Consider the following 118931-nt stretch of genomic DNA (forward strand, 5'->3'; position numbering starts at 1 on the left):
CACAGTGACATTCATCCCTCGGTGGGTCTGGTCTCTGTCACAACCCACCGACAACAATGAATGTTGATTGTGACCTTCGCTGTGGCCTAAGGAATGTTGATTGTGACCTTTGCTGTGGCCTAAGGGAGGGGACGTGTTTGGGATCCCCTGCCCCTGCCCCAGATTTGAAAGGTGGGGGGTGGACGGCAGTTCCAGGCCTCGGGGTCCACTCAACGGTCGATGGTTTGCCTGAGCTGCCCAAACTCACCGACAGGTTGAATGTTCCCCCAAACCCTTGGCAACTCCTTGGGGGGGCGGGGAGTGCAGGTTGGGTGGGGGTCAGGGAACCGGTTAGGGTGAGGGAGGAGAGGGGAAGGGAATGGGAGACTTAGAGAATCTATTAAGTCAGGGAACAGTTAGCAGGTGCCAACTCTGCTCCAGGACACGGAAAAAGGAGATAAATCTAAGTAATAATAACAGCAGATACTTCTGTCACCTTTGCTATGCAAATATAGCAGCAGAGGGCGCTGGGCTTCGAACCCATTTATTCAAAGCATTCTCAAAAGGGCCCTCAAAGGTGCATATTTTTCCCAATTGTCAGTTTGGGACACAGGCCAGAGGGCACTCTTAGCAAGAGGCAGAGGAGGGATTCCCAGTGGCCCCAAGAGGTCTGGCGGCCGAGTGGTTCTGGCCCCGGGGGCATGGATGCAACAGAGAGATAAACAAGTCATTTTAATACAATGTAATACCTTCTGTGAGCCTCACCGTGTTCCGGACACAATGGTTTAGGAATCACAACAACCCACGGCGGGGCGGGGGGGGGGGTTGTCAGAGTCTGCATTTTGCAAATTCGAGCCCCGAGGTGTAGCTGCTGCCTGGCCCCGCCTGTGGGTCCACCTGCTGTTTGAACCAGGGCGAAGCTAGAGGATCGCAGAGGGTCCCGGGCTTCCGAACTCAGGCCCTTGTCGGGATCAGACCGGCGCCCAAGCGCATAACCACACGAGGGATGCCCCGTTAATGCCCTTCCCCATTTCTTCACCCTCAAACCCGGTCCCCAGTCCCTCCCTCCAAGGGCCGCTGCAGAGTTAGCCGCCCGCCCCCTCAGGTGCCCCCACGGGCAGTCTCAGGGGAGGCAGCTCCCCACCTCTCTGGGTCTGGGAGGTCTGGGACCTCCCCTCCCCCAACCCCGAGAACGACCTGGGAGGGGACTTCAAATTTCCAGTCCCCTTCCATTTCACTGAGGGCAATATCGAGCCCCAAAGGATGAACCCCTTGCCGTAATACTAAGGCAAACCAGAGGCCCCGGGTATGCTGAGCTTGAGTGAACCCAAATATGACCTTCCGCGGAGGTGGCCAGAGGCAGCGCCCTCGGAGACCCACCCTCGAGATCCCCACCTAGAGCCAGCCTCCAGAGACCTGCCCCTCGCAAGCTACCGACTCCAGTCCCACCCCCCAAGGCCCGCCCCCTCGGAGCCCACCCACAAATCGCACATCCCTAGGACCCTCCCTCTAGAGCCCGCCCAGATAGAATCCCATGTAGCCCGTCCCCAAACTCAATCTCCATAAAACACGCCTCCTAAGCTCGTCCTCCAAGAGCCCACCCAGCTCCTCTAAGGCCCGCCCCGGGGCGTCGCCCTCTGAGCCCACCTCCATGGGCCTCCCACCTACAGCTATCTCTGGGAGCCCCCTCACTCTAAGGCCTCTAAAACCCTCCTGCCCAGACCCAGAGACCGCGTCCCTACGCGTCCCCCAGGTCGTTCCTAGGGATCTCAACTCCGCTAAGGTCCGCCGGGGACCCCCTCGGAGCCCGACTCCCGTAAGACGCGCCCCCCACCTGGATCGCGTTCCCCAGAGCCCGCCCTCTCGCCCACCCGGGACCAGTCCGGTTCCCACCCCTGTCTGGAGCTCCGACTGGAGCCTCCTCTCCCAAGGACCATCCACCCGCCCTGCAGAGCCCTCCCCCATTCAGGCACAGGGTATCCAGCCCTTCCTTCGGGTGCGTGTTGGGAGGGGATCACCTGCAGTGAGGGCAGTGGTCCTAACAAGTAGAATGCTGGGAGAGGAGGGTAGCTTAGGAGGGCAGGGGTAATAACAACAACAATAACAGTAATTCTAATAATGATGCTTTACATACATCGCCCTGTTATTAGGATGCCCATTTTATCAATGAGGAAGGTGAGGTTCTGAGAGTTTGGACCAGAACTCTCTCAGCGGTTCTTAACGACCAAGAGGTTAGAATGCCAGGTCATCCCGGAGAGGCACTGGCCAGAGTGCGGTGGGGGTGTGAGAGGGGGGCTTCCCAGGACACCACCACTCCTTTCCCTGAAGGCTTTGACTTTGACCTACCGAGGAAGTAGGTCCTAGTAAAGGGTCTCCCAGCTCAGGAAGGCAGGGCTGGGGCCAGAGGATGGGCCTTGGGATCAAACAGAGGTGCCAGAGGCCCACAGCCCCCAGCCCCACCCTATGGGGGAGGGGCTCTCCGGACAGAACCTGGGGTCTGACTGACTGTCTCCCTTTGTCTGTCGTGGAGGGTATAGGCTTCCCGCCCTTGCTGTCTGTCTGGGTCCTCCCGCCTGGGTCTAACTGTGCCCCTCAGAGGCTGGTATTAGTCTGGGTCCCCAGCCCTGCTGTGTGCGCCCACCCCTGGCTGTCTGGGGTTGCCTGTGTGTGTCTGACCCTTGCCACCTGATCTCCCCTATGTCCGTCCGCCTGTCCCCTCCAAGTCTGGGCCTGCCCTTTGGTGAAAGGCTGCTGTGGGTCTGTCTCCTTTCTGTCTGCACCTGGGGCCCTTCAGCAGGTGGCTGAGTGTTCCTCCCGCCAAGTGTCCTGAGGCCTTCTCGGGGGCTGAAGGGGCCTCCAGTCTGACTTTGAAGCCCAGCAGGGAGTCGTCTCCTCTCACCTCCAACCCGGGGCCCTGCCTCTTTCTCGTCCTTATCCCTGGGACCCCACACCGCAGCTGGGAGGGCCTGTCTGGGCTGGGAATGACTGGGTGGGGGGCAGCCTTTCAGCGGCCAGGCTGACCCAGAGCCTATCCCCACCCCCACCCTCATCCTAAGCAGGAAGGCAGAGCAGCTGGCATGGGGTCTGGGGGTCAGGGGTCGGAGGTGAGAGGTCCCAGTGGAGCCAGATGGGCAGGCAATGGGTGGAGGCAGCTCTGCTGTCAAGTTGAAGAACAAGGTGCTGGTGTGGAGGTGGAAGCGGGGAGGAACACGAGGTTGAGATGCAGGGCTTCTGGGGGTATCTAGCGGCCTGTGTGCCCCTCCTGTGTACCAGAGTGCATATGCCCGTGTGTGTGTGCACAGGACCTGGGGGCGGGGAACACGCGGAGCAGGAGGTACTCAGAACCTGGCAGACAAAGAGCCCATTATGGAATGTGCAGTGGCAGTATACATAGGAGTCCCCATGTGGGGTCTCGTTGATGGCCCAGGCTGTCTAGACTGGCAGGCAGGGGGCCCCTCATTTCCATGATACCTACATGGCCTCTCAGGTTGCCACCCCGCCCTCCGCAGGCTTCCTCTCCACTTGCTGGCTGCTCAGGCTTTTGACTCCACGTCCTCAGACAAGGGGCTTGTCTGTCCTGCTCAGGACCCTGAGGGCAGCCAGTTCAGCCAGGAACCTCTTTCCTTCTCAAGTCCACCAGATGTGGGGCTGGGGGAGGCGAGAAGGCTCCTTGCGGTTGGGGTTGGGGGGTGTAGAGGGGCCTGGGACAGGCTGATGAGAAATTCAGACACTTCTACCAAGGCTTGCAGTGCAGAGTGACCCTGGGTCTGGGTCAGGACGGGCCCCATATGCAAAAATGTATGCAGCAACTGCCTATGGGCCTGTTACTTGGGGGCCGTGATGGGCTTGGGGGTCCAAAAGCTACTTTGGTGGGCTATTTGAGGGGGTCTGTAGGTGTCTGTTAGTTCAGGTAGGTATGTGCCATAATGGGTGACTGGCTGTCTCTACGCCAGTTGTGTGTGTTGGCACTGCCGTGGGCTTCTGTTTGTGTGTGGATGTCAGTGTGGGTATGTGTCAGGCTAATTGTGGGAAATTGCAGGTCGATGTCTGAGCCGGTGTACATGGGTGTCTGGCATCTGTCAGTGTCACTGTGGGTGACTGTGGTCTGTGTCATCCGATGATGGTGCCCCCTTGACTCCTCCTCGCTAAAAATTCAGCTCCAGAAGGATAGGGATCTTCACCTTACAACCCCAGTAGAGAACAGTCCTTGGTACATACAGATGCTCAATAAACAAGTGCTGGATGTGTGGGCATTCAGGTGACTGTGGATTTCTGCATGTCCCTATGTCCTTTTCCTGTATGTCATTTTCACTGCAAATGTGTTACTGTGTCTGTGGGTCAGAGGTATTTTTTTGGCTGCGCCGGATCTTAGTTGTGACATGTGGGATTTTCAATCTTTGTTGCAGCATGCGGGATCTTTAGTTTCAGCGTGTGGGATCTATTTTCCTGACCAGGGATTGAACCCAGGTCCTCCTGCATTGGGAGCATGGATTCTTAGCCACGGGAGCACCAGGGAAGTCCCAGGGGTGTCTAAGGGTATAATCAAGTGTCAGGGTGGGTGACTATGAGTGTAGGTACTATTGGACTGTTCATATCTGTCTGTGGGTGACAGTGTTATAATGGGTGTCTAGGACGGTCAGTTTAACTGTATGTGTGTAGGTTAAGATTACTATAACCTGATGTCAAAATGTCCATCATCTGTGCAGGCCTTGTACCATGTGTGTGTGTGTGTCAGTTTGCCTGGGTGACTGGGTGTGTATTTGCCTGGGCAGGCACACAGACATCTATGTTCTTGGATCCATGTCCAAGTTCTTGAGAATACTGGTGTCCATGTGCCCCTGCTGTGTTGGGGCATTTACCTAGCTTTGGTTGTCGGGTTACTCTGATGACAACCTGTGAGTGCCCATGGGACAGTGATCACAGGAGTGTCTGTGTGTGCAATAGAAAACTACGTGTGTGTGTCAGTGTTATGTGCAAGGATATGTCTACCACGGTCGGTGGCAGCTTCGTTTCTCTGTGGCAGTGTTTTCCCAGGTGTCAACCCCGGGTGTCCGTGTCATTGTGGGTGATGTGCGCCCACGTGGCAGTGTTATGATGGGTGAGTGTGTGTGTACATCAGCGTTCTAGCAGGTGATGTGAGTAATAATGGGGATGATGTATGCGGGAGTATAGGGTGTAGATTTGGGGCCTTCATCAGCCATTTGGGAATATCTAATTGTGACTCTGTAAGTGTATCTGTGAGCAGTCCAGGGAGGTGGAGAATCGGTGGGAAAGGAGATGGGGGGACTGAAATGTAGTGGGATGGGGGTACCTCTCAGATCCCATCAGCCAATGAGGGGTCTTCTCCGTCCCCTCCTCCCCACCCCCAACGCATGTCCTCCAGGGCGAGGTCCCTGTGAAAGGCCCCTTGTCGCTTTAAAAGGGTTCCCCAGCAGTGGGATTCCGGGCCATTTTTTCCTCTTTACGGCCACTTTTTGAGGGCGTGTTCCTGTTAGCAAACCTTGGCCCCGGTAAATTCTCTGCAGCCTCCGGCGGTAATGACAAGCGGGGGTGGGTGGGGGGTGGTGGCTGCGGAGGGCCCCGGAGCTCCGGCAGGCGGCGCCGCTGTCGCCCCTGGCCCGCCGCCGCAGCCAGGCCCGAGCGGGAAGCCCCCGCCGGGATCCGTCTCCGCAGGGCCCGCACAGGCCTGCACGCCCGTGAACTTGGCCGGGAGCGCCTTCTCGAAAGCGCGCGCCGGCTCGGAGCCTCTACCGGTTCGGGATATCCGCGGCCCCCATCCGCCCTGCTCCCCCAAGAACAAAGCTGGCCGCCGCCCGGCCCCCGGGCCTCCTACGGTCAGGTGTCAGGAGGCCCGGCACCCATGCCCCTCCGACCCTCAGCCTGCGTCCCCGCCCCGCAGGGGGATCTCGGCCCGCCCTCCCCCCGGCGGCCCCCGGCTGGCCTGGGACTTCTGGGTCTGTCCCCTATGGGGCGGGGGGGTCTGGTCCTCCGGGGGCCCCTTTCGGGGAAGGCGAGACACAGAGAAGCCGCCAGGGCCTCCCCGCCCCCCTTCCCCAGCCGCCGCAACAATGGAGGGCCCGGCTGCAGAGGCCGGGGCGCCCGCCCCCCGGCCGCGAGCAGGTGCGCGAGGGGGCTGCGGCGGATCCCGCCGCCGCCCCGCCCCGCCGCGCCCCCTCCCCGCGGGCGGCCCCCGCCCCGCTCGCGCCCCGGGCCGGCCCGGCGCCCGCGCTCACCTCGTTTTGGGGCCGCCGCCTTGTTTCCCCCTCTTCTGTCCAAAACCCGCCCGGAAAAGCCCCCCGAGCCGAGAGGCGCCGGCACGGGAAATTGCATTTTGGCGGCTCCGGGGCTGGGCGGGGGCTCCCCAGGCCGCGGGCAGGGGGAGGGGACCGCGGGGCTCCGGCGCCGGCTCGAACCCGCGGCCGCCGCCTCCCGCCCGCCCGCCTGTCTGTCTGTCTCGGTGACGTGCCCGCGCTCCCCGCCGCCGCCGCCCCCTCCCACCTCCCCGCTCCTGCCGGGCGGTGGGTCCGGCCGCGGCCGTGTGCGCCCCAAGGCCTCCCGCCAGGCGCATCAGGATGCAAGCGGGGATGCCCACGGGACTCCAGGACGCAGCTCCCCGGCTCCGCGCAGGGGACACGGGGACACGGGGGCGCGAGCGGGCACACGCTGGAGCCCAGATGCACGCAGACCTCAAAGGCGCACAAAGGCACGCGGACCACAAACACAGGGAAGGGTGTGCAAGGCACTTCCAGGCACAAACCCGCCGGAGGGAATGGTAGGACACAGGGGGCACCCGCCACACAACTTGTTCATAAAACCCACTACACACATAGGGACACCTGGGGCCACACAGACACATGCAAGATACAGACACGCACCTCATCCAAGGGACAGGAAGAATGTCTTCAGAGCTGAAATAGAGTACATAGAGGATCCCGGGGGCACACACAGAAAATATTGGCACAGAAATAGACTCGCAGGAATGGCCCCAAAACACGTGCACACACACACAAGGTACACAGACATACTGGTGTGAACACAGAACCAACACACCTCTCCACTCATCAAGTGCTCAGCCATGGGAACACCCTGACACACACCACTTCAGCACACGTGGATGTATACACAGACACAACACACGGTTACACAGAACAGAAATACACCCACAAGACATGTCAGGTACACAATCTCAGGGGTACACACAGACACACAAAGTTCGCAGAGATATAAATATATGCACAATCCCTCTTGTACAAACTGGGCATAAATATATGCACAATTCCTGCCACAGAGGAATTCACAGAACCAACACACATACCCACAAAGTACCCCCTTCTCCGGGCAGGTCCTAGGGTTACAGGGTCCCCACGTGTGTGCTAAGTCGCTTCAGTGGTGTCTGACTGAAGCGTGACCCTATGGACCATAGCCTGCCAGTCTCCACTGTCCTTGGGATTCTCCAGGCGAGAATACTGGAGTGGGTTGCCGTGCCCTCCTCCAGAGGATCTTCCCAACCATGGGGTCACACCTGCATCTCTTACATCTCTGCATCGGCAGGCGAGTTCTTTAACACTCGTGCCACCTGGGAAGCCCACAACGTCCATAAAGACTCACAAAATACAGGGATGCTTGGGGCCTTGTGTACCTGGGACCATCCAGTGTAAGTACACAGACAGGCCAGGTACAGCGGTCATGGTCTCAGAAGCTGTGCATGGGGTGAGGCTCCCCTGATCCCCCCAAGATGCTTACATGGAGCCCCCATGGCCACACACAGCAGCAACAGCACACTGATGAAGGATTCCTCCGGGAATTTGCACACAGGTCCCCTCTTATACTCCCCATCAATACACAGTATTGTGTGGCCACATTCGTGGCCACCTCGACTGGCAGAAGGAGGTCACCTCAGGGCAGTCGGTGGTGCCAGCCGACCTTTCACGGCCCAGGACTGAGCTGACCAATTTCTCATTCTGTGTATTTCTCCCTGCTCCAGTCTAAGATGGGGTAAAGGAAACCTTCGAGCCCCTCACCTCCCCAAAGCCCAGGCCTTAACCCTTGTGGGGCCAGGTCCCTGCTCCACCAGGCAGTGGCCCTCCCCTTCAGTCCCCTCACCAATGTCCTGCCTCAGTTTCTCCTTGATAATAAATCTCCTTTCCCCACACCTGCCCTCTTTCCTCAGGTCTCAGCCCAGAAAGCCAAGCTCCAGCAGGCCCAGGAAGGTGGATGCTCCCTTGGGAGCCCCCCAGAGGCCTTTGGGGTTCAGCCCTACTCTGTACCTGACTTCCTTACAAATGGGGGCTAATTCCCTGGAGGAGAAGGAAGAGAATTCGAGTAAACAGTAATTGGGCCTCAGTGGGTGGAGACAGCTTTGGGATGTCCCTTATGTACCATCCCCATTCTAACTGAAAAAGAGGCGATTGCATTGAAATAATGTCTTCATTCAATCCCAGTTATCGCAGACTCTTCCCAGCAAGCCAATGAAGTGAATATTGTGATTTTTACATACGAGCAACTGAGGACCAGAGAGGGACTGCTGTTTGCCCAGGGAGGCACAGCCTGTAGGCTGCAGATCTGAGATTCTGTGCAAGGTCTTTCCCCATCTTCCAGGATCCTTTTGAAGAAGCACTCAGGCCCGCGAACTTCCCACAGCCAGCAGCAGGGGGCAGCAGACTCCAGAACCCTCCGGCTGGCTGCGGGAGCGCGCTGGCTCTCAATTCCCTCTTCCTCCTAGCCGCTGAGGACTCTGCATGGACCGCCCCCCCACCCCGCCCCCAGGCTGGAATCGCTACTGCCAAAATGCAGGGGCCCCAGCAGAAACAAACTTTTCTTAAATAAAGGCTTCTAGAACTGATGTCCCAAGCAGTGTGTCACTCACACGTGGTCACTCTTGAGGTCTAGCTTTGCTCCTTCTTGCTGCAACACAAGCTGGGTGGGCAGCCTCGGCATTCCTGAGCTGGGTCAGATCAGGAGAGAGGACTCCTGGATTCTGGCCCAGTGGTTAGTCCCACCTCCTACCCCTAAGTCCTCTGAATATCCCTCGGAGCCCACTGCACAATGGGAGGGGCAGAGGGGGGAAGCCCCAGTGCCCAAGCCGCCTGGTTCCTTCTGGCGTGGGAACTGCCCGCCCCACCCCAGACCCTAGTTCCTGGGGCCCCTGCCAGTGCTGACTCATAGGGGACCCACGGCTGTGACTCAGCCAGCGGTCCTTCCTGAACCTCTCCCTGAGAGATTTTCCACCCCATGTCACCTCCTGTCCCCTGGGGGGGTCGCCTCAGGGACCCAGATGTAGCCCTGGTGGGTGTGTAAACCGGAAAACTCTTCTCAACTCCCATCAGCCCCCGAGAGCCGTCCCCAAGGACCCCCCCTGCAAGGTTGTGGCCGTGACTGGGTGTGCCGGGTTGTGGGGGTCTTGGGCGGTGTCCGTATGTGCCCAGACGTGTGCCTAGGCAAGGCTCAGGCTGTGAACACACCTTCCTCCGAGTCCCACTGGAGTCGGGGCAGCGACTCTCCAGGTCCATGCGAGGCCTGGGCTGGAAGCTAGTTCACTCAACCACAAACCAGCTTCTCCAGCCATGTTCCCTGTCTCCGGAAATGGCAGCCCCATTCTTCCAGCTGCTCCGGCCAAAACCCTTCTTAACAAATGCAATCCATTAACAAGTTCAGTTACTGTCCCTTCTAAAGGCATCCTACCCTCTCCAGAGCTCCCACCCAGGGCCACCCCCCATAATCTCTCCCCAGGACCTACGCAGTTGCCACCTCCTTGTTCTCCCCGTGCTCCAACCTCACACAGCCTGTTCTACCACGGCCCAAGGGCGCCAATGAATGCCTTAGTCCCTTCTCTGCTCAGAACATTCCATGGCTCCCATTTCATTCATACCAAAAGCCCAGGTCCTCCCCACAGCCCTGCACACTATATCCTTGTCCCCTCCCTGCCTCATCTCTGCTCCTTCCCTCACCCCCTCTGCTCCAGCCACATGGGCCTCCTCACTGTTCCACAAACACACAGGGTATTGTCCGGCCTCAGGACCTTTGCACTGGCCCTTCCCTCTGCTAAGGACTCTTCCCCCAGGTAACCACAAGGCTGCCTCCCTTACTTCCTTCAGCTCTCTACTTAAATATGTCCTCAGTGAGACCTTCCCTGATGCCCCTATTTAAAATCCCACCCCCTTGCTTTATCTTGTTCTCTTTTTCATCACTCTATCGCTTTTATTTTAATTTTTGGTTGCACCCTGTCTTCATTACTATGCGCAGGCTTTCACTAGCTGCGGCATGCATGGGCTACTCTCCGTGGTGGCTGGTGTGCGGGCTTCTCATGGCAGTGGCTTCTCTTGTTTCAGAGCATAGGCTTCAGTAGGTGCAGCAAGTGGTCTCAGCAGTTGTGCCTCAAGGGCTGCTGGAGCTCAAGCTCATTAGCTGTGGCACATGGGCTTAGTTGCCCCATAGCGTGTGGAATCTTCCAGGGATTGAACCCATGTCTCTTGCATTGCAAGATGGATTCTTAGCCACTGTACTACCAGGGAAGTCCACCCTATCACCTTTGAACATTATATGTTGGGGGTACTGAGAGCAGAATCTCAAACTGTTGTCTGGACGGATTGATAATCGCCACATTTCTGACATGTTGGAGAACAAAATGACGTGGCACCTGCCTGCCTGCCGCAGTCAGGCGGGGCAGACAGTCACGTAGCTAGCCAACTGCAATGAAGAGTTTTCAGTGCTGAAAGCCAGAAGCATAAGGGAGTATTGGGGAGGCGTGGGGCCAATCTGGAAGATGAAGTGCAATCAGGGAAGGCTTCTGGAGGGGGTGAGGTCATGCAGGGCCTTGGTGGTCAGCGAGGAGTTTGGATATAAGTATAGGGTGGGAAGATTTGGAGGGTTTTATTATTATTATTATTAATTTTATTTTATTTTTATGGCTGTGCTAGGTCTTCATTGCTGTGCATGGGCTTTCTCCAGCTACGGTGAATGGGGGCTACTCTCCAGTTGCAGTGTTCGAGCTTCTCCTTGCAGTGGCTTCTCTTGTTACAGAACCCGGGCTCTAGGACACGTGGTCTTCAGTAGTTTCGGCATACGGGCTTAGTTGCCCTGCGGCATGTGGAATACTCCCTGATCAGGGACTGAACTCGAGTCCCCTGCATTTGCAGGCGGATTCTTTACCTTTGTATCACCAGGGAAGTCTGGGTTACTATTTTTAGTTAAATATATCCAGGTATTATTTACATAGAGTAAATTTCTGCCTTTACACGGTTCTCTGAGTTTTGACACATGCATACAAGTTGTGTAACCACTGTCTAAAATCACAATATAGCAGATTTAGTGGGAGGTGATCAGCAAGAGTGTGAGATCAGGTCCACCAGGCCAAGTACACAGCAACAAGGACATGAGTGGAAGCAGAGGCCAACGGGGAGACCCGTGTGGCTGGCTGTCCACCGGCTTGAATTCGGATGGAGGCCCCGGGGGAACAGGTGGAACGAGGCAGCTTCAGGAGGCAGACAAGTCTCAGGGGTGGACCAAGTGTGGGGGCTGAGGAACCAAGGAGGAAGGATGAGCAGAAACACCTGAGGGCCCCCTCGACGAGTAAATTGGAGAGGAACGTCATCAACACGTGGTGACCAAAGCTATGCCTGGGGAGGAGAGTGTTTGAGAGGCATTTCAAAAGACTGAGGAGGAGGAGGAGGAGAAAGGCCACCAGGAGAATGTAGTGTCCTGCGGCCAAGGAGGAAGTAGGCAAAGGTAACAGATTCATGTTTTTTTGGTTGTTTTTTTTTTTGCCACACCGTGCGTCATGTGGGATCTTACTGCCCTGACCAGGGAGCCAACCCGTGCCCCCTGCAGTGGAAGGGCGGAGTCCTAAGCACCGGACTGCAAGGGAGCTCTCGAAAGGTGACAGATTCTGTATAGAGGTCGAGGACAGAGGTGACTGGGAGCATCGGCCTGACTCACCACTTGGTGTGATCAGGCACCCCCTTGAGAAGTAAGGAAGAGAGAGAAACAGGCAACAAGCCCAGCACTCTCCAACAAAAGTGCTGTATACTTTGAGAGCCACGAACGGGCTTCCCTTGTGGTTCAACAGTGAAGAATCCACCTGCCAATGCAGGAGATTTGGATTTGATCCCTGGGTCAAACCTTGGGAAGATCCTTGGGAAGATCCCCTGGAGGAGGAAATGGCAACCCACTCCAGTACTCTTGAGCCTGGGAAATCCCAATGACAGAAGAGCCTGGTGGGTTACCGTCTATGGGGTTGCAAAGGAGTCAGACATGACTTAGCGACTAAACAATAACAGAGCCACAGATGTGAGCTGCCACATGTGTAATAAAACAATCTTTAGTAGCCGCATTACAGGTTTGCTTCTTTTTGTTTTGGGAGGGTCTTATGGCCACACTGAGTGGCATGTGGCATCTTAGTTCCCCAACCTGGTATCAAACCAGTATCCCCTGCAGTGGAAGCTCAGAATCTTAGCTGCTAGACCACTGGAAAAGTCCCCTAGTAGCCTCATTACAAAAAGTAAAAAGAAACAGGTGAAATGAATGTTGATAATATATTCGATGTAACCTGACATATCCAAAATAGCATGGTTTCAACATGTAATCAAGATTTTAAAAAAATTCTTGAGATATTTCACATTCTTGAAAACAAGCTTTATACATACAACGTATCTCAGTCTGGAATAGCCAGGTTTCAGCTGCCCAATAGCCAAGTGACAAGTGGCAACCTCACTGGTAAAGCACAGATCTAGACAGGACTCGATTTTGCCCTCTGATGACTCACCTCACTCACATTTCCCTAATCCCCACCCTATCAAACCCTGTCTATTATTTGATTTCCCACACAAAAGTGTGTACACGAATGTTCATAGCAACATTATTCATGTTCGCCAAAAAGTGAAAAACACCCAAATGTCCATTAACTGATGAATGGATTTTAAAAAATGTGGCGTATCTATACCACATATGATTTGGCAATCAATAGGAATGAAGTTGCGATACATGCCACAACTTGAACACATCTTGAAAAGTGAATTAAGCTAGTCATTAAGTCACACTGTATGAGTCCATTCATATATAGAGACAGAAAGGAGTGTAGGGGTACCAGGGCATGGGGGAGATGGGGGCATCTGGGGAGTGATCGCGTATGGGTACTGAGTTTCTTTGCGGGGGTGAATGAAAATGTGAAGGTTACACAATTCTATGAATATACTAAAAACATTGAATTATTTACTTTAAATAGGTTCATTGGGGACTGCTCTGGCAGTTCAGTGGTTTGAGACTCCATGCTTCCACCACAGGGGGTGTGGGTTCAATCTCTGATTGGGGAACAAAGATCCTGCAAACCAAGCATCGTGGCCAAAAAAATAATAAAAATTGTACATTAAAAAAAGTCAGTTGTATGGCATGTGATAGAGTTTTATAAAAAATATTTAGTAAACAGGTGGCACTAGTGGTAAAGAACCTGCTTGCCAGTGCAGGAGACATAAGAGACGTGTGTTCAATCCCTGGTTGGGAAGATCCTCTGGAGGAGGGCATGGCAACCCACTCCAGTATTCTTGCCTGAAGAATCCCCATGGACAGAGGAGCCTGGCAGACTGCAGTCCACGGGGTCACAAAGAGTCGGACACCACTGCGCAACTGAGCACACACACACTGAGTGTTTGGGTGTCCCCATAAATTTTGCCCTCAGTGGGGTGCATCTCTGCTTTCAGTCTAGCTGAGGCCCTGCTGTCCTTCCCACACCAAGCTTAAGAAGAACCACTGGGACTTCCCTGGCCATTCAGTGATTAAGACTTTGCACTTCTTCTGCAGGAGCGGCAGGTTCGATCCCTGGTCCAGGAACTAAGACCCTGGATGCCACACTGTGTGGCCAAACCCAACCCTCCCACCCCACCCCCACAAAAAGAAAAAAAAAAAATACCCAGGGGGACAGCAAGGACAGGATGCCTAGGCGGGGGGCTAGCAAAGTCAGGGAGATATGCCGAGACATTTCGCCAGTACCCTTGTTTCCTACGAGAAGTCATGGGCTTCCCTGAGTTGCAGGCTCTCCCGGGGTGGGAAGAATGATTCCAAGGGCCGCGGCCTACACGCCCAACCAGACAGCCTGACTCAACTTTACCCACTGTATGCGTGTGACCCTGCACTGTCCCCCTAGTGACTCAGGCAACCTAAAAGCCCCCTCTCTGGGGACGCTCTGCTGCCCACGTGACTCTTCACAGACATTGCAGAGGCAGGCTGGCGCCTCCCCGGCCCAGGCGGGGGTCCTGGGGGCAGCCCACTAGGGCCTTGGCCCCACAGCACAGTCTCCCCCAGAGGGCCCAGGGTCTGGGGGAGGGGAGTGGGGAACGTTCTCAAAGGGCCTTTGTGGGAGCGGCGGGACGCTGCGGTGGGGGGGCTACCGGGGGACCACGCCCTGCGTGACTCACTCCTCATTGCTGGGCAGTGACTCACGCTCAGGCCTCCCTCCTGCCCCCCTGCAGCAGGTGCTGCCAGCGCCAACTTCAGGACTGAGGCCCCAGCAGCCAGGTTCATGCCACCCTACCCTGGGCCTGCGATCCACACTCACTTATTTCCAGGGGCGCCTGCCCTCCCCACCCTACATGGCTCGGACCACGGAGAAAAACTTCCCACGGTCCCTCTGGTCCTTGGCGGGGCGGGGGGCAGACCCCTGCTACTGAGATATGCCAGCTACTGTCTACTGATTCGTGGACTCTCCAAACCACCGGAAAGGTGAGTCGTCCTTGCTACTCTAACAGATGGGAAAACTGAGTCTCGGTAAGATTATGAAGTTTGCTCAAAGATACAAGATCAAACCGAGTCAGAGCACAAAGTGATGCCCGACAGTGTAAATATGTAATGATCCCAGCTGCTGTGTAGCCCAGTAATGGGTTACTGCAGCCTGTAAGGTCGCGTCCATTTTACTGATGACCAAACTGAGGCAAGGAGCGCCTAAGTCACACCCGAGAGTGAAAGGCTGGGCAGAAATTCGAACCGATGTCGGCAGCCGGGGCTTGTTCTGCCACTTCCCAACCAGCCTTGGGCGCCCACTTGGAGGTTGGCGCGCCCCCGCCGCCCGGCCCCTCCAGCCGCCGGGGCCAGCCTGGGCCGGGCCGCCCGCCAGGCTGCCGGGCGCCGCGCCCGCCAGCATCACGCCGCTGTGAGTCACCGCGCGCGCCGGCCCCGCCCCCCGCGCCAACAAACAGCGCGTTGCCCGGCAACCGCCGCTGCTTCCCCGCCGGGTCTGCGCTCGAGGACACGGGTTCGAGCCTCCAGCCGGGTGGGAGCTGTGAGAGGCTCCGGGACCCGGTGGCTTTACTCAGATTAGGGATTCAGATCAGGTCTACAGTCCTGGTTGACACAGAGATGAGGGCGAAGGAGATGGTGGTTCACTGGCAGCGGGCTTAAAGGCAGACCTGTCTCTGGTTCTCAGGAGGCCAATGCCAGAGCCAGGGGATGGCACTAGGGACTCTCTGTGGGGTGAGACGAACCCTGAGAAGTTAGGTTAGAGCTACTGTCAAGAGGTCGAAGCCATTTTCCTAGAGGGATTTGGGGAGCCGACCTGGGGGTGGGGGTCAGAAGGGCTGTAATCAGGGCTTCTGACTTTTCACCATCCCCCCACCCCCAGAGTAGGTAACAGTGAGCATGTTCTATGTTCTAAGCTGTGTTCTACACGCGTGCTCAGTCGTTCAGTGGTGTCTGACTTTTTGTGATTCCATGGACCATAGCCCTCCAGGCTCCTCAGTCCAAGCAAGAATACTGGAGTAGGTTGCTATTTCTTCCTCCAGGGTATCTTCCTGACTCAGGGATCAAACTGGTGACTCTTGCATCTCCTGCATTGGCAGGTAGATTCTTTACCACTATGGATTACCTAATGTTCACAATAGCCTGGTATTCCCATTTGACACATGGGGAAACTAAGTCACAGAGAGGCACAATCCTTTGCCAGAGGAGGCAGGGCACCAAGCTTGAAACCAGGCAGGGTGACTTGGGCTCCTACGCTCCTCTCAGGGGGGTGCATGCCTCCTCTTGGGGGCAGTCATATCTGTGGGAGTTTCCAGCAAGGATATGAGTCCACACTGGAGCTTAGATGGGCCGGGTGGGCTCCTTGGGGGCTGTTGATGCAAGGCTGTGCCAGATCCCCTCCCAGGCTTCCAGGCTACTTGAGAGAGAGAGACTCTTGAGGAGAGAGTCCCCCAAGAGCCAGCATCACTTAACTCTAGGCTCCCAGGACCCGTACTAGCCGCCATCCAGCTGCCCACAGGACCCCTAAGGAGGCTGCTTGAGGGGTTTCCTCGGGCCCCAGATCCCATGGAGCAGGGAAAAGAGTCGGTAACAACAATGAGGCCAGGTGGACAGCTACATTACCCACCCCAACCCCGGTTACCTTGGCATCATTTAAGAAATGTTGTTTTCTTGACCATATCATTCAAATGGTTGAGTGGGGAGACAGACGTGTTTAGAGTCCCCGGAGAGTACAAAGTCAGAGGGTCGTGGCAGGAGGTGAGGAAGTCTTCCCGGAGGGGGTGGTGGCCTAGGATCTCAACAAGTTGGCAGTTGACAGATGGGTGTGAAAGGCAGGTTGGAAAGAAGGTGGGACCCTGACAAGCAAGGTGACAAGGGGGACCACAGAGGAACTTTTCCCAGTGGACGGTAGAAGGGAAATGTGATTGGATTTAATTGGCTCTCCGGAGAATGGATGGAGTAAAGCTGGAAGCAAGGAGACAAGGGAGACCAGACGGTTGGAGAGTTTTCATGCCAGAGATGATGATGGCTCAGAAATACAGTTGCCAGATTTAGCAAATAAAAATACAGGAGAAAAAAAAATAAAAATACAGGAGACCCAGTTAGATTTGATTTTCAGTTATAGAGCAAGTAAAAAAAAATTTTTTTTGATAGAAATATGGCCCAACTATTGCATGCAACATACTGATATGAAATGATTCAAAGAAAATCTGATTTAATTGGGTGTCCTGTATTTTATCTGGCAAGAGTACTTGAGGGTCTTAGGGGACTCTGGGCATGGGGAAATGATAATATAACAAAGATGGAGCGAATACCCTTTGAAGTAGGTACTACTATCATCCCTGTTCTACAGACAGGTAAACCGAGGCCTAGAGGTTTTTTTTTTTCTCCCTGTATTGTTGGATGGCATCACTGACTCAATGGACATCGAGTTTGAGTAAACTCCTGGAGTTGGTGATGGACAGGGAAGTCTGGTGTGCTGCAGTTTATGGCGTTGCAAAGAGTCGGACACGACTGAACAACTGGACTGAACTGAACTGAACAAACCTATACTTAATAAGTGCGTGACCCCCCAGCTGGAACCTAAGCGTGTGGCTTACAGTTGTGCGGCCGAATAGAGGTGACCTGTAATGGGGTAGGGGATGGGACTCAGAGGCCAGGGTTTCCTCGGTTTCTTGGTGGCCCAGGTGAGGGCCTTCTTAAGGCAATAGACTCCTCAGCCCTCTTTTGCAGCCTTGGATCTCTGCCACCTCCTTTGCGCCCCTCCTCCCAGGACACCGAGGCAGTGGGAGGGACGGGAGTCGGCCTCAGGGGGGCTCCTTTCCCCCGCTGCGGCTCGGCCCCGGCCTCCTCCAAGCCAGGAGGATCCGCCGTCTGCGCCCGCCGGCAGGGGGAGGGGGAGGGTTATTTTTACCTCCCTCCAGGCAGCCAGGGCGACAGGAAGTGAGCGCGCAGCCCGCCAGATGTGGGGAGCCAGGCAGCTGGGAGCAGCCACAGCTGGACTGGCGGCCGGCTGGGGCGGGGGTGAGGGGGGCAGGGTGCGCAGAGGGCCGAGCGCAGGCCTCAGGTCCCTCCTTTGTTCCCCGCCGCCCCAGCCTCCCTTCTGAGGTCCCCCCTGCTCATCTCGGCGGTGGCCTCCCTGTCCATCTGGGCGCCAGTGCCCCGGGTGCTCGTGGGCTCTCGGGACCCGGTCGGGAAGGGGACCCTCCTCCTCGCCCCGGGGACCCCCCGGTTCCCCCCCCCCCACCCCACCCCCGGTCCCAGCAGAATGAGGAGTGGGAGGGGAAGACAGCCCCTCGCCGGCCCCGCCTGCCACCGCCATTGTTTACCCGTCTGCTGCCTCCTAGGAAACTTAACCCGCCCGCGGTAATTTTATTTGGGAACTTCGGGCAGTTGCCATAGCAACCCCCAGTGACGTCAGAGGGGCTGGGGCCCGAAATCCCCGGGCAAAGGGGGGGTGGGATGGGGGGCAGACCCCCAGGAGGGCCCCTCCTTAACCCTGCGCCTGCCGGGCCTCAGTCAGAGGGGAGAAGGCGGCATTCTGTGACACCTCTGGGGCACCCCCCATTCTGGCCCGGTGCCAAGTGAGGGTGGCCGGCCAGACCCTGATGTCATCTGGTGCTGGGTAGGTGGTGAATCAGTTCCCGGGTGGGGGCTGGGCTAGGCCTGGGGGGCTATTCCTATCTGACTCACCCCTCCCCTGCCCCAGGAGCTGGCAGGTACCCTAATGGACCCTGCTCTGGGGATTTCAGTCCCCCGCTGGAGGACCCCATAGGTCCCTGGGGCCTCTCTGGCCCTCTGCACTGTAGGTGGATAGACCAGAGCTTTCCTGCCGCTCCCAATGCCAATTTGGGGCGGTTGAATGAAAGGGTTAGTGGCAGTGAACTGGGGCCACTGCATAATGTCCTCCGGATGTGGGCAGTGACTAGGGCCCTAGTGAGGGGGCAGGTGGTGGGATCCTAGCTCAGTCCATAACACAGCCCGTCACCAGGGTGACAGGAGGCAGGGGCCCTGACTGGCAAGGAGGAGCGCAGCGCCAGCCGGGGGCTGGGCTGGGAGGAGCCACCCTAACCACAGTGACGTGGGACTTCCTCGGCAGGGCCTGTTTGATGTCTCTGTGTGCTGCGTTGCCATGGGGCCCGGCTGGCGGCCCTGCATATGAGCCAGGGCGACCTACAGGGCGACTGAGTCCGTCAGGGTCCCTTGACCCATCCTCCCCATCCCGGGTCTGAATGGCTACGTAAAGTGGTGTACCTATGTCCTTACGCCTGTCCAGCTTCTACCCTGCCTCAAGTCCTGGGCTGGGACATGATACAGCTCATCTCAGAATCTCCTAACAACCCTGAAAATTACATTTTCAGGTCCATTCCATGAATAAAGAAACTGAAGTTCAGAGAGGTGTGATCACTTGGCCAAAGCTATTCAGCTAGGAACTGGGGAGCAAGAATTGGAAACTCAGTTCTGCCACTCTGCTCCCCTACCCAACTCTAACACACTGGTTCCATGCTGTTTCGCAAATACGCCAGGAACTTCCTGCCTCAGGGCCTTTGTACTGGCTGTTCCCTCTCTACCGAAACTCTCTTCCTCTAACTGTCTGCGTGGCTTCTCCCCACCTCTTATGATCGTTGTTCAAATGTCACCTCCTCCCTCCTCAGGGTAGCCTTTCTTGATCTGCCCCCAACCCCTCACTCCTCATCTCCCTGCATACTAAGTAGTTCCAATTATGTCGGACTCTTTGAGACCCTATGGACTGTAGCCCACCAGCCTCCTCTCTTCATGGGATTCTCCAGGTAAGAATACTGGAGTGGGTTGCCATTTTCTTCTCCAGGGGATCTTTGCAACCCACGGATCCAACCCACGTCTCTTATATCTCCTGCATTGGCAGGCAGGTTCTTTACTACTGGGGGAAAGTCCCTTGCTCTCATCTTCTTAGCCCCCTTCTAGTCTCCCCTATTATGTACCACCCAACACATTATATATCTTTATACCTGTCTGTTTACTGCCTGTATTTCCCCCATTGATGTGGACTCCATGAGGGCAGGGTTTTTTTTCTGGCTTGTTCTCTGCTGTGTCCCCAGTGCCCAGAACAGCACCTGGCACCCAGCAGGCACTCAATGAATGTTTGAAGAATGAACAAATGGGTGTGTGTGTGCGCCCTGTGCCACTTGACCGCTTGGCCTGGTCTCACCCTGGCCCTGTCCTCTCACCCGTCCCCGTCATTACAAAGAATCAGTTGGCCGGTTTGGAGAGCTCTGATCCCTCTTGGCCGCTGTCCCTGGGTAAATTGGCCAGCTTAGGACCAGGGTGGAGGGGGTTGGTGGGGGCAAATGTTCAGAATCCAGATGGAGGGCTGAGGACACTGGGAGGACCCTCCCAAGTTTGGGCTGAGGGATGTTGAGCTGCTGTGGTCCAAGCCATGTGCAGGGTAACAGCAGAAGGTGCAGTTGACATAGTTATCCCTGGAGGCCAGCCTGGAGGAGGCATTTCCCCTACATGTATGCCTGATTGGACTAATAAGAACAGGAGGATGGTTCTCGATGGAGATCTTGTCTCAGGGTATAAAGGGAGTGTTCTGGAGAGGTGGTGTGGAGGAAGTGCCCTATCATAATTCGGTCACTTTATACTTCTAGAATGGGTTGTGTGTGTGTCTGCGCAAGCACGCATGTGCACGAATGTGTCCACAGTAAGACCCTGGACCCTGGGGACTCCATTCCCCTGTCTGTAGCTGCTCAGGAGGTCCTGTGGTGAGTGCCCCACCCCCTCGGGGCCCCGCCCTGAGTCGGGGAATTCTGTGCCACCCCAAATCTTCCCCTGGGGCCCCACAGGCGGCTCTGCCCCCTCCTGCCCCAACCTGCCAGATCCTGCAGCCTGGGCCAGCCTGCCCCTTGGGCCCCACAGAGAAGAAAGACCCGGGAGCCCCCAGGGCTGGGCCCCATGGGATAGTAGCTAGGTGTGGCTTCTGCCCCTCTCTTCCCAATCCCACCGAGATCCAAAGTGGGAAACCTGTTGAGCTGAACTGCGGAAATGAGGGAGCCTGGAAGAATTCTGGGGGTGTGAGGTGACCCAGAGGCATTCAACCAACCCCTCCAGTCTTCTGCCTGGACCCTCCCGCCGAGTACCCCCCTATCCCAGCTTTAGTCTTGTTGCCCAGGAGGTGGGTTATGAAGAATCTGACACACACCCCCGCCTCCAACCCCAATTATATGACTTCGGAAATATTGGAGGTGGGTGGGAGGAAACCTGTCTCCCAAAGCAATACCCACACAGGTCTGAGAAGGGTCCTCAGGCCATAGAACCTTGCTGCGGCATCATGGTGCTGGTGGTGGTGGTCTGCGGGCCACTGGCTCCCATCCCATCTTGGAGAGGGCAAAGTGGCATCCGGGCCTGCCCAAGGAGGCTGACTTGGCGGCACAGGGCACCCCGCCCCTTCTTCGCTGAGTTTTGTTCCCGGCCCCCCACCTGGGCACGGGGCCAGGCCCCAAGGCAGGGCCCCGTCCTGGTGAACAATGCCTCGGTGTTCCTCCTCCCGGTTGAGGGGAGGTCCGCGGAGAATGAGGTGGGACAGACAGGCTTGCAGGGAAGGCGGGAGGGATGCAGGGAGGGGCTCTCTCCCAGGGATACTCCAGGAGCTGGGAGTTTCCCAGAGGCCCTGGGTAGATGGGGGGTGGGGATGCCGGGAAGCCTGGCGGGGAGGGGCGGGGGGAGGACCTAGGCCAGGGACCACCTGGACTGGGGTCAGCAAGTCTTCAATGGCAGCAGGAGAGGGTTGGGTGGGATAAAAGGAGGGACTTCCTGAGGCTAAAGAACGCACTGCATAAATGCATAGAGTGGGGATTCGTAATTGACCGGACCCCAGAATTCCCCGGACCCATGCCCCCCAGGGAAGGGAGGGGTCTGCAGTGGCAGTGTGGCACTGTGCCCCCACCATCTACTCTCTCCTTGTCCTCGGCCTCCTGGGTTTCTCTCCCTGCGCAGGGGAGCAGAACTTCGGCCAAGAGGGGTTTCGGGTGCGATATGGATTAGGAACCCACCCCCGCCCCAATCCCAGCAGGAAGGGCGTTCGCTGAAGAACTGGGGCTGGATCCCCGAGCCCAGGACGCAGAGAGGGAAGTTGAGCTAAGACTCAGGCTCAGAAAGACTTGGGACAAGGGAGGGAAAAGTTAGGGCTGAGTTGGGGACGGGACCGAGTTGGGGGACCGGAGAGAGAAAGTGGGGGCGGACCGGCTCCGGGGGCACATGACGGCGGCGCCCGCCCCGCCCCGCGCCCGCCCCCGCCCCCTGCCCGGCCCGGGAGGGGAGGAGACGAAGAGGTTTTAAAAGCGATTCGGCCCCGCGGCGGGCCGGCCAGTGAGTGGGATGGAGCGCGGCCGGCGACCGCCCCCGGCCCCACTCGGGCCCGCCGCCCGCCCGCCCGGCCGGGTGTCGGCCGGCCGGGCCGGGGCGGCGGCCGGAGCCCCGAGTGCCGGCTCCCCTCCCCCGCGGGTGAGTCGGGGAAGCAACCGGGAGGGAGACTGCGGCGCCGTGGTGGCGGCGACAACTTTTCCGCGCTGGACTCGTGGGCGGAGTGGGGGGTGCGCCTGGCAGGTCCCCCAGCCCTGGGCGAGGGGGAGGGCGCCGCCCCGCGCCCCGCCGCCGGTGACTGGGGGGACGGCGGGGCCGGTCTGATGGTGGCGGCCGCGGAGTCAGTCCGGGGGCGCCCCCTTTGGAGCGGGGGAAGGGCGGCCCACCTCTACTCCGTCCCCAAGGGCCCACCGCGACCCCCCAGCCACTCCCCCGACCCAGGAGATTCGTGAGAGCGTGCTGGGGAGGGCGGGTCCCAACGCGAATCGGGGCAGGTCAAGGTGGGTCGGAGTTGGGCGCTGGGTGGGAGGGTATGTGCCCCCCTCGGGGTGGAGGGAATGGACATGGTGTCTCGGCCCCGGGATTGGGAAGGTAGGTGCCTGTCTGGGCTGTGTGAGTGGGGGTCTCCCAGAGTTCTGTGGATGCGGGTGGAGGACAGTGCTTCAAGTTCTTGACATGTCAGCCACTGTGGGGGTGGGGAGGCCCTCCAGAGGAGAGAAGTGGGGACCCAGTAGTCCAGCCTGGGTTTTAAAAGAGGACTAGGGGGACCCCTCTCCTCCCTTCTCACTCCTTCTGGCCCAACTAAGAAGGCTCATTCATAGAAAGGGGGCCCACATCTGGGAGTTTCCTGGAGGGCTGACTCCTCGGCCCTGTGTAGCTTGGGGTTCCCATGCCCTTGGGGTGCAAGAAGAGGGTGAAAGGGCTCAGACTGAACCCGGACCCCTTCATCCTAGCGCCAGACTGACCTCTGACCCCAGTGCTGGGCTCCACTGCTACCAAAGCCCCTCAGCCCTACACTGCCTGTCTGGTGCAAGCCAGCCAGGCCCAGACCCAGTGGCTTCCTGAATGTCTTGGAGGTGCGGTTGGCTCTGTCACCTATCCTTTCTGTCCCAGCCCCAACCAACTGCCTGCTCCTGATGGGTGGTCTTTGAGGGGGAAGCTGGGACCCTTGGCATAAGGGTGTCCTCTGGCAGCCCTGCCAATGCCAGCCCGAGCCGGAGGGCAGTCCCCAACAGGTGCCCGAGCTTAGAGGCGAGGTGATGGAGGGCACACCCTGTCCGCTCACCCACGCACCGTGCCTGGGCCAGCCCATGCGCATGTGTTCACATGCCGCTGTCCTGGGAAGGCACGGGCCCTAGGGCTCCGTGCCAGCTCTCTTCTAGCGCCCCAGGGGCACCCACTGCCCTCTGTCCTTGCAGGATGTCCTCTGAGAGCTCCCTCAAGACCCCAGTGGGCGAGCCTTGTCTGTGGGTCTGGAGGGGGCCCCCGAAATAGCTGCTGGCCTGGCTCTGGGCTGGCACGCGGAGCACATGCGTGACAGGGCGTGTCCAGGGGGGTCGGGCCTGTCTGTGCCGGCCCGGCCTCTGAGTCTCCGCAGACCCTTGCTCAGTGGAAAGAAACAACAGGGACGGATGCTCCAAGGGTCCTCTGCGGGACCCCACCCCACCATCCTCTACCTGTTGCAAGTGAAGGCCAGATGTGTGCGGGCCGCAGCTGCGGGGCAGACCCCTGTCCCCCTGGAAATCCGAGGGACACTGGCCCAAAGGGTACAGTGGACCTGCTCACCGAGGGCCTAGGTGATTCTTTGATATACCGTAAGATTTTTCAGCGTTTGCCCTTTACCTTGGGAGGCTGGGTGGGGGTCAGTTCGAAGCGAAGGACGCCGCCAGGAACCCTGGGCGGTCTGGAGAAAATTCCTTCCGGCTCCTGTCTGGGCTGGCTGGCCAGCCCTTTCTCACTCTGCGTGCACTTGAAGCCAGGATCAGGCCTTGGCTTTTCCTTAGACTTCTCGCATGACCTTGGGCCTGGTTCTGAACCCTCTGGGCCTCAGCTTTTCCATCTGTATATGGGAAGCATTGGGAAAGCGAGCGGAGAGATGTGTCCGCTTCCCCTCCCTGTCCAAGGCCCTCGCCTTCAGATCCCTTTTGGGGGCGGCCCTCTGACCACCTTCCCTCCTGCCATCGGGTGTCCTGGGTGATCATGGAGGTGTGTCTGGGGAAGGCTGGTCCCCTGGGAAGGACGTACTCGGAAGCCAGTGGGTGTGGGCGTGTGAGAATCCTTGGGCAGAGAAGGACGCCGCCATGCTGGGCACGGCTGAGTCATGCTCTAGCGGCGCCTTGCCTCAGGGTGCCGGAGCTGGCGCCACCCTGGGTGTGGTCACCAAGCTGTGACCCTGGGCAGAGCAGGCCTGGGTGGTCTGGGCTGGGGTCCTGGGTTGGGCCAGGGAACCGACTTGGGCGATGCTAAGCCCCTCAGCCTCCTGTCCTTGGTCTGGTGTCAGCGTCCACGACTGTGGTCACCCACAGCTTGGGAATGACTTGGGGAGCCCAGGAACCTAGAGCTTTGGGCCTGGGAATTGTTGGGGTGCCGTAGGAGGGGGATCGGGCCTGGAAACCAGCGACTACCCTCGAGGTCAGCGCCCCCCAAAATGCAGGCCAGATGGCCGGGACAGGGACCTGTTTGGGGATCAGGCAGAGGTGAACACCGTGCTAGCATGTACCCCTCAGTGAAGGGCTCACTGTGTGGATGTTAGGGGTCCCCTGGGAATTCTGTGATCAGTCTGAGGGTCATCAGAGTTGAAGGCAGGGGGTTGGAGTGTGGCGTGGCTGGGCACCATGGGGGCTGAGATGTGACTTGCACGGTTCCCCTATTTATAACAAGTGATTCACTGCTCACTTACTCACCCCTTCCTGAGCCTGCCCCCCTCCCCTCAGCCTTGGGTGGGCAGTGGGGGCCCACCCACTTGCCAGTGTCCTGCCTTCCTTCAGCTGGGTGCCGACCTCCGAGGGCTGCCCCGTCGGTTGGGCTGGTGGTGATGGTGGCCTCCTTGGGATGGGGGTGATGGGTGCGGGGCAGTGGGGGTGGCCCTGGTGGTCAGGCGGCACTTGGCTGGAAGGCCCAGGTTAGCGGCTGGCTCAGGGCCTGGCCCAGGGAGCCTCTGCGGAGAGTCTGGGCCCATTAGGCAAAGCGTTAGTGACAGGCTGGGAGGGCGGGGCCAGCGGCCCTTGGTATTTTCCGATCCCAGCTGCTCTGAGAGGGTGGAAAGTATTTGGGGACCAGGCTTGGGGGCGGCGGCGGCGGCGGTGGTGGCGCCCCCGGCGGAAGCTGCCCCTGATTCATTCTTGGAGCATGGGGTTTGGGGGGGGGGGTAGGCTTACAGAGTATGTCTCTCAAGTCCACGCCCTGTCTGCAGAGCGGACTTAGACACCCATCCATCTATCCATCCATGGTGTGACCTGGGGCCTGCCCTACTCCCCTGGCCCAAGGGCCCTCCGCCTGCAGCACCCCCCGCCCCCCACCAAAACGCCTCCAGCTGCCAGGAGCTTGGCCCTCCCTGGACACTGTCTCCCCTGAGCCTGGGGGGCACGCCTATGGTAATGGGGGGTCATCCTGCTCCTGGGCACCTGCTTGGCAGTGCCCCCTGCACTGGAGACCCAGGCCTTTGTGCCTGCGGGGATTGGGGAGTGGCCTTGGCCCCGACCCGGGGCTCTGTGCAGGGGAAACCCCACAGGAAACGGGCCCGGCCAAATGGCCGCCCTTCCCGTTTCGTCCCTGGGACACGAATGTGCTGTCTCACTTCCGGAGGCGGCCCAGGGAGGCCGGCCGCCCTGCGGGGCCTCGTCTGCTCCCGGTTGGTGCCCCTAGACCTTGAGGAGCCAGGGCTGGGCTTGGGCCCCGCCGTAAAGCGGGTGGCCGGCGTATGTAGTGTGTGTATGGCGGGGTCGGCGCAGAGCAGGACACCGCCCTCCACCTGTCTCCCGGGGGTGGCCACCCCCTGTCCTATCTGGGTGCCGAGGTCCTAGCCGTGTGCAGTGTCCTGAATGCCATCCTCCTTCCTGTTTCTGCCTGGGGAATGATGACAGCGTAGCCCCGTCCCAATTACACACAGCGCTCACGAGTTCCTCACCATAGCGTTGCCCCTACTTTGCCGAGGGGAAAACGGAGGCCCAGAGAGTTTGACTTCCCTGCCCCGTCTCGCCCAGCTGGTACGCTGCAGAGCCAGGGTTCAAACGCAGCTGGACTGGCTCCAGAGTTCGGGGCTCCTAGCCATAGGACTCTCATCCTCCGAGAGGTCTCTATTTACTGAACACAGGGCTGGCGTCACCGGTGGGTGACCTGTGCGGTTCACAGGGTGTTTCCCCACTGAAAAGGACCTGGCATTTGGTTTGATACTCTGCTGTCATCTTGAAATTCTTATTTTGTGAACAAGGGGCCCCCGAGTATTCATTTTTTTTTTTCCCCACCCGAGTATTCATTTTGCACTGAGTCCCGTAGATTCTGTAGGGAGTCCTGGTGCTGGGTAGTTGCTACGTACTGTTGGTGAAACCTCGCCGTGTTACCCGGTAGAGGCTCTTGGCTCCATTGTACAGATGGGGAGACTGAGGCTTGGATGGTATTTAGGAAACCGTGGAACCGGGATCTGCACCTGGAGCCTGGGTCTGATGCTCTGGGTGGGTGCGTGCGTGCCTGCGGGGAGAGTGGAGCGCCCGCTGTCGGCATCCGCTCTGGTGGGGCGCAGGCTGAGGCCTGGCCGCTGAGGAGACGGGGCCATGGGGGGAGGCCCTAGTGGTTTCCTCCTGCCCTTCAGGCTTCTAGGAAGTGGCGCCAGCTGGGGTGAGATCACTTCCTCAGCCGCCTGCCCGCCACCCCCTCAGCTTCCTCTCTCCATGGCCCCGTTTAGCCTGCCCAGGGCTCCGTGTTGCGGGCGGGGCGGGGGTAGGGGCTCGGCCAAGGAAAGGAGGGGGGGCTGGCTCTGGGAGTTCCTACAGCCTCCTTGGCCGAAAGTGACCCTCTGGGTATCTCTCCCTCTCTGAGTCTGGGAAGCATGGCTGGGGGTGTCCAGCCTGGTGGTATCTTTAGCTGCTATTGCACTTGGGAAAGGGTCTCCCAGGTGGCGCTAGTGGTAAAGAACCCGCCTGCCAATGCAGGAGACAAGAGAACGAGGGTTCGATCCCTGGGTCGGAAAGATCCCCTGGAGGAGAGCATGGCAACCCACTCCAGTATTCTTGCTTGGAGAATCCCATGGACAGGGGAGCCTGACGGGCTGCAGTCCATGGGTCGCAAGAGTCAGACGCGACTGAAGCGACAGCACGCACGCACTTGGGGAAAACGGCTTCTCTGCGAGACCTCAAAGGATGGCAGCAAGGGCGGGACGTGGAGGGCAGGTGTCCTCAAATCTCACGACCTCCTTTCGTCTCTCCTAGGTGCCAGCTGCTGGCCCTGCCCGGCGCCCTGCCCCTCAACCCTGGTGCCATGGCCGGCTGGGGTTCCTGGGGATGGGATTTGCTGCCTGTCACAAATCACATTGCCAGGGATTTCCAACCGACCCTGAGCCCTGCCTCCGGGGCCGCCACTGTCACCGCCACCGCTGAGGACGCTGACCCCGGGGACGGGGATGGGGTGGCAGAGAGGCCCCACTGCGTGCATCTGGCCTGGGGAGCAGGGCTTAGCTGCTTGTGAGCAGGTCCACATCAAGTCGTGTTCACAGTGGCTAAGTTCCGCCCCCCCAGGGCCCTGCCGCCTCCTCTGGCCCTGCCACCTCTCCCCCTCTGCTGCCTGGCCAACCTCGGGCCTTCCCTGGGCTCTGCCTCCTGTGCCTACTGAGCTGAAACACAGTTGATTTGTGCACACTGGCTCAGTTCAGCAGGAACAGGAGTCCAGCCCCCTTGGAGTCTGCTGTGGCCCCTGCCCTCCTTGGGTGGGCCAGTCGCTGCCTGGGGGAAGAAATGAGGACCCTGCTGGCCTGGGACCTGGGTCCGGAGGAGGAACCTGGGGATGGGTGGGGCCTGAGATGGGGTGGGTGAACCCAGCTGTCTGCTGCAGCCCCCTCCTCCAATTTCTGGACTCGGGGACTAACCCCCGCCCCCAGTCCCAACTCAAGACTGGGCTGTGCTCCCAGGGAGAATGAGCAGACAGGCGGGTGGCTGGCTGGCTGGCCCTTCCATGAAGAAAGGAAGCCAGATGTGTCCTTGCCTGGCCGACCCTCGGCCCCTCCTCATCCAAACCTGGTGGGGGCCTGGCTGGTCTGCATCTTCCCAGCAGCCAGTTACCCAAGAGGAAGCTGCCTTGGGCCCCCCAGACCGTTAAATGCCAACTCCGGGCTTCCGGAACCAGGCTGGCCTGACCTGAACCTGCCTGGCCCCTTCTCCCTGGGCCCTGTGGCTTCCGAACTTGGGGGGAGGGGCCATGGCACCCTCCTGGCACATGGGGTGGTGAATGAGGTCCCTGTGGGCTCAGAGGACACAAGCAGGCCTGCTCAGACCTTGGGTGGGTCCAGGGCATGGAAGAGTTAAGACTGTAACCATCATCAGATGGAATAGGGCTCTTCTAGGGGTGAAACTAGGGATGTAGAATGAAGCCCCCTCAAGCTTCACTTGTCGAGAGTTGGCTCAGTGTACCCCTTCTCTATCAGAGCAGGGGCAGACAGCAGCTTGGGGAGGTCTCTGCTGTGTCTTGAGCCTGCTGTCCAGTTAAATAAAAGCTGCCCCCTGCCTTATTCCTGGTCTGGTGGTTTGTGATGTATTCTAGTCTGCAACTCTGGAGTCTTGGCTTTTTATCTGGGGAGGGTTGATGGGTCTGAATTTATTGTTCTGGCCTCCTGACCTCACAGGATCCCCAGCCCTGCCCTGCCCACTCTGGAGAAGATGACAATTTAGTAATTTGGGGTGGAAAGGGTGCCCTTGTCATGGAAAGGTGAACTTGAGGGTTCAGGGGTGGGCTGGAGGGACAGACATTCAGGGTTGGTGTGGTGACAAGACCTGGAACCTAGATGGGATGTGATGAGGAATGCCCCATGTCCAGGGGTGAGATGGAAGGGAATGGGACCCAATCTAAGCTGGTGTTTGAGGGTGACCCGGAAGTTAACACTGGACATTTGAAGATAACTGGTACTTGATGGTGTTGATCTAATGATATTTAGGGGTGACTTAAGACATAAGGGACAACTTGGATTGGGGGTAAGATTTGAGGTGTCTGGTATCTGAGAACGATGGTGGGGAAATTGTGTATGTGGGCCCAAGGGGGACGGTTGGCTGTGACAGGGACCTGAGTGGTACCCTAGGTCTGTGGGGACATCTGCAGATGACTTGGAGAGCTGAGGGGCACAGTAAGGGGTGCCTCAAATCAGAGGACATTTGAAGGCAGCCGGGAACCCCGAGGGTCAAAGCTGACAGAGCCCTCAGGACTGCCGCCTCTACCCTGCCAGGCCTCCAGGCGGCGCTAAGGGGCTAGTGGGTCCGCTGGGGTCTCCCCTCACATACCTGCGGGAATGTGTGAGGCGGGGCAGAAGGTGGGGTCGCCTCCAACTGGTTCCCTCCAGCGCAGGGCGGTGCCAAGAGCCAATCGCCTTGCCCAGCGCCAGGGAAGGCCCGCCCACGCCTGCGCGCAGGCCCTCGGAGTCCTCTAGCTGCTGGCCCCGCCCAGCCTCGCTCTGAACCCCGCCCCTCCGGGAAGCCTCTGTCCTCGCCTGCCCCAGCCCTGACGCTGACCCAGTCAGCCAGCCCCTCTGTCCGTCAGTCTCTAAAGGCAGGAAACCAGTAAAGGCAACTAAAGGCCTTCCCGCCATCCCCCAGGTCCCCCATCCGCGGGGTAGGAGCCCAGACACGCCCTAGGCGCGCCCGGCATTGACCATGCCCACGTCATCTCGGCAAGAACCTCACCCACCAAGGCCTAGTCTAAACCGCGTTCCCACTTGTGAAGGCTGTGTCTTCCCCACCCAGCTGCACCCAGCACCTGACAGGCACCCTCCCACCCCTGCCACGTGTTTAGAAGCTTGCAAATCACCCCGATAGCGAGGCTTCCCAGGTGGTAAAGACTCCACCTGCCAATGCAGGAGACGCAGGAGACTTGGGTTCGATCCTGCTTGAGGAAAATCATCTAGAGTAAGAATTGGCAACCCACTCCAGTATTCTTGCCAGGAAATCCCATGGACAGAGTAGTCCTGACGGCTACAGTTCATGGGGTCGCAAGAGTCAGACAGGACTGAGCAACTGAGAACGCACACAGGGAACCTCAATAGCGAGTGTCTGGAGCCAGGGCACACCCTAGTGGCCATTCCCAGCACTGCATGGACCAAGCAGCTTGGGGTGAGCAATCAGCGTCCCCAGCCCAGCAAGGTACTAATTCTAGAGCTGTCACTTTCTAAAATTCCATGCCCTTTCCATAAACTTTGGCGCCTCCGCTTTCTCCTCAGACAGGTGTAACAGATGACAGGTGTAAAGCACAGATATAAATACCAGGCTTGCTCACAGTGAGCTCTCCATCCCTGTCTACTATCATCCATACTCTTAACACTGGATGCAACCAGCAGTGGCTCCCATTGCACCCGTCGCTTCAAGCTACTCCCAGAGAAGAGGCTGGAGATTTTCTACAGGGGGAGAAGGGGGCCCTGGCAGGGGCCGCACTGGGGGAGGAGAACATACTTTAGTCTCAAACTAAAATTTAAAGAACAAGCTGTGTTCAACCTTTAAAAAAAAAAAAAGTAAATACAATATGTGGTTCAATAAATAGAAAAAAGTTACAAAATGCAGTGATCTTTGTCCTTAATTACAAGAGGAGAAAAGACAGAGGAGGGTGATTGGGAGCGAGACACTTTCTTCTTCTCCCTGGGCCAAGGTGGGGGGAGGGAGGCCAAAGAGACAGCAACTGGGAATGCAAATAGAAAGACAGGCTAGATGGAAATATGCGAAGAGGGAATAAGATGAAGGACAGAGCAGGGAGACAGAGGAGGAGAAAGGGAGAGCTAGACAGCCAGCCAAAAAATGCTAAGATGTTGGCCACTTTCCTTTCTAGATTGGTTGGGGGGGGGGGGGTCTCTGGCTTGCCTGTCCTTGTCTCCCCCCACACCAGGTTAGGAGGACAGTGTGAGTCTGGCTCGGTTCCTGAGTTGTATGTCCAGTGACTAGTAGGTAGGGGGAGGGGCAGTAATGATCCCCCAGCCTGCCCTGGGACCCTGGCACCCAACAGAGTCCTGGCAGGATGAGGAGGTGAGGTATGTGGCCGAGGCCTGAAGCCTCTTTAAATCCTTCAGTGGGGGGGGGTGAACCATTGGTCCCCATTGGGCAGCCTGGAGAGGGTGTGGCGCTGCCGGTGGGGCCCCTGAGGTGGGGGTGGTGGGTGGGGGGATATTACCAAAGGAGTTTAGATGCCCTAACACAAGCCCTCCATCCACCCAGAGTTGGGCACAGGGAGGGTTTGTCTGCTACTTTGACTTCGAAAACCAGTGTCTGGAGAGTCCTGCTTCCCAGCACTCCCTGCTGCCCCCTCAGCTCCAGGCAGAGCTGTAGCTTTGGGGAGAGAGAGCTTGACTATTGCTTCTGGTCACAATGGGGTCATACCAGCGGCACAAGCACACACCCCCTTCCAGGCCTCTGGGTGGTGGTATGGCTTCTGATCCTCACGTCTCGCACACTCGCTTGCACGCTCCTAGGCACGCACGTGGCAGGATGCCACCTCCTGCCTCCCACCTCCTTTTGGACTTGGGGGGTGGGGGATGGCAGGCAAGACCACCCAGCTTCAGCCAGGCTCCTTCCCTGACTTAATACTGAAATGCCACACGGGCCTTCAGCGTCGAGGCCCCTGATGGAGAGCGGGTGCCACAGGGGCAGGGGCGGAGGGAGAATGCCCCCACCGTCTGCCTTTTGCTCCTCAGCCGAAACGCTCCCGTACCAGGAGCATAAGCTTCTTTTTGCCCTTGTAGGTCTGTTTGAGGTTCTCCAGGAACTGGGCGAACTGCAGGTGTCCATCCGGCGCCAGCAAGAAAGTCTCGCGAGCTTTGCCCAAGAACTCGATGAAGTCGCTGTAGTGACGTGGGCTGATGTGCGTCAGGCGCGAGTGACTGGTGGTGATGTAGGCCGCCACGGCCGCGTCCAGCAGCTGGCACAGCGGTGCCCGGTCGGCGCCCAGAGGCTTGGCAGCCCGGCGAGCCCCAAGGGGCCCCAGGCCGGGCGCCGAGAGGGTCCAGCGGCGCAGGATGTCGGAGAGCATGGGGGCGCAGTGGATGCTGCGGATGATGAGGGGGACGATGGCCGAGAGCTCGTGCCGGCCCAGCGAGTGGCTGAGCGAGCAGGCCCAGAGCACGTCATTGACTGCCGGGTGGCTGTCCTGGTTGAAGGCAATGCTGAGCTGCGCCAGGGCCAGCGTCGCCAGCTTGTAGGCCCGCAGTGGCAGGCCGCGGTGCTCCATGTAGCGCGCCACGGTGAAGAGGTGGGCGTGGCCCAGGCCGCCGGCGGCCGCGTCCAACACAATCTGGTAGGCCGCCTCAAAGGCGGCCTGGTTCTTCTCGCACAGGGTGAGGGCGGGCAGGGCGCAGTTCTGCGGGTCTTTCATGGCGCACTGCAAGGCCAGGGTGCGTGCGCAGGCCCAGAGCTCCTCCCGCCGGGCCGCGTCCAGCTGCAGCCGCAACAGCGTGGCATGGGTAGTGCCCGTTACTGCCACGATGGTGGCTGCCTCCACCGGGGTGAATAAGGAGTACCAATTCTGCATGATGTTCATCAGGGCTTGCGGGCCTGCGGGAAACGAGAGGATGACACTGGTCGGGTATGGGGCAGGGATTCACCTGTGCATGGGTTTACCTTGTGTGCATGGGTTTACCCTGCGTGAATGGATTTACCCTGTGTGCATGGGTTTTCTACGGATTTATCTGTGCATGGGTGTACCTACGTGTATAAGTTTACCCTGACCTACAGGTCCCACCAGGCAAGAATAAAGTTGTACCCCCTCTACCTTCACTCCAGGCTTGACAGAAACTTCACTTTGCTTTTCTAAGGGAGCAGAGGGCAGCTGGGCTGGGTAGGAACTGAGAAGGTGGGTGCTAAGCACTGGAGGGATTGTCCCTTCTCCAAGCCACTTAGCCTGGCCAGCCTCCAGGCTCAGCTGGACACATCCTACCATCCCCCACACCCATCATTCCCTCCTGGCCTAGCCCAGAGCACAGGCTGGGGTCCGGGAAATGGCTCTGCTTCTCCTTCATGCCTGCCTGGTTCTGCATGGAAGTGAGTCGTGAGTCCCCTTGGGGGCTCTCACCAATTTCTGTGGCACAGCTGACCAGCCAGCGCACCATCTCCCTCCGACGCCAGGTCATGGTGTTCAGGGTCATCCGCATCACCTGCAACACGGGACATAGGGAGAGAAGGGGGTCACCCGAGGGAGGCCTATGGGAGGGGGTTGAGGATTCTGAGGAGCCCCAGGAAACTCAGAGATTAAGGACTGAATCAAAGCCATACAGTGTGGGTGAGGGGCTTCACCTGTCTGAACCTCAGCTTCCTCATCTGTAAAATGGAGATAAAAATAGTATCTACTTCACCCAGTTGTGAGAATCAAGTGAAAGTGTGTAGTAAGTAAAGCTTTTTGTACAGTGCCTACAGCTTCAATGTGCTCAGCTGACACCAGCCATTACTGTTAGTGTTATTCTAAGGTCCCATGGATCCTACCTGGGACAACTAACCAACCTGTCACTTTTCTCTGGAAAGTTCTGTGCTTTCTGTCAGATTTCCTCCTGAGGCCCCACACAAAGCACCTACTATTACAGGTCCTACCTTCTTCAGGCCCCACCCCCATTAAGTACCATCCTTGCTGGCCTTTCTCCTGAGACCCCAACCGCAGGTCCTGCCTGGAAGCTCCTAAATAGTGGGGTCACCAACCTAAAGCACCACTCTTGGGGACTTCCCTGATGGTCCAGTGGCTAAGACTCCATGCTCCCAATGCACGGGGCCCAGGTTCAATCCCTGGTCAGGGAACTAGATCTCACATGCTGCAACTAAAAAAAAAAATCCTGCATGCTGCAACTAAAGATCCTGCAAGGAGCAACAAAGATCGAAGATTCTGTGTGCTGCGACTAAGATCTGACATAGCCAAAAAAACCCCCCAAAACACCATCCTTATCTCAACCCCCACAATCCCCCACAACTGCTCCACCCCCTTCACGGCGTGGTTCAGAGGCCAATTCTGCCACTTGTCTGCCCTTTGCTGGCCAGTTCTACACTGGGAAGATGTCACCTGAATCTGTACCTTATTCTCTTATTTTACTTTTGCCACTGAGACCCTGCCCCCATGAGCCCCATACTTGTCTATGCCCTCAAGCCGCGCCCATGCCTCTGCCTTGCCCTTACAGCATGTCCCTCGTCCGGGTCCCAGAGGAGGGCCTGGACACTCACCTGCAGGCCTTACCTCCATGACTTTCAACCACAGACCCCACCCCTAGAAGTGGCTCTTCATTCACAGGACCCTCCCTAAGCCCCGCCCCTCAGTAGCGACACCTCCTTCTCGCCGCAGTCCCCTGCAGGGCCCTTCCCCAAGAAAGCTCCTAGTAGGCAGGCTCTGCAGTTTCAGCCCCGCCCACTCATGGTCCTTAGGGCACATCAACCCCAGGCCAACACACGTAGGTTCTGCTCCCTCTTGTGGCCGCCTGCAAGCTCTGTGATCCCCTTCCGTGTCCTCAGCCACACCCCCAGAAGTAGATTCTCACCTTCAGGTTCTGCAACTGAGTCACTCATTCATAGGCCCCACCCTCACTGGTGACTTCAGGCCCTCACTCTCAGGACTCCTCTCCCTGACCCTGTTCCTCTGTAGCCCCGCCCAGAGATGCCATTCACATCTAGGCCCCGCCCCTAGAGGATGCGAGGCTTACCCTTAGGTCCCGCCCCCAGAAAGACCCTGCACTCAGGCCCCGCCCCCAAGTGGGCCCTTGCCCCGCCCTCATGCCCAGCCGGCCTCGCCCCCATGCTTGCTCCCGCGGCTCTCACCTGAAGGCCCAGCTCCAGCGCAATGCCCAGCAGCGTGGTGTCCGGTGGGGCGCTGGCCGGGGTGGCAGTCTTGCAGGCATCCTGCGCCAGCTTGAAAAGCAAGGCTGGAGAGTGGATGTTCTGCTGGATGGAGCCCAGTACTGCGTGCAGCCACTTGGGGTCTCCTAGAGTTCCGGGAAGGACAGAGGATATCATGGGCATACCCTGCACCAGCCGGATGCTGCCGGACCTGCTTACACAGTTTCTTCCACGCACGTGCAAATGTGTGAATGTGGATGGTGATGTAACTGGCGATGGTTCTATGAAGACCTAGACCACTCTGGGCACTCCCCTTTATCTTTCCTCTGCCCCTTCCCTTTCTGTGGGAGGAAGCCACTGGACCCCTAACTGTCAAGGGCACCAATTCTGGACCCAGCAGATGCCAGATGCCAGGGTTCAAATCACACAAGCTGTGTGATCTTGAGTAAGTCACTTCACCTCTCTGCGCCTTGGCTGCCCCGTTTGTACAATGGATAATACTAATGCCATGGTACATGTCACACAGGGCTACGGTGAGCCCATACTTGTACAGGCCTTAATATGGCAAGACCTATATATGTGAGTGGCTTCCAGGTGGCTCAGTGGTAAAGAGTCCGCACACCAATGCTGGAGCTGCAGGATACACAGGTTCAATCCGTGGATCAGGAAGATCCCTTGGAGGAAGAAATGGCAACCCACTCCAGTATTGTTGCTGGGACAATCCCAAGGACAGAGGAGCCTGACAGGCTAGTCCATGGGGTTGCAAAGAGTCCGACATGACTGATCGATTGAGCATGCAAACACATGCACATATATGAACTTTTATTACTGTTATTATTGTTGACTTAGATCCTATAATTCTGTTACTCAGCTGCAGCCACACCAGCTTCCTCTCTGCTTCTTAAATATAACCAGGCACTCTGCACTGGCTGTTCCTTCTGCCTGGAATACTCTTCCCAGATGCTGTGGACTGAACTGTGTCTCCCAAAATTCATACACTGAAGCCCTAACTCTCTAGAGTGACTGTGTTTAGAGTTTACCTTTGGGAGGTAATTTGGTTTAGATGAGGTCATGAGGCTAGTGCCCCCAGGACGAGATCAGAGTCCTTATATGGACAGGAGGAAACCAGAGATCTCTCTTTCTCTGCCATGTGAGGATACAGTGAGAAGGCAGTCATCTGTAAGCCAGGAAGAGGGCCCTCACCAGGAGCTGACTGTCCTGGCTCCTTGATTTTGAACTTCCAGCCTCCAGAACTGTAAGAAAATAACTTTCTGTTGTTTAAACCACTGCATCTATGGTAGTTTGTTACAGCAGCTGAGCTAAGACACCAGATACTGGCATTACTCCACCTTCATATTGTGGCTTAAATGTCAACTTGCTGTATGCCTCTTCATAGCACTTATTACCTCTCACTGCATAACTATCTTCTTTACCTTATTTATTGTGTGTCTGCCCTCACTAGGAATAACACCATAGAGCATGGGATTTGGGACAGTTTTGTTTGCTACTGGGGCTCAGCATCTGGGACAGGGCCTGGTATATACAGGAAGTGCTCAAGAAGGGACTTCCCTGGTGGCCCAGTGATTAAGAATCCACACTTTCTCTGCAGGGGGTGTGGGTTTGATCCCTGGTCAGGTAACTAAGATCCTGCAGGTCAAAAGAAAAAAAAGAATGTGCTCAGGGAAAACTGTAGGTGCATGCTAAGTCGCGTTTGACTCTTTGTGACCCCGTGGACCGTAGCTCCCCAGGCTGCTCTGTCCATGGGATTCTCCAGGCAATAATATTAGAATGGGTTGCCATGTTCTTCTCCAGGGGATCTTCCTGACCCGGGGGTCGAACCCACATCCCTTATGTCTCCTGCATTGGCAGACAGGTTCTTTATCACTAGCACCATCTGGGAAGCCCCAAGGAAAACTGTGGGATAAGTAAAAGTAAGTGGGGGGAATGGAATGAGGGAAAGGAGGGAGGGAAGTAATGTAAATGACAGGGGGACGGGGGTGGGGGCAGCCATGGTCCTCACCCTTGGCAGCGGTCAGCATGGCAGAGGCCAGCTCACACTGGCGGGTCTCCAGGTGGCCGAGGATGAACCAGCGGGGGAAGCGGTTGCTCATGATGGAGTCCAGCGGGTTGCTGGGAGGTTCTCCAGCTGGAAACGCTGTCTCCAGTACGGGCAGCCTGAGGTGAGAAGAAAGGCAAGCCTGCTGTGAGACAAGGCTGGACTCTCTGTCCTCTCTAGGAGATGCCGCTTGCCTCAGCCAGAACCTACCCTCCAGAGTCAGCAAAGCCCTGGGCGCCCAGGAAGATGGAAGATGTGTGTTGAAGATGTTCACTGCATGTATGACATACATGGGGCTTCCCAGGTGGGGCTAGTGATAAAGAACCTGCCTGCCAATGCAGGAGACATGAGACCTGGGTTCGATCCCTGGGTTAGGAAGATCCCTTGGAGGAAGGCATGGGAACCCACTCCAGTATTCTTGCCTGGAGAATCCCATGGACAGAGGAGCATGGGGGGCTACAGTCCATAGGGCTGCAAAGAGATGGACACGACCTAAGCAACTCATTTTATGCATGCACGCATAAAATACATAACTAATAAAGACTTACTGTATAGCACAGGGAACTCTACCCAGTACTCTGCAATGACCTATATGGGGAAAGAATCTCAAAAAGAGTGGGTATATGTATATGTGGGCTTCCCAGGTGGTACTAGTGGTAAAGAACCTGCTTGTTAATGTGGGAGACAGAAGAGATGTGGGTTCAATCCCTGGGGCGGGAAGATCCCTTGGAGGAGGGCATGGCAACCCACTCCAGTGTTCTTGCCTGGGAAATCCCATGGACAGAGGAGCCTGGTGGGCTACAGTCCATAGGGTCACAGAGTCAGACACAACTGAAGTGACGTAACACACAGGTATACAGATATGCTGCTGCGGCGGCTAAGTCACGTCAGTCGTCTCCAACTCTTTGCAACCCCAATGACTGTAGCCCTCCAGGCTCCTCTGGTCTGTAGGATTCTCCAGGCAAGAATACTGGAGTGGGTTGCCATGCTCTTCTCCAGGGGGTCTTCCCAACCCAGGGATCGAGACATGTCTCTTATGTCTCCTGCATTGGCAGGTAGGTTTTTGCCACCAGTGGCACCTGGGAAGCCCACACATAGGTGTATGTATAATGAATTCACTTCGCTGTACACTGAAAGTAACACAACATTGTAAATCAACTACACTCAAGAAAAACTTAAAAAGACAAAGACGTTCACTGCAGTTGAGACCGAGCAGGGCCCTGTGGGAATCCCAGGCACAGAGGCCTTTCTGTCTGGCATTTCTTGAAGTAAAGACTCCAGTCTCCAGGAACTTCTCTGAGTTCCAAAGGATGGATTCCAACAGTTGCTAATCAAGGGAGGAGCAGCCAAGACACCACCTGAGGCAAGATTAAAGGGGCTGGAGAAACTCACCAAGATGAGGAGACCCAACCACCTGAGATGCAACCCCTGCCCATATCCTGATCTTGTCAGAGACCACATTTTGGACCCACTGTTAAAAACACTCTCATCAGGGCTTCCCTGGGGGTGCAGCGGATAAGAATCCACCTGCTAACGAAGGGGACACGGGTTCGATTTCTGGTCGAGGAAGATTCCACATGCTGCAGAGCAACTAAGCTCGTGTGCTGTAACTAGTGCCTGTGCTTTAGAATCTGTGAACTGCAACTACTGGGCTTTCGTGCCACCACTGCTGAAGCCAGCTTGCCTAGAGCCTGTGCTCTACAACAAGAGAAGCCACTGCAATGAGAGGCCCACATACAGCAACTAGAGAGTAGCCCCACTCTCCGCAACTAGAGAAAAGCCTGCGCAGCAATGAGAACCCAGCACCCAGCACAGCCAAAAATAAATCAATAAATAAAATTATTTAAAAAAATATTTTTAGTGAGCTCTTTCCTGACATGCCCAACAGAAGGGAGAGTGCAACTTCCTCTCCCAACTCCTCTACCCCTTTCTTGCATATCACCATATGCATATGGCATCTTGTCATATGGCAGTATGACATAGTTTACCTAGAAATGTGCTTATTCTCTCTCCCTCACTACAATGTCAGCTCCAAGAGGGCAGGAATTTTTGACTATTTGGGTCATCATTGTATCTCCAGCACCAGAACAATGCCTGCCATCCAACAGGTAAACAACACATGTTTGTTGAAGGACTCGATGGGAGGCCCCTGTAATATATTTTGATCCTCAGCTCACTGTTTACATGCATTTTGTGTTAAGAAAGTTCTCTAAAGCTGTTAAATGTAATCAAAGCATGGAAAAGGAGTCACGACTATTCTGGTTCCAAATATGTAAATGATTTTGCTGGACTTCCCTGGTGGTCTAGTGGTTAATAGTCCACCTGCCAATGCAGGAGACACAGGTTCAATCCCTGGCCCGTGAAGATCCCACATGCCCCACCAAGTAGCTAAGCCCACAACTACCGAAGCCTGAGCACTAGAGAGCCCCTGCTCCATGAAAAAGAAGTCACTGCAGTGAGAAGTCTGAGCAGTGCCACAAACAGTAGGCCCCACTCTCTGCAACTAGAGAAAGCCCGCGTGCATGAATGAGGACCGAGCACAGCCAAAAATAAAATAAATAAATAAAAATTTAAAAAATAAATAAATGACTTTGCTACGTGACTTGGGACACACCTTCAGCCTGTCTATGTGTAAAATGGATGTAAATATACTTATTTCGCTGGGGTGTTTAGAAGATTATATGGGATAATGTGAGTCAGATTTAGATCAGAAGTTGGCACCTTTTCTTCTGCACTGGGTTGGACAGCCAGTATTTTCAGCTTTGTAGGCCATTTGGTCTCTGTCACAACTGTCACTGTTGTATAAAAGCGGACACAGACAATACACAAACAAGTGAGTGGTGCTCTGCACTGATAAAACTTTATTTCTAGAAACTGAAATTTGAGTTTCATGAGTTTTTCATGTGTCACAGAGTACTTTTTGATTTCCTCCCAACCATCTAAAAATATACAAACCATTCTTATCTCAGGGGCTGCACAAAAGCAAGCAGCTGGCCAAAGTTGGCCCATGGGTTGTAATTTGCTAGCACTGGTTTAGAAAAAAGTCTAGCACATAAAAGAGTGTTCTCTAAATCATGGGTCTTAACAGATTATTCAAATATTCTGGAAAATGCACCTCAAACTTTTTTTTTTTTTGCCAGGCCATGCAGCATGTAGGATCCTAGTTCCCCAAGCAGGGATTGAAACTAATCCCCCTGTATTGGGAGCAGAGCCTTAACCACTGGACAGCCAGGGAAGTTCTCAAGTTGTTAATACGTATCTCTGGAGGATAGGATCAGAGGGTGGGAGATGGATTTCACTTAATTTGTTGGGCATGGTTTACTATGGACAGGGCCTTTTAATATTCTGCTTCTATGATCTGCTGGTGCACATGGGGAATGATAACCTGGTCATGCATTGCAACATCTAAATGTCTATCAGTTCCACACTGGCTTTTTCATGGACCCACCCTACAGTGGTTCACCTGTTATGTGATAGGATAAAGCCTTCAAGATGCAAAAGTTCAGTGAAAACAAGGTGCAAAGAATAGGTACACGAGACTTCTTTGGTGGTCCAGTGGCTAAGACTTTGTGCTTCTAATGCAGGGGGCCTGGGTTCCATTCGAGGTGAAGGAACTAGATCCCACATGCTGAAACTAAGAATTCACATGCCGCAGCTAAAAGATCCTGCGTGTCGCAACTAAGGATCCCTCGTGCCTCAATTAAAGATCCTGAGTACGGCAACTAAGATTGAGGGCAGCTAAGTAAATAAATATTAAAAAAAGATTAACCATCATAAGAAACCATTAGGTTATTAAAATAATAATAATAAAAAAAGAATAGGTACCAGAGTTATGGGGCTTCCCTGGTGGTTCAGTGGTAAAGAATTTGCCTGCCAATGCATAGACCGTGGTTTGATCCCTGGGTCAGGAGGATCCCCTGGAGAAGGAAATGGTAACCCACTCCAGTCTTCTTGCCTGGGAAATCCCATGGACAGAGGAGCCTGGTGGGCTACAGTCCATGCGGTTGCAAAAAGAGCCAGACATGACTTAGCGACTAAACAACAGGATGTATCATGGGTGTAAAGGAGAACCAAGTTTTAATTTTCAGATTACAAGTTTGCAGAAATCTAGACTCTTGTAGTATAGATAAGAAAGTGGTAACACTGCTTGCCTCCAGAGAGCTTTGGGTAGGTTGGGATAAACTTGCCTAGAAAAGGACTCTGAATTCTGTGTCATGTGGAGATTTCTCAATTTCAAAATAAAATGACATATTTATATTTAGTCGTCAAGAGCACAGAGCACCCTGGAATGCTAGCATGAGGGAGACTGCATGAACTAAGTTGTGAGTGCAGGCGGAAGGATGGGGCTCCCAGTAGCCTCCCATCCCCTAATCCTTCCCGCCCCAGGGGGCGTCCCCAGCTGCATTTTCTCACCTCATGGCTCGAAGTGCCAGGCGGTAGGCTAGGTCTGGGTCGTGAGGCAGCAGTGCAGTAAACAGGTATCGGGCACAGGTGTGCATGGGTACGCTCTCCCGGAACAGCACTTCTCCAAAGCCACTGAAAGGACCCCCTGCGGGGGCAACCCAAGCTCAACCCCCAGGTGTGGGCGTGTTTCGCCTCTCCCCAGGGGTCCCCACCTTCCAGTGGGGTACGGGCTGACCTAAGATAGAATGGTTGGGGCTAGAGAGGTCCCAGGGGTGGGGAAGCGGGGCTGAAACTAAGACAAGTACTGGAAAATCCGACCCTGGGACCTCTGGGTAGGGGTAGGGCTCAAACGCAGGGTGTAGCCAGAGTGAAGGCAGGGCTGCACTTGCTCTGGGGATGTGGCCAAGCCAGCTTCCTTATGTGGTAGGGGCGGGGCCTCAATAGCAGCCGTTATTGGCTGGCAGGCTTTCTGGGGGCGGGGCCAAAATTTGGACCTCCCCTTTAAGGAACCGCCAAGGTATGTAATGATTGAATGGTTATCACTGACTCAATGAACATGAGTTTGAGCAAACTCAGGGAGATAGTGAAGAACCAGGAAGCCTGGCGTGCTGCAGTCATGGGGTCGCAAAGAGTAGGACACGACTTAGCGACTGACCAATAAGGTATGGAAAGACAATAAGCACCGGAGGTGGAGGTAGAGGCTGGGTCTCCCAACCCGGCAGCAACCAGACCGCCGCGGGGGACTGGACCCTACGTTTCAGGAACGACCCGGCTTAGGAGTGTGGCCTTACCTTCCAGCAGCTGCCCCGCCTGCTTGCGCAGCACCTGCACCAACCGCTCGTCCAGCTCCACTTCCTCCAGCAGGGCCAGCAGCTGCTCCTCGCTGCGCACCACCTTGTCCTGGGCATACAGCCCCTCGGGCAGGGCCCGCTGCTGTCCCAGGCCCAGCAGGGCCACCTCTAGCGCCATCGCCAAATAGGACTCCCCAGGGCTCCCCGGCACGGGGACGTGCTGGTAGGCTACCTTCCGCTTCTCAAGGCCCAAGTCTGTGGGAGAAGGGCATCATGGCTACCGGGGAGGAATCCCTTTTCCTGGGACTCTGGTGGTCCCTGACTTTAAACATGGATACTGTAGGGGTGGAGGAGGTTTATGGAGAGCCAGCTGTTTCTGCACACACCAGGAGGGAGCGCCCACCTTCCAACAGCAGGTAGGCCTATGGTGGCCTCACTTTCAGAAGCTAAGCCTCTTTTTTTTTTTTTTTTGGCACCTCGTACCAGCCAAAGGGCAGGCCAAGTGTAGGGGTGTGGCCAAGTAATAGGAATACTAGGCAAAGGAGTATGGCCAAGGGGTGGTGATCCTCCCACCTCCTCCAGGGGTCCCCAGTACCTGGGTAAATGGCGAGGGTCTCCTCCTCTAGACGACAGGCCTCCAAGAGTGCCCTGCAGAGGCAGCCAATGGGGTCCAGGGGATGGCCCACCCATCCTTCCGTGTTGGTGATGCAGGTGGAACCTTTCTGCAATAGCTCTGAAGGTAGACAAAAAGGCTCAAGGCCCACCCCCTATGAACTCTCCAGGAGGGCTGCTTCTTCCCAAACCCCGAGCCCAGCCTCCAGATGCCCATCCAGCACCTTCGTCTCTGCCCCCTTGAGCTCTGTAGTAGCTCTCACTCCCCTGGCCTTCTGTTCCACACCCAGACTGAGGCGTGGCTAAACTGGGTGCTTTTCAAAACATCCAACCAGTGGCATCCCTCTACATATAACCCTTAATCCTTCTCACTTCTCTCAGGCTCAACCTGCTTTCAGCGCTCTCAAGGACTGATATGAACGTTTCCCCATGATTGTTACACACCCAACCCATTTGGAAGCACATCCTCTCATCTTCTCACACAAGCTGAGCTCTCCCTTGCCTCTGGGCTCCAGCCCATGCTGTTTTTTCTACCTGGAATATAGTTGCTCCCTCTCTTTTTCCTGGGAACCTCATGTACATCCTTAGGATCTAAGCTTAGCTCTTACCTCCTCTGGGCCTGGGGAAGGGTTGGGGCTTTCCCTATGCTTCCAGGCTAGTTTAGAGTTCTGCTCAGATACCAAAGTCCCCATTTTCCCTCATTAAACCCAGGGTTCAATTTCCTGGTAACTAACCCATCAACCCAACCCCATCACCCAGAGTATGCAACTGGTGGCTCCCTCCTGCCTTCCATTATCTAGTCTAGAAACATGTTCTTTTTTGGGTCATACAACATGGAATACAATTTTGAATTTGTTGCCTATATTGGAGAAAAAAAAAAACCAGTAAATTCCACATCAAAGACTCCAGATTTCTGGCCTCTCTTGGAAAAATCTGATCTGGCCATGCTGGGCCCATGTCCTTGAAAAGCATGTGGCTGGATGCATAGAAGCTACATTTCCCAGACCCCTTTGTGTGAGGTGTTAAAGGTGGGAGAAAATAAGCCCATTACTCTTCTGCAGCAGCTGTGAGTAGGTGTGTGTGGGGCTGTCTGGGGCACAGATATAAGGTTTGCCAGCAGGTTCTGAGTTGTCCTCTTGGGAACTGCCTCCCTCCCCCCTGGTTAGGGCTACAGGCAGCAGAACTCTGTGCTTCTGAAGTTCAAGTTTGTGAACCCAGGCAGTGGTTTCCCTGACTTTGAATCTGGCAGCCCTTTCACTGGTTCCGTGAGCCCTTAATCCCCTGTATTAAATTCCTTTCTGCTCAACACACCTAGAGTGGTCTGTTTTCCTGTTGTACCCACAGACCCTCCAGATTGCCACAGCCCCCAACAGTTGGCATTTGTGTCTTCAGCCCCAGGACACGATAAGATTGGTGCCCACCTTTTTTCTGCTGCTTGTAAATCTGTAGCTGATGTCGCTGCTGCAGCCGGAGGGTGTTGACTATGGCGCTTGCCAGCCGCAGGGCCTGGCGGGGGTATCCATGGGCCCTCAGGGTGTCCACACGCGCACAGGTAGTGGGGAAGGGCTCGCCCAGCCAGAGCGGGCGGCCCTGGGGGTCGAAGGTTGGTTTGTCACTGCCCCCGTTGCCTGTGAGGTTGGGGCTGTAGGAGTCACTGGCCAGGATCCTCTGCAGATGGTCATCACTCCAGTGCAGCGACCCAGCCTGCAGGGCGCGGCCAAACACGGTGTGACGGGAACCTGCAGCCATCACCTCCTCCTCCTCCTCTGGGCCTGTGGGAGAGGTGCCCAAATGTGGCCGCATGAGTGGGGCCCTAGCAGTTAGGCGGTGGACAGTTCTATCCCACCAAGTGCCAGCTTGGGCCTAGACTCTGGGTACAGTGATGAGTGTGCCATCATTTCCCCCAATTTTTTCAAAAGACTTAAAGTTGTGTGTGTGTCAGGGGAGCGATCATAGTCCTTCATGAAAGTGAAAGTGTCTGACATGAAAAAGTCGTGTCTGATTCTTTGCAACCCCATGAACTATAGCCCGCCAGGCTCCTCTGTCCATGGAATTCTCCAGGCAGGAATACTGGAGTGGGTAGCCATTCCCTTCTCCAGGGGATCTTTCTGACCCAGGGATCGAACTTGGTCTCTGCTTTGCAGTGGATTCTTTACTGTCTGAGTCACCACAAATGGACAACTGAGTTTGAACAACTGGGTCTGTCCATCTTTCTCCCTCCACACTCAATTTCTTTCTCTTTCCTCTGTTTCTCTCCCTCCCTCTCTGCCTGTCTTTACTTGTCTTTCTCTTCTCAATACCTGTTTCCTTTTCTTTTTGTTTCCCCATCCCCCCACCCGATTTCTGCCTCCATGGCCAGGAGGAGACTGAGTCAGCCCAGAACTACAGGTATCTTAAGTATTTCACATCACTGTCCCTCAGGCTGCCTGCTGCCCCTGCCCTGGACACTCACTGTCTCCTGGCTAGGAGGCAGGTAAGGGCTAGTCCCCTGCCGCCCTGCCTCCATTTTCCCCAGAGCACCATGATGGGGAGGCTAGGCCACAGGCAGTAGGGATGGTTTGCTTAGGGGGAGTGGCAGGGACCCCTCTCCTACCTGGGATGAGGGCTGCAGTGGGCTGCAGGCTGGGCCCATCAAAAGAGTAATTGCCCTCCTCCAGCGGGCACACGTCCAGCTTGTCCCACTTGCTAAGCAGTTGGAGCCAGCTCGTCCGCTCCTCTGGTTTGCAGTGGGGACTCAAGATGACGCACACCCACAGGGCCCCTGGGGAGGGAGGGGAGCCAGTGTGGGCATGGAGGAGGCTCAACACTCACGCCAGCAGGAGCAGCACACACTTATGGAGTGCCTGCTGTGTGCTGGGCACTGGTCTCTGCTTAACTCTCACCTTGGGCCTCTTGCAATTCATCCTCTCTTCACTTTATGGCTCAGAGAGGTAAAGTCACTTGTTCAAAGCCACACAGCTGGGAAGACAGAAGTCAGGACTCAAACCCTGGCTGCCAGACTCCTCTTGCAATTTTTTTTCTCTGTAGCACTTTTCACCATCAATCACAGGGGTCAGCAAACTACCACCCGTGGAGAAAATAAAACCTGCCACTTTTTTTTTTTTCTGAGCTGTACTGCATGTGGGATCTTAGTTCCCCAACCAGGGATCAAACCTGCACCCCTGCCTTGGAAGCACAAAGTTTTAACCACTGGACCACCAGGAAAGTCCCCCACCACCTGTTTTTGAATGGCCTCTGAGCTAAGATTTATTTTTATATTTTTAAATGGTGGATGGGGTGGGGAATAAATAAAAATATTTTTTGATTTGTGAAAATGATATGAAATTCAAATAAACAGTGGCCATAAATACAGTTTATTGGAATGCTACCATGACTACTTTGTTATGTGTTTGTGGTTGCTTTTTTGCTACAACAGATAAAATCGAATAGTTGGGACAAAACCCAAATAGCCCGAAAAGGCAAAACTATTAACTAGCTGGCCCTATGGAAAACCTGTGCTGACCCCTGGCCTGATGGGCTTGTGGGATTTTCTCCTCTCTGTCTGCCCTACTAGGTGTCAGCTCTCTGAGAAGAAGAAATGAAAGTTGCTCAGTCGTTCAGAGTCCGACTCTGTGTGACCCCATGGACTATACAGTCCATGGAATTCTTCAGGCCAGAATATTGGAGTGGGTAGCCTATCCCTTCTCCAGATCTTGCAGACCCAGGAATCAACCGGGGGTCTCCTGCATGGCAGGCGGATTCTTTACCAACTGAGCTATCAGGGAAGCCCTGAGGGCAGGTATTTAATCTCGTTTGTTGCCTGTGGTAGCCCCAGCGCTCAGTACAGCCCTTGTATATTGGCCGTGATACTGAATGAGGACGGATTCAGGGTGGTCGAGCCCAGGAGCTTGCCGCGCTCCCGCTTCTGGGGTCTGGGACTCACCCAGCTCATCCCACAGCTGGCGGCACTTGTCCGTCATGCCGGCGCCCTGCTGCCGCCACAGGGCCAGGCGCGGGTCCTGCAGGAACTGCTCAGTCATGAGGATCAGCATGCGCGCCCCATTGGAGTCACGCATCCGCAGCATCTCGCGCACCTGTGCCAAGACCTGGTGGTGAGAAGGGGCGGGGCTCTGACTCCGGAGTCTAGCCCCGCCCCCGTGCTTGCCCACGCAGCACCTTGCAGAACATCGAGCGCAGCTGCTGGCTGGCGCCATAGTAGCCGCCATTGGACAGCAGCTGTTTCACCTGCTCCTGGATCTGCTCCTCGTCCAGGTGCCAGCAGTTGGCATCCTCGATGCCTGCGCCTGCTGTAGGGTCTGGGGCACCTGTGGGGAGAGAGGGAAAACTCATGCGTGGGCTGGGGAAAGGAGTATGTCAACCAGCCCTCCAAATCGACCAACTCATCCCCAAATTCCATCCATCCCACCTGAAAACTCACTCACCCAACCATCCATCCATCATCTTACCCAAAGCATCACCTACCTTTCCAATCAAGCCACTCACCGGTCTATCCACACCCCCATGTCATGCCATGCATCTTTCCATCTACACATCATAACCCTTAGCACACCTACCTACCCCATTTGTCTATCATCCACCCTACCCATAACTCCCATCTGTTTGCTGATCTACATACCCATCCCATCAGTCCATCCATCCTTCCATCCACCTACCCAACCCTATTTGTTTTTCCAACTCATCTGTACCAACCACTTAAAACACTACTGACCTATTCATCCACTGACCCACACAACCATGCTATCCATCCATCCAGTTAACCCAAACTTTCCATCTATTTTTTCCCCATCAACCATCCATTCATTTGTAATCTCCCCAAACACCCACCAACCCATTAGTGCATCCATCCATCCTATATACTTGATCCATTCACCATGTCAGTCTATATATAATAACATTCATGCACCCATCAACTCACCCCCAATCCATGTATCCCTTGGTCCTTCCAATCTTCCACCAACCCCATCTGTCCACTACCTCAAACTCCCCAATCAAAGGGCATCCCATCCAACTCCACTGCCAAGTACCACCAACTCCCCATTCACCTACCATCCCAGTAAATCACCCATCCACTCATTCCATTCATTCTCCCACACCATCAGTTCACCCCAACACTCCATCATGAACACCTTCTGCAGCCACTCATCACTACCCTCAAACATCCATTCATGCCTCCACCTGCTACTCATCCATCTATTCACTCTCCATCTCACTCCATCCTCCCACCATTAGAGTTAAGCAACACTTGTAGCTCCAAACCACCCCAGAATTCATAACACCTCCGGGTCTATCTCCTAACAATATCCCACCTCTGACACCCACTAAGGTCCACACATACTCCTCATGACCTCAACCCATCCATGATCCCAGGCCTGCTCCTGCGATCTTGGGACACCCCTACCCTGGGGCTGGATATTTCCATTGGCTGATTTCTGACCATTCATCTGCCCAGGGCCAGATCAAATCCAGGTTCTCCCACTTCCTAGGTGTGTGACCTTGACCTCAGGTGGTGGGGCCCCACCCTCATTCCTAGATCAAGGCTATCTTTGGATACTGTGACACATGCCAGCCACACAGCAAGCAAGGTGGCTTTGAGCTGGGGCTTCACCTCTCCCATCAGATCTTGGGGCACTCTTACCATGCACCAGGTTGATCTCAGAGCCCAGGAGGAGGATCTCATCTGCCAAGCGCTGGGCGGTGGGCAGCACCTCGGTGTGGTGGGCGCTGATGAGATACTGCACGAACTTCTGCAGCTGGTCCCGGTTCATCTGGGAGAGTGTCTCAGAGATGGGCAGTCTCAGCTCCACCTGGTGGGCATGCCGAATGCGGTAGAGCGACAGGGCCACCACGTGGGCACAGTAGAAGAGATCACGGTTGTCGCAGCCGCAGCTCACGGATGTGATCTTGCAGCGGTCAAAGCTGATGGAGACGTGGTAAAGGCGCTCAGGCTCTCCGGGGCCTCCTGACTCCCGGATGTTTCCACTCAGGTGGAACCCTAAGACCAAAACCAAACTGTCACTTGCTGTGTCACCCCAGAGATGGGTTGTGCTTGACAATGATGCACAGTAAGACCAAGTGCAAATCCCAGCTGAGTAACCTAGCACAAGTAACCTAACCTTGCTGTGCCTCAGTGTCTGCGTCTGTGAAATGGGAATATTAATGAATAAATGAGGAAGCAGCATCCTCCTCATGCGTTTGTAATGAGGATGAAATGGGTTAATGTAGAACACTGTTTGCAGACAGTAAGTGCTAAATAAATGCTTGTTCTTATTCTAATTCTGAATAATATTACTACAAGCCCTTGGATCATTATGGATACTGCCCAGGCTCCAGGCACCCTGTCACTTCCTGGGAAGATATCAAAGAATCCTGGGGGTGAAGGGTTGCTGTGGCCAGCTAGGGACCAGGTCACCCCATCACCCCCTGCCCCTCCCTGGCCCCTGGGGAGCCCAGATGCCAGGCTCATCCGACTGGTTGGGCAGCTCAGGCTCCAGCCGGCCCTGCCTGTGTCATGCAGGGACACAGCAGCTTCCTCATACCAGTTGGAGGTGGCCGAGCCTGTGGCTGGCTGGGTCATGTCCAGGCAAGGGGGCCCCCAGGCTGACATGGTTCAGAGAGGGTCATCTTGGCTGAGTCCCTGCCTCCAGCCGGGAGATGACCTGACCAGCCCCCATGTGAAGTGTGGCATTCCAAGGCTCATCTGCCTTCTGGCTCAGTCTCCACTGGTTCCCATCTGAGGCCTGCTCCCTGAGGTCTAGATTCATCTTTCATCTCTAGCTCTACACTTCCACCCTCTCCCTTCACTTGGACCCTGCTGTCTGGGGTTTAAGAGCACTCCTTACTGATGATCCTCAACTTCCACTCTTTGTGTAGCCGCTCAGTCGTGTCCGACTCTTTGCAACCCCATGGACAGCAGCACGCCAGGTTTCCCTATCCTTCACCATTCCCCTGAGCTGGTGACTTTCACCCCAGACCCCACCAAATCCTCATTGCCTGAGGTCCAAGACCATCCCTAAACCTATGAACCCAACCTCTACCTGAATCTCTATGCCTGAGGTCTGTCTCTCACCACTGGCTCTAAAACTTCGCCACTTCCCTGGTGGTCCAGTGGTTATGAATCCTCCTTCTAGTCAGTGTATGGGACATGGGTTCGATCTCTGGTGTCGGGGAACTAAGATCCCACCTGCCTCGGGGCAACTAAACTCGTGTGCCACAACCAGGGAGAAGTCCACACGCCCTAACAAAAGATAAATAAATATTTTAAAAAAACCAAACTTTGCCACCAACTCTTACCAAGGACCCTGCTGCCTGAAGTCTGGGATCATTCTTACCTCTGGCTCTAAACCTTGGCCCCAGAGGACTCCTGGGTCCCACTGCCTGAGGTCTGGAACCTCCCCTCACTTTCGGTTTATAATCGCTCCTCAAAACCACTGTCTCTTCCCTGTCTCACTATTTCTACCTTCAGCCCCCAACTAAGCTGACTCAGGTCGAGGCAGATCCCTGATCCTGAGCTCAGAATATTTTGTACAACCCTCTCTGGGCATCAAAGCCTGCCTTTTGGAATCTTCCAGCTTCCCACTCCTCCACACATGCTCTGGACCCCTGGCCTCCCTGGCAGGACTGGAGGGACAGGCACTCACCTACTTGCAGCACACGATCTACGGCCCCACTCTGCAGCAGGTGCAGCCCGCGGGTGAAGGGCACCCGGGCATCGTGCTCGCCCTCCGGGGGCTGGTAGCCCAGTGATGAGTACATACATATCTCCCGCTCGCTTCGTGGAAATGACCAGAACACAATGCGCTTCTGGACTGGCTCCGGCACACGGGAGAACCGCTCCTCAACCTGTAGGAAGGGCTGCCGTGTTAGAGACCCAGGTGTTGGAACCCTGACTTTGCTGCTTACAAGTACCATGACCTTGCAGAACTTCTCTGGCAGCCCAGTGGTTGGGAATCTGCCTTCCAATGCAGGGGATGTGGGTTCAAGCCCTGGTCCAGGAACTAGGACCCCACACGCTGTGGGGCAACTAAGCCCACCCGCCACAAAACAGATGCCACAGTGAAGATCCTGCCTGCCACAGCTAAGACCTGACATAAGCCCAAAATAACTAAATAAAACAAGTAGCATGACCTTGGACGAGTCACTTTGCCTCTCTGAGCTTCAGTTTTTCTCAAGTGTAAGAAGGAGATGTTAAGAGCACCTGCCTTCTGGGTGTCATGAGTATTACATATGCATTAATATGTTTAGCACTTATAATAACACCTGGCCCATTGTTAGTGTTCTAGAACTTTCTGTCACTTCCCTCTTGAATGTCAGGTCCCAGGATCCTAATGGAAGGTAGTCTCACCCCTCAGGTTTGCAGGGTGCGGGTGGGGCAGGAGGAAAGAAGACAAAAGTGATCAGAAGACAAGTGATCAGGCCTACACGGTCTTAGCCTACATTGTCCTAAATGTTTTATGTATATTAAATACCCTTAATTCTACCAGCAACAACCCAATACTTTGGCAGCCTGGGGATTCTAAGCTCAGAAGTAGGGTGAATTCATTTGTTCAGGATCCCACAGCTGATGAGCTCCAGGTCCCAAGATAGGCTCTCTGTTCCAGCTTCTAAGGGTCCCCAGGAAAGGATGGGTGTCCTGCCCACCCCTGGGGGCTCTGGGCAATGAACTGAGCTGGTTGAGCCTACATTCCAATCCAGGCTTGCTACTCACTGGCTGGGTGTCCTTGGGCAAGTTTCTCAACCTCTCTGTGCCCTTGTTTCCTCAAAGTAAGGAGACCAACTGCCAAAGAGCTGCGGACGATTCCATGAGCTTCTGTGGGGCCAGACCTGCCTGAGGCAGGTACATGGGAGCCCTGGAGAAGGTTTTAAGATTGTCCTGGGGGTTTCACACACGATGACAGAGCAGGGACCCTTCAGAATCCCCAGTCATGGATTTCAAAGGGAAGTGGGAGGACCAGTGATTTGCTCGGGGCCTCGGGGACAGTTGGCAGATGACTAAGGAGGGATTTTCCAGGCCATGAATCAGAGCCCGCCCCATCCACACTTGGCCCAGACCCATTGGTTGAGGCAGACTCCCTAATTCTTATGAGGCCAGGGAGCAAAGAAAGCCACTCAAAGCCAAAGAGAAGACAGAGCCTGTCAGTGCTGAGGAAGGCTTGGTCAGGTCCTAGCCACAACTCCACTGAGGCTGGGAAAGTTGACTCTAATAGCTTCTACCCTGGGGCCATCCTGGCAGGGCCCCCAGAAACCATAGGGGTGCACCTGTCCAGGTAGCAAGACCCTGGCCCCACACTTGCTGCCAAACTCTGGAAGGACTGGGATGGTTGAGGGTGGGGGGTGGGGGTGAGGGGAGGGTAGGCACGAGGTAATGGGGGCGGGGGGAGGACTCTGACAATGGGAGTAATCTCTGCAGCCGGTCAGGAGGGGCAGCCCCAGGTGGGAGGTGGTCCCAGAACGACAGGGGGTTGTGTAATAGGGCCTGCGTAAAGGACTGACAAGAGAAGAAGGTGTCCCCATGGGATAAGTGGGTTCTGGAGGCAGGGATCGGGGACAGAAAGGGGTGTCTTGGGCCTGGGATCTATATATATAAAGAGGAGAGTCCTCTAAGGGGGTGTAGGTCAGAAATGTTGGGTCTCTAGGTCCTGAGATCTGGTCTGTTCCCAAGTGGGGGCCGTTGTAAGAGTTGGAGAGAGGATTGAGAATTGAATAGGGTGCCCTAACTCGGGATGAGGATAAGGTGGAACAAGAGAGGTATGCGGTGCTGTAAGAGGACCATAGGGCAGGAGAAAAAGGGTCCCGAACTGGATCAGGGGCACTCAGGTATTCCTAAGTCTTGTGGGCTGAAGAGCAGAGTTGTCCCAGGAAGAGATGGGGGTGGAAGGAGTGAAATGGGAGGATGAGGGGATGTCTTGGGCAGAATTAAGGATTTTGGAGATCTCTGGAGGTGTCTTCGATGGGGACAGGTCCGGAGGCTGGGGTCTGGGCAGGCGGAGGAAAAGATATGTCTAGGAAGAGGCTGGAAGTGGGTTCCTCCCCACCCCGCCTCTCGCTCACCTGCTCAAAGGCCCAGCTCTCGGCTACTCGCTTGGCGCTGAGGTCCAGCAGCGCTTCGGGCCGGCCCCGGCCGCGCACGGCCCCTGCCCCGGCGTCGCGCTCCTCCGGTCCTGCGGGGCAGCCCCGGCTCCGCTTGGCCGCGGGGGGGTCCATCCGGCTGGGCCGGGGCCGGGGCGGGGCCTGTTGAGGGGGTTCTGCTCGAAGCCTGCTCCGCCTCGCCGGCTCCCACGACTCCTACCCACCTTCCTGAGCTTGGTCTGTGCTCGGTCGCCCCGGGACTCGCGCCGCACCCACCCCCGGGCCAGCAGGGTGATGCGGCCCCTTTAAGACGCTTCACAACAATGAAGCTGCCTCGGCCGCCGCTTTATCCTACACCGTGGTCCCGCCTCCGCCTCCCGTCCCCATTGGCCCCCCCTTCGGCCTCCGAGGCCCTCCTCCGCCGTTGGCTGCGCCACCAGATCCGTATCCAAGTCGCCGCTGTTCATTCGTTATATGCACTGCCCGTCTTTTCGGGACTACTCAATCAGGACGCTCAGCGAGCTGGGCTGTCAATCACGAAGAGCCGAAGACCAATCACAGTGGGAGAAGACCCCGCAGCGCCGGCCTTAAGCGGAGTTTCGGGGCGGGTCCTGGGTTCATTCACAACATTCCTCCCCCGCCCCCCTCGGGCTGGACAGCGCTCCCAGGGCTGCTGGGGCTGCGCCCACACACGGCTTTGTTTACTGAGGGTCGCTTCCGGGCGCCGCGAGGGGACAATCAACACTGCTCGGCCCGGGAGCGAGACAGAGCGGCGGGATCCCCGGGCAACCTCTCAGCCCATCCTCCCTCTGGGTTGTGTGGCGTGAGACAGCCTCTCTGGGCGCCAGGTCAAGTTTTGATGCTTTGCGGGATGGAGGGATCACAGGTTGCTTGGTAGAGCTTATGGGGGCTGCGGACACCCTCTCTAGAAATAGAGCCAAATTCAAATCCATCCTTGAGCCCCAAGATAAGTATCCCCAATTCATTCTATGCCTCATATATTGTTGTTGTTTTTAGTTACTAAGTCGTGTCTGACTCTTTGTGACCCCATGGACTGTAGCCCGCCAGTCTCCTCTGTCCATGGGATTTCTCAGACAGGAATACTGGAGTGGGTTGTCATTTCCTTCTCCATATATTATGTTGAGTCATATGAAATTACTGATTTTCAATCATTTTTGATACGCTAAATGACAATCTCGTAAAGTTCAAAGTAATAGATGTTAAATCTGAACACTTCTGATTATTTTTTCTGATTGAACTTGTCTGGGCCGCATCTCTGACCTTGAAGCAGTCGGTGGTGCTCATTGCAGTTCCCCAGCTCAATCCGCACCCCAGGCCTCTGCCCACCGCGGCCCTTGCCACCTCCATGTCCTCAGAGAACCCTGCGTTTCCCCTTTGCCACACTTCTTTCCGTCATCATTACGTTCTTTATCATTTCAGCAGTTGTTTAACTTCTGTCTCTCCCTGCTCCATGGCGAGCTCCAAGAGGAAGCAGTTTGTCCAGCTGATGCACTGCTTTAAGGCCAGCACCTGAACACCTCAGGACATATAGCAGTGGCTCAATCTATATATAACTTGTTGACTAAACCAACTCATGCCTGTTCCCATTCCACTGAAATGATGTACAGAGCAGGAAGAACTCAAGCTGGCTCCTAATTGGTCTAATTGCGGCCCCCTCCCCCTCCCCATATGGAAACTCTGGCTTTTTCCTTCCAGGAATTTCCAGTTTCACAGCTGCACGTTCTGGCCAGTCCCCAACCCACCATTCAGTAAACTCTCTCTGACTTGCAGTGTCCAGTATGGTCACCACTGGCCACAAGTGGGCTTTTGAGTCCTTGAAATGGGGTCAGCCTGAATTAGGCTGTGTTGTGGACTTCCCTCGTGGCTCAGACAGTAAAGAATCTGCCTACAGTGCAGGAGACACGGGTTTGATCCCTGGGTCAAGAAGATCCCCTGGAGAAGAGAATGGCTACCCACTCCAGTATTCTTGCCTGGAGAATCCCATGGACAGAGGAACCTGGTGGGCTACAATCCATGGGGCTGCAAAGAGTCGGACACCACTGAGCGACTAAGCACATCAATGTGAATACATTGGATTTCAGAGACTTAGTAGGAAAAAAGAAGGCAATATAACTTAAGAACTTTTTTTAATATCGATTACATGTTGACATGATGCTATCTTAGGTAAGTTTGTGTTAAGTAAAATACATTTTTCAAATTAACTCCACGGTTTCATTGTGTATTCATTTTATTCAATGAGGTCTCAGGGCATGTCAAGTTACGCATCCAACTTGCATGGTCATTTCTATGGGACAGCACTGCACTGTAATTTCTGTGACCATAGCTGACCACAATGACAACAAAAGAAACAATAATAATACTGTACTGATTGTTTATGGTGTGCTATAGCTGTTCAGACACATGATCAAGTTTAAGCTTTCTGACAGTGCTGCAAAATGGGGATGTCATCTCCATTTCCCAGATGGGGAAACTGAGGCTTAGAGGCGTGGAGTCTTTGCCTGCCTGGGAAGCCCTAGACTTATTAGAGCGTGTCTTTCTTGCAAGGATTTGAGGCAAAGATAGACGTATGGGGAAGGGATAATGGGTGAGGAGAGAAGCAGGCAGAACTTCAGCAAAACAAGTCTTTCAGCTCCTCCCCCGGCAAACAGGACCCACGGTCTGGCTGTTCCAAGCGGCTCCCTTCAGCATCCAGTATGTGGCTGGTCCTTGTCCCTGCCCCAAGATGTTGAACCAGAGAAGGCCCTCTAGGCCAGTGGAACAGGATGTGTAGAGGAACAGAGAATGGGGCATCACAAGGTGAGGATGTTTATTTTATTCTCTAACAAGAGATACTGATAGTGCCATCATTCCCATCTCATGGATGAGAAAACTGAGGCACAGACAGTTCAGGTGACTTAATCAAGATCCACAGCAGGAAAGGGTAGGGCCAGCATTCAAGCCCTACCTTGATGAGTGGGCTGGCCTTATCACATTGGATGGGGATCAAATGCACAGTTTGGGACACACCAGCATTCCATTCTGATCCCTGATGAAGGGAATGAGGCCCAGAGAGGGTGAGAAAGCTGTCCAAGGCCACATAGCAATCCCAGGAGAATGTGAGAAATCAGCAAGACACCTAGGAAATGTGTCACACCTCTGGGATGCAATCTCCAAGCCTATTTCAAACCCAGCAACATTTTTAGAAAAGGAGAAGGTTGGGGGGTTGGTTTCTAGCCACGGGCAAGTCCTCTCAGTGTAGACAGTGAGTTTGGGCTTCAGGGAATGGAACCACGTTTATCCTGACCGCCCTGCTGTGAGCTCACTGTCTAGGCATCCACAACTCCAGACCCCAAACCCACATGTCCTTGAGACCCATGAGAAACGGGGCGACCCTGCAGTCTCAGATGAGGGGGTCTGCACCCCACAGCTCTGTGGCCACCCCATCCTAACTTTTTGAGGGTCCCTCCCTTTGCCAGCACCGCCCCCCGCCATGGCCCCCACCGACCCACCCAGGCACTCCGAGGCTCCTGAAGACTCAGGCAGGAAACCAGCCAGGGCAGTTTCGCTTCCTGGTCCGGACGCAGCCCCTCTGGCTTGCCCAGCTGGCAAGATCTGCTTCTTACATTTCTTTTCTTCCCTTTTGGAACACAAATTCATGGGCAGAGAGTCAGGGCCTGCCAGGAAAAATGGGCATTCCAGGCAGAGGGGGAAGGTGGAGGCAAAAGAGGAAAAGGCTCGTGCAGGAATAATTGTCTGAAAAAGCCACATTTAATGACTGCAGGGAGGTGGGGAACAGGCAGAGGGGTGAGGGTGGGGGAAGCAGGGAAAGAAGACAGAGCGAGTGGCTGGAACTGGGCTTCCCACCCCACCCAGGACACAAAGGCAGCTGTCACAGCCTTAAGTTTCAGCGAATTCTCCACACTCAGGAAGAGGTGTTAGGGTCTCCATTTAACAGATGCGGAAACTGAGGCTGAGAGAGGGACTGAAGAGAACAAGAGGTATGGGGATTTGTCAAAGTTTGGGGCCCTCGGCTGCGACGCTAAAAGGGGATTCTGCGGGCAGAACCCACGTGCTAGGAAGGAGAGGAGTCACCCTGGGCAGTGACAGGGAGGAGGGTGGGGGCAGCTGGGGGGAAATGGGGCTGTTTCAGGAGGCCGAGGGAATGGGGCGAAGAGGAAACAGATGGGTTGACAGTCCAGATCCCATACCTGTCACACCTGAATGCCTTTCCTCACCCCCGGGGTCCCCCTCAAAGGGGCTGGCGTCAGAGGGACAAAGGGAGCCAGTTGACAAGAGTCCTCGGCCTGCCGGGCGTCATGGGCTTGGCCCAGGGCTGGAGGCGCCCCCTGGTGGCCAAGGGATGTGCCAGCTGGCACCCAGAGCCCAGACCGTCTCAGCCCTTGCGAGCCCTTTGGAGATTCCACATAGAAAGGTTAAAAGATAATTTTCAAAAGCGGGTGTAATCATGGCTCTCACCGACAAACCAAGGACACGTGTTAAGATTTTGTTTTAATTGAACTCCTATGGGAACCACGCAGATGTTCCACGAGGTTCAAAAGAGTCCAGAAAAACAGGCACTCTTAAGGACAGATTAGACTATCCGAGTAAATAAACGTGTGAATGGAGGCCAATTGGTTTTTCCACAGGGGAGGAGACTTGTCAATGGGACCGCGGCTGGATGGGCCAGAAGGAGCAGGTAAGAGTGGCTTTGAATTGCTATCACTTGCTGACAATTCACGGAGCTGTGAAGTTCGAAGAGGCTGTTTTGAATCAGCTAACCTGGAAGGGAAGCACGTGTTGTATGGAGATGATGCTTTGAATGGTCAGAACTGATTCACTGAGATGCAAAATGTTCCTTGCAGAAAGATGAAACAATTCCTTCCTTCCTTCATTCAACAAACACCTGTTCGTGGAGCAACTATTGTCCACTGTTCCAGGTGCTCAAGACGTAACAAAGATGCAAGACAGAAAATAGGGGACAGTGGCACTGAGTGACCACCTCCTGGAGCGGGGGACAGAGAACGGTTCTCTGAGGGGACACCTGGGAGCGGAGAAACAACAGGGGGTGAAAAAGGCCAGGAGGCAGGTCAGGGAGGAGGTTGGGGTCCGGAGGGGGTGGCCTGGGGCTTCCTGTTCTCCCCACTAGAATGTCAGTTCTCAGTTCTACCTAGCCCAGAGGTTGGTATACAGTAGGCGCACAATAAGTGCTCATCATGGACTTCCCTGGCGGTCCAATGGCTAAGAATCCACTTGCCAACGCAGGAGACACAGATTCGATCCCTGATCCGGGAAGATCCCACAAGCTGCAGAGCAGGAGAGCCAGTGCACCGCAACCACTGAGCCCGTTTGCCCTAGAGCCTGTGAAGTCACCGCAACGAGAAGCCGGCACACTGTAATAAACAGTAGGCCCCTGCTTGCTGCAACTAGAGAAAGCCTGAACACAGTAATGAAGACTCAACGCAGTCATAAAGAAATAATTTGAAAAAAAAATCCCCATTGTGCAAAGCAACTCCATTTCCAGGGCAGAAGTCACTTGCTACCTGCTTTGGGTAGAAAACTGCTGTGAGGTGGGCAGATGGCAGGAGGTCCAGGCCCCTAGGTGGGGTTCAAAGAAGGGTGTGCCCTGGGGGTGTCACAGGGCCCAGCAGCAGCCCTGCCCTCTAGTTAAGGGTCTGTGAGGCATTCACCAGCTCCATCCTCCCCAACAGAAATCCTGAGCCCTGGACTCCAGGTAACTCCAAACTGTGAAGTCTCTATCAAATTAGGGCTCTGCTGCCACAATTTTTGTTTTTTTGAGATGTAAATTATAATTTTTTTTTGGGGGGGGGGGTGTGAAATTTCCCTTCCTGCTTTTTTTTCCAGTGGTTAAAACCCACAAGGAACATTTATCCTTTAGAAGGGTATAATTCAGTGGCATTTAGCACCTCCACGTTTGCAACCGCTATCAAGCTGCAAAATCTTATCACTGCCTTCCCCTCAAAGATGAAGCCATGCCCATTAGCTGTCATTGCCCATTTCCCAGCACCCATAGTGAACCACAGTCTCTGTGGATTTGCCTCTTCTGGACATTTCACATATACGGAATCACATATTATGTGGCCTTTTGTGTCTGTCTGCTTTCAGAATGTTTTTGAAGTTCACCCATGGTGTAGCCTGGATCGTTCTGCCTTATGGTGACAGCGTAGTCACTGAGTCCTGTGCAACACTGGAACCCCATGGACTGTAGCCCGCCAGACTCCTCTGCCCACGGGGATTCTCCAGGCAAGAATACTGGACTGGGTTGCCATTTCCTCCTCCAGGGGATCTTCCTGACCCCAGGGATCAAACCCCAGTCTCCTGCATTATGGGCGGATTCTTTACCAATGAGCCACCAGAGGCCATTCTGTTTTATATGGCCAAATAATAAATATTCCATTGTGTGGATAATCTTCATTTTGTTTATCCAGTCATCTGCTGGGCATTTGGGTTGCTGCCACCTTTGTGTGAGAATGTTGTCCGAGTTCAATCCCTTAAGGTATGTGCCTGGGAGAGAAGGGCTGGGTCACGTGGTGGCAACTCCAGGCTGAAGTGAGGAGCCACCAGACTTTTCCACAGTGGTTGTCCCCTGCTTTCTGTTACTTGGCTGAGCCATGTGACATCTTTCAGACCAGGGATTGCCCATGCCCCCTGCACTGGGAGTGTGGGGTCTTAACCACTGGACTGCCAGCAAAGTCCCTGTTCCCTGCTTTTTAGAAAAATGTTGGGTGTTCAAAAAATGTTGACCACTATGTGGGACAAAGGAAACCCATGTGGGGTGGGTGAGACTGGCTGGGAAAGGCTGGGCCACCAGGGAATTAGTCGCTCACCTGGGAGGATCAGCCACCACATGCCCACCTCCCTCCAAAGACACCGGCTTAGCACCCCCCAGATATAGCCTGCCCTGGTCCCTGCTCCCCAGGTCCTTGATCAAACCCGTATCTCTGGTGTCTCCTGCATTGCAGGCAGATTCTTCACCCACTGAGCCACTGGGCAAGCCACGAGGATATGACAACACCACTCTTTAAGTAGGATTTTCTACCAGTTTCATCAGAATTGACCACATTATCTCAAAACTATAACTGGTTGGTCTTCAAGACGGCAGATTTAGAGGAGGAGGAGCCCAGGATGGAACAGGTCAGAAACGTGAGTCTGTGAGGTGAGGCAGTGGTTTGGGCAGCTGAGCGAGTGCACTGCGATTCTGCCAGTGGCGGGTTCAAGTCCTTGCTCCGGACCATGAATGACGTGACCTGACCTGGGCATCGTGAGGACTGAGGTGAGACGTGTGGGAGGCACCTGAACAGCGTCCGGGCCACAGGCACTGCTCAATACTCACTGTTAGGACTTTATAAAGATAAAGGCGGCACAGAGAAGCTGGAAAGCGCTTCTGGTTTAATCAGCATTTTGACTCTACAAGGTGGTGTCACTGTCAGTCCTGTGGATGGGAAAGTGGCTCCCTAGGCTGTCTGGCTGGGGATATCCGTGGAGGGCAAGCAGGCGAGTCACCCCAGGTAGGGAGAAAGAAAAGACTCTCCCCCAGCCCCCAGGCTGGAGGTGCCGGAGCTTGTCCATCCTTCCCTGGGCATGTGGCTCGTGTGTAAACTGGGGCTGGACTGGTGGTCCGGGCACCTGGCCTGACGCCCTAGCATGGCCTGCTCACAGGAGCATGTGACCCTGGGAGGAAGGACAAAGTCAGGTGCCTCGCTCAAGTTATCCAGACAGGATGTGGGAGGGGGTAGTGGGGACACAGGAAGTTGGTGAAGACACCCCCCTGGCCTTGGCCTGTGCTGAGACCTCAGCACCTGGGAAGCCAGCCAGTCCGTGTGCTTTTGACCTGCTACTCACTGGCTCACAGGCCAGATCCCCGGTCAAGTTCGAGGCGCAATTCAAGTCTTTGGAGAGCACAGTTCCTCTTTCCTGTGGGGTTAACCGCACAGGCCTGAGCACAGAGGAGGGGGCTGCAGTGATGGTTCCTGCTAGGACGCATGCCTAGGCAGGCATCTTGGTGGAGGAAGAGGCCTCCTTCTTCTTGGTGCTGGCCTTCAAAAGCGCCAGCTTTTTGGGCAGGCTGGTGCTGGCTTTCATCACCACGTCATGTTCAATCTTCTTCCGGATCCCAACCTCCAGGTTCTGGGGGGAGCAAGCACGGAGCAATCAGACCGGGACCTGAGGTGGGAGGGAGGGCCTGGCCTGCTGCCTTTGGTTCTGTGAACTCACCAAGGGCTAGATCAGCAACCCTCTCCCTGAAAAAGCACCTGAGTCTGGTGGCTGGGGCTTAAGTCCTACTTCTGCCCCACACTCTGAGAACACTGTACACACACGAAGCACCCCTTCTCATCTCTGGACCTCAGCTTCTAAACTTCTGCTCATTCCCATTTTATAGATGGAGAAACAGAGGCACCTGCAGGGTGGAGGCACTTGGCCAGGGCTCCCAAACTATGTGAGTGATGGGAGACTGGAACCCAGCCTGCCCAGACTCTCTGGCTTAAAATTCCAGCCCCTTCTTGTCCCGTCATCTCTGCTTGGCAAATGGTGAACTGGGGCTCTGAGAGATATGGGGTGGAACAAATAAAGGCATAGCAATCAGAGCCCAAGTGTTTGGGTCCAAAACTGATAGTTTAATCCTATTACCTAAACTGCTCCCTTGCTCTATGAGTTCCAATGACCATGGTGACCATGGGTGTCACGACACACCTGGGCGCAGGAGACACAACAGCAAAGACACAGAAAAACTTCTGCCTTCATGGAGCAGACATTCAGTGAGAGAGACAGCGTGCGTGCGTGCGTCTTCATGGAGCAGACATTCAGTGAGAAAGACAGCGTGTGTGTGTGTGTGTGTGTGTGTGTGTGTGTGTGTGTGTGTGTGTGTGTGTGTCTTCATGGAGCAGACATTCAGTGAGAAAGACAGCGTGTGTGTGTGTGTGTGTGTGTGTGTGCATGCGTGCGTGCGTGTGTCTTCATGGAGCAGACATTCAGTGAGAAAGACAGCGTGTGTGTGTGTGTGTGTGTGTGTGTGTGTGTGTGTGTCTTCATGGAGCAGACATTCAGTGAGAAAGACAGCGTGCGTGTGTGTGTGTGTGTGTGTGTGTGTGTGTGTGTGTGTGTGTGTGAAAAATTCCCAGGTGTGTGTGTGTGTGTGTGTGTGTGTGTGTGTGTGTGTGTGTGTGTAAACAACTAGTGCAAAAGTTCCCAGGTGCCAGTTAGGCTAGAGGGAGGGAGCCAGGAGGAAAGAAGAGAGGGACGGGGTGAGGGCAGGGAAAAGACAGGGGTAGAAAAGTGCCAGGTCCTATGGGGAGAACTTAGGCTCTTCTTGAGCGAGGTGGGAGTCATGGAGGGGTCTGAGCAGAGGTGCCCTGATTCAGGAGCTCTCAGGTGCTCAATGGCGCCCAGTGGTTATTACCGGAGGGGCGGGGCAAGGAGATCTGGGAGGATGTGACTGCTCTAGTCCAGGGGTTTTTAGATAATGGGATGGGACCAGGTTGGGGGGGGGGGGTCAAGGAGGTGGAAAGAGAGTGCATTCTAGACTAATCCTGAAGGCAGGGACTTCCCTGGTGGTCCAGTGGCTAAGACTCTGCGCTCCCAATGCAGGGGGCTCAGGTTTGATCCCTAGTCAGGGAAATAGATTCCATACGCCACAACTAACAGTTCATCTGCCGCAACTGAGATCCAGCACAGCCCAATTAAAAAAAAAAAAGTCCTGAAGGCAAAAAGGATGAGATCCAACCTGGATGTGAGAGAAAGGGGGACTCCTGAGTATCTGGAAGGAGAAACTGGTAGGATCATAGTGGGGTGATGGAGCAGAGTAGGGGAGACTGGTTTTGGGCATACTGAGCTTGAGCTGCCCAAGAGACACTTCCCTCCTCTGGTTGCCAGGTGGAGGTAAGCAGGGTACCCAGGTCTAAGAAAACTGAGGCTCTCACATCCTGGTGTTAAGACTCTGTGCTTCCACTGCAGAGGGCAAGGGTTCAATCCCTGGTTGGGGAACTTAGACCCTGCAAGCTGCATACTGCAGCCAAAGAAAAAGACGAAAAACTGAGGCTCTGAACAATATGCTCAAGACTGTAGGGCGAAGGACTGAAGAGTTGATACTTTTGAACTGTGGTGTTGGAGAAGACGATTCTTGAGAGTCCCTTGGACTGCAAGGAGGTCAAACCCGTCAATCCTAAAGGAAATCAACCCTGATAGTCATTGGAAGGACTGACACTGAAGTTACAGCTCCAATACTTTGGTCACCTGATGCGAAGAACTGACTCACTGAAAAAGACCCTGATGCTGGGAAAGACTGAAGGCAGGAGGAGAAGGAGCGACAGATGAAGAGACGGTTGGATGGCATCACTGACTCAATGGACATGACTTTGAGCAACTCTGGGAGACAGTGGAGGACAGGGGAGCCTGCCGGTGCTGCAGTCCACAGGGTCACAAAGAGTCTGACACGACTTGTGACTGAACAACAACAAAGGGCGAATTACTGAGGAGAGGACAATTCGAATTCAGATCTGACTCCACCAGATCTCCTTGAAACTTCTCTGCAATCTTAACAAGTCTTTCCGCAACTTCTTTATAAATTTAACCCTGTTCACCTACAAGCACTCCTATGGCCCTGAATCCTTACAATTCTAGGAGAGAAGTGCTATCACTAGGACCATTTCAGTTAAGATCTTCGGGGTGTAGATACACTAGCTGTCAACTGAACTGAGTTTTGCATCCAGCACATCCTTCTTGCAAGGCTGAGGTTTTTAACTCCTTTCCCAGGCTGCCTGTCTTTTCGAGGTCTATTGACGAGGACAATTTCGCGAAAACAGCTAACATGTGAAAACTTTTTGGCGCGCCAATGCCTGCTTTAGGACGCCAGTTGGCTGCTAGACGTTTCCGTCCCCCCACCCCCCCACCCGTCAAAGGAGGAAACTGAGGCTCACAGCACTGGGACTTCTCCATCCCCGACCCGCTGCACGCCAGCACTCACCTTCTTGAGCTGCTGCTGCTGCACGATGCGTGCCTTCTTGGGTGCGATAACGCGACCTGGGGAGAAACGCGCTCTCGTGAGGCCGGAGAACATCGGGCCCACCTCACCCCCGAGTCCCCGGCCCGCTTCTCACCGCCCTTCCTCGGGCCCCGGTTCCGCGCCGAGGCTGCCGCCGCCGCCGCCTTGCTCTTCGCTGGCTTCTGCGCCTGGAACTTGCGCTGCCCCTGCGCCATGATCAGGCACGCACCGGAAGAGGGAGAAGTCGCTGAAGGAAGGCGCAGGGCACGATGGGATACAGTGGGGCTGAAGGGCGCGATGACTCACGGGATACAACGTGGCAAAGAGTTAAAGGGACAAGCTACTCACAATGGTAGTTGATCATAGCCAGTGTTTGGCAAAAATTTTGAATTAAGGGTTATAATGATAGCCTAACATTTATTGGTCACTTGTTTTATAAAACGTACACTGTCTTATGGTTTTTGTTAGTAAAATTCAGTTTACCTAACAACAAAAACAAAAATTTAAGGGGTGCCCCACACTTCAGTGGGCTTCCCAGGCGGCTCAGAGGGTAAAGAATCCACCTACAATGCGGGAGACCTGGGTTCTGATCCCTGGGTTGGGAACATCCCCTGGAGAAGGGAATGGCAACCCACGCCAGTATTATCTGCAGAATCCCATAGACAGAGGAGCCTGGTGGGCTACAGTCCATGGGATGGCAAAGAGTCAGACCCGACTGAGCGACTAAGCACTCCAAGCTTCAGTAATCAAGATAAAAATATTTTGAACGTTGAAAAATAATATTTTAATATTAAAAAAATATTGTCCACTACAGCCTGTGGACTGGCTGTCTGATGCTGTAAATAAGTGTTACTGGTATGAGCACTGGTTATCAAAACTTAGGGAAAGTCAGGATAGGCAAGGTCAGGGTTTCATTCTATTGAATATCTTGACATTTTGTTCATCATGGAGGTCTTTCTTTTTTGCATTAATTTTTCCTTTCTGTTCTTTTTTTTTGGGGGGGGGGGCACACTATGAGGCACATGGGATCTTAGTTCCCGACCAGGGATCAAACCTGTGCCCCCTGTATTGAGCAGAATCCTAACCACTGGGCCACGAGTGGGAAGCCCCAATTTTGTTGTTGTTGTGTCACTGACACACCGGCTCTTAGTTCCCCAGCTGTGCCCACTGCAGCGGAAGTGGAGTTCTAATCACTGGACCGCCAGGAAATTCCCTGCATTAATTAAAAAAAAAGAAATGCACGCTGTTATTTATCTTGATTGAATGTGAAAGTCGCTCAGTTGTGTCTCTTTGTGACCCCATGGACTACAGTCCATGGAATTCTCTAGGCCAGAATATTGGAATGGGTAGCCTTTCCCTTCTCCTGGGTATCTTCCCAACCCAGGGATTGAACCCAGGTCTCCCGCATTGCAGGCGGATTCTTTACCAGCTGAGCCACCAAGGAAACCCAAGAAAACTGGAGTGGGTAGCCTATCACTTCTCCAGTGGATCTTCTGACCCAGGAATCGAACTGGGGTCTCCTGCATTGCAGGTGGATTCTTTACCAACTGAGCTATCAGGGAAGCCCATTTATCTTGATTACTGAGCTTTTTATGGCATCCTTTAAAATTCTGCACCTGAGGTGTCACCTTCATTTCAGCCCTGAGAGCAATTTAAGAGGCAGGTACCAGTATTATCTGCATTTTATAAACGAGGAAAAGAAAGTATGCGAGAGATGAAGTGATGTGGCCAAGATCACACTGCAGAAAAAGAGGTGGAGCTGGGATATGAACTCAAGCAGCTGGCTCCGGATGCTGGCCTCTCAGGAGCCACACACAGGCTCTTTCCGTATCCTGCCTGCTTTCCCTGCTCTGGGAAGTACTGTGGTTGCAGGAAGAAGGTCAGCAGTTGGGCAGAATATTCAATAAATTTATTATAAAAATAATGGGGATATGGAAGCTACGGAGAGATAGGTTGGTTACTTCTGGGGTCCATCTAGGGTCTCCCACTCAGGAGATGGTGGTACTAAGGGCTGCCCGGAGCTCCTCGGGGGCAAAGACGCCCAGCTCTGTGATGATGCCACCAGTGATGAGGTCGTGGGGGGTGACATCAAAGGCAGGATTCCAAACTTCAATTCCTGCAGGGAAGAGGAGAGGCAAGAAGGCAGGTATTTGGTCAGTGGATGTTCTTAAGCTATTGTCACATGTCTCCCTCATGGTGGTTCTTGGGGTTGGGGAATCCTTGAGAATCTGGGGATCCTTACCCCCAAAATACACAAATGCATGGGTTTTGACACCCAGTAATACATTTAGACACCCTGACATTCCCGGATTGTTGCCAAGAAGGCTTTAAAGTCTTATACATGTCTACCCAACTTGTGCCTGCTCTAAGAATCTCTTTAGGAACCTCCAAGAGTTCACCCCAGGGCCTTTGCTTGGACTGTGCCCTCTGCCTGGATGCTTTCCCTCAGATATGCATATGATTTAATATTTCATTTCCTTTCAAGTCTTTGCTCAAATGTCACTTTCTCAGTGAGAACTTCGCTAATCATCCTGTTTAACCCACTCCCTGAAGAGACACGTCCTGTATCCTTCTGTGCCTCGTTTATTTATCCCTTTCTGAAAACATACACTGGAATTTTACTATTTGTCTTGTCTGTCTCTGTCTCCCCACTGGACTGTCAGCCCCATGAGGGTAGGGACATGTATGTCTTTTTTTTTCCCGGTTGTGCCAAGAGGCATGAGGGATCTCAGTTCCCAGACCAGGGATTAAACCCAAGCCCTCTGCTATGGAAGCATCCTGTCTTAACCACTGGACTGCCAGGAAGTCCCACTTTTAAGTCTTTCTTCACTCCTGTATTCCTGGCCCCTAGCATGGCAGCTGGCATTGATCAGGTACTCAAAAATATTTGGTGAATGAATAACAACCTCTTACACAAGAGGCTGCAAACTGTTTTCTCTGGCTCAGTTATTTTTTTTTAAGACCACTGAATTTTGACATGAATCAGCCATGGATTTAAAAAAAGAAATAAATTCTTAAAAAAAAAAAAAGACCACTGAATTAGCAGTCAGCTTTCAAAAAATCCCCTGGAGAAGGGAATGGCTACCCACTCCAGTATTCTTGCCTGGAAAGTCACGGCCAGAGGAGCCTGGTGGGCTACAGTTCATGACATCACAGAGTTGGATACGACTGAGCAACTAACACTTCAGTTTTCAAAATTTTAGCCATATAACAAATGTTAAGGCTTTTCTTGGAAAAATCAGAAGACCAATCACCCTGGGGCCTACATTCCTGTGACCCTTGGCCACAGCAGAGTACTGGGGTCGCCAGATTTCACCTGGTCCGTGTCACCCAGCTTTCTTGGAGGGAAAAGCAGGCTTCCGCTTTCCATGGTCTTGTGGATTATGACCAGTGCTAAATAATTAAGCCCCTAGGAAAGCAGGAGCATCAAAAAACACTGAGAAAATAACAATCACAGGGCCCTTATGGATGAATTTTAGGCACCTGGCTACAGTCAGGAAGTGTGAGGAAGCTGAGAAATATCTGTCTCTTCAGAAGCACTTGACCAGGTGGTATTCTTACTTCTTATCCAAGTGAGAAAACAGAGGTGGATAAGAACAAGACAATTCGCTCAAAGTCTCCTGACTCATCACTGTACCTTCTGACCATGGAAGGGGGCTTCCCAGGTGGCACAGTGGTTAAAGACTCCGACTACCGATGCAGGAGACGTGGGTTTGATTCCTGGGTTGGGAAGATCCCAACTTCGGTATTCTTGCCTGGAGAATCCCACGGACAGAGGAGCCTGGCAGGCTGTAGTCCATGGGGTCACAAAGAGTCGGATACTACTGAGCACACATGCACACGTGTGAATCTGACCTCTAAGACATGTCTGCTCTAATAACATGGCTTGAGGGAACTGCCTATGTCAGAAGGCTGACGATAACCCAGAGCCACCTGCCATGTGACAGAGTCACGGTGTCTACACAGAGGTGCCCAGGCACTGTGGTGTCCCCCTGTCTGAGTGGATGGCTTACCTGGTGCCGCAATCCTGACCCCATTGACGTTGGTCAGCTCCTGGCCGGGACGCTCCTCAATGACGATCTCCTGGCCTGTCTCCAGGCGGAGGTCACACGAGGAGCTGGGGGCAGCCACATAGAAGGGGATGCCGTGGTACTTGGCCACAATGGCTAGCTGGTAGGTGCCCACTTTGTTGGCTGTGTCACCATTGGCAACCACACGGTCGGCTCCCACGACAACAGCTGGGGAATGAGATCCTGGGAATCAGGACCCGGCCCTGGATGCTGGAGTCCTGCCCACCGGTGCCCCTGCCTGCTGACCTGACACGCCTCGGTGGGCCATGGCGGCTGCCGCCATGCTGTCAGCGATGAGGGTGGCAGGGATTTGCTCGTAGACCAGCTCGAAGGCCGTCAGCCGGGCTCCCTGGTTGTAGGGCCGGGTCTCCGTGCAGAAGGCATGCTCCAGACGGCCCAGGCTATGCAGTGAGCGGATCACACCTGTGGGGCCCAGCCCACCAGTAGAGGCCAGGATAAGACAGAAAGGGATAGATGACCCTTTGGCTAGCAGCACAGTACTCCAAACCATACAGTTGGCCCCCAGGCCCTTGCAGTGGCTGTTCCCTCTGCCTGGTACACGTGTGCTTAGAGAAAGCCTTCTCTGTGAGGCCTTCCAGGATTACTCCATCTCACATAGCAACCCCCACACTGCCATCCCCTCTTTCTCTTTAGTATGTACCACCTTGAAATGAATCATAGGTATCTGTGGATTTGCTTTTGCCTATTCCTTCTACTTTCTCCACTGCTGGGTCCCTAACTGCTAGAATGATGCTTGGCAAATAGTAGGTGCTTAATAAATGTTTGTTGAATGAATGAAGGAATGCACGGAAGAGTGAATGATGGCACACATAGGTAGGTGCTTAATAAATGTTGAGTGATTGAAGGAATGGATGAATGCATGAATAATGGGGAACAAAGTAGATAAGCATTTATTAAGCATAAGTATTTTTAAAAAATATTTATTTATTTGGTTGCATCAGGTCTTAGTTGAGGCATGTAGAATCTTTAGTTGTAGCATCCGAACTCTTAGTTGTGGCATGTGGGATCTAGCTCCCTGACCCAGGATGGAACCTGGTCCCCCTGCATCAGAAGCATGGAGTCTTAGCCATTGAACCACCAGGGAAATCCCTAAGCATTTGTTGAGTAAACAAATGAATGTCTTGCCTCAGTATCCAGGCACAAAGGAGGGACTGAGGCAGGCAGGGAAACATCCAGAATTAAGAATCAGGTGGACTCTGTTGCCTTGAGTGCCAGGACTGAGTCCTCCAGTCCTGGTCACAGCTAGTCTATAATCTTTCTTTAGGGAGTTACACTCTTCCTCTCAGTCCTCTTAGAGCCCAGATTCCACCCACGTTCTAGGCACATGGCTCAGGCCAGGCCTATTCAGTGGTTGCCTATTGAGTGGTTGATCCTAGGCCTATTGAGTGGTTGATACTAGATGGGTAGGTGACTCCATCATGGCCCCAAGATACAAGGAGACTTTTTTGACACTGTCGAAATAAGAGATCCTTGGCCCTTTTCCTCATGATCTGAATCCTGGCCAAGCAGTCGAGAGTGAGGATGATGCCACTATGGAGGAGGGTACACCTTAGGGATGCTGATAGAAAGATCCTGATGCTACTGAGTCCCCAGGTCCAGCCATACCTGAAGCCAACCCCTTGAGTGTGTTTCTGTGCAAGAACTAATAAATTCACCTTTCTGGGGGATGCATATAGTGGTTTGGGTTTCTTTCTCTTTCATCCAAAAAGGGCCCTCCCCATCCCTGTGGATGCCCACTCACCTAGGGCTGTGCCATAGCCAGCGGTGGCCAGCGCACCAGTGTTGCAGTGGGTCAGCACGGTCACCTTGCCACCCTGGGGTGCTGCCCGCTTTAGGAGGTGGTGGGCTCCCAGGTCCCCGATGCTCCGATTGTCCCGGAGGTCTTTTTCCAGCATGTCCTCGGCCCAGCAGATCACTCTGAGGCGGACAAGGGGCTCTGAGCACCAGCCACCAGGCTTCAGGGCCCACCCCAGCTCCTCCTCACTGCCCAACTCTGCCTACTAGCGTTCTCTTGCTGAAAGCCTCTCTCGGCTGTGGGGCTGGTCCCTTCTTCTACAACCACCTAACTGTAACTTATTCGCTCTCACAAAACATTGTACCAGGCATCTCCTGTGTGTCAGGCACTGGGAGACACAGCAGTGAACAAGACAAAAGTCTCCTCTTCTAGGGAGTTGACACTGGGGTTGGGTAGGCAAATGATTAGCAGACAATAAAGGGAGGGAAAAGGCAGCGGAGTCTGGAGACAGAGGGTAGCGGATGAACTGTGTTATATGCGGGATGGGGAAGGCAGAAACCTGAGACCTGAGGGAGAGGAGATTAGCTAGGTGGATACCTGGCTTGCAAACACTGAGTGTGCAAAAGCCCTGAGGCAGGAGCGCGTCTGGTGGGGTTAATGGAGAATATCTGTGTAGCTGACGTGGAGGGAAAGAGTGGGAAGAGAGCAGGGACAGAAGCAGGGCTGGAAACAAAATTTCTCAAAAGCAAAAACCAGGCGACACTTACAAGGGCCTCCAAGGGCAGATAGGGCTGGGGACGTTTAGGAAAGACACACAGGATGAAGTTCAAGGACCTCGGGGCCAGGTGGCCCTGTGTTGAGTCCCAGGCCTGCCGGTGGGGCCCTGGATTAAGAGGACCCTGCCTCAGTTTCCCCAACTGTAAAGCTGGCAGCCTGTGCACCACCACCACCACCAGTGAACGAATGAATAGCCTCGGGTTAGAACAGTGCCGGGCACACGGCTCCTCTACCTCTCTCGGACCGCCTCCTCCGTTGCGCCCTCCCGTTCCGCCTCCTGGGCCGCGAGGTCGGCCAGGTCCCGGGCGGCGCGGGCCATGTTGACGGCGGTGGGCCGGGCGGTGACAAGGAAGCTCAGCGCGTCCCGGACGAAGGCCACGAGTGCGGCAAGGCCAGGTCCCCCGGCGCCCGCCTGCAGCTCCACGGCGAGGCTGAGGCAGCCCACGAGGGCAATGGCTGGGGCGCCGCGCACCTGGAGGGGGAATTGGGGGCGTCAGGGAGAGCAGTCAGAGGAACCACCCCCACCCCAACCTGAGCCCCGCCACGCGACACCACCTTCATAGCGCGGATGACCTCCCAGGCCTGGCGCACCGAGCCCACCGCCTCATAGCGGCTCTGCTGGGGCAGCAGCAGCTGGTCGAGGATCTGCAGTGAGCCCCGCGAGTAGCGGATTGCGTCCAAAGTCATGCTGTCACAGCCGCGCTCACCGCTCTTCTCGGGGTTCCGGGGGCTGCTCGCACCGGGGGCGGAGCTGGAATACGCGGAGGAGACGAGGCCTCGATCCTGGGGGCGGGGCCGCCCCGGAAGGAGGCGCATGCGCACAGTAACCTCGCAGGTTCCCGGGAGGAAGTCGCCATCCACCTGTCGGATCCTGCCCCACCTTCCCAGCCGAGCCAAGTTAGCAGCCCCCTCCACTGTTAGTGCCCCCTGCCACTATTTTGGGAGCAGCTACCTCATGCCACATAGCACGACCCCCAAGTTCCTGGTGGACGCCCTCAGGAGCGCGTACTGCTTGTGGTCTTATATAGAGCGAGGCCCCAGTTGGGGTCCCAAGATTGAACAGACCCTTACTGCTGCCCTGAGACCGTCCCATCCCCGCGGGGAGGAAAGGCCAGTGGAGCCACCACCCCTCCGGACCGGCACATTAGAAGTTCCGAGAAATTAAGTCGGAACCTCAGCCTTAAGAGGGCCGCGTGACTGATTTGTTCATGCCGTTATCTCAAACGGCTTGGACGGTGCCAGTGTTTGAGCAATGATCCTTCTCCAGAGTTTAGGGGAAGGCGGTGGGCCATGAGCCTCCTGGCAGACGCTCTGCTGTTTGAAGGCTGTTTTCTACTCATTTTACTAGTTTCCTTCAAAAGAAGTACACTGGGTACCCTTCCAAGCTGTCCCCATGGGCAGGGGAATAATGAACAGCTCACACCTGTGTGCTCCATCCTTTGCTGCTTTGGGCCAGGATGCTGAGCACCCCATGTGCCTGCCCTGTTGTCCAGTCCCCTTTTGATTCCTCACAAACTCAGCCTGTTGTTTCACCACCTCCAGGAAGTTGGCCCTGATTTCAGGCCAGCCTGGGCTTCTACATTTAAATCCTCATCAAGCTGGGTGGGGACCAAGGCTGTGATCAGGGCATCTGCACTGGGTGATGAGATGCTGGGCAAGCTTCATTGGGTGGGTGGGGGCAGAGCTCCTGGGCCCATTTAGCAACCTGAGACAGGGGCAAAGAAGCAGGGCTTTAATGTTGGGAGGTCTTGGGTCCCACAAGGCACAGACACCCTCTCCAAGACCAAATAAATAACAACTCTATCACGGCGAGAAAGTGAGGTGTGCACAGGGTGAGGACTGAGCTCTCCAAGGGCTGGTGGGCCAGCGGGGCTGCAGCCTGGGACGGGCCTCCTGGGTGAGTCCCGGCCTCTGGAGTGAATCTGGGCCGTGGAGTCACTCGCTCTCAGAGCCGGAATAGTCAGCCACGAGCGAGGAGCCGAGGCTGCAGGGCTGTGGTGTGTCCTGGGGGTTGGCTGCCTTGGGGGCGGTGTCTGGAGGGGGCTGGGGCCTGTCCTGACAGCTCTCCTCCTGCCCCAGTGGCTCGCTGTTCCTAGGGGTCTCAGCTGTCTCCAGAGAGCAGTCTCGGGGGGACGCAGGCCTGTTCTGGTTGGCCCCCTCTGGCACCTGTGGCTCCTCAGACTTGAAGGTTTCGGCCGGGTGCTGGGGGCTCTCTGGGACCTCCCGGGACCGCCGCCGCACGATGCCCAGGTGCCCCATGGTGACGGGGGAGCTGGTGGGAGTGGCTCTGCGGTTCTGGGCCAGTTTCTTCAGGACACTGCTGGCTTTGCTGCTGTTGCCGCCGCTGCTGCTGCTGGCGCTGGCTCCCGGGGTGGAGGGGAACCAGGAGCGGCTGATGATCTCTGTTCGCTTGAGCTTCTGCTTGTCCTCGTACGCTGAAGGGGAGAAGGAGGTCCAGAGCTGCCCTCTGCCGGAGCGCCTACCCCCCGTCTCCCCCCACCCGACTCCCCAGGCCCACTGGCCCCCACGCACAGTCTAGGGTGTGGAACTTCAGCAGGGCGGCCAGTCTACGGTCATCCTCTGTCTCCGGCACCAGCGGGATGGCCAGGCTGGCCTTGGCCTGCAGTGCCTGGTCCCTCTCCTCCTCCTCCTGCATGGCTTTTTTCTTTTCCTGTGTCGGGGAGGAAGTGGGTGCAGAGGGATGGCGCTCAGTCACTCAGCTGTGTCTGACTCTTTGTGACCCTATTGACTGTAGCCCACCAGGCCGGCAAGGATACTGGAGTAAATTGACATTTCCTCCTCCCAGGGAGCTTCCCAACCCAGGGATCAAACTCTGGTCTCCTGTGTCTCCTGCGTCTCCTGCACTGGCAGGCAGATTCTTTACCACTGAGCTCTATAGAGCAGCCACGGGGAGGGATGGTGGGTGTCAGAGTCATGCCTCTTCCATGCACTCTGAGCTGGGAGCTGGCATGGGCATCCCCTCGAGCTCTCCTCCCGTTTCCTCCTCTTTAAGTTTATGTGAGGAAAGGGCCTCACACAGTGCTTGGGACACAGAACTTGTTCAACAAACAGGAGACACGATTGTTATTACTATGTGTACCACTGGGTCCTTCACACATTCATTGTTTTTTTTTTGGATGTGACTCAAGGTAGGCAGGGTTTTAGCTCTCTGACCAGGGATCAAACCCTCGCCTCCTGCAGTGGAAGTATAAAGTCCTAACAACTAGACTGCCAAGGAAGTTCCCAGTTATTCATTCTTTCCACAAATATTTACGGAATGTCCTTCTGGTGTCAGGCCTTGTCCTAGACCCTAGAGACACAGCAGTGAGCAGACAAAAACCCTTGCCCTGGTGAAGCTGACATATGAGTGGGTAAGTGAGACAAAATGATGAGGAGAAAAATAACGCTGGGAAGGGGGTGAGGGTTGGCAGGGGGGTTCAACTTTAAATATGGTGCACGGTGGAGGGGAGGGGCAGGGGCAGTCTCCCTGAGAAGATTATGTCCAAGAAAAGATGTCTAAGTGAGGGAGTCATGTGGGTATTAGGTGGAAAAGTGTTCCAAGGGGGAAGGAACAACCTGTGCAAAGGCCCTGAGGCAGAACTGCACTTGCCAGTGAGGTGGCCAATGTGGCTGGAGCAGAATGAGCAAGGGGAAGGTGGAGATGGGGGTAGGAAGGGAAAAGGGCAGATTATTTGGGCCTGGTGGGCCATGGGGAGGACTTTGGGTTCTACTTAAAGTAACGGAACCATGGAGGGCTCTGAGCATAGGAGGGATGTGATCCCACTCAGGCGCTCACGGGTGCCCTCTGATGGCTGTGAGGGGAACAGGCTGTGGGACATAAAGCTAAGAGCCACTGGGGACCAGCGAGGAGAGATTGTGCTAGTCCAGGCGGGAGATGATGTAGGCTGTGGATATTGTCAGAGACTGCCAGAATTTGCTTATGGATGCGGAGGTGGGGAAATAATGGTGGTTATAGCAAGAGGAAAAAGGCTGAGTGCCTGGAAGAACAAAGATGCTTCTATTACTGAGAAGGGGAAGATGCAGGCAGGGCAGGTGTGGGATTGATGGGATTTCCCTGTGATGTTATGTTTGGGGGCTCTCAGATGCCACTCAGAGATGCCCAGAAGGCAGGGGACAGACAACTCAGGCTACAGGCCTGGCCAGAGGGATACACTTTTAGTAACAAATAATTAGTAAGAAAATCCTTGGGCTTCTGTGATGGTCCAGTGGTTAAGAATCTGCCTGCCAATGCAGGGGACACGGGTTCAATCCCTGGTCTGGGAAGATCCCACAAGCCACAGAGAAACTAAGCCAGTAAGCCACAACTACTGAAGTCCGAGTGCCTAGAGCCTGTGCTCTGCAACAAGAGAAGCCACCGCAATGAGAAGCTTGTGCACTGCAACTAGAGAAAAACCAGAACAGCAATGAAGACCCAGCACAGACAAATATAAAGAAAGATCATTTAAAAAAAAAAACAAAACAGCTGCTGGCCAGATGCCTCCCCTGGGTGCTGTGATGTAGGGAGGTGGTCCCCACGTGGTGGATGGGGAAACTGTGGGTGAAAAGACTGCCTATAGTTAGGAAGCAATGGGGCACAGGCTGGGCCTGGGTCTCAGTCCACTTTGCGTTCTCCCTGCTCCACTGTTAGGACTCCCTGGGTGGCTCAGATGTTAAAGAATCTGCCTGCAATGCAGGAGACCAGGTTCAATCCCTGGGTCAGGAAGATCCCCTGGAGAAGGGAATTGGCTACCCACTCTAGTATTCTTGCCTGCAGAATTCCATGGACAGAGGAGCCTGGTGGGCTACAGTCCATGGGGTTGCAAAGAGTAAGACATGACTGAACGACTAACTTTTACTTTCTTTGCTCCACTGTTGGTGATGCCTCACCACCTGTGGTCCCGACCCTGGGCCGGGAGCCCCACTCACCCGGAACCTCTTCCGAAGCATGCTGTTGAGGGCGAAGTCATCCTTCCAGGCGCTCTGGGCCTCCTGGATGTGGCTCAGGGTGGGGAGGGCCTTCTTGAGCGTGCTCCGGTCAGCCTCGCCGTGCTCCAGGCGGAACATGGCGTCCATCTCCAGCTTCTGCTTCTTCTCGTGCTCTGCAAGGGTGAGAACGGGGCTGGACTTTCGGGGCCCCGGCTCAGGACCAGGGTTGGGGTCCGAACCCCCTCACAGTGCTCACCTGTGGTCAGCACCTGTTCGTTGTCCTCCATGTCCCAGCGCTCCTCCTTGCGCTGGGCGCCGCTCACAATCACGTAGTCACAGTTGGCGGGGTCCGTCTGCATCTCAATGTAGTTGACACAGAGGTGGCATTTCATCCTGAACCTGGAGGGTGGAGGGTGGCAGGCGGGAATCTGAACACTGTGGCCGCCCTGGGACACCCTGTGACCCCTGCCTGCTTCCTTCCATCGTGTATGTTACACCATCTACTAGCATTCGCAGAGAACCGGCTACATGCTGGTCTCCGTGTCTGTGACACATGTGGGCCCCTCTCACCCTGGTACTGACCTTCTGTCTGGAGTTTATTTATTCATCCATGCACTCATTCATTTGTTCGTTCATTTGTTCACTCATTCGTTCAACAAACCCTCCCAAGCCAGGCTGCTCTGTGGCAGGCTTGGGACCAGTGGCCGGGGGCTCCGTGGTGAAGGCCACCCTGCTCTCGGCAGGGCTGATGCGCCAGTGGCAGCTGAGCGGGCAGGGAATGCTCAGACCACCACAGCGTTGGGTGGAGAGCACTGCTTTAGAAAAGGCCTCTCGGAGAGGCGATTTTGGAGCAGAAATCCAAGGAGGGAAAGGGGGCCATGCAGATGTCTGGGGAAGATGCTCCAGGCAGAGGGCACCAAAGAGGGATTCTGTAAGGTGCAGCGAGGAGGCTGTGTGGTTGGAGGGGAGTGAGTGATGGGGAGGGTGGGAGGAGGTGAAGGCAGGGAGGGGGCTTTGTGGGCCACGGGGAGACCTGAGGATTTTAGTCCGAGGAAGGAGGGAGCCATGGAGGTGTCTAGGCAGGATGCGCCCAGACTGACAGACCATGCCGGTTTCCAGGAGAGACCCACAGGGGTGACCCTCAGGCAGACGGTACAAGCCTCCCTCCCACTCAGACTTCTGTGGAGCCCCTCACCCCTCGGTCCACCAGACTGCCTTTACCTGTAGATCGGGGTCGTGTAGTAATTGCCAACCTTCTTCTTCTCTGCATTGTAACGAACACCTGGGAGGAGAGGGAGAGAATGAGGCTAGGGTGCACCCTCAGCATCTTTTCCTGGGGTGGTGGTGGGGCAGACAGGAGTGGTGGCATTCCTCGGGCCTGCAGGGGAGACACCTCCGGAGATTCAAGTGGAAAAGAGCCATGTCGAGGCTGTGGGATAGGTGCTCAAGCCACAGAGGGTGGTGGGGTGGAGCCAGAGGGCCTGGGTTCAAATCCTGGCTCTGCCCTACCAGCTGCGCGACCTTAGTGCAGCTGCCCTGGCCATCTGGCCTCAGGTTCCCCATCCACTGGATTGAGATGGCTATGACGGCCACCACACAGGCCTGATGTGCAAACTGCAGAAGCTAGTTAACACATGCGGAGCACTTAACACAGGGCTGGGTGCCAGTGATCATTCCAAAAGGGCTGGTTTTGGGGACTTCCCTGGCAGTCCAGTGGTTGGGACTCCTCGATTCCACTGCAGGGGGCATGGATTCAAATCCCTGGCTGGGGAACTAAGACCCTTCAAGCCGCACTGCGCGGCCTAAAAGCAGGAAATGAATACAGTGCTTAGCGCATAGCACGTGGCACATGCGAGGGCTTGCAGACGTGACCTGCCACTTACTGTTACCTTCAGCATTCGAACCCCTGACTGTGCCCACAGATAGATGGTCAGACAAGGGTCTGAGGCCTGGGGTGGGTGACTCAGCCCCCCTGGTTTGCGTTTCCTTCTCTGCAGTGCAGATATCCCCAGCCCATCCCACAGCACCCAGCCCAGGGGAGAGCTTGCTCTATAAACAGGAGCTGGTAGCTTTCAGAGGGAGGCACCAGTGCAAGAAGGAGGGGCCAGGTCACCCCACTGCTGAGGCTGAGAGACCCCTCTAACGCATCCCCCTGATCACGCCCAGCCAGGGACACCTGCTCCAAAGGCCACGAGGCTCTCAGGGCATGAACAGCAGGGCTCAGCTTGACCCTCGGGGCCATGAACCGGAGCAGCCCCCAGTCTCCCAGGGAGAGAAAACCCAGTGGGGCCACACTGTCCACCACTCCAAGTTCTGTTTTTGTAGTTTAAGCCTTTTAGTAAGCAAGATCAGAGCCCAGAATATATCATCTGATTAGTGAAAAAGAACCCCCCCCAAACCTGGATATTCTCTAGAAAAATAATAAAAGCCCACCCTTCTTTCTTCCTTTCTCCGCACTAAGCACTTTATATGCCATGCAGGCGGGCACTCAACATCATGTGAATTTCACAGATGCGTAAACCGAGGCGCATGGAGGCTCTGTTGCCTGCTAAGGGTTACCCAGCTTAGGGAGTGGCAGGGATGGGATCTGAACCCAGAGCCTCCTAACTGCTCTGCCATGAAGTGGCCACAGCCCACCAGTTACTGGGAGTAGGGGAGGGGGGAGCCTATCTTCTCCTTGACTCTTGACTACAGCATCAGCGAGATGGTCTCTTACAGTGCCCAGCAAGTTAAGGGGCTTGCTGGCCGTGGGGCTGAATAGTGGGGGGCGGGGTGGGGAGCAGGCAGAAGCTCACCCATGCCGATGTGGTTCTTGCAGCCGTCGCACCAGATGTTATAGGGCATCTCAAACCTATACAAACAGAAAACAGCTCATTTGTCCTTGTCCACATGGGTTCTCCCTGGGTCTCCATGCCTGAGACTCTGGCTGCAGTTACGCTGCAAAGGGCGTGGATGTGGGAGGATAAAGAATGGTGACTTGGAGTTCCCTGGTGGCCTGGTGGTTAGGATTTGGTGCTTTCACTGCAGAGGTCTGGGTTCGATCCCGTCAGGGAACCATCATTCTGCATGCCTCGTGACATGGCCAAATACAAAACCAAAATGAAAACAAACAAACAAAAAAACGACGGCCCTTCCTGCAGGCAGGCCAGGTCCATCATGTGGTTCTCTGGCCAACTGACTGAGTCCAGGTGAGTGCCTCCAGTGGGGGCTGCCTTGTCTTCCCATATTCCGCTCTGTCTTCCCACATCCCTCCCTGTCAGCTAGTCAAGCTTCCAAGCAGAGGAGGAAACAGGCTGCAGGGAGCCCTGGTGACCTATTCCATCTTCTCTAAGTTACTGTACTGTCCCTGGATCTCTTTTTTCCAGCTCTATTTGCAGCATGCAATTCTGCTAAATTTCCATTAACGGTAGTGATGGAGCTTTTCTTTTAGAATAAAGTCATTAAGTAATGAATAAAGAGGTGAATTTAAGACACAGTACACATGAGATGGCGGTATTCCCTGGTGGCTCAATGGTAAAGAAGCTGCCTGCCAATGCAGGAGAAATGAGACGTGAGTTCGATTCCTGGGTTGGGAAGATTCCCTGGAGGAGGAAATGGCAACCCACTCTAGTATCCTTGCCTGGGAAATCCCATGAACAGAGGGGCCTAGTGGGTTATAGTCCATGGGGTCACAAAGAGTCGGACATGACTTATCAACTAAACAATAGCATATGAGATGAAGGCTTTGCAGACAGAGTGGATAAGAACAGGGTGCAGGCCCAAGGCAGGCACACTCGGTTGGCTTTGGGGTATGGGGGCAAGGTAGGAGTTTGGAGGTGACCTTCAGCTCCATGCCTCCCATGGCCTCTTCTGGGATGTGTATCTTGATTCCTTTTCCATAGATGTTCCTGCCTCTGATGGATTTGCTACTGGATGTTCTGCTCAGGCCCCGGGTGAACCCCAGGGACTGAGGGTAGAGTCCACGAGGCAGAAAAGGAGACAGTGAGGGGCTCACCCTAGAGGGTGATGCAAGCTGGCTTCCGCTTCGTTCCACAGCCAACCCACAGGGAGCTGACCAGAAATAAGAGAACCCTGCAGGAAGGGCCGTCGTCCTGGCTCGACCACAGTAAAGGCTGAGATTCTTTATGCTCCCCACGTCTGTGCCTTTTGCTAGGTGCCTCTGCGCGATTCCCGTGAAGAGGTGGAGTGTCCTGCCCCTCCCCCCACCCCGCATCATGACTTGCTTTGGGGAACTGATGAGACAGAAGTCACAGGGTACCCAGCTCAGGGTCGCTGCCTCAAGAACCCATGTGTGTCTGTGCTGGCTCTCTTTGGGAACCTGGATGCTGCTGTATGAACAGGTCCAGGCTAGCTGGCTGGATAAAGAGAACCACTTGGAACGGAGCCCAGTCTTACCAACCAAGGTCACGCTGGACCAGCCAGTTCCCAGCTAGGCAACCTCCAAACATGTGAGAGCCCAGCCCACATCAGCCAAACCCAGCCAAGGCTAGCATAGGCATTCAGCTGAGTTGTAGACTCAGGAGCAACAGATAATACGTGTTTGTTACGTGGCAACAGCTGACTGATACAGCAACTTTCTGCTTTATGGAATGAAGACCCTGAAGCTCTGGGAAAAATCAGCGGGTCCTGAATGTTCCTTGAGGCTGATGCCAAGTGACACAATGAACCAAGGTCCTCAGGTGACAATCAGGGCCTTACCTGATGATGAGGATGCCCTGGGACAGCTTCCGAGCCCGCTCCCGAAGTGGGTGGCTGTTGTGGTATCTGTTGAGGGAGCCATGCTGTGTGGTAAGAAAGAGGAAGCAGATTAGCACTGCTGAGTTGGGGGAGCTCAGGCCTTCTCCCACAGGCTGAGACAGGCCTCATTCTTATGCTCTGCTGGGAGCGTTAACAGCAAACGGGAGGCACAGAGGCTTTGGTGAAGCGGGTGCAGCTAAATAAGCTGTGCAACCCTGGGCGGTGACCTTATCTTTTTGCCTTTCTGAGCCTGGTTTTCCTAGTCAACTGGGGACAAGGATCATAACTGCCTCCGGGTGTCGTGGGGAGGACTGCGTGAGGCGACTAGACCGGCAAATGGCTGCCAGGCACTTTATGGGCCTCGTCTCACTTTAATCCCTCCATGTTTCTGAGAGGCTAGGTCGTTTTGCTGCCCCTTTGGACCTATGGGGAGACTGTGGCATAGAAAGGCCGAGTCAGCAGGGAGCACCAGACAGGAAGCTCTGATTCATTCAAAGGCCCGCACTGAGCACCCAGCATGGGGACACAGCCCCTTTGGACCTATGGGGAGACTGTGGCATAGAAAGGCCGAGTCAGCAGGGAGCACCAGACAGGAAGCTCTGATTCATTCAAAGGCCCGCACTGAGCACCCAGCATGGGGACACAGCCTGAATGAGACAGATGCACGTCCCTGGCCTTGAGCAGTAGACATTCCAGGTGGAGAGATGGGACAATATGCAAAGAAATAAACTATGTGTCAGGGAGTTGTGGGAGCTATGAGAGAAATAAAGCACTCAGTCATGGGACAGAACATGAGGTGGTGGTCAGGGAGGCCCTCTGTGAGGAGAGAACTAAAGGAAGGAAAGCAGCCTCGTGGGTCAAAATGAGGCAGAAATTCCCAGCAGAGGGAACAACGAGGAGGCCAGAGGAGCTGGAGCCGGAAGGGCAAGGGGATCTCATCCTCGCTCCGCTGGAAACATGCCACACTCAATGCTGGGTCTGCTGAGGACCATACTGACCACCCAGGAGGGAAGGCTGCCCTGAGACCCAGGTGATGAGCGTAAGGCAGGGAGGCTTCTCAGGCTGCCTGGGATTCTGCAGCCGTGGTTCTGACTCCAGGAGGGGATGATGTCTGACTCCAGGAGGGGACGATGTGTGTGGGCCCCTGCCCAGTGAGGTTGCTTTGGTATCGTGGAGACGGAGAAGGAAGCCTGCCCCTTACCTTCTCAGGGTTGAAATCTGGAGGGTAGTACTTGTTTACGCCTTTCCTTTCACCCTGGAAAGCAGAAGAGAGACATGACTTAGGGTAGGTCCTGCAGCAGACCTACCTGTGCAGCCTCAAGGGGCAAGACCTGGACGAGAGAGACAGGGACTTCCTGGAAGATGTGTGGCTGAGGACTTGAGACTTAGGGAGAAAAAAACCCACTGTCAGGACCTCCCTGGCAGTCCAGTGTTTAGGACTTGGTGCTTTCACTGCCGTGGCCCAGGTTCAATCCCTGGCCAGGGAACTAAGATCCTGCAAGCTCCACGGCTCTGCCAAAAGAACAAAACAAAACATGTTTCACCGCCATTGCTGTGGAAAATTCCACGAGGGTCAGGCTCTCCTAGAACAATGGCTTTCACGGTTATTTTGGGACTGTGACTTAAAATAAGACATATTTAACACCACATACACACGTAATAGTCAAAGCATGGGTTTCAGGAAAGAATGTTCATCCAGCTGTGAGAGTCTCTCTTTTAAATGCTGGCAGCCATCCGCTGAATTGACTGAATGATCTATCAAAGCAGTGGGTCTCAAACCTGGCTGCACGTTACAACCATACATTTATATATTTTTAAATATTTATTTATTTGGCTGTGCTGGGTCTTATTTGCGGCAGGTGGGATCTAGTTCCCTGACCAGGGATCGAAGCTGGGTCTCCTGCATTGCAAGCACAGAATCTTAGCCACTGGACCACCAGGGAAGTCCCTGAGGAGTTTCCAAAATACGGATGCCTAACACAGCACGGGCTCTGGTGCCCGGACAGAGGGTTTTTCCTTTCTCTTTATTTTTTTGGCGTGGTTGTCGTTGTTGTTTAGTCGCTAAGTCATGTCTGACTCTTTGCGACCCCATGGACTGTAGCCCACCAGGCTCCTCTATTCATGGGATTCTCCAGGGGAGAATACTGGAGTGGATTGTCATTTTCTTCTCCAGGGGAGTCTTCCCGATCCAGGGATTGAACCTGCGTCTCCTGCATTGGCAGAAGAATTCTTTACCACTGAATCATCAGGGAAGCCCATTTGAAAAAAAAGAAAATTATTTGTTGTACTGGGTCTTAGATGCAGCACTTGGGATCTTGATCCCTGACCAGGGAAGTCACAGGACACAGGGCTTTTCAAAAGCAACCTGGAAAACATGTTTCTACACATCCTTGTACATACATGTTTATTTACAGTAACCAAATGGTGGAAGCCAGGTGTCCATTAATGGATGAATGGATAAACAAACTGTAGTCCAACCACTGTGATGGGATATTACTGAGCCATAAAAAGGAAGGAAGCTCTAATACCTGCTCTAATGTTTTAACAGATAAACCTTGAAAACATCCTGCTAAGTGAAAGAAACTGGATACAAAAGGACACATGGTCACGATTCCGTTGACATGAAAGGTCCTGAACAGACAAATCCACAGAGACAGGAAGCCAACTGGGGGTTGCCAGGGACTGGGAGTGTGGGTGGACTGGATGAGAGAGACTGCTATTGGGTATAAGGTTTCCATTTGCGGGTGAAGGAAATGTTTTGGAACTAGAAAGAGGTGGTTGTTGCAAAATATTGTGAATATACTAAATGCTGCTAAATCACATGCTTTAAAATGTTCATGTTATGTGAATTTCACCTCATTCTTAAAAAAAAGAAAGAAAAGCAAAAAGCTCCTGGGGTGATTTTAGCAAACACAAAAGTTTGGGCTTCCCACGTGGCTCCAGTGGTAAAGAACCTGCCTGCCAATGCAGGAGACACAAGAGATGGGGGTTTGATCCCTGGGGTGGGAAGATGCCCTGGAGGGCATGGCAACCCACTCTAGTATTCTCGCCTGGACAATCCCCATGGACAGACCTGGCAGGCTACAGTCCACAGGGTCGCACAGAGTCAAACATGATTGAAGTGACTTAGCATGCACGCATGCACAAAGTTTGAAACCACTGCACTGAAAAAACCTTGATGTAGAGTTTAAAAATAACTTAGAGCTTGGGGTCAGGAGTAGGGATGGGAAAGGGGACTTTTAGGAGAGAGAGGAACTCAGGGGGCCCCTTCCCTGTATCAAAGACCAGAAGAGAAACCCAGTGAGCACAGTCCATCTACTTACCATCCTGGTAGCTGCCTATAGGTCCTCGCCCTCCACGTGGCCAATCTGAAAAGATGATGAGATGCGGCTTTGTTGACTCACTGCCCGTGCTGCCTTCTGGACAGCCCAGCAGTCCACAGATTCCCTGTGAAGACGCGGGGGGCTGTGTGTGGTGGTCCTCCCCCTAGGTGTAGGAGGCATCTGAGGAGTGGTGATTGGCTGTTTGGAAAGGGAGTGTCCTGTCCACTCTCCATCCAACATATATTTCCCAGCTGACACTTCTCACCCCTCCATGGCCCCCATCATCCCTCACCTGGAGGAGTACCATCACCTCCTCGCTAGGCTCCTGGCTCTGTCCCTGACTCTCACGGTCTTTTCTCCTCATAAGGGCCAGAAGAATCTCTTCAAATATAAATCTGAACTACAGCTCTCCTGCGTAAAACCCTCCAAGGGGCTTAAAATCCTTCCCCAGTGGCTCAGGGGTGAAGAATTCACCTGCCAATGCAGGAGACTCAGGTTCAATCCCTGGTCTGGGAAGATCCCATGAGCCACAGAGCAATTAAGCCCCTGTGCCATGACTATTGAGCCTGCTCTCTGGAGCCCAGGAGCGGCAACTATTGAGCCTGCGGGCCGCAACTACTGAAGCCCGAGTGCCCTAAAACATGTACTCTGCAACAAGAGAAGTCACCACAATAAGAAGCTGGAGCACTGCAACTACAGAGTAGCCCCCATTCACCGCAACTACAGAAAACCTTGTACAGTTAACAAAGACCCAGCACAACAACAACAAAAAACCCCAACCCTCCAGGGATTCCCATGGCTTTGAGAATCAAGTCGAGTCCCTTTCCAAGGCCTATGGGGCCCCTGCTTGCCTCCCCAAGCCCAACTCTTACCCCTCTCCCTCTCCCTCACTCTGCTCCAGTAACACTGGCTTCCTGCCTTAGAAGGCTCAGCAGGTGCAGGCCAACTGCCTCAAGTGCCCTTCTACCAAGTCTGTTCTTTGTCACGGATCTCAGCTCGGACATCACCTCAGTGGGAGGCCTCACCTGCCTACGTGATCTCAAGTCACTTCTTCCCTGGAGTTTCTATCATATCACCCTGGGTCTGCTTACTTGTTTACAGTCTGTCTCCTCTGCCAGGTCACACTGTGCTACATCTCTGGCACCCAGGACAGCTCCTGATAAATGCTGACTGTGTGAACCTCTGATAACTGATCGAGGTTCCATAAGAAGCAGTGTCAATGACACAGGTGTTAAATGCCGGGCTCCTTTAATGTGGGGTGGGGAGACTCCCTCCCTCTGCATGTTCAGAGGAGAGACTTTCCAGTCAAACAGAAGGAAGTTCAACTTGATGCTAAAGAGAAACGCTATGGGAATGTGGGGTTAGCAGATGCAAACTATTATAGATTGGATGGACAAGGTCCCACTGTATAGCACAGGGAACTCTATTCAGTATTCTATGATAAACCGCAACGGGAAAGAATATTTAAAGAAAAATGTGTATGTATATATGTAAAATGTATAACTGAATTACACTGTTGTACAGCAGAAGTTAACACAACATTGTAAATCAACTGTATTTCAAAAAAAAAAAAAACTAAAAGAAATAAAAAAAAAAAAGAATAGACATTATGAGGGACTAAAGTGTAGTCCATAATGGGGACTGGCAAATTTTCTCCACTGAGGGCTAGCATTTCTGTCCCAAAGACTCAACTGAGCTGCCTCAGCCAGAAAGTAGCCGGTAGTATGTTAATGTATGGGTGTAGCTGCATCCTAGCAAAATTTTATTTATGGACACTGAAATTTGAATTTCGCAGGACTGTCACCTGTCACAAAATAGCATCCTTCTTTTGATTTTTTCCCAACCATTTAAGAAGTTAAAACCATTTTGTGCTGGCAGGCTGTACAAAATCAGGCAGTGGTGTGATTTTGGCCTGTGAGTGTAGTTTTCTGGCTCCCTGCGCTAGAGTCAGGAAGTCTCTAATAATTTCTGCCAACTTAGCTGTATGCTCTCTAATAGCTACTATGTGTCACATGCTTCACTGATGTTATTACTATCTCCAGCTGACAAACAAGCATGTGGGAGCTTAAATAACTTGCCCAAGCTCAGAAGCCGACGAGAAGGCAGAGCCAGGGTGAAAAGCCCCAGATATAAAGTCTTCCACCATCCCATCCTGAGCCCCTCTACACCTCAGACCCTCCACCTGTAACGTGTGCCCCTGGACCAGATTCTCCTAAAGTCACTTCCAAACTAAAAGCACTAACAAAACTGCAAGTGCCCACGCAAGCTTTCAGTTCAGTCACTCAGTAGTGTCCGACTCTTTGAGACCCCATGGACTGCAGCATGCCTGGCTTCCCTGCCCATCACCAACTCCCAGAGCTTACTCAAACTCATGCCCATCGAGTCGGTGATGCCATCCAATCATCTCATCCTCTCTCGTTCCCTTCTCCTCCTGTCTTCAACCTTTCCCAGCATCAGGGTCTTTTCCAATGAGTCAGTTCTTTGCATCAGGTGGCCAAAGTATTGGTTTCAGCTTCAGCATCAGTCCTTCCAATGAATATTCAGGACTGATTTCCTTCAGGATGGACTGGTTGGATCTCCTTGCAGTCCAAGGGACTGTCAAGACCCAAGCTTTAAGGACACACAGGTCCCTGGGCTGGAACTCCAGCTCCATTCCTCACTAGTTGGGGAAACTTGGCCAATGTCTGAGCCTCCCTGAGCATACAGTTCCTCATCTGTAGAGTGGATGATAGCAAGAGAACTTTCTGTGGTTGCTGTAAATGAAATAACATACTGGGTAATGCCTGCACAGAGTAAGCACTCCATTTACAGGAGTTGGGGTCTTTCAGTGGTTTTATCACCCCAGCGAGTGGCACAGGTTGGACTATAGGGAGGAGGTATAGAAATCTCTGGTTTTTGGTGTCAAGAATAATGATAAATCCCATTGGCTCAGGGCATAATGCTGGGGCTTGGATCCTGACTCTGCTGCTTTCTAGCAGTATAGGCAAATTCCTTCTCTCTCTGAGCCTCAGTTTTCTTACTTGTAAAATAGGGTTTATAAAAGTATCAACCTGATAAGGCTACTGTCAAGACTCGGTGAGTTAAATAAGGATCTAGAACAGCGCCTGATGCCAAGTTAAACGATGGTCGTTTTGATTCTTTCTCATGACAAACCAATTTACAAGCGTCATTTTACAAAATCTTCACCACGACGCAGCGAGGTAGGGGTTTACTGTCCCTGAGGAAAACCTGAAGAGGTATCGAATATGGGTCGGGGTCCCGGGTTTGGGGTCGGGGGTTAAGGCTGGGTCGCGGGGGGCTTCGAGCGCCAGGCCCACGTCCGCAAAGCTCCGCGGACCCGGCACTTTCGCCCCCTTCGGGCGGCTCACAGACCTGGTGAGGAAGTGGACAGACCCCCTAGCCAAACCGGGCCTGCCCACCCCTCTGCCCTCCCGCACTTACCTGCCCTCCTCCTGACGTCACGGTGAGCCCGTCCCGGAAGTCCCTTCTGGGCGCGCAAGGGGGCGTGGCGCGCTCTCCGCGCGACTAAGACGCCTGCGCGAGGCGGGGCGAGGCGGCAGCGCTGCGCTGATGGGCTGGATGTCGAACACGCCTCTACCTCTCTGCCGCTGGAGTAGACCAATCGGGTCTGCCCTTCCCAACTGCAAGCCGGACACGATGCCCCGCCCTCGCCCAGCCCATTTGCCTGACCCATTCCAAGGCCCGCCTGTCTGCGCGCTCCTCAGATCTAGCCCGCCTAATCCGTGGGGCAAAGGTGGGCCTCTCCATATCCCGGGCCAAATCGAACTAGCCCATTTTATATATATATATATGTGTGTGTGTGTGTGTGTGTGTATACATATATATATGCATATGTATATATATATATTTTTAAGTTTTTCCAGTTTATTGCTACAACCCATCTCCCTCCACCCTCAGGCACGAGTGCTCAGTCATGTAACCCCATGGACTGCAGCCCGCTAGGCTCCTCTGTCCATGGACTTTTCCAGGCAAGAATACTGGAGTGGGTTGCCATTTCCTTCTCCACAGCCCCTTATTTTTGAATGCCTGGTGAGATAAGAATTGTTTTTCCATTTTTTGAAGTAGTTGGTGACGGTGGTGGCGGGGAGGGGGGAAGAAATCAAAAGGATAACACCTTATGACCTCATGAAGTTCAAATTTTAGTGTGCATATATAAAACCTGATTGGAGTACAGCTATGCCGATTCATTTACCTGTTGTCTATAGCTTTTCCCACGACAACAGCAGAGTTGAATGGTTGCCACAGAACGCCTATGGCCCATGGAACCTGAAAATGTACTATCTGGCCCTTGTATTAGAGCCTTCGGACCAGCTTAATTTTGCCTTCTGCTTGGGACAATGACTTTTGAATGTACTTTTGTGCCTTGTAGAACCTAACAGAATCTGTTCGTTTGTTCATTCAATAGCTGTTTACTAGGTGCCTGCTCTTTGTTGGGCCATGGGAATTTGAAAGAAAAGGATACACCTATTTCTCATTGATGCAGACATGCCAACTGACAATTTATCAAGGACAGTGTGAAAAATGATGCTACTTCTACGATTGCTACTATGACTGTGTTATTTGGTGCCAGGCTCTGTTCTAAAGCTCTCATAAGTCAGATCTCCAATAATGGTGGCTCAGACAGTAAAGAATCCACCTGTGATTCAGGAGACCCAGGTTTGATCGTTGGGTCTGGAAGATCCCCTGGAGAAGGGAATGGCTTCGCACTCCAGTATTCTTGCCTGGAGAATGCCATAGACAGAGGAGCCTGGCGGGCTACAGTCCATGGGGTTGCAAAGAGTTGGACATGACTGAGTGACTTAAGCACACTACTACTATGATTGCTATTATTACTGTGTTATTTGGTGCCAGGCCCTATTCAAAAGCCCTCATAAGTCAGATCTCCTATAATCATAGTGCTGTAAAGGGAGTGCTCGCTACTCACCAGACATCATTCACCAGTGCTCACTTGTCACATGTATCACCTGGGAATGCTGATTTCAGGAGATGGATACTCTACCATTTTCATTTTATGAATGAGTAGACAGGCCCAGAGAGGTTAAGTAACTACCCCAAGGTCACACAGCTAGTGAGGAGTGGAAGGTGTGACTGCCATCTGTTCAGCTAAACTTTGTTCCCTTAACCTCTGAGCTATACTGCCCTGGTTTGTATGCATTAAGCATAAGGGCTGTGGGAACCAGGAGGAACCTTTAACAAGGGTAAGGTGTTTGGGAGTGGGCATGAGTGAGGATCAGCGAGGCCCCTGTGAGGGGTGACACCTGACCAAGATAAAGAGAAGCAAGGCAAGAACTTCCCTGGCAGTCCTGTGGTTAAGACTCTGCACTTCCATTGCTGGGGGTCCAGGTTCGATCCTTGGTCAAGGAACTAAGATCCTGCATATTGCATGGTGTGGCCAAACCATGCCACCTCAAACCAACAACAAAATCGAGTTGTGGGGGTGGGCAGGGCAGAGGAAGGCTCACAGATCCTGAGGAACAAGATGGAGCCACACTCAACCCCAGTAATCTTGTTTACTACCTCCGGATTTTGGCTAAATCCTTGTCTTGCACTGAAAGAACAACTCGTGACTAAAAAGTCACAAAATACCCCCTTGTGAGTACTCTTTTGGGAAAGAGGAGTGTGAGAACCTTTGACTTTCAAGAGACATGTAGATCCTCACTCATTACTTCCACACAGGGCAGGTGATAGAAACAAACATCAGTCTGAGATATCAAGAGACTGTCTATAAAGATGCCAAGGGCAGGCCAGCTCCTGTAGGGCCAAAGGAACCCATTCAGGGAGAGGAAGACAGTTAGCCAGGCTGGGCAGGGTGACAGGAAGGGACCTGAATTCTAGTTCTAGAGGGGGACCCTGATCAAGTCACCTCGTCTCTGTTTACTCATCTGTAAAGTGGGACAGCTCAGCCTGCCCATGGGAACAAATGCAGTAAATGTCTACAAATGTAATTGTAAAACAGTTTGAATAGGCAGAAAGAAATCAGTGGGCTGAGGAGGGCATTCTTCATGGTGTGGCTTTGTGGGACTGGAGCAGAATGAGAAGGAGACCTCTAAACACCATGAAGTTCTTTACATCAAACTGAAACCCACTTCCCTGCTATTGGCGCCGACTATGTGGCTCTATTCCTGTCTTCGGGGGTCACAGAGGACTGACCTGTCTTCCACATGCCAGTCCTCCAGCTCCCTCCCACTTCTAAGAGTCTGTGGTTCGAACCTACCTCTGTCTTCACCCCCAGTCACAGCTCAGCTCAGCCCAGCCCAGCCCAGCTCAGAAAGCAGGCCCAACAGGTTAGACATTTTATGTATTTATTTTAAAGATTTTCTTTCTTTTTGGCCGGATTGGGTCTTTGTTGCTACGTGTGGGCTTTCTCTAGTTGCAATGAGCTGGGGCCGCTCTTAGCTGCGGTGCATGGGCGTCTCATCGCAGTGGCTTATCCTGTTCTGGAGCACAGACTCTAGGTGTGTGGGCTCAGTAGCTGTGGCACAGGGGCTTCGCTGCTTAGTTGGGGTGCTTGCACGGCCCCCACCTCTCTCTGTGTGTGAGAATATCCAACCTCCAGAGGGCGCTGCAGCATTTCTAACACTTATGGCCCATCCTTAGCCACAGACGATTGGATCAGGGGTATAGATTTAACCCAAGCTGGGCCATTGCGGTTTGCTCCTGGGAATTTAGACTTGGGATCCAGCCAGGCTCAGAAATCTGCTGGTGGCTTGATCTGAGGACACAGAACTTTAGGACTTAGTGGGAAGCCATCTTTAGTCATGAGCAGAGAAGAGCAGAGATATGCAACCATGTGGTAAGAAAGAAAGAGAGAGAAAGTTGGGGGGAGGGGGGACTTCCCTGGTAGCCCAGTGGTTAAAAATCCACTGCCATTGCAGGGGACACGGGTTCAATCCCTGGTCCAGGAAGATTCCACGCGCCTCGGGGCAACTAAGTCCATGTGCTGCAACTACTGGGCCCATGCACCCCAACTACTGAAGCCCATGTGCTCTAGAACCCACGCTTTACAACAAGAGAAGCCACTGCAGTGACACTGGGCACCGCCACTAGAGAAAGCCTGTGCACATCAATGAAGACCTATCACAGCCAAAAATTAAAAAAAAAAAAAATTAAAAATATAAAATTTGAAAAAGAGTGGGAGATAGAGACAGAGAAACTTTCCTTATCTTTGGAGACCTTTAATTTCTTAAGTGCCTTAATATATCCCTGTATTTTATCCCTATAATAAACTCTCCTCTTTGTCTAAGCTAATTTGAGCAAGTTTCTCTTTCTTGCAAGCAAAAGAACTGTAACTGTGTGAGTGCCTAAGACATGGAATTTACAAACTTTAGATTCATTTCATTTTCTGTGAGGACCAACCCCAAGACTGGGGAGCCTTAAACAATTCACTTTATAGGTAGAACTGCAAAATATGAAATAACTACAGAACAGTAAAAATAAAGTGCAAACCAGAAAAACCAAGTTAATCATCTTTTGCAGGTGAGCACTGAAGCTGGCCAGTGGTGCAAGCTCTTTGATTATGGAAAACAAGGTAACGGGATTTGAAATGCAGGGGGCTACAAAACCAGGACAATGAATGGATCAGGGATCTCTCAATGTCAAGTCGTCCTTGCCGGTTACTTAGCCCATTTTCCAGCAGTATCAGAGTTCATGATTTGCTGGTCGAGGGGTCTGAGTCCAGAGAGAAAATGAAAGGCCGAATCAAGAACTCCAGAAAATGCAGCTGGACATGTTTTCAAATCAACGTCAGACAAAACAGAAACCTCAATGCCTATACATTTGCCTCTGTAAGATCCTGGTGTGATCAGGACAACATTCAAGTGTCTCATCAGATTCTAGAAAATCCTCTTCCTGGTAGAAGGCAGAAAGGACAGGACCAGCTCTGGCATGAGTCACTCCTCCAGTGGCCAGGCTCTGAGGACATGGGGCACCCAGGGAGCCTTTGTGCTCTTGCCATGAACTCCAGAGGAGGGAGCAAGAGAGGACCTCCAGAGCTAGCAAGTTCAGTGCCACACCTCCACTGGTTAGCTGTTGCACCTGGTTTATTCTGCAGCTAAAGTCTTTTTTTTTTTTTTTTCTTTTTAAGAAAGAACAACTGTCCTTATTCAGAGATGACATGCTTTTAAAAATTATTTATCTGACTGTATTGGGTCTTAGTTGTGATACGTGGGATCTCCATTGCACCCTTTGGGATCTTGGTGTACAGGCTCAGTAGCTGCAGCTTATGGGCTCTCTAGTTGCAGCACATGGGCTCTGGACCATGTGGGCTCAATGTGGTGTGTAGGCTTAGCTGCTTCGCAGCATGTGGGATCTTAGTTCCCTGACCAGGGTTCGAACCCAAGTCCCCTGCATTGGCAGGCAAGTTCTTAACCACTGAACTTTCAGGTAAGTTCCTGAGGCTAAAGTCTTTGGGGGAAACAAAAATCTTGAAAATGAATATCTGATGGATAAACAGCAAGGTCCTACTGTCTAGCACAGGGAACTGTATTCAACATTGTGGGATAAACCATAATGGAAATGAATATTAAAAAAAGATGTATATATGTATGTAATTGAATCACTTTGCTATACAGTAGCAAATTAACACAACATTGCAAATCAACTATATGTGTGCATGCTCAGTTGTGTCCAATTCTTTGTGACCCCATGGACTATAGCCTGCCATGCTCCTCTGTCCATGAGATTTCTCAGGCAAGAATACTAGAGTGGGTTGTCATTTTCTTCCTCAGGGGATCTTCCTGACCCAGGGATTGAACCTGCGTCTCCTGCATCTCCTGCATTGGCAGTTGGATTCTTTACCACTGAGTCACAGAAATGTTTTGTGTGTGGCAAGAGGAGTGTAGCTATGCAAGGGGCTTTTCAGGGTAAAGAGAGCTCTTTAACTGAATTGTGTCTCTAAAAAGGAAGAAGGTAGGACTGGATTAAATGAGACAAGGAGCCTCCCTTCCCAGTGGTGGAAGGGCACCTTGGAGCCAGGAGGCCGAATCATGCATTGTGGCTCTTTAATCTGCAATAGAGAACAAGGAGGAGGTCTGGACCTTGACGAGCTCAAAGCCATCTGTGAATTACCTCCAAACAAGAAGAATAACACGGTTAATTCAAGTGCTGCTTTTATTGCACCAAGTTCAAAGGACTTTTAAAGGAGGCCTGGGCCTTTTATGGGTTTAGGAAAACCGAATTCTTGGGTTCTATTCTTGGCTTCTGCTGCCTGCTATTTTAGTCAGCCTGGTGTGCCATAGGAAGGGTTTGACAATCTCTTGGAATCGACTGTTCTTGAAATTTAAGAAGAGAGCAAAGAACCGGAGAAATATAGATACTCCAAGCATTTCTGGCTTTCTAAAAGCCTTTGAAGGAGTAACTCAGTGCATTTTGGTGTATGGCTGGAAGGAAGAGGCCAGGAATGATTAATGGTACCAACAAGAAGACATTTCCTGTTCTCTCTCTTTTTTAAAAATATTCTTAATTTTTTTTTTTTTAATTTGGCTGTGCCGGGTCTTAATTTCGACATGCAGGATCTTTAGCTGCGGCATGCAGATTCTTAGCTACAGCATGTTAGTTCCCTGTGTGTGGCAAGAGGGATATTAGTTCCCTGACCAGGGATCAAACCCGTGTCCCCTGCATTGGAAGGTGGATTCTTAACCACTGGACCACCAGGGAGGTCCCCAAATGATGTTTCTTCATGGCATTCACCACCTGATTCACCTGTCTAAAGATGATATTTTCAAACAGCAAACCAGAAACATATGGAACCAGCTTTGGGGATAAGACCAGGGGCATAGGGATCATGCTTGGGGAACAAAGAAGTGCCCACCTCTTCCCCCCAACATGCATCCTAGGTAATAAATTCTCTCTCCTCCTGTGACAAGGAACGCATGGGAATGCTGCCCTCCAAAAGGGTGCTGATTACACAGAACTGACACAGATGAGGGAGGAGGTGCTTTGTCAATGAGAGAACTGGTGAGGGTAACAGAAAAAAGGGAGAGGGAAAAGAGAGAAATGTTGTCTAGTACGCCAATACTTTCTGGGGGGTTGCAACATAACCTGAAACCTCAAGCAAAATATTTAGATTGACTTTATTTATGACTTACCGAACTATATCTTGTTCAGTCATTCATTTGACTCATTTATTGAGTATTTCTAGGTGTCTGGGGCTTCCCACGAGGCTCAGTGGTAAAGAATCCACCTACCAATGCAAGAGTCACAGGAGATGTGGGTTCAATCCCTGGGTCAGGAAGATCCCCTGGAGTAGGAAATGGCAACCCACTCCAGTATACTTGCCTGGAAAATTTCATGGACAGAGGAACCTGGTGGGCTGCAGTCCATCGCGTTGCAAAGAGTCAGACACGAGTGAGCATGCACGCACAACTAGGTGTCTAGAATTTTTCTAAGCTTGGGAGATGCAGCGATAAATAAAATGGATAATCTTTGCCCTCCTGAGCTTACATTCCGGTGGGTTCGGGTTGGATCATCCTGGGCAGACCGTTCTCTATGAGCAGGATACCTCATTCCTTACTTCGAGTTCCTGCTCTTTGAAGATAGGACGTAGAATCTTCTGACCCATTACCCCAATCTGGCAACTGCAGGGTATGTGGAAAGGCAGGTAGGTGTTGAAGAGAATTAATTAAATGGATGATCTATGGCTTTTTGTGGGTTTCCCAGGTGGCTTAGGGGTAAAGAATCTGCCTACCAAAGCAGGAAACACAGGTTCAATCCTTGGGTCAGGAAGATCCTCTGGAGAAGGAAATGACAACCCACTCCAGTATTCTTGCCTGGAAAATCCCCTGGACAGAGGAGCCTAGCAGGCTACAGTTCATGGGGTTGCAAAGAGTCTGAGCAACTGACTGAGTGACTAAACAACAACATGGCTTTTTGTGTGAAGACCAAACAGGTCAGCATAATTTATGTGGATGCTTGAGACATTCCTGTAATTTAAACAGCACATCATGGGGGCATTTTAAAAGACCACTTTTAGTTTTATTCTTCCTCATGCAAATATCAGGGTGTGTTTGTGCTTAAACACCGTAATTTCCTACAAACAAGCCCCTGCCACTGCTGTGTTAAACGCCACCATAATTTACTTGTTAGAATCAGGAAAAATAATGAGTTTGTCTGAGTGGTAACAGCAGCCTGGAAGAACTGACTCTGTAAGATATGTTTAAGGGGACAGGCCAGGAGGCTAAAAGGTGTTAATGAAAGACATTTGGGGGTGAAGAGGGTGCTGGGATGGGGGCTGGGTGGTTTAAATAACTTCAAGGTGGGGAGAGTTATCTTGTTGGACTCTGAGCATTTCCAAGTCCTTAGAAATCATCTCACTACCCTCACTACCCATCTACTACTACTGATGGGAAAATCAGTCCAGAGAGCTTAAGTGACAAGGTCACAGAGTTTGTAACGGCAGAACTTGGCACAGAACCCAGCTCTCCTGATTCTTAGCCAGTGCTTATTCCACAGCTGACCTATCCGTTACAATCATCCATTGTGTTCCATAGAATCCAATTGTGATAACCAGTTTCCAGAAAGTTGGACTATTTTAAGGATCTCCAGAGAGAGAGAGAATTAATATGATACGTAATTTGGGGCAGGAAGTCAGCCCTGAATATTCATTAGAAGGACTGTTGCTGAAACTGAAGCTCCAATACTTTGGCCACTTGATGATGTGCAGAGCTGACTCACTTGGAATGAGTGATGCTGGGGAAGACTGAAGGCCAATGGAGAAGGGGACAGCAGAGGATGAGATGGTTAGAGAGCATCACCGACTCAATGGACAGGAATTTGAGCAAACTATGGGGGATAGTGGAGGACAGAGGAGCCTGGCGCGCTACAGTCCACTGGGTTGCAAAGAGTCAGACACAACTTAGCGACTGAACAGCAACACCACCACCACTTTGGAGCGTAGAGCATGCTGCTGCTGCTGCTAAGTTGCGTCAGTTGCATCCGAGTCTGTGCGACCCCATAGACGGCAGCCCACCAGGCTCCGCCGTCCCTGGGATTCTCTAGGCAAGAACACTGGAGTGGGTTGCCATTTCCTTCTCCAGTGCATGAAAGTGAAAAGTGAAAGTGAAGTTGCTCAGTTGGGTCCGACTCTTTGGGACCCCATGGACTGTAGCCTACCAGGCTCCTCGGTCCATGGGATTCCCCAGGCAAGAGTACTAGAGTGGGTTTGCCATTCCCTCTTCCCATAGAGCATGATCCAAGAATTAAAAATTTATTTAGTGAAAATGAGTAGATTTATCTGTCTTTTAAAATTTATTTATTTATTTATTTGTGACTGCACTGGATCTTCATTGCTTTGTGTGGGCTTTCTCGTTATGGTGAGTGGGGGCTGTTCTTCGCAGTGGTGCATGGGCTTCTAATTGCCATGGCTTCTTTTGTTGTGGAGCACAGGGTCTAGGCCCGCTGGGTTCAGTAGTTGCAGTGTTGTCCTGCAGCATGTGGAATCTTCCTGGTCTAGGGATGGAACCTGTGTCCCCTGCATTGGCAGCTGGATTCTTATCCACTGTGTCATCAGGGAAGTCCAGAGACAGAGTGTCTTTTAAGTTTTGGCTCTGGTCAGTGGTTCTCAATGGGGGAGAGTTGTCCGCCAGAGGACATTTGGTTGTGACATTTGGAGGTAGTCATATTCATGGCATCTAGCGGGTAGAGGTTGGGTGTGCTGCTAGATGAAGCATCTTACAGCGAACAGGACAGCCCACCTCCCAAAGAATGAGCCAGTCTCAAATGTCAAAAGTGCTGATGCTGAGAGACCCAGAGGCACAGGAACCAAAATGGGAGCTCAGATTAGAATTTGGACCCTGGTGGAGATGCCAAGTGGGCTGAAGAATTTGCCAACAAAGGTACTGTTTCAAAAGGTAAGCATATATGGGCTCCTAAATCCAACACTTTTCCCACACTGTTTACAGTCCAGATGGTGTTTGGGGCACTCTAGGTTGTTATTTCTTGCCTTCACTCTGTCTCCCCACCCCCAACATGTAAACACAACCCTCTCATTCCTCCCTGCTGGCTCACTACTTTTCTGGGCTCAGTTTTTTTCTCTGTAAAATGTGAATAGTATGCCCACCTCCTCTGGCTGTTGAAATCAGAAGAGCTGCGTTCTGCAGTGTGGGAGAACTGGGTTCCATCCCTGGGTTGGGAAGATCCCCTGGAGAAGGGAACGGCTACCCACTCCAGTATTCTCACCTGGAGAATTCCCCGGACTGTATAGTTCATGGGGTGGCAAAGAGGCGGACATGACTGAGCAAATTTCACTTTGACACTCCTGCCAAGGCACAAGGTTCATTGCATCCCCCGAGCCTCTAGTGGGGGTTACCCCAGGGTGGGCACCTTCCCCTCTTCCTCCTGCCAGGCACTAGCTGAGCCTCATGAGTCGGTCTCACTTTACTTTTCTGGGTTCAGTTTCTTTCTCTGTAAAATGAGAATAATACGCCCACCTCCTCGGGCCGTTGAAGGGCTGCCTTCACCCCATCACTCCCACCACGGAGCCCGCCCTGTTTCCAGTTTTATGAATATTCTGTGGCCTCTGGGGTAGGAGCTGTGAACCCGCACACTACAGATGGGGAGACTGAGGCTAGCCACATGGTCCCGAAGTGCAGTCTCACATAGTTTTGAAGGAAGGTGCCGGTTTGGAAGGCGAGGATCTTCACCAGAGTCCTCCAGAGGGCTCTCTGCACTAAGGGGGCATCCAGACGAGCTGCTTATTCTTCCTGGGTCCCTGCGATCCTGCTTCCCCGCGCGGCGAGGCTTTGGCGAGGAGCAGAGATCGAGTATGGGGCTCAAAATGTGGGAACTCCGCGGCGCGACGCTGGTTCTGGGGCGTCTGAGCGAGCGTCAATCAGCGCCGGGACCTGCGGGAGGCCTGCGGCGTGCTCCAGGCTCTACCTTGACGCCCGCTCGGTTGTCATGGCAACCGGGCCCGGGAGCCGCAAGAATTTGATTGCGGTGGCTTCTTTTGTTCGTCCACAGCTTTTTGCCTCAACTTGGTGACTCTTTTCCCAGTTGCTCTTTCTTTTCCCTTCGTTCGTTCACTTTCCAATTGGACAGAAGCTGATTTTTCTGGATTTTTCTGATTTTTCAGGACTATTTGTTTATTAAAAAATTATGGATAGTGTAGGATCTTGGCTAGGATTAGGTGCTGGGTGGCGCTAGTAGTAAAGAACCCGCAATGCAAGAGATGCTAGTTCGATCCCTGGGTCGGGAAGATGCTCTGGAGGAGGCAAGGCAACCGACTCCATTATTATTGCCCGGAGAACCCCATGGACAGAAGAGCCTGGTGGGCTACAGTCCAAAGTGTAGCAAAGAATGGGACAAGACTGAGCGACTAAGCACGCACGCACGGGGACCACTTTAAAGATCTACCTCCCTGGGGTCCGCCGGTTCACATTCACGTGCCCTTTTCTCTTTCCTCTTTTGCTTTTGAATACTCTATAATTCATTAACGCCATCTATAATTTATCTGACTTCTCTAGCCAAATCCGGCTAAGACCAAATCACGAGTCTGAATTTTGTAGAGATGACTCACTGGTGACTAACTCCATTAGGAAAGCGTTCTCTGTCAAAGAATTCACAGGAGGATTTCTTTAAATAGACAACTTCCTCAGTGCACTGAAAATGATTCACTTTATAGAAAACTCATTTAGATACAAGATCCCACCTCCTGTTTCTGCATGTTGACATGAACTGCTGTGTATGGCTGTTCATGCTGTGACTGGCTGAGAGGCTGGAAAGGGGGCTGAAATCCTGCCTAGACTGTATTCCCCAAGTTGGAGGATCGTGGACCCTAGTCTGTTAGAGTAGATGCCTTTTTCTATTTGCCTGAAGTTTCCGTACGTGCCAGTTACCTTCCGGCAGTTGGCTCAGTGGTAAAGAATCCACATGCCAATGCAGGAGATGAGGGTTTGATCCCTGGGTCAGAAAGATCCCCTGGAGAAGGAATTGGCAACCCACTCCATTATTCTTGTCTGGGAAATCCTGTGGACAGAGGAGCCTGGCGGGCTATAGTCCATGGGGTAGCAGAGTCCACTTAGTGACTAAACAACAACCTTCCTGCACGTAATAATTTTACTGTAATTAGTTGCATGGCTTTGAGCCTTATGGAATGTTTATAACAAACTTTTTTTTTTTATATAACAAACTTTTATAGTAAGTCATTCCATTTCACTCTTGCTACATACTTTGTGTGGATTCAAGTCATTGATTAAAATTAAGCAGGGGCAAATAAGGTCACATAGGGTTGGGTATTAATTCTTTTCTGTGCTCCATAAGTTAATCCAGGAACCCAGATTCCTTCTGTCTTGTCTTGTTTCTTCTCCATCTCCTAGGGTCTGTCCTCAGATACACAGTAGAAGCTGGCTTGCCTCTATAGCCTAGTTCCCAGCAGAAGGAGGAGGAGATCTGGGTGAGTAGTTTTGTTTTTAAGGAGGTGACTCCCAAATTGCTCTGAGGATTGCTTGAATCCCTTTGGGATTCAACATAGTCACATGGCCACACCTGGCAGCAAGACCTCCTGGGAAATGTAGTTTCTAGATGGGGATCATGTGACCCCCCCCCCCCCCAAATTCAGGAGATTTTTATTACTTAAAGGAAAAACATCTACTTCTGCTTTATTGACTATGCCAAAGCCTTTGACTGTGGATCACAGCAAACTGAAAAATTCTTAAAGAGATGGGAATACCAGATCACCTGATCTGCCTCCTGAGAAATCTGTATGCAGATCAAGAAGCAACAGTTAGAACTGGACATGGAACAACAGACTGGTTCCAAATAGGGAAAGGAGTACGTCAAGGCTGTATATTGTCACCCTGCTTATTTAACGTATATGCAGAGTACATCATGTGAAATGCTGGGCTGGATGAAACACAAGCTGGAATCAAGATTGCTGGGAGAAATATCAATAACCTCAGATATGCAGATGACACCACCCTTACGGCAGAAAGTGAGGAAGAACTAAAGAGCTTCTTGATGAAAATGAAAGAAGAGAGTGAGAAAGTTGTCTTAAAGCTCAACATTCAGAAAACTAAGATCATGGCATCCAGTCCCATCACTTCATGGCAAATAGATGGGGAAACAATGGAAACAGTGGCAGACTTTATTTTTTTGGGCTCCAAAATCACTTCAGATAGTGACTGCAGCCATGAAATTAAAAGACGCTTGCTCCTTGTAAGAAAAGTTATGACCAACCTAGACAGCATGTTAAAAAGCAGAGACATTACTTTGCTGACAAAGGTCCGTCTAGTCAAAGCTATGGTTTTTCCAGTAGTCATGTATGGATGTGAGAGTTGGACTATAAAGAAAGCTGAGTGCCGAAGAATTGATGCTTTTGAACTGTGGTGTTGGAGAAGACTCTTCAGAGTCTCTTGGGCTGCAAGGAGAACCAACCAATCTATCCTAAAGGAAATCAGTCCCGAATAATCATTGGAAAGACTGATGCTGAAGTTGAAACTCCAATACTTTGGCCATCTGATGGGAAGAACTGACTCATTTGAAAAGACCCTGATGCTGGGAAAGGTTGAAAGCGGGAAGAGAAGGGGACGACACAGAATGAGAGGGCATCACCGACTCAATGGCCATGAGTGATTAAACTCCAGGAATTGGTGATGGACAGGGAAGCCTGGCGTGCTGCAGTCCATGGGGTTGCAAAGAGTCGGACGTGACTGAGTGACTGAACTGAACTGAAAGTAATAGAGAGTAGAGTGGATTCTGCTTTTTTTTTTTTTTTTTTAAAGAAGTTGAAAACCTCTTGAGGGTAAGGACTAGCTCATCAAGTGTTTTGAATAAACAAGCAGACATATGGTGTTTTATTTTTGGTTGATGAGAAAGGGTACTGTTATATTTGATCAACAGCATTGCATAGGAGAGAAACAGGGGTTCCAGTCCTCCCCATGCCATTTGCTGACTGTATGATCTTGACCAAATTATATCATCATCTAACCTCAGTTATTCTAAGTATATAAAGTATCCTTTATAATATCCTCTGTAATAAACCAGTAATAGTAACTAAGGGTTTCTCTGGTGGCTCAGTGGTAAAGAATCCACCTGCCAATGCAGGAGATGCGGGTTTGATCCCTGGGTCAGGAAGATCCCCTGAAGGAGGAAATGGCAACCCAGTCCAGTATTCTTGCCTGGGAAATCCCATGGACAGAGGGGCCAGGTGGACTACAGTCCATGGGGAAGCAAAAGAGTCAAACAGGACTTAGTGACTGAACAACAACCAGTAACTAAACTATTTTCCTTGAGGTGGAGACCAGGGTTCAATCTCTGGGTTGAGAAGATCCCCTGGAGAAGAAAATGGCAACCCACTCCAGTATCCTTGCCTGGGAAATCCCATGGGCAGAGGAGCCTGGCAGGCCACAGCCCATGGGGTCACAAAGAGTCAGACATGAATAATACTTCATTTCACTTCACCACAGGCCAAGGAAGCATGGCCCTGCCGACACCTTGATTTTGAACTCTTGGCCACTGGAGAATAAATGATGTTTTAAGCCAATTTGTGGCACTTTGTTAAAGCAGACCTAGAAAATTAATGGGGCTTCCCAGGTAGCTCATTGGTAAAGAATCTGCCTGCCAATGCAGGAGACACAGGAGACATGGGGTTTGATCCCTGGGTCGGGAAGATCCCCTGGAGGAAATGGCAACCCACTCCAGTATTCTTGCCTGGAAAATCCCATTGGCAGAGGAGCCTGGTGGACTACAGTCCATGGGGTTACAAAGATTCTGACATGACTGAACAACTGAGCAGACAAGCAGGTAACTAATGCAATAACAGAGAAAGGAAATGGTAAGTACCTGTGTCCCTAGTGATCAAACAGAGAGCATCTATCTGCATGCACAACTGGACCACTTATATGAGGACAGTTACCTGAGTAAGGTCCATACTTCTACATTCTTTTAACTGGTACAGCTTTGAGCATCTGTTATAGCAATTTAATTTTTTTTTTTACCCTATTAATGATCTTTACAGGGCTTCCCTTGTGGCTCAGACAGTAAAGAATCCACCCGCAATGCAGGAGACCTGGGTTCAAGCCCTGGGTTGAGCAGATCCACTGGAGAAGGGAATGGCTATCCTCCAGTATTCTTACCTGGAGAATCCCATGGACAGAGAAGACTGGCGGGCTACAGTCCATGGGGTCACAAAAAGTCATGAGTGAGCGATACTAACACAATTTCTCTTGAGTCTCCCTCCCTCCTCCCACCCCATCCCACCCCTATTAATGATCTTTACATCATGGAACACTGAGGTTTCTTTCTTCCAGAAGCTGCTCTTTCATTTCCTTCCTTCTTACCTTGCTTTCTTTTTTTCTCATTTCATCTCTTTTGAAAAACTAACTTTCTTCCATCTTGGAATATCTCTTGTTCACTACTCTTGTTTTGTGACTGACTGCTTTTGAGTGTTGCCTTTGAAGGAGAATTATAAAAACTGTAGGAGACATATGTGATGAATTTGGCACTCTGTAACACCAATCAGATTACCAGTTTTTGGGGAGTAGATTTTGGAGAAAACAGCATGAATCAACCCAATTATTTGTAAGTAAAATTAGAGTAGTTTCAAGCTGTCACTTTTCTCTGCCTGACACACATTATTTGAATAAGTTGGCAGAAGAATGGTGTACCAGTTTGTGTTGGGGAATCATGGTGACACAAACCTGGGTTTAAATTAGTGAAATTTTAAACAGAAAGTCTTTAATTCTTTTTTAAAGTTAATTTACTTGTTTGGCTGCACTGGGTCATAGTTTCATCCTGCAGGATCTTTACTTGCAGCATGCAAACTCTTAGTTGCAGCACGTGGGATCTAGTTTCCTGACCAGCAGGGATTGAACCCAGGTCCCCTGCATTGAGGGCATGGAGTCTTAGCCACCGGACCATCAGGAATGTCCCAGAAAATCCTTTAATTCCTAGAGGCAGTATAGTGTGGTCATCAAGAGGGCAGACTCTGCTGTTGGGCTGTCTGTTACATCTTATCTCTACCATTTCCTGGCTGTTAAACCTTGAGATCACACCTTAACTTCAGGGTGCCTCATTTTCCTCATCTGTTAGTGGGGATTGTCTTAGTTCAGGTCCCATTGAGACAAGGACTTGGGCTCAAGTTGTTTATCTGGGAGACATCAAAGAAAAATTGCACCGGACAATGTTAAACAGGCAAGGAAGACTTTATTCAAGACTATGGCAATAGAGGAGAGAGACTGACCTCAACTCCTAATACAGTGAGGAGAACTACTAGTTTATAGCCAATGCATGTGGTGAGGGAATCAGTTACTAAGTTACTAAGAGGAACTTGGTTATGTGTCAAGTGTGGGGAGATTTTTGTTCAGCTGGAATCAGTAGGGCAAGGACAAGGGCTAGCCAGGGAGTTTAGAAGAGCCGGAGTAAAGTTTGGTTAAAGAGAGGGGTCCTTGTCAGAGGTGACCCCAAGAATCAGGAGTGAGAGAGCTGGGAGAATACAACAGAGAAGGGGGAAAAGCCAAGATGAGGTGTGTTGTAGTGGTCACTGCTGTGAGCCACAGAATAAAGATTTCTTCCAACAATGTCTGTTTGAAAGCTGGAGGTAGGAACATTTATCCACTAGATCATGTTTTCCATCGGTTGAAGGTCAAAACCTGAAATCTTTCTTTTTAAGCTTTTTAATTGTATTTTGAAATGATTTTAGATTTATAGGAAAGTTACAAAAATAGTACAGAGAGTTCTTACACACTTAACCCAGCTTCCCTGAATGTAAGGGCACTAATTCTATTCATGAAGGCTCCACCCTCATGACCTAATCACTCCCCAAAGGCCCCACCTCCCAATATCATCATGTTGTGGGTTAACTTTTTTTAAAATTGGAGCTTAGTTGCTTTACTGTGGTGTGTTACTTTCCGATGCACTGCAATGTAAATCAGCTTTAGGTATACATGGTTCCCCTCTTTGTCATCACAGAGCGTTGAGCAGAGTTCCCTGTGCTATACAGTAGGTTCGCATTAGTTATCTATTTTATACATAATAGTGTATATATGTCAATCCCAATCTCCCAATTAATCCCACCTTCCCCCCTTTTTCTACCCTTGGTGTCCATACATTTGTTCTCTATGGGGCTTAGATTTTTTTTTTTTTTTTTTTTTTTGTTTGTTTTAAAAATGTCCGATTTATTGCTTTTTTAAGACCGATAAAATATTTCATCATATATATTCTTTTCAAAAAGAAATTTTTAAACTTTTAATTTTATATTGGGGTGTAGCTGATTAACAGGGGCTTAGACTCTTACATGTGAAATTTAGAAGGACACAAACTTTCAGTTTACATCAGTCCATTTAAGTATATCCTGCTAGGGAACGTGTGATATGATGTGTCGATGTTAATCATGACCAAATGCACCCCAGTGATCTTTAATTTCACACTCTTCTCCAACCTGCAGGATTGGAGAAGGCTGGAGAAAGTGAAATGATGTGTGGTATAGTCTTGAGATGGGACACAGTCAGCAGAAGCTGCAGCCTCCGGAGGCTAAAAGCATAAAGGCTGAAGGAAAGGGATATTCAGCACTCACAGATTTATTGCAGAAAGGATGATAAAACAGCGCATCATCTCACAAGCATATACTCGAAAGTAAATAGATTAATATGGCGCTTTGTACATAACGAGTTCTCCAAGGGTGTTAGCTACTGCTCCAAAACGCTAACACTGGGGCAGTATCTGTCTGAGACCATCAAACTGTGGACCCCACCAGTTTGCTCAGTGGCAACATCTTTCTTTCTTTCTATTTTTAAAATTTATTTGGCTTTCCTGGGTCTTTGTTGTGGCATGTGGGATCTCATTCCCTGCCTAGGGATTGAACCTGAGCCCCTTGCATTGGGAGCACAGAATCTTAACCACTGGACCACCAGGGAAGTCCCAGCATCTTTATTTCTTGGCTTTTACTAAGACCGAGAAGAAGTTAAATAGTTCCAATAGCATTGAGACCAAACATTTTGTGTCCCTCAAGAAATATTTCAGAAATAATAGAACCAACGAAAGTAAAATGACTGAAGCTGAAGAACTTAGCTCCAGCCTCATAGAAAGTCTATTCTCTACTCAACAGCCAGAGGGAGCTTTTGTTTTTCCTTTTTAGCAAAGTTTCACATTTGTATATCTTTTTTTTTTTTTTTTTTTTTTGCTTTTAAAGATTGAAATTCACAAAACATAAAATCAACCATGTAAAAATGAACAATTCAGTGGCAGTTAGTACATTGACAGGGTTGTGTAATCGTAAGCAGATAGGGTAGGGAGTCCCTGGAGAAAAACGACCAGACATATCCTTCTTTCTTTCAAATTTATTTATTTGACCTTCTTGGATCTTAGTTGCGGCATGAGGGTTCTACAGTCCACCGACTCCATAGTTGCCCTGTGGCACGAGGGATCTTAGTTCCCCAACTAGGGATTGAAAGGAGGATTCTTAACCACTGGATCATTAGGGGAGTCCCCGGGAATGGCTTTGTTGACGTAACTGAAGCCTTTTCTAGCCTAAGCCATTTGGGGATCTAAGCCTGGTTGCAATGCTTACTTTGAACAGGTCTCAGTTATGGGTGAGAGAATGCAGGAACAGAGGAAAAGCAGTCAAGAAACAATAGGTTAGCAACAAAACAGAGTCCTACTTCCACCTGTGGGGATATATTATATATAACAATCTGATACATGTCTTTGAGTTTTGTAGGAACTAAGTGCCCCCCTCCAGGTAGACGATGGCGTGATGACATTGACCCTCGTGACTTCAATCACAAGGCTTGAACTTTGTTGACCTTTGCTCCAATTCCATGTTGAGTTCTTTGCTCAAGTCACTTCATGAATATGCATGTACCCTTAGCTTAAAACTTCCTCAGTTTTGCTATTTGGGAAAGATCTCCAGTGTTCTCTTTACTTGCTGCAGGAAATAAATCCTTCCTTCTTCCAATCTTTGACTTGATTGTGTCCTTTGACTCAACATCCACGAAGAGGCACCCAGTTTTGGGGTTGCACAACCATCACCTCTATCTAATTTCAGAACATTTTCATCACCCAAAAGGAAACTCTGTACACAAAACTGAATGCAATAACCAGAATCTCCATAGTGTGGGGGCAACTTGGTAGGTTTTTTTATGTCTCCTGGGTGGGCTGCATCCTTTGTCATACCCTTATATCACTCAGCTTTGCTTTTCTTCCTCTTCTCATTTAGGTGTGAGCTGAGTAAACAATTAACTAAATCACTCATTGATTTGTTTGAGGACAATCATTTATTTTGCGTCAGGTGCTGGACCAGATGGTGAAACTACAGGGATGGAAAAACTTGCCCTTGCCTCAAGGTAATTGTACTTGATAGAGGAGATGAAGCAATTCAAACGTGGTAAATATCAGAGGCTGGCAAACTATGGCCCCAAGGCCAAATCTGGCCCACCACCTGCGTTTGTAAATAAAGTTTTATTGGAACACAGACACACCCATTTGTGTACCTATTTTCTACAGTTACTTTCATGCTACAAGGGCAGAGCTGAGTCATTTAGAAAGAGACCATCTGACTTGAAAAGCTAAAAATATTTACTTTCTGGTCCTTTAAGTTTGCCAACCCTTGATATATATAATTTAGGCGGATTTAAAATGTGGATAGAGAGCCTTGGAAACTGAGGAAGGGCAGTTAGTTGGGGGTGAGAAGGGTTGCAGGGGTAAAAAAAAAAAAAAAAGAAAGACTTGCTGGTGGGACTTCTCTGGTGGTCCAGTGGCAAAGACTCCATGCTTGCAATAGAGGAGACGCAGGTTCAATTCCTGGTCAGGGAATGAGATCCCACATGCCACAACAAACAATTCACATGCTGCCACTAAAGCTCTTGAATGCTGCAATGAAGATAGAGGATCCCCACATGCCTCAATTAAGACCTGGTGCAGCCAAGTAAATAACTCAAAAAAAGAAAAAAATTCCGTTAAAAATAAAAGGCTTGCTGGTGATAAGACTTAGGTCCATAAATGAATAAATCTTCAGCATACAGCTTGATGAATTTTTACGTTTATATGCACCCAAGTAACCACTTGGAGAAGGACATGACAGACAACCCACTCCAGTACTCTTGCCTGGAGAATTCCATGGACAGGGGAATCTGGTGGGCATAGTCCATGGGGGTCGCAAAAGTCAGGCATAACTGAGCCACCGGACAACAGCAAAGTAACCACCACCAGGATCCAGAGACAGGACATTTCCAGCCTCTCAGAGGCTCACAGCTTTGGTGTAAAGGGCACTGTGTTCTAAGTCGCTTCATCCAGCTTTCCATTTGCTGTCTCCTGCTGTGTCTTTCCAGCTTGCTCGCCTCACCGCTGCCTGGAATTCCAACAGCAGACACTTGGATGCTCCCCTGTGTCTGAAAGGCACAGAACCCCTGTCCTTCTCACCTCTGAGCTGCATTACCTACTGCGGTGCAGCACGCCCACAGGAGGGCGCAGGAAATCTGTCACTACACCCAGATACTAGACGTTGTCTCAGAGAGTTCTTGAAATTCCTTGGTTGTCCAGTGGTTAAGAATCCGCCTGCCAACAACAGAGATGCAGACATAGAGAAAAGACTTATGGACACAGTCCGGCGTGGAGGTTGGGCAGGGGGGAAGGAGAGGGTGGGTGGGACGAATGGAGAGAGTAACAGGGAAGCATATACACTACCATGTGGAAAATAGATAGCCAATGGGAATTCGCCGTGTGACTCACGGAACTCAAACCGGAGCTCTGTAATCACCAAGAGGGGTGGGAAGGAGTGGCAGGTGGGGGGGAGGCTAAAAAGGGAGTGGACACATGTATATCTATGGCTGACTCATGTTGAGGTGTGGCAGAGGCCAAATGACGAAACAATTTTCCTTTAAATAAGTTTGGGGAAAAAAAAGAAAAAAAAGGAATCTGATTGTCAATAAATGAGACACAGTTTCGAGCCCTGATTTGGGACGATCCCGCATGCTGTGGACCAACTAAGCCCGTGCCCCGTGACTACGGAGCTTGCGCTCTAGAACCCGCCAGGGGTAACTACTGAGTCCACCTGCCTAGAGCCCGCGCTCTGCAACAAGAGAAGCCACCACAACGAGAAGCCTGTACACATCAACAAAGAATAGCCCCTGTGCAACGAGAAAGGCCTAAACGAAGCCAAAAAGAAAATGAATTAATAAATTTTTAAAACAGGTCCAAGCCGCCCGGCTAGCTCAGTCGGTAGAGCATGAGACTCTTAAAACAGGTCCTTTACTTCCCCTTTACTTCTTTTTTAAAAGAATTATTTATTTGGCTGCTCTGCATCTTTGTTGCTGTGCTCGGGCTTTTCTCTAGTTGCAAGGAGCAGGGGCTACTCTCTAGTTGTGGTTCAAGGCCTTCCTTCTCGTTGAGGTGGATTCTCTTGTGGTATGGCCAAGCTCTAGGCCGTGTGGGCTTCAGTAGTTGTGGTATACGGGTTTAATTGTCCCACAGCATATGGTATCTTCCCAGACCAGGGATCGAACCTATGTCCTCTGCATTGGCAGACACACTCTTAACCATTAGACCACGAGGGAAGTCCAACCATCTCTTTTATTGGGCTCTGGCACTCAGGGCCACTAGCCGTCTGTCCTAGTCAACCCAGGTGTAGGTATTGGACAACTAGGGGCAGCACTTATGCCCAGACACTGCTGAAGTTACTCCAACTAGTCAATCTGAAATCCATTTACTCTGCTTCACTCGTTTCTTCCAAAGGAAGCACAACTTGGCATGGACCCCTTCCTTCTGGGAACTTTGGGAGATAAGCTCTTTTGTCAATGGAAATCATTTTCTGATCTATTGGCCTTACTATATGTCAAACTTTCTGCAACACACTATTTTTTAAAACTCAAGGGGCAAGAACTCTGCCTCTAGTGAGAATGACTGTGAAGTTCCACGGTGCAGGGTATGGGTTGTGGAGGAGTAAATAAATGAGACCAGGGCATTTCTTTGGTGGTCCAGTGGCTCAGATGATAAAGAATCTGCCTGGAATGCAGGAGACGTGGGTTTGATCTCTGAGTTGGGAAGATCCCCTGGATGGGGAAATGGCTCCCCACTCAAGTAATCTTGCCTGAAGAATTCCATGGACAGAGGAGCCTGGTGGGCTGCAGTCCATGGGTGCACAGAGTCAGACATGACTGGGCAACTAACACTTTCTAAGACTCCCCACTCCCAATGCAGGGGCCTGGGTTCGATCCCTGATCGGGGAACTAGATCCTACAGGCTGCAACTAAGATTTCGAATGCTGCAACTAAAGATCCTGTGTCCTGCAAAAAAGATTGAAGATGGGAGACTTCAATCATGATGTGCATGCCACAGCTAAGACCCGGTATAGTCATACCGAGAAAGAGAGAGAGAAAGAACAAAGAAATGAGACCAGTAGTTCAATCCACCACACTTGTTACTACTTCTCTTGCTCTCATTGGACTATAAGACTTCAGGGGCAGGAACTGGCAGAATCCTCTGTTTTCCAAAGCTTAGCTTGGCACCTAGAACATAAATGTAAATCAAACAAATCAATTAATAATAGGAAGCCTGACTATTCTGGTACCCTGTTAGTCTTGGACAAGGTAGTACTGCTTCTTAGACAAGCTGAGAAAGTGTCCTGGTTTCACAGCTGGGCTTTCTGAGCCAGATTTGAAAAGAGAGAAAAAGGGTATGTTTTCATGCATCATTTCCACCCTCTCTCATTTTCTCAAAATCTCCACTTGACATTCAGTCATTCTGGGCTGTCGAGGTCCCCACGTGACATTTGCCTGAGATGCTGTGAAAGGGCGTTTTGAACATCTTTATTTCAGGATTTTGACAGCATTGCCTTCCCACCCATCAACTCCCTCCACTCAATCTGTTCCCACCAGGGCAGAGACATTTCTACTTGTGCTGTCTGTTGACCGGGAGTTGCAGATACCTATTTTGTCTTGCAGATATTTTGTGTGTGTGTTTTTTTCTCACCAGCTTCAAAATAGTCTAACAACCCACACTCCAAGATTCGCATCTATCCTAATGTTCCCTGGCCATGAAATGGATTATGCAAATCTTGAAGACATTCTGACTTTCGGAGGAGGAAAATGGCTCTCTAAACGGGACCACACAATGTTGTTGAATAAGTGTTTGTAGGTAGAGATGAAAAACGTAGATTATCCATGGCAGATGTGTTCAGTTCAATTCAGTCGCTCAGTCATGTCCGACTCTTTGCGACTTCATGAATCGCAGCACGTCAGGCCTCCCTGTCCATCACCAACTCCTGGAGCTTACTCAAACTCTTGTCCATCGAGTCAGTGATGCCATACAACCATCTCATCCTCTGTCGTCCCCTCCTCCTCCTGCCCCCAATCCCTCCCAGCATCAGGGTCTTTTCCAATGAGTCAGCTCTTCACATGAGGTGGCCAAAGTATTGGAGTTTCAGCTTCAGCATCAGTCCTTCCAGTGAACACCCAATACTGATCTCCTTTAGGATGGACTGGTTGGATCTCCTTGCAGTCCAAGGGACTCTCAAGATGTGTAGCAATAACCAAATATTTTCTGAAAATCTCCAATGTTCTTCCTCTGTTTCTTTTGTGAAGCTCTAATTAAGGGAGCATTTTGAAACAAACATAAATCCCTTACTTGAATTAAAATTCTGGCACTAGGGCTTCCCTGGTGGTCCAGTGGTTGAAAGTCCACCTGCCAATGAAGAGGACATGAGTTCAGTCCCAGGTTTGGGAAGATTCCACATGCTACTGGGCAACAAAGCCTGTGTGCCACCATCCTGAACCCACACTCTAAAACCTGTGAGCCGCAACTACTGAGTTCACATGCCCTAGAGCCTGGTGATTCGCAACAGAAGAAGCCATCACAAGGAGTAGCCTGCACATCACAACTAGAGAGCAGCCCCCACTCGCTGCAGCTAGAGAAACCCCACACGCAGCAGCAATGACCCAGCACAGCCAAAAATAAATATGTCAACAAAAAATTTTTAAAACTCTGGCAATAGATTAGGTGACTTGTTTTCCTAACATTTCATTTTGAAAATGTTCAAACCTTTTGTTTGAAATGTTCACAAATTTTCAAATACAGAAAAATTATAAGAATAGTACTATGAACATCCACAAACTCTTCACCCATACCCTTTAGTTATTAACATTTTTGTACTGCTTTCATCTTTACCTCTGTGTCTTTCTGTATATGTGTATGTATATATATGTACACACACTTATTTTTTTCTATGAGTTTGTTTGTTTTAAAGTAATTAATTTTTTTTAATTGGAAGCTAATCACTTTACAAAATTGTGGTAGTTTTTGCCATCCAGTGACATGAATCAGCCACAGGTGTCCATGTGTCCCCCATCCTGATCCCCCCTCCCACCTCCCTCCTCATACCATCCCTCTGGGTTGTCCCAGTGCACCGGCTTTGAGTGCCCTGTCTCATGCATTGAACTTGGACTGGTCATCTATTTCACATATGGTAATATACATGTTTCAGTGCTATTCTCTCAAATCATCCCACCCTTGCCTTCTCCCCAAGAGTCCAAAAGTCTGTTCTTTACATCTGTAACTCCTTTGCTGCCTTGCATACAGGGTTGTCATTACCATCTTTCTAAATTCCACATATATGCATTAATATACTGAATTGGTGTTTTTCCTTCTGACTTACTTCACTCTGTATAATAGGCTCCAGTTTCATCCACCTCATTAGAACTGACTCAAATGTGTTCCTTTTTATAGCTGAATAATATTCTATTATGTATGTACCACAACTTTCTTATCCATTCATCTGCTGATGGACATCTAGGTTGCTACCATGTCCTAGCTATTGTAAGCAGTGCTGCAATGAACACTGGGGTACATGTGTCTCTTTCAGTTCTGGTTTCCTCAGGACACACTTATTTTTTACAGTTTCATTGACGTGTGACACTGTATAAGTTTCAGGTGTACAAAACAATTATATATATATATATATATATATATATATATATATATATATATTTAAGGACTTCCCTGATGGCTCAGTGGTAAAGAATCCACGTGCCAATGCAAGAGATACAAGTTCAATCCCTGGAGAAGGCAACCCACTCCAGTATCCTTGTGTGGAGAATCCCATGGACAGAGGAGCCTGGCGGGCTATATAGTCCATGGGGTTGCAAAGAGTTGGACATGACTGAGTGGCTAAGCACAGCACATAATATAGTTATATATATACACACACATATATATGTATATATAATCATATATATGGGGCTTCTTAGGTGGTGCTAGTGGAAAAGAACCCTCCTGCCAATGCAGGCAACATGGAGGCGGGTTCTATCCTGGGTTGGGAAGATCCCTTGGAGGAGGGCATGACAACCCACTGCAGTATTCTTGCCTGGAGAGTCCCATGGACAGGGGGGTCTGGCAGGCCACGGTCTATAGGGTCTCAGAAGAGTCGGACACAACTGAAGTGACTTAGCACACATGCAATCATATATATATATACATACATATATATATATATACATAAAAAAATTATTTTCAGATTCTTTTCCTTTATAGGTTACTACAAAGTATTGAGTACAATTCCCTCAGTAGATAGTAGATCCCTGTTGGTTGATATATGTATATGTTGTGAAATGATTACCACAGTAAGTCTAGCTAACATTCATCATCTCATATATTTTCAAATCTTTTTCTTTTGAAGAGAACTTTTAAGATTTACTCCCTCAGCTCTTACTTTCAAATATACAACACAGCGCTTTGGTCACCATGCGGTTCATAACATCCCCAGAACTTATTATAAATGGAAGTCTGTAACTTTCGATCACCTCCATCCTTTCACCCATCCCTCTTCCTGCCTGTAGTAGCCATCAATCCGTTCTCTGTATCTATGGTCTCTCTCTCTCTCTTTTTTAAGATTCCACATATAAATGAAATCATGTAGTCTTTGTCTTTCTCTGTCTGACTTACTCCACTTAGCAAAATGCCCTCTGGCCTATCCCTCTTCTGCGTATTGGTGCCACTAATAGCACTAGTGTACTGATGGCCCCAACGACGTCCTTTAGGGCCGGGGTCCCCTAACCCCCTGTTAGAGACCAGGTCGCATAGCAGGCGGTGAGCGGCGGGCGAGCAAGCGCACAAGCGGAACTTCACCTGTATTTATAGCCCCTCCCCGTCGCTCACGTCACTGCGTGAGCTCCACTTCCTGACAGATCACTAATGGCATTAGATTCTCATGGGAGCGTGAACCCTACTCTGAACCACACATGTGAGGATCTAGGTTTCGTGCTTCTTGTGAGAATCATCCTGAAACCACCCCCTCACCCTTGTCCATGGAAAAATTGTCTTCCACGAAACCCATCCCTATCGCCAAAAATGTTGGGGACTGCTGCTTTAGGTCAAAAGGGTCCCATTCAGAGTCATCAGTTGTTGCTTTTAGTCACTGGATTCCTACGGTCTCTTTCAGGCTGGGACAGCCTCCTAGTCATTCCTTTTCTTCCATGACCTTGATTCTTTTGAACAGTGCAGGTTGAGTACTTTGTAGAATGCCCCTCAGTTTGGGTTTGTCTGGTGTTTCCTCCTTATTAATGCCATGAGGCATAGTCTTAAAAGTAAAAAATGGCACAAATTGTTAACACCCTGGTCTGACCCTCCATCATCTCCCACCTGGACTAGTACTGTTGTTTTTAATTAAAAGATTCATTTTCGTGGGAATGTTGTGGGGTTGTATATCTGTGTTGAAAGTGTTATAGTTGCTCATTGTGTTGGACTCTTTGTGACCCTGTGGGCTGTAGCCCGCCAAGTTCCTCTCTCCGTGGAATTCCCCAGACAAGAATACTGGAGTGGGTAGCCGTTCCCTTCTCTAGGGGATCTTCCTGACCCGGGGATCAAACCTGGGTCTCCTGTACTTCAGGCAGATTCTTTACCATCTGAGCCACACTGCCATGTCTGTGGATGGAGAGAATTCTAGAGGACCAAGGATGGGATTTGAACTCAAACAGGATACTATAGGGAGGAAATGAAAACCTGTTAAGAAGTCAACACTGAGATATTCCAAAGTTAGCTGTTCTAAAAATTCCATAAGCCAGATATTGTATAGCAAGTCATCCATTTGTTCATCCATCCATTCCTTCAACAATGTGTGTTGTGTATGTACTATGGGTGAAGTACTTTCTAGATGTCTGAGCTACAGGAGTGAATAGACAAAGCTATCCTCATGGGACTTCAGTTCAAGTTGGGGGGTGGTAGATAACAAATATGAGACATAAAGTATGTTGCATGCGTGCCAAGTCACTTCAGTCATGTCTGACTTTGTGTGACCTTATGGACTGCAGCCTGCCAGGCTCCTCAATCCATGGGATTCTCCAGGCAAGAATATTGGAGTGGGTTGCTGGCTCTCCTCCAGGGGAACTCCCTGACCTAGGGATCAAACCTGCATCTGTTATATCTCCTGTATTGGCAGGCAGGTTCTTCACCGCTAGCACCACCTGGGAAGCCCATAAAGTATGTTAAAAGGTAGTAAATACTATGGGAAAAAGTATAGAATAAGGTAAATGGATTGGGGGTGCTAGGAAGTGAGTTGCAGTTTCTAGTGGTCAGAAGCCAGCTTCATCAAGAATGTGAGAACTGAGTAAACTTGATGCAGATGAAGGAGGAAGCTGGGAGGAGGTGCTTTCTAGGTCACGGGAATAGCAAGTGCAAAGGCCCTGAGGTGGGACTATGCCTAGTATTGTCTGAGCAACAGCAAGGAAGCCATTGTGATTGGAGGGCATGACTGAGGGGGAGGGTGGGAGGAGGTGAGGCAGGGAGGTGTTGGGGACAGATTGTGTGAGGCCTTGGGGGACGTGGGAAGGACTTTGGCTTTTACCCCAGTGAAATGGGAGCTGTGCAAAGTTCTGAGCAGGGGAGGCATGACCCGACTCAGGTGCTCACTGGTACCCCCTGACTGTTGCAAAGGGAACAGACCATCATGTGTGAGGGCAGGAGCTGGGAGACCTGGGCAGAAACAGCACTGGTCCAGGTGGAAAATGATGGAGACTCAGACTAGGGTGTTAACAATTTGTGGTGTTTTTTTTTTTTTTTTTTTTTTTAATTTTTTAAGGCTGTGCTCATGGGATGTGGGGTCCTAGTTCCCCAACCAGGGGTCAAACCCACACCCCCAGCAGTGGAAGTGTGGAGTCTTAACCACTGGACCACCAGGCAAGTTCCAATTTGTGTTATTTTAGATTTTTATTTTTCACCTTTTGCATTTTTTAATGATAGCTGCCTTATAATGTGTTACAAATTTATTGGAATGGTCTGGGCAAAAGAAAATATGTACTGCAAAGGAGCTCAGGTGGTTACAAAAGTCCAATATTGCTACATTTAATATATGTACAACTTGAGAACGGTGCCCAAGCTGTTATTATAATTATTTTTCTTCTGCAGAAGTTTTTTTCTTCCTTATCCTGCCTCAGGCATTCAGGCATTTACATGAAATGTCTGCATGCCAACCTGTCATATTTTAATTTGATGAACGTGACCTTTGAAGCTGAGGACGCAACACAACAGCAGAAAGGAGAGGAAAAACTGGAAGTAAATTTGGGTACAATCAGTTACATGCGTGGAAAACTGTTACGGCGCTGAGGACAGACCAAACATAAGCAAACAAGCCATTTGTTAATTTTAGTGAGTTTCTTGGCAGAAAGAGGCTTGAGGGTGTTGCCAAAGTCTCTGCCAAGTTTAAATTTAGGACAGCAGGTTCCTCAGGAGTAGAGAAGTTTTAGAATTCTTGCTCCCATTCTCACTATAACCTTTCTATGTGTGTGTGTGAGAGCTTCAGGGGGTTGCTACATGGAGGGGAATTATTTCCAAATTTCCCCTCTTCTCCCCTTCCCTGGGTTACTCAGACTGAAATTAAAATCAAGGAAATTTTAAAAAATTATTTATTTTCTTTTTGGCTGCACTGGGTCTTCATTGCTGCAAGTGGGCTTTCTCTGGTTGTGTTGAGCAGGTGTTATTCTAGTTGTGGTGCATAGGCTTCTCATTGCAGTGGCTTCTCTTGTTGTGGAACATGGGCTCCAGGTGTGTAGGCTTCAATAGCTGCGGCACACAGGCCCACTGGTTGTGGCTTCCTGGCTCTGGAGCTCAGACTCAGTAGCTGTGGTACATGGGCTTAACTGCTCAAAGGCATTAGGGATCTTCCTGGATCAGGGATTGAACCGGAGTTCCCTGAATTGGCAGGAGGAATTCTTAACCACCAGACCACCAGGGAAGCCCTAAAATCAAGGACATTTTTTAATGAACAAATGGACTGCAGAGACTTTCCTGTGCGTCCTTCCAAATGGGGAAACTGAGGGCCATATTGGCAAAGTGGCTTATGTGCACTCCCTCTAAGAGAGGCTCTTGGCTATAGGCCCTTTAAAGAAACCCAATGGCATTCATTATGTAATAAATGATTTCTCCTCTCTCATGAAAACAAAGGCCATCAGCAAACTGCTGCATACTGACCTTAATTCTTCACCAAGTTTTATGAAATAATTTGGAAAACAAATTATGCAAATTGTAGTTGGGGAAAATGACATGTAATATCTGCAAAATTTTCCTGAGAATTCTCCCTTTGTCCAGAAAGTAGGCTTGCTAGTCAGTATAAGGCTCTGTTCAGTGGTGATAACAAAGAAACCGGAAACTTTAATGGCTTCACCCAGCACAAGTTTGTTTCTTGTTGCTGTGAAGCTGGCTAGCAGGTCTCTCATCCAAGCAGTGACTCAGAGATCCAACCTTCCTCCATCGAGCACTAGCAGCATCTCTCACATGGCTTCCAAAGCCACCCTGGAAGGAGAAGAGAAGGATAGAGGGAGCATACCAGCTGTTAACTGCCTCCTCCTGGCGGGGGTCTGGGAAATGTATGATAACATATGGGTGAACACCATACACTGCTTCTTATTTCCGCTAGAGAAAAGAGAGAGCCTTGCCTTTCAGTACCTTGAATATGGCAACAGAATTGTTTGGATACTACCGGAGTAATAAAAGGAGCCAAAACACTTTTCCCTTTTGAAGGAGACAGGTAGACATGCCGCTGATCTTTTAATTTCAGTTTTAAAACTGCAGTAGAGGGATCTGGTGGTGATCCAGGGGCTAAGACTCCACGCTCCCATTTACAGGAGGCTGGGTTTGATTTCTCATCAGGGAACTAGATTCCATGTGCTGGCACTAAGAGTTCACATGCTGCAACTAAAGATCCTGGGTGCAGCAACTAAGGCCTGGTGCAGCCAAATAAATAAATATCGAAAAGATACACAACAGAAAACATTAATAATTGCAGTAGAGTTGATGTACAATATTATTTGTTCCAGGTATACAGTATAGTGATTCACAACTTTTAGAAGTTATAGTTTATTTATGGTTATTATTAAGTATTGGCTATGTTCTCTATGTTGCATTGCATACCCTTGTAGCTTATTTATTTCCTACATAATAATTTGTCCCTGTGAATTCCCTACTCCTGTCTTTGCTATCCCCACTTCCCTCTCCCCACTGGTAACAGATAGTTTGCTGTCTATATCTGTGAGACTGTTTCTTTTTTGTGATAGCCCCTAGTTAGCTTTATTTTTTAGATTCCACATATAAGCCGAAGTGGCAGAACTAAGAGTCAAATGTAGGCGGTCAGAGGCTGTGGAGGAATGGAATTTCTCATTCATCTCTAGTGGGAACATAAAATGATAAGACAACTCTGGAGAAAGTTTGGCAGTTCCTTTTAAAACTAAAAGTAGCCTTAGCATATAGCCCAGCAATTATGCTTATGGGCGTATACCTGAGAGAAAAGAAAACTTAACTTTCATGCAGAAACTTGTACATGAATGTTCACAGCATCTTTATTTGTAATAATCAAAGACCAAAAACTACCCAGATGTCTTTTGGTGGGTGAATGGATAAACAAATTATGGTACACTCATACTCTGAAATACTACTTTGTTGGGGTCCTTTAATGGACTGGAACCTGGTGGTACAGAGTCAGAGATAAGAAAGTGAAAGAGAGAGAGAAAGAAAGAAAGAAAGACACGGGGACCCAAGCTCTGATGGAGCAAGGGTGCTTTATTAGCAGAAATGCAGGCTTATATATCTTTAGTAAGATGATTACTCAGCTATTACACAGGATGAAATTTTATCAATAGTCACATTATGGATAGTCTAATACATACAAGGTCGCTGACACAGAAAAGAGTCACTAAAGGGGATTCATACATGTCTCATCCTATGACCTCAGTCCTGGGAACAGCATGCTGTTTCACTCATTCCTGGAATAGAAACTGATAAGGAACAGAGAATCCTTGAGAAATGGCAACATATTGGATTCCTTAAAGTCAAATGTCCCCTGACACTATTTGACAATAAAAAATATGAACTATTGGTGTATGCGGCAACTAGGATGAACTCCAAGGAAATTATGTGAATGAAAAAAGTCAGCTTCAGAGGATACATTTTGTGTGATCCCATTAATATAATATTAATGAAATAACATAATTACAGATATGGAGAACAGATTAGTGGTTGTAAAAAAGACTCTCTTTCTAGAGAGTCTTGTGGTGATGGTACAGTAAACTTTCTAAGTTGTGGCTGGTGGTTACACAAAGCTATGCACGATAATTTTACGTATAGCTACACACATACAAACACACACACACATGCACGCACACATTCATGAGTACATAGGTAAGTGATGAAATCTGAATAAGCTCTGTGAATTGTACCATCATCAATTCCTTGTTTTGCTATTGCATTATAGTTATGCAAGATATTAGCCTTACGGGAGGTGAGTGAAGAGTGTGTGGAAACTCCTTGTACATTTCTTTACAACTTCCTGGGCATCTATAATTATTTCAACATCAAAAGATTAAAAACAATTGAGTTTTAGAGCTTGTCCTATTCTGCAAGGGTTTAATCACAAGATCCTCATCTTTACCACCGCCACAGAAGCAAGCAAACACACAAACAAAGAACATGGAAGAATGCAGCAAACTAAGTACAACTATCTAATAGTAAGTTTGCCTAAAAACAATTGCAATGTTAGTGTGATGGGATTAAGGATATTATTCTTTTCCCATTTCTTTATTTCTTTTCTTTCATTCCATCTTCTTTCTTCTTTTCCCCCTTCCTTCTTCCTCCCCCCCCCCCCCGCCCCCTTCCCTCTCCCTTCCTTCCTTTCTTTTTTTTTCTAGTTTGAGTTCCTTTCAAAGCAGATCCTGAGACAAGGATTTGAGGTCAAATAGTTATTTGGGAGGTGACCCCCAGAAACATCCGTGGGGGAGAGAGGACAGGAAGGAAGACAATGAAGGGTGTGTTTCATGTATTTTCCTGCTGGAGCAACTGGAGCTTAATTCTACTGGGCACCCCTGGGAGATAGCATAAGGCATGAGCCTTTCAGAAGCGTCCCACTGAAGGGCGAGAGAGCAGGGGTATTTACCCACCAAGTCCTGTCAGTTACTGGTTGAGGGCTGTTCCCCAGGG

General features: G+C 51.9%; 4 protein-coding genes, 1 long non-coding RNA gene and 1 other non-coding gene across 13 annotated transcripts; 2 read left to right on the plus strand and 4 right to left on the minus strand.

The window, feature by feature from the left end:
* The first annotated feature begins 22057 nt into the window (after positions 1-22057).
* On the plus strand, positions 22058-28756 carry LOC136155659 (uncharacterized). Of its 2 annotated transcripts, none has more exons than XR_010660852.1 (2): positions 22058-22182; positions 27465-28756. It is a non-coding gene; the product is annotated as an uncharacterized lncRNA (long non-coding RNA). The 2 variants fall into 2 exon arrangements; XR_010660853.1 differs by lacking the exon at positions 22058-22182 and adding an exon at positions 22196-23837.
* A 1369-nt stretch (positions 28757-30125) lies between these two features.
* ZSWIM4 (zinc finger SWIM-type containing 4) lies at positions 30126-53283 on the minus strand. Of its 3 annotated transcripts, none has more exons than XM_065917623.1 (14): positions 52929-53283; positions 50519-50720; positions 48517-48873; positions 47037-47185; positions 46804-46954; positions 45475-45642; positions 44303-44653; positions 42865-43002; positions 42270-42524; positions 41488-41623; positions 37039-37193; positions 35001-35164; positions 33283-33364; positions 30126-32765 (listed from the first exon to the last, which is right to left on the minus strand). In XM_065917623.1, exons 1-14 carry the CDS (start codon positions 53079-53081, stop codon positions 31906-31908), a joined length of 3321 nt encoding a protein of 1106 aa, XP_065773695.1. In that variant the 5' UTR covers positions 53082-53283; the 3' UTR covers positions 30126-31905. The 3 variants fall into 3 exon arrangements, with proteins under 3 accessions (XP_065773695.1, XP_065773697.1, XP_065773696.1); XM_065917625.1 differs by having other exon boundaries at positions 53171-53268; XM_065917624.1 differs by lacking the exon at positions 45475-45642.
* A 7053-nt stretch (positions 53284-60336) lies between these two features.
* C1H19orf53 (chromosome 1 C19orf53 homolog) lies at positions 60337-64207 on the minus strand. The gene is made up of 3 exons (XM_065917626.1): positions 64058-64207; positions 63925-63980; positions 60337-61091 (listed from the first exon to the last, which is right to left on the minus strand). Exons 1-3 carry the CDS (start codon positions 64155-64157, stop codon positions 60951-60953), a joined length of 297 nt encoding a protein of 98 aa, XP_065773698.1. The 5' UTR covers positions 64158-64207; the 3' UTR covers positions 60337-60950.
* A 1458-nt stretch (positions 64208-65665) lies between these two features.
* On the minus strand, positions 65666-71462 carry MRI1 (methylthioribose-1-phosphate isomerase 1). Of its 2 annotated transcripts, none has more exons than XM_065917632.1 (6): positions 71137-71462; positions 70779-71017; positions 69775-69950; positions 68259-68435; positions 67956-68180; positions 65666-66058 (listed from the first exon to the last, which is right to left on the minus strand). In XM_065917632.1, exons 1-6 carry the CDS (start codon positions 71359-71361, stop codon positions 65931-65933), a joined length of 1170 nt encoding a protein of 389 aa, XP_065773704.1. In that variant the 5' UTR covers positions 71362-71462; the 3' UTR covers positions 65666-65930. The 2 variants fall into 2 exon arrangements, with proteins under 2 accessions (XP_065773704.1, XP_065773703.1); XM_065917631.1 differs by having other exon boundaries at positions 65686-66058; positions 71101-71462.
* Positions 71463-72274: 812 nt separating this feature from the next.
* On the minus strand, positions 72275-87047 carry YJU2B (YJU2 splicing factor homolog B). 4 transcript variants are annotated; one of them, XM_065917628.1, is made up of 10 exons: positions 86973-87047; positions 83532-83576; positions 81410-81463; positions 80170-80252; positions 78267-78322; positions 76693-76753; positions 75728-75870; positions 75472-75644; positions 73078-73216; positions 72275-72980 (listed from the first exon to the last, which is right to left on the minus strand). In XM_065917628.1, the coding sequence occupies exons 2-10, from the start codon at positions 83532-83534 to the stop codon at positions 72481-72483; spliced, it is 1212 nt and encodes a 403-aa protein (XP_065773700.1). In that variant the 5' UTR covers positions 83535-83576; positions 86973-87047; the 3' UTR covers positions 72275-72480. The 4 variants fall into 4 exon arrangements, with proteins under 4 accessions (XP_065773700.1, XP_065773702.1, XP_065773699.1 ...); XM_065917630.1 differs by having other exon boundaries at positions 83532-83655; positions 86973-87016; XM_065917627.1 differs by having other exon boundaries at positions 83532-83729; positions 86973-86992.
* TRNAE-UUC (transfer RNA glutamic acid (anticodon UUC)) lies at positions 81624-81695 on the plus strand. The gene has a single exon. It is a non-coding gene; the product is annotated as a tRNA-Glu (tRNA).
* Positions 87048-118931: the final 31884 nt, after the last annotated feature.

The sequence above is a fragment of the Muntiacus reevesi genome, chromosome 1 (assembly GCF_963930625.1).
Source record: "Muntiacus reevesi chromosome 1, mMunRee1.1, whole genome shotgun sequence".
Taxonomy (NCBI): Eukaryota; Metazoa; Chordata; class Mammalia; order Artiodactyla; family Cervidae; genus Muntiacus; species Muntiacus reevesi.

Bases quoted from the DNA above. Each gene is read 5' to 3' on its own strand.
- ZSWIM4 (XM_065917623.1), bottom strand. From the start codon at position 53,081: ATGGACCCCCCCGCGGCCAAGCGGAGCCGGGGCTGCCCCGCAGGACCG. The intron at 45,643-46,803 runs GTGAGTCCCAGA...CTCCCTCCCCAG, and splicing joins CCAGCTGTGGGATGAGCTGG to GGGCCCTGTGGGTGTGCGTC. The intron at 42,525-42,864 runs GTACTGGGGACC...CTTCTCCCACAG, and splicing joins GACCCTCGCCATTTACCCAG to ACTTGGGCCTTGAGAAGCGG.
- C1H19orf53 (XM_065917626.1), bottom strand. From the start codon at position 64,157: ATGGCGCAGGGGCAGCGCAAGTTCCAGGCGCAGAAGCCAGCGAAGAGC. The intron at 63,981-64,057 runs GTGAGAAGCGGG...GTTTCTCCCCAG, and splicing joins CCGGGGCCCGAGGAAGGGCG to GTCGCGTTATCGCACCCAAG. The intron at 61,092-63,924 runs GTGAGTGCTGGC...TGCTCCCCCCAG, and splicing joins AGCAGCAGCAGCTCAAGAAG to AACCTGGAGGTTGGGATCCG.
- MRI1 (XM_065917631.1), bottom strand. From the start codon at position 71,361: ATGCGCCTCCTTCCGGGGCGGCCCCGCCCCCAGGATCGAGGCCTCGTC. The intron at 71,018-71,100 runs GTGGTGTCGCGT...TTCCCCCTCCAG, and splicing joins AGGTCATCCGCGCTATGAAG to GTGCGCGGCGCCCCAGCCAT. The intron at 66,059-67,955 runs GTAAGCCATCCA...TCTTCCCTGCAG, and splicing joins GGTCAGGATTGCGGCACCAG to GAATTGAAGTTTGGAATCCT.
- YJU2B (XM_065917628.1), bottom strand. The intron at 78,323-80,169 runs GTAAGGCCCTGA...CTGTTTGTATAG, and splicing joins CAGGGCATCCTCATCATCAG to GTTTGAGATGCCCTATAACA. The intron at 75,645-75,727 runs GTGAGCACTGTG...TCACCCTTGCAG, and splicing joins CGAACAGGTGCTGACCACAG to AGCACGAGAAGAAGCAGAAG.